Genomic DNA, 140,574 nt, shown 5'->3' with positions numbered 1-140,574 from the left:
AATGCTGGGAAGAAGGTTTGGGACTGATTTGAGGGAGAAGTTCCAAGCTGTTAGAGCTGTCTAAAAGTCAAAAAGGCTTCCTGAAGGGGAAAGGACTCCCTCATCCTTGGAAATCTCCAAGCAAACCCTCTTGAAGGTGTTCTAGAGGGCATGCGGACTTATCCAGGCTGGATAGTTCATCTTGGAGATCCCTTCTAGTTCAGAGGAGTTCTGTATGGTTCAGTAAAATGACTGGGGAGGGCGGAGAGATTCCAGTGTGGTCCCAGCTGTCCCCAAACGGGGCAGCCCCAAGGGATACCCCCCCCCCCATTGCTGTTAGAACCCTTGGAGAGAGCCAGTCCTCGGGATGCTGGAGAAAAGAAGATGATGTAGACACTCAAGGGCAGAATCATACCAAATGGGAAGCAAGTTGCTGCTATTGACTTCCGTGCCCGACAGTGCTTCCAACATGCTGGCATTGTCCAAAAGAGCCATGTGTAAGACGCCCAGGGAAGGCGGCATGCTGTGGAAGTTCTAGGTAACACCAAAAAAGAGGCTCTCTATACGAGGGGCTTGGTTAGCCGATACCCATGTAAGCCCACTCTCCTTCCTGACTCTAGCCGCTGGGCGGGAGAATGCGCCTGGATTTTTTAAACCCTCACCTTCCATCTTCAAGTCAATACTGCGCATTGGTTCCAAGGCAGAAGAGTGGTGAGGGCTAGGCCATGGGGGTCAAGTGGCTTGCCCAGGGTCACCCAGCTGGGAAGTGTCCAAGGCCAGTGCCTGGATTTCTTGAAGCCAGCCACTAGCATCTCAAGTAGGGAGGGGAGAGTTTCCTTTCTGGTGAACACCAACTGCAGAGTCCATTTCCCCACTGCTGACTAGCTGCGGGCGGTAACTTCTCAGAGTTCAACCATCTTCTTCACAGTCCCGCACGTCTCTAAAAGTGCTCGTCTCCTCAGACTGGCCTCCCCCTGGCACCTTGCTGCAGGCCTCTCAAAGCCAAGGCAGACTTCTCCACCTTGCTTGGACCCTCTGGGGTACAAAGTTTTCAATGCAGCAAATCAAATACCCAGGCTTCCCAAGGAGGGCAATTCCACTGAAGCGTGGCTCTCCCAAAGACGTGGTTACGGGCCCTGCTCCAGTGGCCTCTGCCACACGACCCCATGTCTTAGTGCTGTCCTACTGGACTCCAAGCTCCATGAAAGCAGTAAGAATGGCTTACCCCAACTTCCGGTCTGCTCCACTTTGTTCAGTACTGAAGGGAACATTTACTAAATACTTCATGGAACCCTCATTAACCTACTGTGTAGCTTGAATGGAAGCTTCCTGAAGGGAGACAAACACCTGGAATCATCCCATCTCTCCCTGTCACTTCCATCAGGCATTCCGCATGGTGGCCTCCAATCCAGATGGATGGACTCTGGCCAAGGCCCTCAGTGGGGCCTCCGAGCTCTGGAGGCCCTGGGAGGAAGGAACTGCGACCTCCTGCCCCTCTACTCAGTTCTCCAACATCCTTTGTTCCAAAAGAGAGGCGGGGAGGAAAGGGAAGTTGGTGGGAGCCCTCCGTCCCAAGCAAATGTTTCCCAAAAAGGAACGGAAGTGGAGCCCATCTGTGGCGGAACTTTCCTCTCCTGCAAGAGCTTTGGAGGCACCTGGAGCCCAGCACCTTGGGGTAACAAGGGTGAGCCCATTCTTCCCCAGGCTTTCCAAAGGAACAAACGCCAGTGGCTCATGGCTAAGATGGCTTGATGGGAATGGCTGCACCTTGAGGAAGGTAATTACTACTCGTCCATTCTTAGTGCTTCTCCCTAATTCCCATTTTGCTAGTCTAGAAGAAAAGCAGGTGGAAATAATGCCCGGCGTGTTAGCATCTCGATACCTGCCTCATGGGCCCTTCCTTGGGGAAGCCTCCGAGGTAACTGGCCACGTCGCCCATGCAAGGGGCTGGAGGGATGGGCCCCCTGGGCAATGAGGCCCCTGCTTTCCTGCCCTAAATATGCACCTTATTTCTCCTAACTGTCTCCCCAGGAAAACGGCTGCCTGGCACTCTGGGGTTTCCTTAAGGACATTAGAATGGGAGGCGGGTAGGCCCGAGGCCTTGGGGCCCATGGAAAAGGCCAAAGAGAGCTACTTTATCCAGTACCTGCTGGGTTCAGGGTCCGAGTCAGGGCGGGGAAGGCGAGAGAGGCGAAAGTAGAGCCTCTTCCCTCAAGGCCCTTCTAGGCCCCTTGTATGGAGACTCCAGTTGTTGGGTGAAATCCTTTCATACAGTGAATCCCAACTGGTCTGTGTGTAGGCACACCGTCTCTCCTTTCTTCCCTCAGTCTCTCCAGCAGGAAGAACCTCCTCGTTCCCCTTCTCCTCACACACCCCCCCCCAGTCACTAACACTCTTGGAATGACTGTGTGTTACTTCATGGTCACAGTAACAGTGAGCATTCACACAGAGCCTCCAGGTAACATGCAAACACCCACAACCACCCTGGGAGGGGAGACAAGTGCTATTGTTTCCCCATTTTACAGATGGGGATACTGAGGCACCGAGAGGCAAAGTGATTCGCCCAGGGTCGCTGGATTGCTTTCTTTATCGCTTTTGTCTCCACACAGCAGGTGTTGAAAGTAAGGTGGGACATAGGATGGATTGCTGAAAAGGTTCTGGGGGATCTCTTGGGCCTGTCTCCTCATTTTACAGCCAAGGAAACTGAGGCTTGCCCAGGGTGACACAGGAAGGGCCAAGCAGAGCCTCAGTCTGAAACTTCGGCCTTCCCCTCTGGTGATCTTGCCTCACAAACTCTGGAGACCCTGGCTGAAATCAGTCCTGCCTCGGAGGCTTCCCACCTAGGTGACCCGAGGCAAGTCACTCGGCCTCCAGGGCTTGGCATGCCCCATCGGGCAGCGGGGTCTCAATGGCCTCCTTCAGTTTTCCAATTCCCTGGCCCTCCAACTGTGGTATCCCTTGAGGCTGGAACTAAGGGAGACCAGGCCAGGCAGCCATTCTGACCAAATTTTCCCAGCTTCTTCCAGGGGGCCGCCACAGGAGCTGGCTCTTATTTGTTGTCCTACAGCGACATCTGGTGGCAAAACAGGAGAGCTGCAACTCTGGAGCTGGCTAAAGGTGTGCTGGTCCCCGCGCCCAGCCCCTCTCTGATCCCTCCTGATTGCCCCAATGCAACAGAGAGGGAGAGGTGGGAGGGCAAGGAGGAGGCGCCTCCCAGCTCCAGCTCCAGAATCCCGTGATCAAGCCAGGCCAGTAAGGCCAAGGACAGTGCCTGCTCCCAAGGGCCATGCAATCTCCTGGCGATGCATTCCTCTGCCAGTGTAGAGCCAGTGGACCCCCATGGTCCTGACTCCAAGGAGTGGTGGTGGTGCCAAGGGACTAGCAGAAAAAGGCAGGGCCACAGGAAGCAGGGAGCCAGCCCTCTATAAGGGAAGAACCGTTAACAGGTCAATCCTGCCCCAGCTCCTATCACTGACATAGCCTTCTCTCCCAGGCCACACCATGGAGTCAAGGTCTTGAGGCGGGGTTGGGCCTGGCCTGGGGACACAAGCCACATAGAATCCCACCAAGCTAAGCCCTGATAATTCCTGCCATTGGACCAGAGGAGATTGCCAAGGGCTGGAGAGATGATAACTTTGAAAATCATCTGCATAGAGATGATGGCCCTTGAGAACTGCCAAGATCACCAAATGGTCCGAGCATAGAGCTGTGCTGGTGAACCTATGGCATGCGTGCCGGAGGAGGCTGCTCCCTTCCCCCTCTCCACATGTGCCTGAGAACATTTCTCTCATCACCTGCCCCTCTGCACAGGCAGCTCAGTGGGAGCGCTTCCTCCCTCCCTTGGCTGGGGTAAGGCAGGAGGCTCACATGCAGCATGAGGGTTGCAGTTTGGGCACTCCATCTCTAAAAGGTTCACCATCACTGACATAGAGGGACAAGAGGAAAGGGCCCAAGACAAAGGCTTGGGAGTTACCCCAGGTTCTAGGCATGATTTGGATGATTACTTAGAAAAGAAAACAGAGAAGAAATGTTCTGACAGGTGAGAAAAGAACCAGGAGAAAGCAGTCAGGAAACCCCTGAGAGGAGATGGCGTCTAGGAGGAGAAGGTGGCTGTCTGAATAGAGACAGACCTCTCAGCTCCTAGGCAGCTACCTACTCTGGGGGAGACCAAACATTCACCACATCCATTAAGGAACTATATTAAGGAATTTCTTCCATCCCAGAACTTCACAAAAGTCCCCCAGAATCTCACAGGCAACAGGAAAGGGGACCACCAAGAAAGGCAGAAGCAGCGCTCGAGCAAACCAGTCCAGGCTCCAGGGCCACAGATCCCCCAGGAATGATCTACCTGGCCTAGACAGGTCAGAGGTGCAGCGTCTCTGAGGTCCCTAACACTGGTCTGAGTTGACCTAGAGGGCCCTAAAGATGCAGACCTGTGAACGTCAAAGATTAAGGGGAAAGGGGAGAGGACTGAAGCAAGAGATAAAACACAATCCAGACAAAATAAGAGCCCTTAATGGGGTTGGACATATAAGTTCTTAAGAAATGCTCAGTTGACTGTATGTTTGCGCTACTCAACTTGGTAAGGAGACTGTTTCGTAGGTAAAAGAGGCAGCTAGGTGGTGCAGTCCATAGAGCACTGGGCCTGGAGCCAGGAAGACCTGAGTTCAAATCCAGCCTCAGAAACTCACTAGCTATGTGATCCTGGGCAAGTCACTACTTCTGTTTGCCTTAATCTACTAGACAAGGAAATGGTACAAGGTTCCTATATCTGTGCCAAGAAAAGCCCATGGACAGCATAGTTGGCTGGGTCACAAAGAGCTGAACAACAACAATCTATTTCCGTAAAGTTACCATTATCTCTTCTCTGCTATTCATTTGCTGCTCAATTCTTTCCTCCAGATCTTTTATTGAATTTTGGATCTCTAGCACAGAATACACGGAGAAGAATAAGATGTATGAAGGTTAGAAATGTCAGAGGGGTTGGGGCAGCCAGCCAGCACAGTGGATGGAGTACCTGGCCAGGAGTCAGGAGGACCTGGCCTCAGATCTGGCCTTAAACACGTCCCACCTGTGTGACCCTGGACAAGTCAACTAACCCCATTGCCTAGCCCTTGTCACTAGGGCAGAAGGTAAGGGCTTAAAAAAAGAAAAGAAATGTGTGAAGGGGTTTGATTGTGAAGGGCTTTCAGGGTCAAAAAGGGAGGCTCTATTTGATCTTGAAGGTAGCAGGGAGCCACTGACATTCATTGAGGTCCAGGATCCAGCTTGCAACCTTAGGAAAAAAACATTGGAAGAGTGGGGAGATAGGCTCTAAAGTGAGGAGTAAAGCACTGGAATTTAAGGTGGTTTCAGAGAGACTGAGACAGAGAGAGACTTGGAGACACACCGTGGGAGCCCAGGAGCAAAGATGGTGGCTTAGAGGCCTGGGGCAGTGGAATATATGGAGACACCCTCCATCTACCTTTAAATCCCACCGCAAAGGGAATGCTGAAGGGGTGACAGCAGCCCCAGACTAGCAGAGATCACTTTCTTTCAGGAGTCCTACTACAGGCCAGCAGAGGGGCACTGCTCAGCACCCTGCCTCCCCGCTGCCCATGCAGGCCTGCCCTGAGGCCCAGGAAGGCTTTAAGGGTGAAGTGTGCCTACCAAGAGCAGCCCTGAGGGAGGCTGAGTCTGCAGAGGCCCAGCTCATTGACAGAGCAGAGGTGAAGGTGGCAGTGAGGAAGCTGTGGTGATTAAAGGAGAGCCCGTGCTCCTGGGCCCTGGGGACCAAGCTCACCTAAGGGGAAGACTGGAAAAGCTCCTAAGCTCAGAAAGCACTAGAGGCTGAGAAGGGAGCAGTAGGAGCAAATGAGCCCCCTGAAAAACCACAAAGAGAACTGGGAATTGGCCCCGAGCTCTGGAAGAGCTGAAAAAGGACCTCAAAGGCCTAATGTTACCAGATCTCAAACCATACTATAAGCTGAGGTCATCAAAACAATCTGGTACTGGCTAAGAGACAGAAGGGAGGATCAGGGGAATAGACTTGGGGTAAGTGACTCAGCAAGACAGTCTATGATAAGCTCCCAGCTTTTGGGACCAAAATCTACTATTTGATAAAAACTGCTGGGAAAATTGGAAGACAGTGCGGGAGAGATTAGGTTTAGATCAACATCTTACACCCTACACCAAGATGAACTCAGAATGGGTGAATGACAAATATAAAGAGGAAAATCATAAACCAATTAGGTGAACATAGAATGGCATATCTTTCCAAACTATGATAAAGAAAGGAATTTAAGACCAAACAGTAGATAGAGAACACTAAAAAATGTAAAATGAATATATTTGATTATATTAAATTTAAAAATTTCTGTACAAGCAAAACCAATGCAACCAAAATGAGAAGGGATGCAACAAATTGGAAAAAATCTTCATAACAAAAACCTCTGACAAAGGTCTAATTACTCAAGTTTATAAGGAGCTAAATCAGTTGTGCAAAAATCAAGCCATTCCCCAACTGATAAATGGACAAGGGACAGGAATAGGCAATTTTCAGTTAAAGAAATCAAAACTATTAATAAACACATGAAAAAGTGTTCTAAATCTCTGATAATCAGAGACATGCAAATCAAAGCAACTCGGAGGTATCACCTCACACCTAGAAGATTGGCTAACATGACAGCAAAGGAAAGTAATGAATGCTGGAGGGGATGTGGCAAAGTCGGGACATTAATGCATTGCTGGTGGAGTTGTGAACTGATCCAACCATTCTGGAGGGCAATTTGGAACTATGTCCAAAGGGTGCTAAAAGACTGTCTGCCCTTTGATCCAGCCATAGCACTGCTGGGTTTGTACCCCAAAGAGATAATAAGGGAAAAGACTGGTACAAGAATATTCATAGCTGTGCTCTTTGTGGTGGCAAAAAATTGGAAAATGAGGGGATGCCCTTCCATTGGGGAATGGCTGAACACATTGTGGTATGTGTTGGTGATGGAATACTATTATGCGCAAAGGAATAATGAACTGGAGGGATTCCATGTGAACTGGAATGACCTCAATGAACTGATACAGAGTAAAATGTTGAAAGGAGCAGAACCAGGAGAACGTTGTACACAGAAAGTGAAACATTGTGGAACAATACAATGTAATAGACTTTGCTACTAGTAGCAATGCAACAAGCCAGAACACTCCTGAAGGATTTATGGGAAAGAATGTTATCAGCATTGAGAGAAAGAACTGTGGGAACAGAATAGCAAAAAAACATATGGCATCACTTAGCGCATGTATATATGAATATGTGATTTGGGGTTTGGGCTTTAAAAGATCACTCTATAGCAAAGAGGAATAACATGGAAAGAGGTATCAAGAGACAACATTTGTACAACCCAGTGGAATTGCTTCTTGGCTCCTGGAGGAGGAAGGGAAGAGGGGAGGGAGAGAAAATGAATCATAGAAACATCTGAAAATATTTTAAATATAGAAATATTTTTTTAAAAATTCAAGAGTAAAAAAGGGCCTCAAAGATCAAACAAGAGAGGCAGAGTAAAAAAGCGGGGGGGGGGGGGGGGCTGGGGAAGAGACAGAGAGAGAGAGAGACAGAAAGAGAAAGAGGCACAGAGAGACAGGAAAAGAGAGAGACAAAGAGAAACAGAAGCCATAAATTCTTTTTTTTTTAAAAAAGAAAGGAAAACAGAGATTGACAAAAAAGAGAGCACTTCAAGCACTCCTTGAGTGTCCACTACATGCTGGGAATTGTACTAAACTGTGGAGCTACAAAAACAGAAGTGAAATATGGCGTGGCCAGACCCTAAAGAACAAGACCGTGCCAAACTCCTGGATCAGTACCCTCTGCTCCACAGCAGGACGTGCATTTTGTAACAATACCAGTTCTTGAGGAAGACAACCATGGACAGGATCACTCGGAACCCAAGGAGCTTAAGAGGCCAAAGATGATTGGTCAGAAGACCTCAAGTTTCCAAGATGCTTCAACAATCCAGATGCAAGGTCAAGTGTTCTAGATTGTCACTATGTGCTCTTGGTTCTTCTCTGGCTTAGTTCCCTGGAGCCATTCAGACTCTATCTGCCCTTCAGAGTTCTAGGAGTACTCTAAGGAGTGGGTGTCTCTTCTTTAATGCCATGGGCTCGAACCCCATGCCCTATTAGCCTCAAGGGTCTAGGCCCCATTTCCATGTATCTGATTAACTTCAATTACCTCTTACAAAGGGACACTGACTTTGAAGATAGTGTCAGTATTTCCCCCACAATACCTCTGGGGGCACACCCTCTCCTATCTCATTTCCACCCCTGGGGAGAGTGGGCTCAGACTAAGCACAGCTTCCACACAGCATTGATCTCACCAGGTTCCTGTCCAAATATTGCAAAGCCTCATGAGTCCTTGTCTCATCTACCACAAGACTGACTCCCAGAGATCTCTCCTTGTTTTTCAGGGCCATAGAACCCAGCATGGACTCTTGGCCTCCCAGAGGCTCAATCCTCCAACCTTTCCAAACTCGCAAGATCAGAGCCTTCAAATTTATCTAATCTCTTTCACCTAAAACAAAGGACAAAGGCCTGTTTTCATGAGGCCACAAGTCAACCTCAGAGGGTCAAAAAGGCCCAAGGCCTCTCACTAGGAGCCATCGGCAAGAGTCAGAGTAAAAGTGGCAGAACACAATATTTGAGTCTAAGTTCAGGCCTTTGGAAGGCACTCCCAGTTTCTCCAGCCCATAGCTGCAGTCAGTCAAAGGGGCTTCCATTCTCCACATGCTTGTCAGATTGGAACTGGTTACGCATCATCTCCGTGTACTCATTTGTTTTTCTAAGGCATCCCTAATACATCTCATCACAACTCTCCTGGAAGGAGGCTCCCTGCTTTCTTCTGGGAAGAGCCTCAACATGAGGCGAACCTAAACTTTATTTTAGACATTTCCTCCTGGAGGTCTGCTCCCAGGGAGAGGGCAGAAAGAGCCAGAGAGGCGGACAAAATCTGACTCCCCTCTTTTAAGGGTCAAATCTTCCCAGGATGAATCCAGACTCTGCTTGCGTCCCAAGTCAGAATCCCACAGGAAGGAGACCCGATAAGTGACCAAAATATGAGAGAAATGGAGAAATAAAGGAAAAGAAAACAAAAGAAGCAAGTATAACTGGGTATTAAGATTTCCCTAAGGGCACAGGAAAAGGGTTAAAACCTTAAACTGATTTTTGGAGTCTTCAGAGACCAGGAAGGGCCTGGGGCTTCCATGATTTTTGATCTTAGTGACCATATGCTCATGGTGGTAAGAACTTTGAACTGTCACTGGACAGGAAAGTCAAGAAGTATGCCTGGAGTCAATCATAGGCTGGATATGTAAGAAGATGGAGCCAAGATGGCAACAGCACCATGATGGTAGATATTTGGACTGAGGAAGGAAGGGAGGGAGGGAGGGGGGGGGGAGGGAGGGAGGGAAGAAGGAAGGAAGGAAGGAAGGAAGGAAGGAAGGAAGGAACGAACGAACGAACGAACGAACAAAAGAATGAAGGAGGGAGGGAAAGGGGGAAGGGGGAAGGGGGAAGGGGGGAAGGAAGGACTATTTAAGCACCTACTATGTGTCAAGTACTGTGCTAAGTTCTTTACAGATATTGTCTCATTGGATCCTCATATCAACCTCCTAAATTTCTATGCTATTTATATTAATCACTTTTTTATCTAATTTGGTCTATGAAAGTGTTAGTCTGCAGAAGTTCAAATAAGCCTAGACTTCCCAAGTCCTTTCTCATTGAAAGGCCAGGAGCACTAGGCCTAAACACCTGGAAGTTCATATATACCACGCAATTTTGAATGGGAGGTATACTGGGGGCAGCTAAGTGTCTCAGTGGATAGAAAACCTGGCCTGAAGAAGGGAGATCCTGGGTTCACATTTGGCTCAGATACTTCCTAGCTGTATCATCCAGGCAAATCACTTAACTCCAACTGCCTAGTGTTCTTCTGTCTATGAACAGATACTTAATATCTATTCCAAAACAAAAGGTAGGTTTTTTTTTATTTTTTACTTATGTCATTGATCAAAACCTATTTCCATATTATTAATATTTGCACTAGGCTAATCATTCAATATCCTCAATCATATCCTGTGTGATCAAGCAGTGGTTTTTCTTCTGTGTTTCTTTTTTTTGCAATGTCCTTTTTAAATTAAATTTACTTTTTTTAATTTTATTAATTAGTCAATTTAGAATATTTTTCCTTGGTTACAAGAATCATGTTCTTTCCCTTCCTCCCCCCACCCCCTCTTATAGCCAATGCGCAATTCCACTGGATTTTACATGTGGCAAAGACCTGTTTCCATATTATTGGTATTTGCACTGAGGTGATCATTTAGGGTTTATAACCCCAATCATATCCCCATCAACCCATGTAATCAGGCAGTTGTTTTTCTTCTGTGTTTCTGCTCCCACAGTTTTTCCTCTGGATGTGGCTCTCGGGTTCTTTATCATAGATCCCTCCAGTTTGTTCAGGGTCATTGCATTGCCACTAATGGAAAAGTCCATTACATTTGATTGTACCACAGTATATCCATCTCTTTGTAAAATGTTCTCCTGGTTCTGCTCTTCTCACTCTGAATCAATTCCTGGAGGTCCTTCCAGTTCACATGGAATCCCTCCACTTTATTTTTCTTTTGAGCGCAATAGTATTCCATCACCAACATATACCACAATTTGTTCAACCATTCCCCAATCAAAGAGCATCCCCTCATTTTCCAATTTTTGGCCACCACAAAGAGTGCAGCTATGAACATTCCTGTACCAGTCTTTTTCCTTATTATCTCTTTGGGGTATAAACCCAGCAGTGCTATGGCTGGATCAAAGGGCAGACAGTCTTTTATCGCCCTTTGGGCATAGTTCCAAATTGCCCTCCAGAATGGTTGGATCAGTTCACAACTCCACCAGCAATGCATTAGTGTCCCTACTTTGCCACGTCCCCTCCAGCATTCATTACTTTCTTTTGCTGTCATTTTAGCCAATCTTCTAGGTGTGAGGTGATACCTCCGAGTTGCTTTGATTTGCATGTCTCTGATTATCAGAGATTTAGAACACTTTTTCATGTGCTTATTGATAATTTTGATTTCTTTAACTGAAAACTGTCTGTTCATGTCCCTTGCCCATTTATCCATTGGACAATGGCTTGATTTTTTTGTACAACTGGTTTAGCTCCGACCTTTGTCGGAGGTTTTTGTCATAAAGATAATCAAATAATAATAATAGTAGGTTTACTGGAAGTACATAAGATTTCTGTGGGGAAAGGAAATTTCTATGAGGAAAAGTCCAGGGAGCCCCAGAGAATGACTCTTTAGGGGATAGATAGCCAACTGAGGCAAAGGATTTCTCTTTTCTCATTGTAGCCAGACTAAAGTGGCCCACTTTCAATATGGCTCTGAGGATTTAGAGGTATGTGATGGATGATGAATGGTAACAAAGGAAGCAAAAGCAGCCTCTCGGTTTGAGGTCTCATATCTAAACTATATAGAGAACTTTGTCAAATTTATAAGAATAAGGGCCTTCTGAGACCTGAGAAATGGGCAAATCAATGCCACATACAGTATTATAGAAAATGCTCCAAATCAAGACTGATTAGGGAAATTCAAACCAAAACAATCGTGAGGTATCATTTCACACCCATCAGATTGGCTCAGAGGACAAAACGGTAAAATGACAAATGCTAGAAGATAGGGAAAATGGGGACATGGCCACATTGTTGGTAGAGCTGTGAATGGATCCAACCATTTTGGAGGACAGTTTGGAATTAGACCCAGAGAGTTATAAGGCTGGGTATAACCTGCTGGGTCTGCTTCCCAAGGAGATGGGGGGAAAGGGAAAGAACCCGTATGTTCCCAAACATTTACAGCAGCTCTCTTTGTGGCGGAAAAGAGCACCTGAAGGGATGCTCATCAGTTGGGGAATGGCTGAATAAAACTGTGCTTTATGATTGTGATGGAATGCTACTACTGCTGTAAACCTTGAAATTTCTCAGACTTGTGAATGTTAAAAATTTCCCCATTGGACTGGGAACATTCCCCATTTTGGTGTGAGAACTCGCCAGGATCAGAAATGGGAGGACCTCTACTCCACCTGTACTTAAGACTGCTTTAGGGGAGAAAACTCCTTGCTAAACAATGAAAGTACTTGGACCCATGCTTATAATAAGGCAAGGAGTTCTTTGAGCCATGCCTGTTTTTTAGAATTGATACAATGGGATGCTAGATACCTAAAAGAGTCGGGCAAGTTTTCTCTTAATGAGATTAGTTGACTCAGCTATGTTTTCTCTGGTTCAGACTTACTGAGGGGATTAGTCGACTTAGCAGGAATTCAGATGGGCTGTCCTTTAGGAAACATCTACGGTGATTGGTAGATGGAAGAACTTAGGGGAGGTGACATAGGAAAAAAACCCTATATAAGAAAAGGTATCTCTTGAGCAAAGGAGATTCCTTGGATTCCTTGGAGGCTTGGAGATCCTTGGAGATAGATCCTTGGAGGCTTGGAGATAGGATCCTTGGGTCCTTGGAGATAGATCCTTTTAGAGGAGGCCCTTTGAAGATCTCTTGAGAAGAAGTCCCTTGGGAGGCTGGCTCTGGCTGGAACTCCCTCTGGGGAGACTCTGTTCCCCAGACATCCTTGCTTAAGACAAATCTTGTGGTGAGTGATAACTGACTGGTTTCTCTCTTAAGGCTTAGGCCTGGGTTGGCCAGGCCTGCCCTGGGCTGACCTATTCTTTTCTCATTAATACCTTTTCTCTCTCCTTCTCCTTTTCTTTAATTCTTCATTGTATTATTAATTAAATTATCTATAAAACCCAGTTGACTTGGGCATATTCATAATTTGGGAATATATTCCCTGGTGACCACCTTATATTTGATTTAAAAACCAAAACACTGTAGTGAAACATATTTTCTGTGGTCAAATTTACTCACCCTCTCTTATATCTATCTCCCACTATTTTACTCACTAAAGTTTATCCCTCACCAATTTTAAATGTTACACTGCGCAGGCTAATTTTACTAAAGCTCCTTAAGAACTACACAGAATGATGAACAGCAAAATGAGTGGAACCAAGAGAACGTCACACACGGCTCCAGACTGACTTCTTGAAGAAGACATTGTGAATGTCACCTCCAGAGAGTGAACTGAAAAGAGGAAACGGGAAACACATAACTTGCATGAACATGTCCTTCTCCTGGATGATGCCTTCTGTGATGCAGGGAAGGGGTCGGGCCACTTGTGGATAAATTCGATTGATGATAAAATGAAAACGAAAAATAAATGAAAGAAGGTTGGCATCCTGGTCTCTCCAAGAGATCACCAGGTCAGCATCTGCACCCTTCCGCCTTGATTTTGGCAGCCGAGTGGCCGCTGCAGTATGGACATGGGGACTTTTTGAGAAAACATTTATGCTGGCAACATTTTACCCTGTCAAATAGTACACAGGCAACATACACATCTGCATACATGTTCATACGTCTGTGTGTATATATATATGTACGTAATATAAAATATACATTTCCAAAATGTGTCTATTTCAAGCATACATATTTCTAGAACCTATTTGGGAGAGGCAATGTTTTTCTCCTCTGAACACAGGCTTATATTTACTCCAAGAGGGTTCCAAGTGCCCTTTAACTAGGGGGTAGCCCATCCCTGCAGTAAGCCCCTGTTCCACAGACTCAGCATTTACAGGCTCCACCTACCTGCTTCAAGTGCCAGCTATCTTCCCCTAGCCGAAGTTGGGAGAGTGCTGGCACCAGATCTTAGCATGATATATCAAAGTCAAGTTTCATTGGCACCCAATTTAGCCTACGTGGTTGCCCCTGAAGGCTTGACCTTGGCCATCTCCTCTTAACCCCCCCTCCAGTGGTTTTAGCTAGAGAGATATCTGTACAAAGGCAGCTAGCTGGTGGAGTCAGGGGGGGTGGGCGGGGGGACGTTGGGCCTGTAATCAGAAAGATGAGTTCAAATCCCAGCCTTACGTTCTTACTAGTGGTGTGACCCAGCAAAACGTTTCATCTCTGTCTGCTTGTTTCCTCATCTTTCAAATATGGATAATAATGGCACCTGCTTCCCAGGGGGGTTGTCAGGATTAAATGAGGTAATATCTGTAAAATGGCTGCTATAGAAATGTTACCTAGTGATAATGATGATGATGATGATGATGACGATGACAACAACTCCCAAATCTCTGTCCCTAGGCTAGGCTTCTTTTTAAAAGATTCTTACTTTCTGTCTGAATAACAACACCAAGACAGAAGGGCAAGGGCTAGGCAAAGGGGTTAAGTGACTTGTTCAGGTTACTCAGCTAGGAAGTATCTGAGGCCATACTTGAACCCAGGTCTTCCCAACTCCAGGCCTAGTGCTCTATTCACTATGCCACCTACTTGCCCTAATCCAGCCCTCCTGAAGGAAGCCTAAAGTCATATTTCCATCTACAGTAATCAGGCAAGAAGCATCTAGTATGTGCCAACTCTGCACCAGGAACTGGGATCCAAAGGCCAAAGGGTCTGAGATTGGCCCTATCTTGTGTGTGGCTCAGAGAGCCTAGTGACAGAAGTCATGGGAATTGAGAAGGTTGAGGAGCGGAGTGTCTGAAAGGGTCAGGGGCTGGCTAGAGTAGACAAGAAGACTCTGTGGCAGTCACTGACTTTGTTGTGGTGGAAAGTGAGTAGCCCCGAAGTCCGAAGGTGACCACAACAAAGGTTTGCACATGATGGAGTGGACTTTGCTGAGTGCCGGTGGCAGGGCGGGGGTGTGGGGATGGGTCTAGAAGTAGGACTAAGGAGGAAGAAGCAAACCAGCTCCTCAGTTTGGCCTTGGAGGTCTGGGTAGGGCCTGAAATGGGGAGACTTGACTCCTGGTGATGTGGTGGATGATGAGGGCTTGACTCGGGGAGCTGGCAGTGTCAATGTTATGAAGGTGAAAATGGCGGGCCTTGACCCAACGCTGATTGGATATTGGGGGAGGGAGTGGTATGTGAGAGTAGTGAGCCAAGGGTAACAGAGGGTTTGAGCCTGCATGATCAGAAGGGTGGCAGTAGCCTGGACGGTAATAGGGAAATTAGGAACGGGGAAGGGTTGGAATATATTGAGTTCCGTTCTGGACACGATGAGTTTAAGGTGACTGTAGGGCCTACCATTCCACATAGCTAAGAGGCAGTCATAGATGTGAGTTTGGAGGCCAGGAGAAAGGGCAGAATTTGGATAGGTGGATCTGAGAGTCATCTCCCCATAGAGCTCACTAAGTGCAATCGTTTAGAGAGAGAAGGGGGCCTAGGACAGAGCCTTGGGGACCCCCCATCATTGGCATACAGGACGTGAATGAAGACCCAACAAAGGAGACAGAGAAGGAACAAGCAGATATGTCAGAAGAGGAACCGGCAAGAAAGCTAAGAGAGAAGAGAGTATCAAGATGAGAATGATCAACAGAATGAGGGCTGAAGAAAGGCCATTAGAACTGTGGAGAGAATGATGGTCAAAGCCAGCCTGTAAAGAGTTAAGAAGACTCTTCTGCCTTGGAGCCAATACACAGTATTGACTCCAAGACAGAAGGTAAGGGTTTAAAAAAAAGAGTTAAGAAGAGTGAGGGAAAAAGAAGTAGAGGCACCGGTTGGAGATGGTTTCCCCCAAAGAGCTGAACCACCGAGGGAAGGCGAGGTAGGGGACAATAGTTAGTGGGAATGGAAGAAGGATCAAGTGAGGATTCTTTGAAAATGTGAGGAAAACAAGAATGTTGGTAGCAGCCAGCAGCTAGTGAGATTGAAGAAAAGTGAGCGAGTGGGTATGAGAGAAAGGCCAATCTGCCAAACTACTGCCCGAAGGCCACATGCGGCCCCCTGAGGCCATGTATCCAGCCCCCACTGCACTTCCAGAAGGGGCACTTCTTTCATTGGTGGTCAGTGAGAGGAGCACTGTATGTGGTGGCGCTGCAAAGCGTGGCGTCACTCACGTATGGTACTACCTCCAGTGGCATCATCCTTTGTGTGGTGCCTTAGAACAAGGTGCCCGCAAAGGATTATGTGGCTGCACGGTGGAAGGTGTCAGCATGGTGAGCGGCGATCTGGGGCAGGGGATTCCGCACTGTGTAGTAATACCGCTGCCCGCTTAGGGTGATGGTGAGGGTTAGGTTTTCATAGTTCAGCCCTCCGACAGTCTGAGGGACAGTGAACTGGCCCCCTGTGTAAGAAGTTTGGGGACCCTGTGCTAAAGAAATACCATCATGTGGGCCTCCAGTGAAGTTTGCCTTGAAGCATCACTACCTCACGGAAGACAGGAGTGAGGAGGAGATAGTGGCAGGAGGCATATGAGAGATGTCAGATGAGGAGGGGACACAAGGGGACATTTTGGCAAATGGTCCACAGTTTCTTCAATGAAATATGAGGCCAGGGTATAAGCTGAGAGGATGGAAGTGGAGGAGCCATGGGAAGGTGAAGGAGAGATGAAAACCTTTGTGGTAAGTGGGAGAGTTCATCACCTAGAAGAAGTCAAGAAACGATTGTCTCACGGAAGTGAGGGCCCAGTTATGTAACCCAAACTTGCAGCAGCCCCAGTTGTTGTTTTTGTGGTTTTGTGATTTTTCTCCATCTCCATTAAGCAGCAAGTGAACAGAAGCAAGATCTAAAGATGGCGGATGGTGGGGATGATTCAAGGCCAGAGTTTGGAAGAGCAAGACATCCAGGTCTTCGCCCCCCCCTCAACCAGGGGGTCTAAGCGGAAGCACAATCAGAGATGGAAAGGGTAGCCAGTTAAGTTGCCTCTTCCAGGGGAAGCTGAGTCTTTTGCTGTCAGGACTGTGAAAGGAAGAGGTTTCTGATGCAAACTAGGTGCCCTGCTCCAGGCAGAAATGATCTTTCTCTCTTCAGACGTGAAATGCCAGAAGAGTCCAGTCAAATCTGCTCCAGGCTTTCCAGAGAGGGGAACCCACTAGCTTCCGCAGCATGGGAAGGGCCTAACTCTAACTGGGAAGAAGCTTCATCTGACACCGAGCCTCCATTGGACTCCCTACAGCTGCCCTTTCTGCCATAGCTCTCACTTGTCCCCTCCAAGACAGAGTAGAACACTGCTGAGCTTTCTTCCTTGCACCGGCCCTTGAGGACAGCTATCCATCCCCTACCCCGGCCCCAACCACATCACCCCTTCTTCAGGCTAAATAACTCCCCTTGAGTAGCCCTACAGTCTTTGCCCCGCCAAGCCAACCCCCACCAGACTGCAGAGCTTCTTGAGGACAAGTGCTCCCTCCCTGACTCTCTGTGGCTCAGAGGCACGTGGTCCTGAACATGGCAGGTACTTAATGTTTACAGCTCAGGAATTGACTGGACCTTCTTGATCCTATCCAACTAGTTCTTAGTACATGTGATGAGAGGAGGGGGCGGGGGGGATGGGAAACAACCAAGGACAAACAGATAGTCTTTGGTGTGCTCTGTAGCAACCACAAGGCCACGTGTGACCACGACTTCATTTCCCAGAAGCCTGGGGCCTGGGGACAGGAAATGGATGGTAATCCTGGGAAGAGAAAGAAGAGAGGAGCTAAGTGGGGGTAAAGAGGGCTGCAGGAAGCAAGGGGATGGACGAGATGCAGGGAGAAGAGTCTTGAGTTAGATCCCCTTCTGGGCAGCCTGCCCGCTACAAGGTGGGACTCCAGAGCAGCAGAGAATGTTGTAGCACAGCAGCAGCTGGAGTGGAGTGATAGCCAAGAGCTCCAAGGGACGGGCCTCATGGCTGCCAAGATGTTGTTTTCCCTAGTTAGCAGGCAGGAATCTGAATGAAGGGAAGCCGGAGAAGAGGCGAGCAGGAATGCGCTCATCTGGGGAACAGCTCCGGAGAAGCTCGAATGGTTGTTTCATTTCCTTTCCAGATTCACTTAAACGCTCTGACCATTTCTACTCCATGGTCAGCCTCGGTTTTTATTAGCATAGTCATAACTGAGTATCTGGACTCGAGATGACTTAAAAGGGAGAAACAGGGGGCAGCTGGGTAGCTCAGTGGATTGAGAACCAAGCCTAGAGATGGGAGGTCCTAGGTTCAAATCTGGCCTCAGCCATTTCCTAGCTGTGTGACCCTGGGCAAGTCACTTGACCCCCATTGCCTAGCCCTGACCACTCTTCTGCCTTGGAGCCCATACACAGTATTGACTCCAAGACGGAAGGTAAGGGTTTAAAAAAAAGGGAGAAACGGAAGGAAACCAACTTTTAGTAATCAAGTACTATGTGCCAGGCACTATGTCAAACACATTTCATGAATATCTCATTTGATCTCTACAACAACCCTGAGCGAGGTAGGTGCTATTATGTCCATTGTCCATTTGAAGAAATGAAGGCAAGCAGAGGTTAAGTGACTTGCCCAAGGTCACACAGCTCAAATGTATCTGTGGCTAGATTGGAACTCTGGCCTTTTCTGACTCCAAGCCCAGCACCGCATCCACTATGCCACCAGCTACCTGTCCAGTTTCATACTGAATTGAGGGCTTGAGTCCTCATTTTATTGAATCCCGGAATCTACAAGAATGCCCAAGTGAATTGCAGATGGTATCTAGGGTACCTGCTCCTTATTTGACCTTAACATTTCAGAGTCACATGAGTTGCATGGAATCGGTTCATCCATTTGGAGCTGAAAGGGATATTCCAGGTCAGCCAATCTAAAGCCTCCATTTTATAGATGAGGAAGTGGAAGCAGATCCTTGGTGACCAAATCCACTGTGGTTATTTTGTCTGTTTTAAAATGGATTTGATCTCTCTATTTGTAATGCCATGACACTGCAGCTGAGTTCAGATTCTGCCTCTGAAGCTTATTATCTTTGGGACCTTAGATGAGTTGATTTACCACCCTGACTCAGTTTCCTCATCTGTAAAATGAGGCAGCTGACTTTAGATAGCCTCTGAGGTTGTGGTCAGTTCTAGAGTTATTCTCCTAAGCTCTAGCAGATGGTGACTTCCAAGCCGCTCCTTCATAGCCATCTTGCCAGAGGAGTACCCTCTCCTTTCCCCTAGTTCTAGAGTCACAAATCATGATCAAATCAACACTGCCGTTGTTCCTGCATGAGTTATAGCAGTCGCCTCCCCCCACAACAGTCCCACTTGCAGACAGTGTATTTTTTGCCTCTTTCTGGATCAGAGGGGTCCCCCACCCCCAGCTACCAGTCCTCTTTGTGTGTGGTTTCCCTCCTTGAGGATGGGGAGCTTTTGTGTTTATGTCCCCAGTACCTGGCCCACAATGAGCTCGCCGATGATTTTTCCAGTCATTCTTAGGGATTAGCTAGGAGAGGGAGAAGGCGGGAGAGAGGGGAAGATGCTTGACCAAAGTTACCCTGGCAGGAAGCAGCCCAAAGAAGTGAGGACGAGAGGGCCAGATGGGTGAAGGGTCTTGCCTAAGACTGCATGAGGGCTCGCCAAAAGGGATGCACCACTCTGAGGGCCAAAAGGTCAGAGCCTGGAAATGACTCCCTGGTTTCCATCAGGGTTTGTAATCAGGGTGGAAACATACCGCCAATACATCCTACTATGGGGACAAAAACAGATGCATCCCCAAAGCCCACATGGTCGGAGCAATTACTTCTGGCTAGTCCCCTTCCCATGTCCCAGCGGTCACAGTCTAAGATATTACTTTGCTGTCAACGTGTGTGCTCTGAGAAGAGCCAGCTCCATTTGCTGACACTAAAACAGAAGGAAGTTGAAGAAAAGGCCTTTAAGAAAGTTGAGCAAAAAGTTCAAGCTCCTCTTAAGAGGAAACTTTTTTCCTATTAAAAAATGGAAGGCTATTTGTCAGGCACTAATGACATCCTGCCAGTCAAGCCTCCTTCGGTTTCCCAGACCTCATCTTTTTATTGTAAAAGCAGCTTGGGCCTATTTCCCAAGCAACAGCTTTGCCGTCCGGCTGAAGTGTGACAGAAACGCTGACAGGTTGTTTGAGTTTTAATTGCGAGACCTTGGTTATTCCCTTTCCAGCAAACACTCACTTCCAAACCAATAGAGCCTGGCTTCATATAATGTCAAACACATGCTGGGGGCTGGGAAACAAATCCCAATGGCTTCCGTCAGCCAGACCCTTGCTTGACTTGCTTCCCGTTTGGGGGGAAGGGGCTGGGGCCGAGGAAGGACTCCGGCATTAGCAGGGCAGGGGCCTGCCTGCCCAAGGGGAAGCGTCCTTGGCCTTGGTATCCCATTCTCTTGGGAATGCTCAAAAGGGAACACATGGAGAGGTGGGCCGGAGACAAGAAGTGACTCTCATGAGTCTAGAAGGGGCCGAAGGATGTACCTAGAGAGGTATAGACGCTAATAGTTCAATGTTTGTTTGGCGCCTGCTCCCTAGTGGAGCGCCACCAGAGATCTGTCCATCGGCGTGGCCGAATGACACAGTGCAGGACGTTGAGGCAGGAAGACAGGCCGATAGCTACGCATGATCCAGAGGAAGTCACTTAAACAGATTGAGGGCAAGGACCACTTGGGGCACTTGGCCCAGCCTCTCATAAATTCCTATTTACCCACGGCCTCTGGGCCTCCTTCTGCTCATCAATAACACAGACTTGATTTGGGCCTCCGGGTGAGCCTTCACAGCTCCAAAGCTGGCTCCATGACCATACTTCATCTTCAGAGAGGCGGCTATGGCTCTCGTTTAATAGGACACTGATGCTCCGCTCTGGGAGAGCACGATTTAGCGCCAGGTCTCACGCCCCCAGCTCGGTGCTTTCTCCACACTGCACTGCATGCCAGTGGCCTGACCCAACCCATTGACTTTTTCCACATTAGTCATTATGTTCTGATTCCTTGAGAGTCCATTCCACAACCCCCCATTCGTTCTCCATTATTAGGCTCCAAAGTGTCCCTAGAGTCTTCTCAAGTCAAAGGGAACTGTGGGCAGTCTCCCCTACTAGAGGAACCCAGGGTGAGGGGGCAGAGAAGGATCTAGTGAAGAGACCATCAAATAGAACTGGGGCGACCACGAATCCCCCCACAGACACATATAGCCCTTCTCCTATCCTGGTTCTCCTCCTACCTCTCCGACTGCTCTGAGGGATCCTCCTTCCACCATGCCTCCTAGCAGTGGGTACCTCTAAGGCTTCATCCTAGGTCTTCTTTTCTTCTCCTTGAGCCGTCTGGCTTGGTAATCTCGCCAACCTTCCTAGGCTCAATAAGACCAAGCACATCCTTGGTCTTCTTCCCACACCCCACCTATACTCCTCACCACCACCACCACCAGTAGCACTACTTCTGCTGTGCCTGCCCACTGCCCCTTGCTGCTTTCAAGAAATTTCTAGGAACTCATGAGGGAAAAATAACATGCAAGTTACAATCAGAACACAAGATACCCATATCTCGGAGGGGAACACAAGCACTAAGAGCCACAGATACTGAAAAGGGCCTGCAGAAGGCAGGATTTTGGCTGATGCTTTAGGAGGCGGGAGGATAAGGGAGAGCATTTTGGACATGGGGTCAAGATGAAGGCATAAAGACAAGAGATGGAGTGTCCTTTGAGGGGAAGAGTAAGTTGGATCCTAGAGGGCATGGGTTGGTCTCTCTCTGTCTCTGTCTCTGTCTCTGTATCTCTCTCTGTCTCTTTCTGTCTCTCTATCTCTCTGTCTCTGTCTGTCTCTGTCTCTGTCTGTCTCTATATCTGTCTCTCTTTCTCTGTCTCTGTATCTCTCTGTCTCTCTATCTCTCTCTGTCTCTATCTCCTTGTCTCTGTCTCTCTGTGTCTCTGTCTCTTTCTTTCTCTGTCTCTCTGTCTCTGTCTCTCTCTGTCTATTTCTCTGTCTCTATCTCTCTGTGTATCTCTCTCTGTTTCTCTTTGTCTCTGTCTCTGTCTCTCTTTGTCTCTGTCTCTATCTCTCTCTCAGTCTCTCTGTCTGTCTTTGTCCCTGTCTCTATCTCTCTGTGTGTCTGTCTCTCTGTCTATCTCTCTTAGTCTCTGTGTCTCTTTTTATCTCTGTGTCTTTGCCTCTGTCTTTGTCTCTGTGTCTCTTTCTGTGTCTCTCTGTGTGTGTCTCTCTGTTTCTGTCTCTCTGACTATCTCTGTCTCAGTCTCTGTCTCTCTTTTTGTCTCTGTGTCTCTGTGTCTGTCTCTCCTCCATAAAGGGTGCTTTGGGGTGATACTGGTGTCCTTTTCCTGCTTTTGTGGCCTCCAAACAACAACTACTGACATTAGAGGTGTGAGTATGACTCCTTTGTGCCTCACTATCAGCTCTGAGGTAGGTGGGTGATTAGGTATCATTGTTCCATTTCACAAAGAAGCAAACTGAGGTTTACAGAGGTTGACACTTACTCTTGGTCTCCTGGCCTGGCAGCGTCCTGGGGTCTATTCATGTTGTCAAAGGGACTCTAGCTACACTCTGTCCATTACTAACCATTTACTAGGGTTTCCTGGGCCGCACAGACAAAGGGGTCTCCCCAGTCCTGTCAGCTGCAGCTCTTGGGTTCATGGGAGAGATGCCCTGTTGTCTGCCATCTTCCCTAAGGGGAGCGTCTCTCCATTGGCCACAGGGAACACAAGGGTACCCTCCCCGTGCTCTGTCAGCCTCCTTCCATCCACATGCATCATACTGATGGCTTCCCTGGGAAATAAGGGGAGCTGAAGGGTGACCGAAGGGCTGAACTGCCCCAACTCAGAGGGCTCACCGTGGGATCTGAGGTTCAGGAGAGGAGGGAGCTGAGCGCAGATCCCTGGGGCATCCCACGGCCGCCCTGCCGCCAAAGTCATGCCCACCTAGGACAAAGCGAACATTACAAAATCCAGCTGGCTTCACTGCAGAGAGAGGGTGCAGGGCTTTGGGTGTGGAATAGGGCCCGCTGACTGGTCTGCGGGATCTGCTTTGCTGTAGCATTTCTTTGAAGTCGCCATTTCTGGGACGGCTCCCTAGGCAGGGAAGGGACAATTCAGACATGAAGCAGGTACAAAAAGACAACATACAGTTTCTTGGAGAAATGGCAGGTTGGTGTCTCTCTAACACAACAAACAGGCTAACCACCTCTTGCCTCCTTTGCCAGCACCTTGAGGCTGCCTAGACCAGGGTACTAACCTGGGATTCTTCATGATGAGAGGGTCTTTCAGGACTCAGCTCTGATCAACAAAGCTAAGAGGCAAAGCCTAGAGACCCAGGAGGAGTCACCTACCCTCCATTTCTCCCTATAGAAAATGAGAGTTTGAATCAGTCCTGCCCACCTGAAAATGCCCAAATGCCTTTGAGGAAGGGAAGAGACATCCCAAGGACGCCCAAGACTGACCTGAAAACCTCCAAGTGAGATCTCCCGGACCAGCACTTTTGGTCACAGCAAAGAACAAGAAACTGAGGAGGTGGCTATGGCTCCAGGAATGGCCAAACCACCAAATGGGATTTTCCTGGGCCCCGTGAAAGGAAGACTGTGCTGCATACCGAGGAGCATGGGAAAACTGCTAGGAAGTGATGCCCAGTGAAGCAAGTGAGGAGGAGAGAGGGAGGAGCAACTTAAGGCCTGAAGGGCCACAAGGGCATCCACCGTGAATGTGGCCCAAGTCCACAGAGTGTGGCACAGGGCTCCAAGGAAGCCTCTACACAGGTTGGGGCTGCCCTTGACTATCTTCTCGGTTTTTCAGCCACGTAGCAGCAGCTGTGGGGACAGCGGGTTGCTTTGCCCCTTCTTTCTCTCTCTCTCCCTTTCTTTGGGAATATCCCCCGGGATGACTACAGGAGAGGAGGAGGGGGACGGATTCTGGGAGAAATGTAGACAACCAAGGAGAAACAAAAGGCGTCAATTAACATTTTTGAGAGCCTGAAGAGGTAGCTGGGGTTTGTAAAAGGCCTGGACGGATGGAATTCAGTGGGGCCTCTTTTGCCTCTCAACACAGGCCCGCCACCAGCTCGGCCGGGTGGGGCTGGGATAAACCCTTAGAGGGGGAAAAGGGCCCCGTCCTTGACCCAGACTGGGCACTGGGAAAAATGGAAATCTCTTATTACCTTGAACTTTGCTGAAAGAGCTTAAGGAGAAGTGGGGGGAGGAGGGGACTTGGATGTCTGGGAACATGAGGACGAAATCCCAAATACCTGACAACGTCCATTTGCAGAAAGGAAACAAAGCGAGCTGGGCTGTTGGGAAAAATACCAATGGGGTGGGGGCGGGAAGAAAAGGGGCCTCTGCCCAAATCACTGGGTCACCAGACAGCCACACCCACACAGCTGCAGCCAGCTGTAGCCTGCTGCAAGGATGGCCTCTCAGAGGGAAGAAGGACCGATTGAGAATTCCAGGGGCCTCCTGTGTTACAGAGGAAGAAACTGAGGCCGGCGCACTTGCCCCCAGGCCACGACAGCAATAACTGCCATGTGACCCCGGCCAGTCTGACCCCAAATCCAGCACTCTCCACTTCCTAGGGAATCTGTGGGCAGAGAAGCAGGGGAGGCACCAGAGACCCAGCTCAAGCTGCATCTCTGTTGCTGGCGGGGTCATAGGGTAAGAGCTGAAAGGAATCTTTTACAGAGGGGGAAACTGAGGCCCAGTGAGAGGAAAGGATTTGTCCCAGGTCCTTCAGCCAGTCCAGTAAGGGCAAAGCAGAAATTCTAATGCAAATCCAAAGCCTCTTCCTCTCCTTCAGTCTTTCTTTCCTTGTCTATAAAAAGAAGAGTTTGAATGTCATGATCTCTGTCAGCTTTGCAATGATGCCACCATATTCTGGTCCTTCCAAGGATCTCTCAGGGTGTGGTGAAGTGAGTTGCCCAAGGTCATGGAGCTAGTAAGTGTCTGAGGCCAGATTTGAACTCAGGAACATGAGTCTTTGTGATGATGCCAGGCCCCAGGCTGCTCTAGCCTGGCACTGCACTGCCACCTATTGGAATGGGAGCCCAAACAAAGAGAAATGGCTTCCTTAGTGAGGTAGAGAGCCAGCAGAAAAATAAGGGGAAAGAAGGCAGAGAGAGAGCCAACGCTAGAAGAAACATGATCTCTGACGATACTTCATTAAGTATGGGGCAGCATTTTGAGAGCCAGGCCTAGTGATGAGAGAGTCTTGGGTTCAAATGTGGCCTCAGATGCTTCTTAGCTGAGTGACCCTGGGCAAGTCATCTAACCCCCCAACCTTGGAAATTATAGAACCACAGAATTGATCTTAAGATGGAAGGGAAGGGTTTAAAAACAAGTTTAAGTGCCTACTATGTGCAAGCCCTCCAGGAGTCACCAGGGACAGGAAGATCAAAAAAGGAGAGTCGCCGTAGCTTGAGAAGGACATTGGTAAGCTGGAGAGCTTCCACACAAGGGCAATAGGATGGTGAAGGGCCTTGAGACCACCATTGCAGCCACTGGGGTTGCTTGGGGGATAATAGCTGCCTTTCAGGATCTGAAAGGTTGTTCTAGGGAGGAGGGCTGGACTTCCTCCACGTGGCCCCAGAGAACCACGGGGGAAGGGGCAAAGGACAGATTTGGGCTGAAAGTCCAGGATCTCAGTTGAAGAAGGGCAGCCTCAGGGGAAGAACTCAGTCAGATACTAGGTGGCCACTGCTCCCTGACCTGAAGAGGGATTGCTTTGGGCACATGGAATGGACCAGAACGCCGCCACTGAGGCCTCCTGCCAAAGCTGAGACTGCAACTATGAAAGGCGAGCCAGAGGATGCTTGACAGATGCAGGTAGAGGCTTCGGAGTAACATCTGAGGGGTACTGAGAAATGGAGGAACAGAGGCCATGTCATAGAGAAGATGGCCCCAGAGCTCTACTTGGAAGGAAAGAAGGGAGCCTGAACCAGCCAAAGGCTGATTGGGAGGGAGGGCATTCCAGGCAGGTCAAGCTCAGGAAACAGCAATTGGGCCATTTCTACTAGGATGTGGAGCTTGGAAAGGGGAGTAAGGAGAATACAATCCTGGCAAGTCAGGTTGTAATGGCATTGTGGGGGGCCTGAGATTTCTGAGCAGGCCTGAGACTTGGAAAGTTCCTTCCCGCAGCTGCGTAAAGACAGATCGGTTAGGCAGGAAGAACAATTTGAGCACAACTTCGCGCCCCTCACTTAGGATGGTGCTAAAACAATCTAACCGAGGCCATGACAGTCTGGAGGAGAGCCAGACACGGGAGGGGAGAGGAGACGTCCAAGGCGAAGTTGAATCCAAAACTGGTTCGAAAGTGGGGTGGGGGTGGAGGGGGAGAAGGCAGAAGGAGGATATTTAGAATGGGGAGGAATCTCCATTGAGAAGGTCATGGAAACCACTGGGGCTGCTGAGGGCACAGAGAGCAGAAATGAAAGAGAATATATGGGCTGCTGAAGCAAGCACAGGCCAAGACAAACCATTGGAGGTTCTGGGGTCACTAGGAGAAGCCGGCAAGGGAAACTGAGAAAAAGCTGGAAGTCTAGTGGGAGAAAGAAAACTGGGAAGTCCATTGAGGAGATGGCCTCCAGGAAAAGAAAATGGCCAACAGCGAAGAATGTTGTGGAAAAGTCAAGGACAAAGGTCTCAGGAAGGCAGGTGGCTTCGCAATGAAGAGGCCACTGGTGACGCTGGACAGAGTGGCTGAGATGTCAAAGCCAGATTGCAAGATAATCCCTGGTGATGAGGGAGTGACAAGGAAATGGAGTCCACAAGTAGGGGCCCTATTTTCCCTACCCTGAACTAGGCTCCATGGCTAACCAGAGAATATTCTGTTGGCAAAGCTGCATGGAAAAGCCGCTTTCTCTTCTGGAAAATGGGACAAATGCTCTCTCTGAGCATCTGGCAACAAAGGTTTGGGAGTGAGCCCCTGCTGAGAGTTGACAGGGCTGCTGAGTGGGGGAGTTTGTGGCCACTATTTCTGCCCAGAGCTCTGGCGGATTCAGTGACCCCCAGCCCAAGTGAGGGAGGCCAGATGGAGCTGAGGGTCATAGCATGTTCCCTGGGCCATGACGGTCCCCAGGAACTCCCAGAATAGCGAAAAGCAGGAAGGGAACCTGTGGGACAATAGAACCTCTTCTGGTGATTCCTGCTTGGAGATTCCTGACATATGTGGCCACTGCTGTACCTCAGAGGACTGCTTATTCTTTGAGAAGTGCAAATACCTCATCAATAATCACAAGCATGTGAAGCCCAGGCCATTCAGGAATGGCCATCGGTCAACCCGATTGTGCCGAGCAGGAGCATCAGTCAATTTCTGCCAGGCCTGAAGGGTTGGGACAGTGACTTCATATCAGGGCAGTAAGCTTTTGACTCAAGAGCTCAATGGCTCTTTTGACACACACAGCCTCATACAGCTTTGACTTGTAGCCTCTACTCATAAAGTCTGAGCCCTGAGCTTGGACTCAGAGGATCTGGGTTCGAACAGCAGCACTTCTTACATGAATAAAGCCCTGCTCCTCGAGGCCTCCTTTTCCTCATCTGCCAAATGAAGTAGCTACATGTGATCATTTCCAACTCACAGGCCGAGGATCCTAAACTCGTTTGCCTCCTTGCAGGTCACTGTCCTCATTTGTAATATAAGAGGGTAGGATTGGATGGCCTCAAAGATCCCTTCCCAAATGTTCTCTAATCTGCTGCCTAGATGAGCTCTCCAGAGCTCCCCGTCTCTGCCTCTAAATCTCTTCCACTTTCTGTGCCTCGCTTTCTTTCTCTGTAAAACGACGTCCTTGGGAGAGACGGTGGCTAAATCAGCTTCAAAACCAAAAGCTGATCACTTTGGGCTCCTTGTGGGCCATCCTGTGCTTTGCATTATCTTCGTGCCTTTACAGCACCAATGCAAATGCTGAGTATTTGATGGCCCAACATATCATCTGACCCAGACTGAGATCCAAGTTATGGGAAAGGGAAGCTAGTAAAAGAGTCATTGTTCACCTCCCGTTTCCCTGCATCTTTTCGCTTGTCCAGAGCTCTGGCACCCATTAGCTGAGAGGCCTTGAAAAGTCAAGCACTATCTCTGAAACTCAGCGTCCTCCCCTATCAAGCGTCGGATGGGATGACCGTGGACTCTTTACCTCTAGGACTGATTTGGGGAAGGTTCACGGCTTCCTCAGGCCATAGCCGTGAGGGCCCACCCCAGAGCCTGTGCACTAACCGTATGCATTTCCTTTGCTGAGCGGTCCAGGAATTCAGCCCTTCCCCTCTCCCACCTGCACTCCTTTTAGGGGCTTGTTTGGTTTTGTCATCATCATTTATTTCCTGTAGGTGTCCGATCCTTCTCCTCCTCCCACCTTGGGGCCACAGGCTTGGCCGTGCACTCGCCTTCCCTATGCTTCCCACTGGCTCTGGTTAACCTCAGACTGGGGCAAATCATCCTTCCCCTGAGCCCAGCTAGCCTGGGTCTCTTCAAGCTGCCAGAGCAGACATGGTATTTAGTTAAACTGAAGACAGGCCCCTCTTCCCAGGCAGGTCCTCAGGGCCCTGCATCACCCAGAGGTGATCCCAGGTTACTCCCGCAGGTGCTTGGGGACCAGGCTGCAGGCAGCTGCAGCTGTTTGGCTTCCAGAGGGGAGGGGGGGGGTCCTGACCCCCCCAGGAACTTGGCTAAGGGATATGGCTCAGGAAACACCAATAGAATTCCCACATTGCTTTTTTCCACACATGGATCATGCTTCTGGCTTCCTGTGTCTGGACCAGGCGTGTGTTCGTACGTGGGAAAGGGGGAGGGGGACTGGGGCTGGGGAGAGAGAGCCCTGAAAGGAAGGCCAATTGAGTCAGTGCTGGGATCCCGTGTAGCCCACTTTGTCCTTTTCCCGTCTAGATAAAGCTGTTATTTTCGGGTCAGCTGGTCTCAGCATGCGCTGGGCCAGTGTCCCGGCCCACCCAAGGATAACCTGTCCTGGACAAGTCCAGCTCAAGCTCCGCCTCACTTGGGGCCTGCTGGAGGCATGAGCCTGGGAAGATGCTTCTTCTTCTTCCTTGTCTGAGTCCTCCTTTGCCTGGGCTTTGGAATGCTGTTGAGATTCCTTTGTTCACCAGGCAATTGGAGGAAGATGTGCTAATTTCGAACTCCCTGGCAGCTGGGGGTGGGAGTACCACTCAGGCGCAGCCACTGATTTGGGTCTTTCTTCAAACAGGAAGTGATCCAGTTCAGGCCTCTTCTTTTCACTTCACTATACTCTGCAAGGAGATGGGGGAGACCGAGGACAGATGCTGGCCCTCCTGTATACTAATGCAGCAGGACCACATATTAAGCCTGAAACATATGCACGTTGGTCGACAAGCATTAGACAAGACAGCTCAGTTTGGGAGGACAGATCTGCCTGCAGCCTTGGCGGGGGTGGGGGGTTGGGGGGTGGGCAAGTCCTTATCCACTCTTTTTAAGCCCTTACCTCAGCTTTGCCCAGGGTCACCCAGCTGGGAAGTGTCTGAGGCCAGATTAGAACCTAGGACCTCCCGTCTCTAGGCCTGGCACTCAATCCACTGAGCTACCCAGCTGCCCCCTCCTTATCCCCTCTTAAACAAAGCTCTGACTCTACCAGCAGACTGGTATTCCCCAGAGGGGTGGTCATATCTTCAACCTGGGCGTCAAGATATGGGGATGCTGGGAGCACTGCCCTACTGCCCCTAAGGACAGTTTCCTCCAGCCCTTCCCCTGCAAGAACACTGCATCTGGATCTGGATCAAAGCTAGCTCGGGTCTGCCTGAGAAACCTTGGGCAAGTCTCTTTCCCTCTCTGTAAAAGGAGGGGTTGGGCCACATGGCCTTCTGGGCCCTTCCAGCTCAGAGATCTCAAATGTTATTAGCCCGACTACTTTGGCCAGGAACACCTGGAATCCCAGGATTTCGAGCTGGAAGAAGCCCCAGAATCCCACGCCATCTTTTTACTAGAAAAGAAAAGGAAGGGAGGCCTGGAGAAAGAAAGGACCTGCCTATGGTCTGCAGCCAAGGGGGGAGAATAATGCCTGAATTCTCAGGCTCTGCTCCCGTGTTGTCTTGTGTTACTAGACCCAAAGAGAGAACTTTGGGCCCATCCCCTTACTAATGAGAGAGTGCAGGGAGGGCAAGGGCCAAGCCTGATTAAGCTTTGTATCCATCCTGGCCCCTCAGAGGCCCTCGGTCAGAATGTGCAGGTGATGGACAGGCAGGCAGAGGAGCCCCTGTAAGAGGGGCCTGCTGAGTGGAGCTCTAAATTCAAGCAGCAATTTAAATAGATTCAAGTGTTTTCTCTGGGAAAACAACAAGTTGAGCTTTGAGAGGGGAGAAGGGGCCTCAGGGTCCCTGGGCAGAGGGAGCCAAAGAAAGGGCTCGAGAGTTTCTGGGCAGGCAGAAGATGGGGCCCAGGCCCCTCAGATCCCACGGACTTCTCCAGACTGATTTCATAGGCCTCAAAGTCCAGTCAAACTGGCCTCCTAGCTACGCTGGGACTCACCAAACAATCTCCCACCCTGGGGCCTTCACACAGATTCTGTCTCCTGCTCTTCAACCTGACCCTGGACCTCCAAGACGCCCTCCCTTCCTTTCACTCCCAATTCCAGTTGGCTCATCTCTTGTTCCCATGCTAGCACAGGACCCGACACAGCAGGAGTTTCATAAATGCCCACCCATGTGGATAAGCAGCGCCTTCTGCTTGCCAGTGCCAGCATCTCCTTTCATCTTTACCTCACCCCTGGGTGGGACAGAAGGTAAGGAGGGGCACGGAAGGCCTGGGAAGGTTAGGGTCTCAGTGCTAAGTCACCAGAGAGTGCCTAAAGGGGACTGCATGAGGTAGGGAGGGTGGGAAGTGCAGGTTTTAGACTCCTTTTGGTCCTTAGCTCCTTCCCTTATCCAGGCTGCCTATCAGAGATGCCCAGCTCAAAAATACACTGTCTGGCCTTTCTTCCTTCTTCATTCCCTCCTTCCTTTTCTCCCTTCCTTCTTTCCCTCACTCCCCTCCTTCCTTCCTTCTCCACTAACAAAGGTTAGTAAAATTAAACAGAAAGAAACCAGATTTCTTTGGACCTTTGAAACTATTCAAAATTTACCTCCCTTTTGAAATCTTCCCAGGACAGGGCCAAGATCACGGCAAATGCCCTTTGCCCAAATAGGTTTCTAATGCAGGCCAAGCCAGAATCCTGGGTTTTCCCTACCTATCTTTCCAGGGGCTTGCTTCCATGTCAGGCCCAACCCTGTAGCCCCTCCACCAGCCCTGTGCACTCTCTGTAGCTGAGCATATGGTGGGGTAAGGGTGATCAGCTTTTCCACAGCTTTCCTCAGGCCCTGAGTTCCGTTTCTCCACACTCTTCAGAGGCATGTTACCTTTTAGGGGGCATCTCTCCTTCCATCTGCCAGATTCTTGGTGCTGGTAGAAGCTGGGCACTGGGCTCCCTTGTGGCCTGAACCAGCCTTGATTGGGACTCTTCCTGCTTGGGGGGGGAGGGGGGTCAAGACACACTAGCTGTGGAATCTCTCCCAGCAGGCCCCTCTGCAGGCCTTTCTGTTTAGATTTCCCTGTTACATGTGAAATTTTCCAGGTGAGGGGGGATCTGCAGTGGAGGGAGGTTGCCATGGTAAATGGTCTCAGCTGTGTTTATTTCCCCAAGTCCCCTTTGAAGGACACACGTAATCCCCACCCCAAGGCCTGCTTGTCTGTCTTTCCAAAGTTGCCATCCATATAAGTCAGGGTTCAAAAAGGAGCCTTCATTAGCTCAGTTGGAAAAGAGGAACAGAATTCATTTTTCCTAAGGCTGGCGGCTAATTTGGGGAGGATCCTGGGAGGCAAGGCAGTGCTTTGGGAACATGGCTGAACTTCAAATCAGGCCACAGTCCTCATTCTCCTTCTAACTTGGGCTGTGGTGCTCTTGTCAAGTCTCTTTGGGGCCTCAGTTTCCTGCTATGTAAAATGGGGAAGTTGAACCAGATAGGCTGTGAAATCCTTCCAATTGCAGGCCTGTGACTCCCTCCCCCCAGTTTGACACACACACAGCACCCCCTCTGACCCTGGGGAAAAGACTGCTTTTATTTTATTTATTAACAACTGACAAAACTTCTGAATGTGAAAGAGATCAGAATCAAGATCTGGGAAATCCAAAAACTAGTTTCCGTTTGTACACGGGGTGGAGGGCCAGGGTTCAAATCCTGCTTCCGCTCTTCAGTTTACTATCTGCTTGGACCTTTGGCACTTACTTAACCCCCTTGGGGCCCATGTTTCCTCATCCATAAAGTAGGGAGGTTCTCCCTAAGTGCCTGCCTGGCCCTTGGGCTAAGCTGTAGGGTTGGAATGGGCTTATTTTTTCATTACCCGACATTAACATGCTTTTTAAATGGTGCTTAAGTGGCGGATTCTGAGCGGCCCGGATCTGCATCAATTCCCCAAGAATGACCCGGTGTCTTTCTGCACCTCAGTTTCCTTTATCCTTAGAATCTGGCCCGGTCTCCTAGGCAAGGATCAGCTGGCCCTAATGGGGTAGGGATCTCGTTACATGGATTGAAGACTGGGAAAATCACCGGCACCAGCCATCGCTAAATACAGATGAGGAAACTGAGGTGAGCCACCTGTCTTTTCCCGGGCCCTTCTGAGCAGGGCACCAGGACCCAAACTCTCCCGTTTTTTGCAGCCACTCTACGGGGTGCCCCCACCCCGTGCTGAGCGCCGGAGGAGGGAGGGCAGGGAGGGAGTTGCCTCCTTGGCTGGGCCTTAAAGGAGCAGCGGCCATGCTACTGTCACACCTCGACTGCCAGGCCCAGGAGCCCAGGCCAGGCTTCCCTCCTTGGGCGCCGAGCTCCAGGAGAAAGACAATAGCCTCTTGTTTGCCTTTATTAATTTGGAGGTAGGTTAGGGCGGGGAGGGGGGGGGAGATGACGGACAGCCCCTCGGGCCAATGGGCCGCTGCTCCCGGGCCAAGCCTCACCAATAGGCAGCGACAATGGGCAGGTAGGTGGAGTTTCCTCCCTCCTGCCCGCCCCCAGCCCTCATCCCGACTCCCCCATTCCCAATCCCCTCTCCCCCGCGGCCCCCTCCCCCTCCCTTCCCCAGCGGCTCCTCCGCTGCTGCCCCAGCGGGCGGCTTACTGGCCCGGGTCGGGCCGGGCCGGGCCGGGATCTGGCCCGGCTGGGAGGTGGGCACTGGGCGGCGCTCCGCCTCCACTCCCCTGCGGGAACTACCCGAGGAGAATCGCTGCGCGGCCGGGCCGGGCCGGGTCAGGGCCGCAACAGCGGCCGCGATAGCGCAGCGAGCAGCCCAGGAGCACGCCGGAGGGAGCCGGGTCCCGGAAAGCTGCGTGGCTTCCCCGCTCCTCGGTTCCGCTCTTTTCTTCCTCCTCCTCCCACCCCCCGCCTCCTCCTCTTCCTCTTCTTCCTCCTCTCCAGGTCCTGCTGCTCCCCCTGGCCCGCAGGATTGCTGCTGGCCTCCGCCCTGGGTGCCCATCCCGCGGATAGCTCCGAGGCTCCTAGCACCCCAGGCTACCACATTTCTGGGTGCGCCTGGAGGCCCCCCCAGGAGGCCTACCGGCCCCCGCCCTCCTCCCTCCGCCTTCTCCCGGTCCCCGGGACCCCGCCGCTCAATTGTTTGAAACTTCTCCGCCCCTCGGCCCCTCCTCTTTCTCTCTTCTCCGCCCCCTCTCCCTCTCCTCTTCGGCCCCTCCCCTCTCCCCTCTCCTCTTCCCCCCCCCCCAAGGCGAACGGCCGATCGGGCCGGACTGGGTCCGGCGTCTCCCCTCCCCCTCCCTCCTCCCACTGCCCCCTGCCGCCCCCTGCCCCACCCCCCTGGCCGGGGGCGGGCCGAACCGTTCCCCACCAGAAGAATAATAGCCCGACAGACAGCCAGTGTCCGCAGTCGCTCGCTCACCTTCGCTGGGCCGCCCTGTCTTGTCCGTCAGTGGCTCCGTGCGCTCCGTCAGTGCCTTTGCTGACCGCAGCCGCCCTCGAAGCAGGCACGCCCCTTCCCTTCCCTCTGCGAAGGGCTGGGGTAGTCCCCGCATCTCCGGCCGCCGCTGCCCGCCCGGAGCCCAGCTCACCTCCTAGCGCCCACAGCCGCCAGCCCTACCGGCTCCCGCATCCCTCCCTCTCGGGCGGCCGTCCGCTCCGGGAGCACAACCCCAAGGGCATCGGCGGCGGCGCGGCGGCGCCCAGCTCACGGCTCCAGCCACCTGAGCCCGAGGTAAGGCAGGCGGGCGGGCAGGCGCGGCGTCACTCGCCAGGGCCCGGCGCGGGGGTGGGGTGGGGGGCGGGGGCGGGAGGGTGGCCCCAACTTCTGCTAGTACGAGAGGCCGGCCGTGGGCATCCTCGTTCCTCTTCGAGGATGCAGCCTAGGAGCCCTGTCACAGCTCCATGGGTACCACGGCCGGGCCCGGGGCAGGTGGAACTCGCCTTGGAGAGTCCCCTAGAAGGATCCTCGGGGAGTCGGGCCCCTGCTGCTCCGCCTCCACCTCCTTTAACCCTCTGGGCTTGGCCCGGGCCGGCGTTTCCCGCTTTCCCTCCGTCCCTCCCTCCCTCCACTCCCCTTACTCTGGGGTCGGAGGGAGCGCTCCCAGTGACCAGCTAGGAAGGAACCTGCAGTGCATGTGGCCCGCCCGATTCGGAACTCTGCGAGGACCCCGAGAGTCCGTGGCCTTGGGCGGGGGTAGAGGCGATGTCCATGCCAATCGGGATAGACTGGCACCACCAGAGAATGAATTTACCAAGCCAAGGCTCTGCGGAGCAAATGAGCCCAGGGCAGAAAGGGCTTCTGGCTGCTTGTCACTTTCTCCTCCTAGCTGGCATTTTCAACTTTGAGATCTCTCGAAGGCCCTTGGACTTGAGCTTGGGGGCCAGGGTTGGGGAGCAGTTGCTTCAGGGGTTCATGGCTTGAGCGCCCCCCACCCAGCCTCCCATCCATAAATCACAGTCATTCTTCCAGGCTGGGAGAGGGGGCCCAATGTGACCCGAATTAGGGAGCTGGGTGGGGACTTTGGGCCTGGAGTTCTGAGTCTAAAGCATCAGCTAAGTCAGCCACCCACTTTGTGCCTCAGTTTCCTTATCCAGTACACTGGAGATAGGTTTGGACTTCCCATTTGCCCACCAGGGAGTGTGCTGGGAGGCTTGAATCCATCTGAGCATGCCGTATGGGTAAAAGCCCTGGCTAACCAGGCAGCCTAATTGCTAGAACCAAGGCCACAGTTGGGGGACACACATTTGACAGGGTGGGATGTGCTCTTGTCAGGTCTCCTCAGGCCACCTGGTAAGCAGCCTCATCTGGTCCCTACAAAGTAGTGTGAAATCTTATTTGGGGCAAAGGAGAGGTGGGGAGGGGCTCTCCGCCTCTTGTTATTTTTAGGACTTGGTTAAGACCATGGCAGGGGTTGTGGTCCCAGCCCAGCTAGGAGCCTGTCGTCTGCCTCCCCCCCGCCCCCAGCCCTCGAATTGCCTTTTAGAGTTTTTCTTTGGTTGACTTGGGGGAGGAGGAGGGAAGGAGGAAGGGGAGGGCTGGCACGAAGGCAGGCAGGGGAAAGGGGAGGTTATTGGGTGCCAATTTTAAAGGGTATAGCATTTCAGATCAGCTGGAAGAGAAGAGTTGGGCTGACCAAATTGTGCATTTTATAGGCAGCCTGGGGCTCATTATTGGCCAGGTGCTTCTATGGAGTGGTTCCTTCCATTTCCAGCTGCTAACTCCTATTTCAGCCCAAATCCAGAGCAGTGCCTGCAGAGTGACCTTTAGTGCCATTTTCTGTACCTCTACTTCCCTCAACTCAATTTCTTTGGAGAAGTTGGAGGATGGGAAGGAAGGCTTGTAGATCCAGGGGTGGAAGGGACCTGAGGAGGGCGTTTAGTCTGACCTCCTCATTTTACCCAAGAGAACATTTGAGGCCCAGAGAAGGCAAGACAACTTGGCCAAGGTCACACTTGGACGAATGGCTGACTTTTTGGTTGCCTGATCCAAATAGGAGTGACTGTAGCCCCCACTGTAGAAAGCAGCTCTCTTTTTTAAGTGGATCCCCAACATTGCTCTTGTGTGAGATTGCACACACACACACACACACACACACCTTTAAAAGAACTCCTATTTAATCCAGTGGAAGGCACTGATTCCAACCCTTCTGCAGCTTTTTGTCTTTGTAAACAAAACAAAACAAAGTATCCTCCAGTATAGAGAATTCCTGGTGCTGAAACTCTTGGGGGTGTCAGAAAAACTAAGTAGCCTGAATGTATCCCCTTTGGAGACAGAATTCTCCCCATGGGCTGGAAACTTTCCTTGTTTCATTCAAGTGCTGGGAGGATCCTTGCAGTAAAGAATTCACTACGAATTCACTACTTGCCATCTGAGGTTTTTCAAAGAAAACCTAGTTCACTGTTTTGGAAAAAATGCTATCCTAGACTTTGCCCATTTGCTAGGGGCTGGGGGGGGGGAGGCTTTGAAGAGGAAGTTCCACAACTCTTTTTCTAGAATAGGATGAAACCAACTGGACCCCGAAGACAGGGGGATGGACTCACTGACCTCCTTATCCCTGCCAGCCCTTGAATTAGAGTGGCTCCATCAGCCTCTGTGCTCCCTTGCAGGGCCTGCTCATCCTTTAAAAGGATGGCTTTGTAATTATTCAGCCCTGCTCCTTGCTGTCATTCTTCCTTTGATCCAGCTTTTTAAGGCATTCCCCCTTGCCCCCCCAATTTGGATGCAAGATGAATTTCTCACACTCTTCCCTAGCTCTAGGTCTCTTCAATTTTCCCCAAAGTTCTACAGTTCTTTGGCGGGGTGAGGGGGGGGGTTGAGTCTGAGGAAGAGCAGAGAAAATTCCCCGGCTTGAGAAATGCTCTGCTCTCAGCCAGGTACCTTCCTCCATGGTGATCGAGGAATTGGAATGCATGAGAACAGGCTTTCTTGGGGTCCGACTGCTGAAGAAAGCAGCCTTTGCACCCATTGAGCCCAGTCCAAGCCCTTTGTAGCACTGGGGTGAGAAGGGGGAGGTCTTTCGGAATGGTGACTGGGCAAATGTGTCCAGGCCGGTGGGCTGAGCATCTCCTTTCTTGGACTCTCTGCCCACCACCACTCTCCTCCCCCATTCAGCCACTGCCAAACAAGTTCTTGGGGAAGTTACACTGAGTCCCTGCTGATTGGGAGTAGAGGGTTTCCTCCTTCCAACTGACTGTGGCCATGTGTTTTACCTTTGGTCCTATCCCTTTTGGTTTCTGGATGTCTCCTGGCACATCTCCGCCCAAATCGAGGCCTTTGATTGAGCACCAGTCAGAGGTGCCCATTTCTCCCCAAAGTCATCTGATGCCCAATCGAGAGACTGGATGGAATCATTTGACAAACTTCCGAGTCTCTCTTTAGGTAGAGATGCCTGCCTGCTGTTATTGTAAAAGCAGTGTGGCCAGGGTGGCTCAAGCACACGGCACCCAGGCTTTCAGTCCTGCCTCATACACACAGAGCTCAGCCTCAGTTTCTACACCTGAAAAATGGAGGTCACAATAGCACCCATCTCCCAGGGTTGCTCTAAGGGTCAAAGGAGACAATGTAAACTTTCCCGGCCTCTGAGGACTTAAAACAGTCCCCTCCCCCTCCCGATTCCTATTGATTCCTCGGTCCCGGGAGAGGAGGGGAGCCATGTCTCTTTGGGGATCTCGTGTTATCTGCTTCCCTCCCCCGCTTATGTTTTGGTGAAGATGAATACTGAAGACAGACTAAACTGAAGCCCTTTAGTGCACTAGTGGGAGCTGGCCTTTGTATTGAGGGGCCCTTGAGATGCCCCAAATCGCCATTGTGGGGCCCTGGAGCTCTGGGGCTTTGTCTAAAATAGCCAGCTCCCTTGAAAAGGCTTTGCTTTATACCAACTCAATTAAGCAGCAGCAGCAGCAGCAGCAGCCGCCACAGCAATAATACTGCCTTTTCAGGGCCACACCTATTGTAGGCCTGGGAGAGGCACCTGGTATTGGGGGCCCCCTTGGAAAAGTTGGCTGTCTAGGGCTTAGCAGTCTGTTTGGTGTGCCATACCCAGCCTAAGGGCTTCAGGCTGGGTGACCCAGCATGATCCCAGTCAAGCCTGCCACTCCCAAGTCAAGGACAAATAACCTTTGCTCCAGGGGTTCCCGTGAGGGGAAGCAGGGAAGGCTCCCTTGCCATAGGTTGGATGATTGAGGGCAGGGGCAGCAGGGTAGGGGGCTGGGAGGTGGGGCGTTGCTGTCTGGCTGCTTCCTTCCTCATAGAGCCAGTGTTCCCCAGGTTCCAGCATAAGCATTGGCTTTTACACCCAGGAGAGCCCCCCAGTGGGTCACAACAGCTCCCCTACTTCTGAACTGACATTCTTTCTGAAACTTTTGCAGAGAGTGAGCCTGGGATAGGGACAGGGCTTTTATGGCCACTAGGACGGAAGCCGAGGCACAGAGGAACAACTCATGAGGCCCTTTAATGCCACCGATTCCCCACATGACCTTGGACAAGCCCTATCCCCTCTCAGGGCTTCAGTTTCCCCCTCTGAGCTCTAAAATTCTGTGATGTTCCTCACTGTGTTGGCCCCAAGTTTCTACTCTTGCCATATGAGGATTGATTGAAGGGACTGGAAAAGAAGATGGGGTGGGGGGGAGAGAAGAAAGGAAGGGGGGAGGGAGGAGATGATCCACTGTCTAGCTGTCTCATAGAAGGATTAGACTTGGTCTGTTTGACCCCAGAAGGAAGAACTAGAGCAGTAGGGGAAGTTGCCATCAATCAGCAAGCTTTAGTAAATGCTGCTTACTGTGTACCCATTCTGCTAAACGCTGCAGATACAAAGAAAGGCAGAAATTAGCCCCTGCCCTCTGGGAGCTCTCATTCTAACAGAAGAGATGACATGGGCATATATAGATCTGTTCCTAATAGAGAGAGTGGGTACGAGGTAACCTTAGAGGGAAAGGCTGTGGCAGCTGGGGTGGGGAGTGGGGAGGAGGGAGGGAAGGAAGAAAGGGGGGGTGGGAGAAAGAGAGAGAGAGAGAGAGGAGGGGGAGGGGGAGAGAGAGAGAGAGGGAGAGAGAGAGAGTGTGTGAGAGTTAGAGAGAGAGAGTGTGAGAGTTCGAGAGAGAGGGTGGGAGAGAGAGGGAAGGGGGAGAGAGAGAGGGAGGGGGGAGAGAGAGAGGGAGGGGGAGAGAGAGAGGGAAGGGGGAGAGAGAGAGGGAGGGGGGAGAGAGAGAGGGAGGGGGGAGAGAGAGAGGAGGGGAGAGAGAGAGAGAGAGAGAGAGAGAGAGAGAGAGAGAGAGAGAGAGAGAGAGAGAGAGAGAGAGAATTTAGGATTGATGTCAAGAAAAACTTCCTAACAATGAGAGCTATCCCAGAGTGGACTGGGCTGCCTGGGGAGGTAGTTTAATTTCTCTTCACTGGCGTTCTTCCAGCAGAGGCTGCTGCCCATTAGTCCAGGATGTCATGAAGGGGATTCTTCAGATCTGGGTTGGACTGGATGGTTTCTGAGTTCAAAAGATTCTGTAAGTGTGGGCAGCGCGCCTCCCAAAAGTGCAGTTTGGGGTTGTTTCTTTCTCTTTCAGCAGTTCAGCTTACGCTTGGACCTTCCGTGCTTGCAGGGCTGGCCATTTAGATGGAAAGCAGAAAGCATGAGGGAGATGCTAACCCCAGTACATTTGTTGCCTTTCAATATCCCTTTGTGCAGGTGAGGTCCGTACCGTAGAGCAGTGCCTCCTGTCGTCCTGTCGTCCTGTCATCCATCCATCTGCCCTGTGAGATCAGTGGTGGGGATTTGTTCCCAGAGTCCTGAGAGAGCCTAGCAGCTTCGGTGAGTTAGCCCCATTCCCTTACTTCGCCTTGAAGATGCTTCCATATCTTGCCAGGCCATCGTTTCCACTCACCCAAAGGGAAAGGCAAGGCTTGTGGTTTGCTCCTAAATCATTTGGCAGTGCTTCTTAGGGCAGGGTGTCATGACATCCCTGTAAAGACAACCTCAGCCTGGGTGTGCCAGGAATGCTTTGGGAATGAGGGAGGCCCCGGAGGAGGAGGCAAGGGGGGGAAAACACAAATCACTTTCTTTAATGACCTTGAGAATAATGGGACCTGTCTAAATGAGATTTAGCTACAGGAAGGAGACAGAACCCTAGGGGAAGATTTGCAGGTACAGAAGGCCAATCCCGAGGGGATGGAACTGCCATCCGGGGGACATCTCTACAAGGGGAGGTTTGGGCGCCAGCTTGCCATTGTCCTCTGCCACTCATTGCTGCTTTTCAGGAATGAGCTTTTTTCTGGGATTCTGGCAGAGAGCCTGGGGTTGTGGTTGTCTGCTTGGGAGGTTGGGGCACAGGCAGCTGGCAGGGAGGCCTGCCTCTGTGAATTGGGGCATACCTGAGCTATGACAGGTAAAGTTGCTATGCCTGGGATACCCAGGATTGGCCGATGGGAGAAAGAATGGGAGGAGCTCCCAATGAGTAACAGAACTTCCCATCTTCTGCCTGGGGAGCAAGTGAGTTGTCCCATCCAGGGCTAAGCTCCTGGCCCTGTAGGCTGTATAGCCAAGCTTTCCAGGAATTCCTGTTTCTCCTGGTTTTGTCTACATAAGACTTCCAGGCCAATGAATTCTGGGATTGCCTCTGCTGGAATGGGAAGGCCAGTATTCTGAGAATTAGTGGTGAGATCTCTGGCTCTGAAATGGGGGGGTGGGCTTTCCTTCCAGTTTCTGCTCTGTTGGCTGCCACCTATGTGACCTAAATTTAGCAAGTGGCTTCATTACCTTGGGCCTCAGTTTCCCCCTCTGAAAAATGATGGGTGTTAATCCCACTCTCTAAGGTCCTTTCCATCTCTAACTCTAGGACATGCTGATCATTAGAATAGATGAGCTTGCTGAGCACAGACCTCTGGACAGCTTGTAGCATAGAAGATCCAGTGTACTAGGTTTGGTAAGAAGAACTGAGTTTAAATCCTACCTCAGTTATATAAATGTGATTATAACTGTGTGATCCTGAGCAACTCAAACCACCTTTCTCAGCCTCAGCTTCCTCATCTCTAAAATGAGGATAATAATAGCACCTACAGCTGGTTCCTGGTTAGTGCAAATAATAGTCCTCTGAGTTCAAATTCCTGCTATTCCAGGTTGCCATTCTATGCAATATGGCGACTGGTTCTAGCTCATTGGGAAGTGGAAATTGAAGTGACCTCTTTGGGCTGGATAAGAGGATCTAGGGAGATGTCTAAATGGTAGCTGTGATTACTGATAAGGACTGGAAAAGCCATGACTTTTCCTGTGCTAGCTTTGGAGATGCTGGGTTGTTTTGTGCCATCAACTCCTGAAGCATTTATGTAGGGGCCTGGTCAGGATTTGAGGGGCCATTCCCAGTGCCATCTGCACTTGCTCTGTCACGTAGGATAACTCAAGCTCTCTGCACTCTAGCTTACCCTTGTAGGAAAAAAGAATATTGATGATTCAGAGAGTGTCTGAAGCTTCCGGCTCTCCAGACCTCAGTTTCCTCCCCCATATGAAGGATGCTGGGCAGGATGATTTCCGAGGTCCCATCCACCTCTGAATCTGTGATCCTTGATACGTGGCACACTTAGCAATCATTGGGACTTTTTTTAGGATTGTAGGTTTAGAGCCAGAACTCAGGGGTCTTTAAGTCTAACCCTATCATTTCTCAGGGGCAAAAACTGAGGCTGACAGAGGAAAGTGACTTACCCACAGTCACTCAGGTAGCTGGGATTCCAAAGCCAGGCCCCATGAACAAAGGCAGCAGTCAGTGCCCTATTCAGTCTCACTCCTATTTGTAGTAGGATTGCCAACAATTGCTCTTTTTTTAACGAATTGTCTTTTTTTTGCTGATTCTCTACTCTTCTCCCTGATGCACTCTGTGGCGGCCTGCAGCTGGAGTGATTATAGGTAAGATTGTCCAGCTTCCCTCTTTTGCCTCAACCCCCCCACCACTTCAGGTGAACAGCATACTTGGCTAACTCTAGGTCTACAGGAGAGGTCCTTAAGAGGTGCCTGCTGGGGTGCCGAGGAATGGAATGCACCCAGAGGAGGTTTCAAAGCTTTTCAACCTTGCCCAAAAGATTAAAGAAGGGGGGGGGAGAACAAAAGCCAAGTTTGGGGAGTAAGATTTGCCTTGTGTCACTTCTTGATGGTAGCCAGGATCCAGCGGGCCTCGACACAACTGGCTTTTATCAGGGCCAGAATATCTTTCTGCTGGACTCTGTGGAGGGAGCACGGGCTTTGCCATGCTTGGCAGGCCTGGAATCCCCCCAAAGGGATGTCAAGAATAACACACAATGTCAAGGTGGACAACCTGAGAAAGGGGACTGAGCACCTCCGAGCACCCTTCTCCCAGCCTCTGGCCACCCCTTTAGCCTCTTGGCTGCTTTTCTTAGACAGCCCCCTGCCCTGAGAGCTTGCAGTTTGATCCCCCTTGATAAGGACAAATGATCTGCCAAAAACATTTTGCTCACTCTTCCTGAGGCAGCTGAGGCTGAGGCATTGGGGGGTGTCCCCCCCAAAGCCCATTCTCCCTGCACATGGTCCTCATTATCCCAGAGGCCTGGACTCCATCAGAGAAGGAGCCGAAAAACCCCAGGCCTCGGGGTGAGGGGAGAGAGCATGCTTGGCATATTTGTGGGGAGGGGGCTGCTGACATCACAGAATGTAGTGGGCTGAGTGTTAACAGGGGCTGTGGCGAGAGATCTGGTGTTCTGGGTGTGCTCCAATTGTTCGTCTCCTTTCTTAGAGAAAAGCAAAGAGGCCATAAAAGTGTTGGCCGGGGCGGACACGCTCTTAGGAAGTGGCCCTGGAAACTTTGCTGCTGGTTGGGACGGGAGAGTCGAGTACAAGACGGCCCCTTAGGAAGCAAGCCCATCCCATTCCACTCCACGCCACTCACTTGAGAGAGTAGAAGTTTGCCATGCCCCTCCTCCCTGATTACCAGATCAAGATCTCTGTCGCAGGCTGGGGGGGGGGGGCAGCACTGTGGCCTTGGTAGCAGAGATGAGCTCCTGAGCTTATTTTTCCATCTGGGAGAAATCTCATTTCCCCGTCATTCCCTTTGCCCTCTCTCTTCTGGCTTCCCTGCCCTCTTCTCCCGGTAGCTTTACCAGCCTTTGGCATTTTGGGCCTGCTGGGCAGTGGCCCAGGGCTGGTGGCTTGGCTGGCCAGAAGGTGTCCAGTTAGACAAAGAGACACTTATGTTTCTGACCAGTCAGGCCACTGGGTCAGAACAGGTCATGGGAAGGGCCTTTGGTCATCTACTCCTGGATGCGTGTTTGAAGACACTTTAGTTAGTGCTTAAGGACTGGCCTTTGGCGATCATGGCGATGGTGTCTGTGAAGGTTTCTACTTCAGGGGGATCAGGGCAGTCATGTCCCCTGGGAAGAGAAGTGTGGCTGGCCACTGGAGAACAGACAAGGTGGAGTCTCTTCGTTCTCCAGCCTAGTCTGGGCCTGAGAGTGAGAAGGGCCCAGTACTAACCGTAGTTTTGCCACCTTCTCACTGTCTGACCTTGGGCAAGGTCTGTGGGTCTTTGATTCCCTCCTCTGTATTAGAGAGGGGACCCAAGGGAAATGCACTAGATGATCTCTAGATCTCTAGATCTAGTGCACTAGATCAAGGGTCTCTTCTATCTCCAAGCTTCTAGTATCGTATTGAACTTGAATGACTCTTTAGGAAAGGCCGAAAGTTTGTAGCCCAGCACCTAAGATGACAACACCTGTCTTCCAGGTTCTTTTGGTGTTCCAGCTTCCTGAAAGCAGCCAGCCATTGGGAGGCTCAGTGAGAGGAGAAAGTTGACTGGAGGATTTCCCTGTGCTTTAGCTGATCAGCCCAACCCTTTTGGGGCAGGCCAGAGAACCTGTAGAGTTTTGTCAGGACAGGTAGCAGCAGGAGGGAAGGGGCGGGAGGGAGCCTCCTCTCCTCTCCAATCTCTCTTCTTTTCTGCTCTGCTCTGTCCTCACCTCCTTGGGGAGTGACTCAGACCCTTTGGTATGAACGTCTGGAACATTGGCTGCCAGCCCTGCACCTGCTCCATGGCACACCTGTGCTCATCCAGCACCTGAGCCAAGGAGTCATTGTGGCAGAGTCCCCCAACCCTTAGGCCCTCTTCTGGCCTCGTAGGCAGCATGCTGCCTGATGTGTTCCTCTTGCGGGCCAGTCTCGTGAGGTGGTCTGTTCCCTCAGAGCTGTGAGATCTTGAAGTCCTGGTTCTCCACCTGTCTGCCCCACTTGGATGACTGGGCCAAAAGACTTTCCCTTCTGAGGCCTCAGTGTTGTCCTCTGTAAAATGAAGGCACTGCTCCAGAGATCCTCTGAGGTGGGTTTCTACCTGTAAACCAGAGTCTAGGAAGTCATCTGGCAGACTTGGCACTCCCTGGATTTCAGTTGTCCCAGCTGTTAAACGGGGAGAATGTGCCTGCCTTCACTTCATTTGATGGATGCGAGGGGAAAATGGGATGGAAGAGTCTGGATGCCTTTAGAAAAAAGTAGGCCCTAGAGAAAGCCAAGACGCTGAAAGGAGAGTGGGCGGGCACACATCTGTGCCTGGCTTAGCCTTGTAGAGCCCCTGCCACCTCAGCTTTCTGCCTCTTCCCCAAAACTCTGGTGAAGGCAGACTCCTCCCAACCCCAGCTGAGCCAGACATACCCCCATGTCCAGTGCCACTGGTCATTGGGCCTGGTGCCTTTCTCCTTTACGGAATAGCTGGCACCAGGTGCTGCCCATGCCCATTGTGCTGCTTGGCTCATGGTCTGGTCTATTCTTCAAATCCCCTTCTGGGTAGAATAACGTGCCAGACTGACCATTGAAGACAGATGCCAGCTAATCCCATGACCCAAAAGCCATGTGCCCATAGGTGTGGCTCTGCAGCCTGTTCTCAGACCGGTCTGGATGCCCGGGCACAGCATGTGCTTCTCAATCCCAGAGATTTGGGCTTCTTTCTGGGGCTAGTATCCTACCAATATGGAAGTTCTACTGAAAGCAGATAGGCCCCTAGAGTGCAGAACTTTCGCAGGGTGCAGCTGAAATCCAATAGAGGGAGAGGGTGCCACAGTTCTGAACTTGTTCTCACTCACCTGAAGGTTTTTTCCTAATTGGTGCCTAGACTAGCCAGCAGTGTGAGCCAAATGCCTGCAAGCTGGCTTCCCTGCAGAGCCTGATTTCCACTGTGCCCTCTCCCCGGCCCCCCTACTAGGTGACACCCCTAGACCAGGGAAAAGTGCACTGGGGTGCAGGAGATAGTGTGCTCAGTAGTTCCTGCCCACATTCACAGAGGTCTCTTCTTTTCCTGAGAGCCGGCCAAGAGATCGTTTACTGTCTTGACCAAGATAAGGGTCGGAACAAGGTGGCCCAAACTCCTCCCTCCTATCTTCGCAGTGGGGGAGGGAATGACTCTGGGGTGGTCTGGTGGCCGAGCCCTTCCCTGGGTCTAATGTACATTGGCGGGACTTGTGCTGAGCAGATAGGCTACTCCTTTGTTTGGGGACCTGAAGAATCAGCCTGGGGCCCTGGGAATGGCCGCCTCCCAGAGAGGGGAGTGCCTCCCACCCAGCCTCATGGGAGACCTTGAAACCCTCTCCTGCTTGTGCTAACAGAGACTTGGGACCTGGCCGGGAGCCCTTATCTGAGCCATGTTGGTTAAGTAAGAGGAATTTTCCAGCAGATGCCAATAATGCCTGGCCCAGGGATTCTCACTCATGCCGAGGCTGAGGGTCTCTGTTTTCATGTTGGAGTCTGTAGCCCCCCTCCATGAAAACATTGTAGATTTGGAGCAGGAAAGGACGTTGATTAGGGATCCTCACTCAGTCTTCTGGCCCAGCACTTGGGTCATGGGCTGAGTCAGTCATTTCCTAGGATTTAGAGCTGGCCAAGACCTTAGAGGTCATTTAGTCCTCCTCACTCATTTTACAGAGGAGGAAACTGAGACCCAAGGATGAGGAGCGACTTGCCCAAGATCACACAGGTGGTTCATAGCCGGGCTGCAATTTGAACTTAGGCCCTCTGATTCCTACTCAAGTGTTCTTTCTGTTCCCCCATGCTTCTCCTCACTGTGCCTCCCTTAAGCTAGATTAGGTCACATCCAAGGCCCCTTCCAATTTCAAATCTTTGTATTTGTGATCTTAAGTTCTAGGAGATGATTGTGATTTAGATTCTGTCCCAGGGCTGCTGACTGCCAGGTAAGGGGGAGAGAGGGACGAAGCAGGCCTGGCACTAAGTCCTAGAATTGTCCTGAACCATGAAAAAAAAAGACAGCTGGGGAAACCAAGACCCAGGTTTGCTCCACAAGGCCATTCATCCTCCTCCCCAGAGTTAAACGAACCAGTGTTATTAACTCACAGCTTCAGACCTAGAATAGAGCTCTGATGTCATCTAGTCTAACTCCCTCATTTTGAAGATTAGGAAACTGAGGCCCAGAGGGTTCGATTTTCTTGACTTGCTTAGGCATAGCTTGGTTCAGATCACTGAAAGGATAGAACAAACTCACTGAGGCCACCTTGCCCATGTGTTTTAGATTGTGTGTGTGTGTGTGTGTGTGTGTGTGTGTGTGTGTGTGTGAGAGAGAGAGAGAGAGAGAGAGAGAGAGAGAGAGAGATGACCTAAATGCATGTCTATAGTTCAGCTCTAAACTGGTTTCCTGCAATTTAACTGGGAGTCCATCTGGATGGGACCAGCTAACCAGGATTTCACAGGCAAATGAGTTCTGTCGGCCATTGTGGTGGGGAGTGGGGGAGGGATTCTCTAGCTAGGTCACGTTCTCTGGATTTATTCTGAGGATGGGAATGTGCTTTGTACCCATGACCACTTCATAACGACAAACCTCTGGGACTTGGCCCTGGGAAACCTCTCCCAGGTATGCTGGGAGAGGGCAGAGGTTGGGACCCAGAGGGGAGCATTTAGCTTGGCTTGGCTACCTTGTTGTTCTTCCTGTAGAACTAGCTCAGTCTATGTTCCCAACTACTTGTAGAAGGAGCACCCTGGACATCCTGCCCTCCCAGGCCCTAGCTTTGTGTCTCAGCCATGCCCAAACCATTCTGTGCCTGGAGCTGCCTTGCTCTTTGAAGGTTGCTGAATTCATTCTGTTTTAGCTTCTGAACACGGAAGGGCTCCTGTTCCTTTTCTTTCTCTGAAAAGCAAAATAAACAGTACCCTCCCACCCATCTATGCCTCTTGACATGGAGATGACCCATGAGTCTTTGAGAAAATTCTGCTAAATAGAAAGCGATACAGAAAGCTTTTCCTCAGGCTGATTTTGCTTCCTCTTTAAAATAGCAGCTTTTTAAAAAGCAGGGGACTACAGGGGGGAGGAATTTGCCACATCCAGCTGGCAGAGTTGCTCAAGCCTAGAGAGCAGTTGATGGCTATTGCTCATTGAAGAACCAAGGAGAGGCTGCTCAGGTAGGCCCAGGTGAGGGAGAGGAAACCAGGAATGATTGTTGGTTCTGAAGAAATGAACAATGTTTTGGCACTGCCTTGAGGGACCCTCCCATTGGTGCCCTTGGGTCAGCGAGGCCAAATTATCCGGGGCAGAATTTTTTAAAAAACCCTCATCTTCCGTCTTGGAGTCAATATTGTGTATTGGCTCCAAGGCAGAAGAGTGGTGGTAAGGGCTAGGCATTGGGGGTCAAGTGACTTGCCCAGGATCACGCAGCTGAGAAGTGTCTGAGGTCAGATTTGAACCCAGGACCTCCCATCTCTAGGCCTGCCTCTCAATCCACTGAGCTACTGAGCTGCCCCCTGGGGCAGAATTTGACAGTGGCCATCCTCCTCTTGGGGTTCTCCTTAGTCTACAATGTAGCCTATTTCAAAGCTTCTCCCAAGTGGGGTCTAATGCCCTAGAAGATTGATGGTGCACAGAGCCGCCATTTTGCCTTGAGTAGTGGTAATGCCCAGGGCCAGACTGAGATGGAGAGATACCTCTGCCTGGTTGCCAAGTCCTTGTGAATTTTTTTTTTAATTGTTGGCAGCAATGCCAGGAAATTGGGTTGCATTAGTCACTGGGCTTTGTGATTTGGTGCTCTGGTTTTACGCATGTTACTGTTTGGGTTGTGCCTTAAAAACGTGGGCTGCCTGGCACTGCCTCCACACTCCTTGGCCGTCAGTTTCTACTTCCAACTAGAAATGACATCAATCACCCTCAAAGCTGGGGTTGGAGCTCTGGGTGCCTCTCACCACACGCATGCATGTCCACATGCACATACATACATACACAGAGCTGTAATGCTCTCACCACCGAGGCTTTTTAAGTGACCAGACAGGGCCAAGACAGAGCCATGTCAGATTGAGAAAGAGAAGAGTTGGTTTTCAGGATGTGGACCAGCCAGGTGGGAGTCTGGATGGCTGGCAACATGCTTTGGCATAAGGGCAGGAGGGACCCCGAGTGGTGACGACAGATCACTCCTTTTATTCTGTTAGTCTCCTCTTGGCTTCCCAAGTATCTAGCATCAAGTCCAGGTCTCACTGAGTAGCCTTAGATTAGCACCTCCCCTCCCCTCCCTGGGTCTCAGTTTCCCCATCTGCCAAATGAGAGAGAATAATTCTTGTCCTCTTGACTTCCCCAAGCTGCCAATATCCAGGGACAGACCCCTGTCTAAGTGAGGTGGTGACACTGGGGGCCAGCTTAGGGTTCAGTGGAGCCTGGCTCATCCCTTTGGTTGAAGGGGGAAGTATTGGTGTTGACTGGAGCTATTAAGGAGCCATTTCAAGGCTGCCATGCTTGTGCCCCCACACACCAGTGCCAGTGCCACCATCAGGCACTGCCTGTCCCTGCTCACCTCTTAGAGGGCTGGGAGGCCTGGGAAAAGCTAGCAGGCTCCTTCAGTCCCAGAGCCAGCCTTCTGCCACACCTTGGGCCAGATGCAGACTCTTGTACATGGCTGTTGGACCCTGAGGTTCCTTTTCTGCTCCAGTGGAGGCAATCTATAACTCATTAAACGTCTGGAGTGTGGGAGGAAGCAGGAGTCAGGTGCCACCACCATAAGACCTGCTCTGGCTGACTGCTGGCCTACCGGGAGTACAAGAGAACTAAGCCTTTTTCTTTCTCCCTGCCTTCAAAATATTTCAGAGCGGCCAGCGGTCAGACTCCCGGCAGAAGCAGATCGGCCACAGTCAGCCCCACGAAGCCTTCGGGGACAAGACAAGCTGAGAGGCAGACGGACCAGGCTTTGGTCCTTGTTAGAACCAAAAGCCGCTTCCTTCTCTAAGGTTTCCCAAAGGAAAGCAGAAATAGGTAAGGCTAGCTGGGAGGACAGCCCCATCTCTGAGCGTTCCAGCTTTTGGAGGCCTTTGTAGTGTTCTTGGTTGGACCTGTGGATGGATCTCTTTGGGGTTTTACTCAGAGGGGGTCTGCATGTTAAAGCGGGCAGGGCTCAGGAGAAACCCCAACCCAGTCATTAGCAACCAAGGGCTTCTGGAAACAAAGTGAAGTGGCCTCCCTGGGTGGGACCCTGCAGGGCCTGCCATCTTGGAGGAGGAAGTGGCCAGGAACAAGAATGCCAGTGTTATAGTACGGGGACCTATAGACTCAAGGGAGGAGTACAGGACCAATGGCATGAAGGTAGGGGGGAAGGTGGGGAATGGGGCAGCCAGCCCCAACTTTGGGCTTCCAGTGGGCTCCACCTGCCCTTCCGTGGTGACTCAAAGGCAAGGGGCTTGTGTGTGCAGAGCTGGAGCTAATCACAAAGGCAGTGCTTAGAAATGAGGAGCCCAGGACCCAATACCTGAGTCCTCATCCAGGAACCTGACCCCAGCTGCTTTGATCCTTGACCCTCGTCCACATAACTGTGAAATGGCTATCCAAGGAGAATTGGCAAGGAGGTGAACTCTCTGTGAGAGAGAATGGATCAAGCAAGGCCCCCTCTACATCCTTACCCCCTGGCAACTAGCTCTCTTCTGCGGGGGAGCAGGGATGGCCCCATGTTGCTGTTGGTCAAGGGTTCAGACCCTGGGCCCTCGTGCCTCCCATCACTGCCGCACTAGGGCTAGCTAACTCGAGTCCAATGCCGCTGAGTCTGGCCCGACAACTCAAGAAACAGTAATGAGCCCCTAATACCTGTACAAGGTGCCTGAGTGGGCCCTTGGATCATCCCTGCTTCCCCCCAATTTCTATATTAGAGGGATGGTCAGATCACTGCTGAAGGCAGCCTGAGAAGTCCCTTCCATTAGCAGCCATGTGCCAGTACTGTAATGCACAATTGATGAAAACCAGAAAACCTCCAGCACTACATTCCCTGATATAGCCATGAAAAAGCTCTTTATTGGAGCATTGGGTCTTTTTTCCTTTGGAAAGCCTCTCCTCCCCTCCCTCCATTCCTCTCCTCCCCTCCCTCCATTCCTCTCCTCTCCTCCCCTCCCATCTTCCCCTTCCCTCTAAGCTTCACCTCTCTTCCATTCTTCCCCTTCCCTCTCCCTTCCCCTCCTCTCCTCTCCTGGTGCCTAGGATCACCTAGCTAGGGAATGGCAGTGGGCAGGACTCTAACCCCAGACTTCCTGACCCTAAGCCCAACACTCTAGACACTGGCCACCCCAATCCCCCAGGGCACTAGTTGACCAGAAGTCTGTTTGGCTGGAGTGGGAGAGCCTGAATTCTCTCATCGGTTCCCTAATTCAGCTTTTCCCTCTTTCCCCTTTGCAGGTCAAGGGCAGCCCAAGCAGCCACTTTTACTCTCCACCCACAAGGCCCCAGCTTTGGAGATGAGGAATTCCGAAGAGCCACCAGCCACCCCTACTGTGCTGCAGCGGCTGCTGCAGGAGCAGCTACGCTATGGGAACCCCAATGATAATCGTAACCTCCTGGCCTTACACCAACAAGCCACAGGAAATGCTCCCCCTTTCCCTGGTGGTGGGGGCGGGAGCCCTGGATCTCAAGGGGAGGGGATGAACCCCCAAGATCATCAGCACCCCCACCAGCACCAGCACCCACACCAGCACCCTCATGTGCACCCGCACCAACACCCGCACGTGCACCCACACTCACACCCACAGCAACTCGGGGCCCATGCTGCCCGTCAAGAGCCCCAGGGTCAAGAGATCCAGGTAGACAACAACGTCATGGAGAAGCAGCTGCCCTCCCGTAGGCAGAATAGTGAGGATCTGCCCACTTATGAGGAAGCCAAGGTCCAGTCTCAGTACTTTCGAGGCCAGCAGCATGCCAGCGTTGGGGCTGCCTTCTATGTCACTGGGGTCACTAACCAGAAGATGAGAACAGAGGGACGGCCCGCGGTACAGCGGCTCAACCCGGGGAAGGTCCACCAGGATGAAGGGCTCCGAGATCTCAAGCAAGGCCATGTCCGTTCCCTCAGTGAGCGCCTGATGCAGCTGTCACTGGCCACCAGCGGGGTCAAGGCTCATGCCCCTGTGACAAGCTCTCCACACTCCCCACCCCAGCCTGGTGACCTTTATAAGAGCCCTGCCACTTCTGGCGACTTCTATAAGAACCCAGGGCCGGCAGCAGCTCAGCCCAGTCTGAAGGTCATGGAGCATCGGGGCCCACCTCCTGAGTATCCCTTCAAGGGTTTGCCCAACCCATCTCTGGTCTGCAAGCCCCAGGAACCTGGGCACTTCTTCAGTGAACATCGGATGAGCCAGCCTGGAAGAATGGAGGGGCCCATGATGAGGTACCAGCATCCCCCTGAGTATGGAGCAAGCAGGTGAGCAGTGTCTCTGCCCTGCACCGCTCTGCCTGTCCATACTATCTCTTGTAGTTTGGGGGCACTTTAAGAGATGGGATGGGAAAGAATCTCAGAGTGGGGGGGGTAGCTTCTTGTTCTGCACCCCAATCCCTGACCTTCTAGCTCAACCACTATATTGAATGCCTACTATCCCAGGCACTCCTAAAGTCCAATCTCGAACTCGAGTTGGACCCCTTGGTCGCAGAAGTGTTTTCTTCCATTTTGTAGAGTGCTGAGGATGTGCTAATGCTCCCTCCTCCTGCTCACCCCTATTTTGTGATCTGTCTGGCAGCACTTCTGCCTTTGTCTAGGGAAGCCAGCTGAATTATTATTATCCACCAAGCTCAATGAGAGGAGAGAAACCCAACAGCTTGGAGTTCAGGAGACCGGGCTGGTGGATTGGTCTTTTGTTGCTTGCACTCCCTGTGAGGGACCTAGGCAGTGGAGAATTATTGGGGTATCACTCCAGGTAGTGCAGTAGAGAGAAGCTGAGCTCCTACTCTCCAATCAAGGGCTCTAAATTGAGCTCTGCCACTTTCCCACGGCGTCCCCTTGGCCTGAAGTCCCAGAGGTGCCTCAGGAGAAGAGGCCCCTTTGGGGGAAGAATAGGGTGAAGGTGAGGTATGAAGTCCAGACCCTCCTGAGCCACTGGCCCGATATGGGGCAGGAGCCGGAAGTGGGCCACTGGACAGCACCAGTCTGGGCTGGTGGGGTCCTTCCTGCTGTCCCCAGGGAGATGAGAGGGAGCTGTGGCTAGGCTGGCGTCAGGGAAGCTGGACGGGCGCTGAGAGGGGGCGGTGGCCCGGCGTTTTCTCTCTCTGTCCTGGGGGGGGGGGGCAGGAGCTCCAGCCCGTGGCTTCAGTGGCCCACCCGCCTCCTCAGGAAAGCTATTTTCAGAAGTCATTCACCGGTATTGTTTGTGATCTGCCCCAACTCCCAGGGTATTTAGAGCTTGAATGTGGATGGGAAAAGCCCTTTGATCTTTCTAAATAAATAATTGAGGGCCAGTGAGGGAAATTCCCCCCCCCACCGGGGAAATTTCAACGCCAAAATTCCAGGAGAATAACTTTTCCTTGTCTCTTCCCTCTCAGCTATCTGCTGATCTCTCCATCCCGGAAAAAGCCCATCCGGGAAAGCGGGCCTCTTAGCAAGATTTCTTTCCGCGGGTATGCCTCGTGTGGCCCTGTGTGCTGCCTGCGCCCCTGAGACCTAGGCCCCTCGCTTTTGGGGTGGGGAAGCGGGTGGCTTTGTTCTGACTGGACTCTGACTGTGGGAGAAGGGAGCTCGCATGCAGAGCAGCAGGGCGTGGTGGGCAAACGGGGCTGCGCGGAAGGAGGCCAGGCTGGGCCGGCGGCCTCGTGGGTGCCTCTGCCAGGAAGCCCCCCAATTAGAGGTGGAAATTCGCTCCTTAATCCGCAAATGACAGAGCTGGGGGTAGAGAGGAACCCTTGAGCAAATTGCGGCTAAATCCTTCCAGCAGTGGAGGCTCCAAGAAGGTCTGGAGATTAGCCGGTGAGCTCAAGAGAAAAAAGAATCCTTTTATTTCCCCTCCTCCCCTCCTCCCCCCAAAAGAAAAGAAAAGAAAAAAGAGGAAGAATCAAAATGGGAGAACTTTAGAGCAGCCGGGGCCACCGAAAGAGTCCCCCCATGAGAAAGCGGGGAGGAACATAAAGCTTGCACCCGGGAGCCGCGCTCAGCCGCGCAGCCCTCCAGATGGGAGTCCGGGCAAGAGCGCCGCCGGAAGAGGTCCAAACCTTTGTCCTCCTTGATTGCCGAGCTCCCTCTCGGCCCACTAGGGTTAGCCATTGATTGAATGCTTTGTTAAGCAAAGAAAAGGCGAAAACGTTGGCGAAAAAAGATTATTTTTGTTTGTAAAGAAAGCAGCCACCTCCTTTCAATTGTTGAACCCTTGCCCAGGTCTGAGGTTTCTTTCAGTCATTGTTCGCTGGAATTTCTGAGTGACCTTACAGTTTGTGCAAGAGAAGGCAGCCTCCTGCAGGAATGCCCGGCCCTCTCTGATTCACCCCCGAGGGGCTGCGAAAGAAAGGAGCCGCCGAGCCTGTGGGGAGCCTAGATTGGGCTCCTAGCCACCTGTGCGCCGGTGCGTGCGTGCGTGGGGGCATGCGTGCGAGCGAGCACAGGCTGTGTGTGAGGGGACAGACGGACCTGACCGTGAGACTGACTTAGGAAGGGCCCCGCGGGCACCTCGGCCGACTTAGGATCTGACTAGCTGCTGGGGAACAGTGCCTGAGGTCAGGGCCCAGCCCCTGGGATCATGTGATGCTATTGTCCGCCCCTGCTTAGTTTGCACGGTTAGTGTGGCAGCCAGGTAGGCTGCTTTTGGGACCTTCTGTGTGGAGGGGGATTCAGGTCTCCCTTTGGCCCCAAAGCTGCATTAATGCTCCTCGGCTTTTCTCTGCTGGGACTCTGTTCCTTTTCACAAGAGCCCGTAAATGGAGATCTGGGTTATAGTACTCTTCCCTTCTGTTTACAGCCTGGAGAAACTGAGGCGCAGCTGCTTCCTCTCAGTTTGGCCCCCAGGGAGAGACCAGATCTGACAGTCTTGGGAGGCCGAGAGTGGGGGTGGGGGCAAACCCGGCCCAGCCCCTGTGGTTCTGCCCGTGGGCTCCGGGCCTAAAGAGAACACCCCCTTAGGTGGAGTCCCGGGACCAGGGCATTCTGCCTTCCATACAGGCCTGCAGCATGAACCTCCCACAAGGCGGGAGGCCCTAGAGTGCCCCCCAGAGCGACTGAGTGAGAGGGAGGTCCAAGTACCCAAGCTGTCATCTTTGGCCGGAGTGTGTGGGGTGCTCTGCCCCGCCCCCTCCAGCTCTACGCTTCCTGAGGGCAGGGGCTTCTCCTTACCCCTCCTCTCTCCCACCCCTGGCTAAAGCTGCGGGGCTGCACTTGGCATTTCTAATGAGCTGCCCTGGACCGAGGGGCAAATCCACACACTCAGCCCCGCCCTTCTGGAAATACCTTTACCTTTAGGTGTACTCCTCCAGAGGTCCCCCTACTGACTCTGGGCCTCCTGAGTTGGGCGGGGCCAGCTGTGAGAAGAACCCGACTTGCCTGAGGCTGTTCTTCTGTTTACTTCTTTGTTTGTCCAGCCAGCCGCCTTTTGTTTTCCTAAAGCCGATGAGGGAGATTCCTCGCCAGCTACCATCCCCAAGAACAATGAAATTCCCTAGGGAGGCTAGGGGGAAGGGAGAAAGGAGCAAAGATGGTGGCACTTTAAAGAGGAAATTGGGCGGGCCACCAAGTACTTGACTGGGAAAGGGCTCCAGGGCTTGGCTAGGGTAAACGCTAAAGGCTTCGAGTTTTCTGGAAGGAAGGGTACACATGGCGCTGTGGTAACTCCTCGCTGGTGGCTTCCAGCTTGCCCGGAATGAGGTGGCTTCTGGGAGGGTTTTGCTTCTTGACCATCTGGGTGATGGGGTACCTTCTGCTGAAGAAATCTGGCTGGGAATTGAAGGGGGCAGGAGTTCTTTGGGAAACCAAATCTAAAGTGGCTCTCAGGGACCCCCTGATTTGCTCTTGGCCAAGTCTGAGTGGAGGGCTCCAGGGTGGCCCAGACTGGTCACTGGCCTCACTCAGAAAGAGAAGTCAGTGCTAGTGCTCCCCCACTTCCTCAGTCAGCACTTCGGTGTGCATCTGTGCTCTGCTCCTTAGGAGCCAAGAGAGAGAATCGGAAGGGTATGGTCTTAGACTGCTCCTGAACCCCGGGGCTGGGGAGAAGGAAGAAGAGCCGTCATTAAGGCCCCTCCTGAGGAATCCCATGGAAACCAAGTATCTGTGAGTTGGAGGGGGTGCCCAGGCCTCCAGATGCAGTCATTCATGGCCTCCCTTGTAGAGTGCATGCCATTCCGAGGAAATAATACTTCTTGGGCACTAGAAACTGCTCTTAATCTGCCTTAGGCCAACACTGTGCCCTCTTGTATATATACAAGGCTTTGTGCTGGGCCCCGGCCATCCCTAAGGTAAATGCAGAACAGTCTTGCCCTCAAGGACCTTATGTTCTTCTAGTCATGTGGCAGAGAGGGGGTGGGGAGAGAGAGAGAAGGAAGGACAGAAGGACAGACAGAAGGACGGACAATGGTTTGGTGGTTAGAACTTGCCCTGTATGCAGATGGCTATCAGGTTGGCTGCTAGCAGGGCTGTAGGGCAAAAGGCCTTGAAGTTAGCAGTAAGAGGAGTAGTCCTGGCCCTGCCACCCACCCACCATGGAATCTTGGACCTGAATCACTTCTCTCGACCTCAGTTTCCCCTTTTGTAAAGTGGGAGATTTGGTTGAACTGATGGTGAAGTACCCTTCCTGCCCTCCAATGCTGATGGTATTGGACACATAGTGCCAGGTATGGCCCTCATTGGTAGTGATCCCACCAACAAGTACCATGGCTGGCATTTAGCAAAACATTGGGCAGTAGCTATTCCATGCTCTTGGTGGGTTGGGCATATCCTTTGGAATCACCTTCTGGAACTGGCCCTTAGTAGACTACTGGGAAGATATGCAGGTTCTCTTCCCTGGGCACAGATCCTTAGATGCTCAAGGCCTTTAATAAATGCTTGGCAAGCTGATGAGGGAACACAGATTGCACCTTAGAATGTGATGATGCCCTCTGTAGTTTGATGCCCATCTGCAGTGTTAGGTGAGACTTAGGTTCAGACCCTTGGGTTGAGAAAACTGTGAAGAGGGTGGGCAAAGGAGAGGATTGTTTAGAGGCCCAAGCAGATGGCAGGGCTGAACCATTCATCAGGCAGAACTGAGGCCCGGCAATGGGGAAGGCTGGAGTATAGCCCCATTGGTGAAAATCCATTCCCACTGATTCCAGAAAAGAAACCCAAGCATATACTGGAACAGTAGCCTTTTCTAGACATTGGGCCATTGACACAGCTTGGGCCTGAGCTTTGGGGAGAAGGGGCCATGAGGGGAAATTGAGAGAGATATTTGGGAATAATTATAAGAGATTTGGAGCCTAGAAAGGACCTGGGTTTAAATTCTGCTTCTGATCCTATTAACTCACCCCCACTCCCAAGGCCTGAGCTTTACTTTCCCCATCTGTAAACTGTGGATGCAGCTGCCACTACTTGTGCTGTGCCCCTCCCAGAGAGGTCACGAGAGAAGGCTCTTCTGTATTAACAGTGGATGTGATACTAATTCCAAAGTCCTTCCTACATGACTGGTGTGTGTAGACAGAATGCATGGAGACATCTGTTTACATCCTCTTCAGAGAACTAGATGTTTTCATTGCATCTAAGGGTTGGATTGCGACCCTTCTTCCCCACCCCACCCCTACCCCATGCCACTACCCACTCCCCTCCCTTGACCTCTTTGCTAACAAACTCAAGCCGAATGTGTTCTTCATGCCTTTCAGGCCAACCCAGGACATTTCCCTGCAGCCGAGGACCCCTCACCATCATAGCCCTACATCTTCTGTGACATCACTGGGGTCCTTGAACCTGTTACAGTCACCACCAACAGCCAGACCATCTCCGGGGCAACAGCACCCCCTGAGCCAGAACCAGGGAGAGCCCAACTCTCTCCTGCCCAGGCCCCAGCAGCTATTCCTGCCTAGTCAGGGCCACCAGGGGGAATCCTACCGCCAGGGACAGCCCAATCCAAGCCAGCAGCAGCCAGGAGATGCCTACTCTGCCATGCCTCGGGCTCAGCAGCTATCCTCCCCTTACCAGCCCATGCCATCAGACCCCTATGCCATTGTCTTCAGAGCCCAGCAGATGGTGGAGGTGCTCTCTGAGGAAAACCGGTCCCTTCGCCTGGAGCTAGACACCTGCTATGAGAAAGTGACAAAGCTGCAGAAGGTAGAGCTCCAGCTGGGAAGAGCATTCTAGATATGAGGGACAGCCTATGCAAAGCCTTGGAGGTGGGAAATGAAGTATCATTCCTTAGAAGTTTTCTTGAAACCTTTCCCCTATAGCTCCAGTTTCAATATGATTTTTTTAAAGCTGGGAGAGCCTATTTCCTGCTGTAACCCCTCCTCCCCAACTTGGGGGTCTGGTGAGGAGTGGGAGGATAGCAGGATTTGGATTTTCCAAAGCTGTATGTCTGATAACAACTTGGGATCAGGAGTCTCTCTGCCTCTGAGGCCCAATTCTCTTAAGTGGCCCCACCAGTCAGGCCCCCCTGGCTCTTGACTTTCTCATGGAGGCCAGTGAGTGGAGCCATGCCTTTGCCAACTTCTCCCCCTCTCCCGTTTGGGCACCAAGCAACTCTGGTAGCTCACTGTCCCTGCCTCCCATGTGAGCTATTCAGGGGAGGCTCTGTGGTGGTGTTTACTGCCTATGTCCTTAGGAGACTCCCAGAAGGAGAATTTGCAGGGCCCTGATTGCTTAACACCAGATCAGGGTCCTAAAGGCAGACGAACTAGGGCTGGCCCTCAGATCCTCCAGCAGAGACATAGTAGTGGTCATTTAATGTGGTTGCCTCCATGAAACTCACAGTGTCTAGTTCACCTTCCTGAGTTGGCCAAGCTGGTTAATGGTTGACATCTCTCTTGGGCTGCCAAGATACCTTGTCTGTAGGAGGAAGTTAGTGCCCTGCTGGGGGTTGGTAGAGGGAGAATTTCGAGGGAGTTTGCCCTGCATTTTGGTGGTGGGGGCCAGGGCATCATCAAAGCAGGGGCCCATGTCCTACCCCGGGCCTGTCCTTCCATTTCTCCATCTTCTTTCCAGAGCTATGGGCTTGATCTCTGTGGGGAGGATGGAAGGAGCAAGGTTTGACCTGGGGCCCAAGGGGGAGAAATAGACATACCAGGGGAATCAAAGTGTGGCTCAGCTGAAGAGTCATGGAGAGGTGCATGATGGGCATAGATATGCTTCGATATCCATCATGGGGCCACAGACATAGAGCTGGGGGAGGTGGCCTAGAGAGACCATCTCGTCCAGCTCCTTCATTTTGCAGAGGAAGAAGCTGAGGGAGTCTAGAAATGGGCATGACTTGTCTAAGGGCACAAACATAGAGAATAGCAGAGTTAGTTGCAGACCCAAGTCCTATAACTACAAGGGCCTGTGACCAACTCTGGTAGACATGTTAGCTTATGCTTGCTTCCTGAATGTCTGTATCAGACTTCAAGGGACCAAGCTGGAGGGCGACCCACTCTTCTCCCTCCTATGCCCCAAAATGTGACTGCTAAATCAGTTTCTGGTTTTGGTCCCTTTTTTAGCTGGAGACAGAAATCCAGCGTGTCTCAGAAGCCTACGAAAACCTGGTAAAGACTTCTTCCAAGCGGGAGACCCTGGAGAAAGCCATGAGAAATAAGCTAGAGGGAGAGATCCGGAGACTCCATGACTTCAACCGAGACCTTCGAGGTGAGCACTGGCATAGCAGTTGGTCAACAGACTACCAGATGGTTTGGGAAAAGAGCTGAAGAATAAATTCTGAACCATCTGGGACAGTGGTCAATTTTAGGGAATGAAAGACTGGGGGTGACATCAGAGAAGATCATTAGATTCATGCTAGATGTATAGATTCAAACTATCAAGGTTCCTCTCTTCCACCTCCCCCTCATTTTGTAAAGGAAGGAAATAGGCCGGGAGAGGGGCAGAGATTTACCTAAAGCCACACAGGACCAAGCCAGAACTTGAATCTGGGCCCGCGACTCTTAAGTCCAGAATTCTTTTTGCTGCCCCTTGTTTTCTTTCCAATTGGACAGTGACCGCCCAGATAGCCAATCCTAGAGTAAGGGAGCTCAGAATTGAACTGGAAGAGTTGGGAGGCCCCAAGGAGAACAGTCCTCGGCCAAGTGCTTCCTGGCTGGTGGGAGTGAGAGACAGAGACAGACAGACATGGCAGGGAATGGGGCAGGCCCTCTGAGGGACTTCCTTCCTTGTCACTCAACCTTCCTGATGAACATAGGCAGCCCTCCCCTTGGACAACCCCTGGGTCCTGATGGGTCTTGGTCTCTTCAGTGAAAGAATGAGTGATTTGACATCAACCACAAAGCTGGGGAATGGTCTTGGAAGTGCCTACTTTGAAGTGACAGCGGTGCCCACCTTAGGAATTGGTATATCTCTGGGCTGCCACTCTCCCTGGCCTACCCCAGTGTGCTCCTTCGCCCAGCAGGATTGACAGGAAGGGCTAGGTCCTCTCTGCTTTCTCCCCTAACTTAATCTTTAGGCCAGGAGCAAGAATCAAGGGGAATCAGGGTTCCTTGGAGTCATATCTTCTTTAAAACCGAGTACCTTAGGTGAGAGTGGATTGGAGGATCCTGGGAGTATTTGAGCCACAGAAGAAGAAATGTAGGGAAGCTCCACCCACCATTCCCAAACATTGAAGAACTACCTCAGAGAAGAGGGCTGGGCTTACACCCCGTCTGCTTGACCCCAGTGGGCCCAACTAGAAGCAGTGGAGAAAAGTTGCAAAGCAGCATATTTAGGGTTTCGTGATTGAAATTGTCCTGAGGCAGATTGGGTGGGGAGGTGCTAGGGTGGCCAGGTCCCCACGAGGCAGCTATGCAAGAGAAGGGGAGGCTTAGCCTCCTCAGCTTCTGAGGCCATAGGCTAGATAGGACTGTACAGAGCCTCCAACCTAACCCACCCGTTCCTTTGACCAAGGCCCAGGGAGCTTCCATGTCTCCTCTGAGGTTGCACAGCTCCAATCCCTTCCAGCACTGAAGCAGAGCTAGATAGGACTGTACAGAGCCTCCAACCTAACCCACCCGTTCCTTTGACCAAGGCCCAGGGAGCTTCCATGTCTCCTCTGAGGTTGCACAGCTCCAATCCCTTCCAGCACTGAAGCAGAGCTAGATAGGACTGTACAGAGCCTCCAACCTAACCCACCCGTTCCTTTGACCAAGGCCCAGGGAGCTTCCATGTCTCCTCTGAGGTTGCACAGCTCCAATCCCTTCCAGCACTGAAGCAGAGCTAGATAGGACTGTACAGAGCCTCCAACCTAACCCACCCGTTCCTTTGACCAAGGCCCAGGGAGCTTCCATGTCTCCTCTGAGGTTGCACAGCTCCAATCCCTTCCAGCACTGAAGCAGAGCTAGATAGGACTGTACAGAGCCTCCAACCTAACCCACCCGTTCCTTTGAGCAAGGCCCAGGGAGCTTCCATGTCTCCTCTGAGGTTGCACAGCTCCAATCCCTTCCAGCACTGAAGCAGAGCACGTCTGTCCTTGCTTTCCTCTCAAGCTCATTTACTTCTCTATAAAATGGAGAGAAGCAGGATTAGACCAAATGATCTCTCAGCCTTTTTCATAAAATCCCAGGGCCAGAGCTGAAAGAGATCTTAGAGACTATCAAGTCCAACATCTCTCATTTTATAGAGAAGGAAACTGAGGCTGGAAAAAGCCAAGTGATTTGTTCAAGGTCACACTTAGTCAGTAGACATTTAGGAAATACCTACTGTGTGTCAGGCACTGAGTGCCGATTATATAGTAGGTGGCAAAGTTGTCACTAGGACTTGGGTCTTCTGACACCAATCCCTGCTCTCTCCCCATGGCACTCCTCTGCCACAATCACAGGGAGGCCCAGTTATGGCTGCAACCCTCAGACAGTACCCCTAAGGAGCGGTCATCTGGCCTCCCAAAGCCGCCCACCCATGTAGGTGAACCCACTTCGGGGTCTGCATCCCCAGGCAGCCCAGACCACATTTGGCAGTTCTCATGGTCAGCAAGTTTTTCCTTCCATGGAGACTGCATTTGGCTCCCCACATCTTCCCCCTGCTGTGGCTGGTTCTGCCCCCTGGGGCCAAGCTGAACAAGCTGCTGCCAGCTCCAACATTCCAAAGGTTCTGGGCTGCCCTAGGGATGAGCTTCCTGAGGCCCTTCCTCCTAGGTCATGGAAGCTGGGGACCCAACTGGTGCTTGATTGTTTGCACAACATGGGGGAGGAGGAGGCATCATGTGGCTTTCCCTCTCCCTCCCTGGTGGGCCAACTTCCTTCAGGGGTTCAGGTTTGGGGTCATATATTTCTAGTCCCCCATTTCTGGGTTTGGCAAGAAGGAACAAGCTTATCTCAGGCAGGGTCTGTGTCGAAGGGGCAAGAAGCATATGTGGTGGGAAGCTTGTGTGAAGGTCTCTGCTGAGTGACCCTCTCCAATCCCACAGAGAGAATGGAGACAGCCAACAAGCAGCTTGCTGAGAAGGAGCATGAGGGGTCAGAGGACACCCGGAAGACCATCTCCCAGCTCTTTGCACAAAGTGAGTGGGTGGGCGACAGGTGGGTGGGACCTGGCGCCTGGACTATTTTCCTAAATGCAGCTGGAAAGCAGACTGGCCTGGCTACCTTGCTGTGGTCAAGCATCAGGAGAGTAGAGAGCTGGGATGGGAATTGGGGAGAAGGGGGAGGGGAAGGGCAGGCTGGGCAGGGGGCGGCTTGGCAGGGCAGACTTTTTAGTCAAGGCTTCCACTCTTGGCTATCTTCTAGCTTCTGTCCCCTCTCCCCACGCTGGGCCTGTTGAAGTGGAAGTCCCTGAGCAGGGCTCCTTCAGGAGTCAGGGCCGGGAGCTGTGACTGGATGATGGCAGGGCATTACTGTGGCTAGAGGCAGGTCCTGCTGTGGCCTGAGCTGGGCTGTGGTTGGGGAGGGAGGAGCTGGGCCTGCCTTCTAATAGCCTTTCATTGTCTCTGAAATGCCCTTTGGTTGGTAACAGGGAATTCACCTTCCTCTCTGTGAGTCCATAATGGGCCCCACCCAGCCACACAAGGCTTAATTCCTTCCAATTGCCTTAATCACATGGGGGAGGAGGGGGAAGGTGCTCAGAGAAGCCTGTATCTACACAGTTGCCCCGTGTCCCTTCTCTACTGATGCTGCCCTAGTGAGTTGCCCAGATGGGCCTTGAGCGGTGGAAACAGCCTCGAAACCCCCCTCAATGAACCTTGCTTTCTGGGATTGTGTTCGCAGTGTTGGACTCTGGTCTCAAAGCTGGGATCCCCCCTTCCCCCCACAGCCACCTCTTCCCCAAGTGGCCTGTTCCTTTGTCAGTAATCTTTCTGAAAGGAATGCAGTTTTTCTGGTGTCATCAGGGCCCAGAGCTTGCTTTCGCTCTCTCCTGGCTCCCTGAGGGAGAGAGCACTGGAAGGCTAAAGTCTCCCCACCAAGGGTGAGCGGATGTCCCTGGCTTGTGGAGCTTTGCTTTACCTGCTAGGTAAAGGGGTTGGAGCAACGGGCATGGGGCCCCTTGGATAGTCCTACCTAGATATGTGTTCAGGTGTGAAAAACAAATTTCCTGGTATGGTGCGTTCAGTGCCTTTACAGATGGGATCCTGTGAGGCCGCAGCATGACGCGTTTGTGTCTCTCAGGCTCCATGCTCATGCTCGTGGGACACACGGCATCCCACAAGCCTGTTCGATCTTAGCTTGACTCTGTCTCTTGGCAGGTGGGAGGCTGTACCCTGAGGCTCTGGGTTGGGGAGGTCTCATGGGCTGGGAATTGTGAACCATGGAGAAGAGAATCTGTCAATCGTGGGGAGAGAGGCCTCCAGGGACTTTTAGAGTCAGAAGACCTGAGTTTCGAACCTACCTCTGCAGCTTCCTACCAGGGACCTTAGACAGGTCACTTACGCTCTGACTGCAGTTGCCTCATCTGCAAAATGAGAGACATTTAAGGTCCCTTCCACTTCTGTGAGGTGAACAGGGGAAAGAACCTTTGTTTGAAGTCGAGGGAGCCTGAGGGCCAGAGAAGGGGAAAGCCTGGCTATGTAGAGCCTGTGTTGCCCCTGGTCCTGCACAACAAGCTAGAACCGAAGTGAAAGTAGAGCCCAGGTCCGCCGACTCTCTGCCCAGTGTTCCTTCCTTCAACCCCAGAGTCAAACCAGAATGAAATGAAACCTGCGGCTGCCTCCAGCCAGGGTCTTGCCTTGTGACGGCTCACCTTCAAATGGAGCCTACATTTCTCTTTCTCCCTTTTAAGTGGAGAGTTTGGCTGGTTTGGACTAAGCTGGGCGCTCAAGAGTAGGGCATGGTCAGACCAACCCTGGAATAAAGGACATGAATGAGAGGCCAGGAGAGGACCCCTTTCCAGACGCTGGGTATGTGCCTCTGAAAAAACACCGGGAGCTGGTTTCTCTCCCTGAGCAGGGCCCCAAGGAAGGAAAAGGGCAAAGCTCCACTCCCTCTCCTTCTGGCCCCCTGAGAAGTAGCTGAGGCCACCTAGGCGAGCTGTTCCTGGGTGGCCCTCCCTTTCTGCCCAGGGCGCTTCGGGTGGTATTTTGGACTTTAAAAGAGGACAGGACAAGGCTGTGACACTTGTTGAGCCCTCACAGGATGCCGAGCACCCAAGCAAAGGGCACTCTTTGCCAGCCTGAACTTGATAGGGAGCCTGAATCCAAAGAGCTGAGCTCAGTCCTCAACTTAGCTAACTGCTCGCTTCCCACCTGTTCACACCAGGTTTTTATTAACCTGCTTGGAAAAGGTCTTTGGGGTCTAATAGCTCGTGCCTCCGAAAGAATTTTCCACCCTGGACAGAGCTTGCTCGGAGAGAGAGAACACTTGACCCACAAATGAGCTCATAAAGCAGACTTGTAAATGATCATCAAGCCACCTACCTAACATGGTCACTTAAAGATAGGGCCAAGGTGCTAAATTGGGAGATAAGCTGGCAAAGACTCCAATTGCTGTACTTGGCCCCTGGGCCAGGCAGGCAGGCTCTGGTGGGATTCGTGTGCCAGGGCGGCACTATATTGCCAAGTAGGGACTTGGGAGGGGTGTCGATTTGGTTTTTTAGTCTAATTTGTAATGGATTTTCTAGAAGTGATTTTGAACATGAAAATTTGCGTTGTGACTGTTTTTGACAGTATCCCAGTGACTTTGGAGTCACATCCAATAAGGCCCCAACAGGAGTTTTTAGTCATTCCTTTGGATCTTCTCAGAGATCCTGTTTGCAAGATTGATCTTCAGATTCCACTTTCTCCTTTGCTCCCTTGGTCAGTCTGGGGGCACCCTACTGTGCCACCCTGCTGTTCTTATCCTCTGCCCTTACAATTTAGGGAGTAATAGTTGAGCGAGCACCAGCTCTTTGAGTACTTGCTGTCTAGGTGTTCCCACGTGGGTTTAAATGGAAACCCCAAAGTCCTAGCACCCTCTTCCCAGCCCCTCTCCCTCTCAGCCCATTGGGAGCTGACACTTAAGAGCCATAGGCACAGAAAATGAGAGAAGGCATTGGGCAATGAGCAGGAAATATTTGTTTGTCTGGTTTTTCATCCCAGCTCTCCCTGGGACTTCTCTCATGTGTTTCTGTAGCCCATTCAGCCCAGGTGAGGGACAGGAGAGGGGAGAGATTATAATGGCTCCCTCTAGCTTTGTTCTGGGTACCTCCTCTCTTCCCCCAGTGTCCCACTAGGGGAAGGACTAACCAGAAGGCAGGGGGGTACCTTCTAATTTTGCTGCCAGGCCTTTGAAAGATGAATGAGTTCCCAAGAGAGAAACAGATGCAGAAATTGGCAGGGTGGAGAGAAGGGACGGGCAGTCAGGCCCAGGAACATCTGGTCTCCAGGGAAAACCTCATTTCAGCTTTGCTCACAGCTCAGAAGTAATGTTCCAGTTGAAAGGGTGGGATTAGGGGTTCAAGTGCTTTTTATTGGGTATCATATTTACTGGTCTATTATATGTAAGAGCTTAGTGAGGTGCAGGGGCCTGAAGCCTCCTTCTCTACCTCCCAGTACTCTGCCTCCATCCTTCCTCTCTGCTTTAGCTTTTATTATGGCACATTTTGGAACTATCAGGGGGGCAGAAGTCCATATTTCTATAGGGCTTTATGGTTCTCAAAGTGCCTGATCTCATTGAGTCCTCATGACCCCATGAGGTTGGCAGATCTCAGTCACCTCTTCCTGATGAGGAGACTCAGACCCAAAGAAAGAATTGTCCTGGCTGGGGCCTCACAGGTAGGCCCAGAGCCCTGTTCCAGGCAACTCTCTCCAGTTTCATGCCATGTGGCATCCTCATAGAAACAATGGTAACAAGAGCTAATTGTGCCAGTTTGGTGAGGCAAGGAGTTGGGTCTGACCCAGGATGGTGGTGGTGGCAGCAGTGGTAGTGACTCTTTCTTGTTCTGCCAGATAAAGAGAGCCAGCGGGAGAAGGAAAAGCTGGAGATGGAGTTGACAGCAGTGCGCTCCACCAATGAGGACCAGCGGCGCCATATCGAAATCCGGGACCAGGCCCTGAACAATGCCCAAGCCAAGGTGGTAAAGCTGGAGGATGAGGTACGGTCTGGTCCTAGGGGCCAGGAGGAGATAGGGAACTCTGTCACCCACATCAGTGATTCCTGGGGCTTAGCCACCCCCCAAAAGTATGGTACCATTAGGTGTGCACCTTCTAAGGGATATCAAAGTACATGTGGACCTGGCCCTTTGGCTGAGGATACAAGATGTACATGCACAGAGTTTCTCAAAAAGCACCCAGAGTGTCCTGTGGCCCTATTCTAATCCTAGCTTAGGTAGATTAATAAGACTCGTATAAGACACTCTGTGCCAAGCACTAGGTTCAGGGCTGGATATACAAATACAGAAAGGTAGGATAATCCCATGGTTCTAAAGGGCAAATATGAACCAGAAAGGGGAGCTGGTAAGGGCCATGGTATGGAACAGAACAGGAAGTGAGGGGAAGATAAAGCAAAAGGCCACCTATCAGAGCCAGGAGACACCAGGGCAGAGTGCATATTGCCTATGGGGAAGAGGTAGAGGTGATGGGGTGAGTAGAGAAGGCATGATGTTGAGTGGGTGGGTCTGGAAGTGTCCAGGAAGAGGATGGGGCTCAGACCCTTGAAAGGTAAGGTAGAAGGTCAGAATGGTCCTTGTCTGCCCATGCCTACTGGCTTGGGTTGTCCATCCCTCTTGTTGGCTTGGTTTGAGCCTGCCTAAGGTTAGGGTTAGGAGGGGGAAAATGATGAATTCCTAGTACAAGACAGTTCCCAAGGCTGATTCTTGCAAGTGACCTTATTTTCTTGGCCACAAGGTGAAGATGTCATGGTGTGGAGGAAAGATGGTGCCTCACCATTTCAGCTGGGGAGGGAGGCAAGGTCTGCTGCTGGCAGCCACTCCAGCAACTCTGAGTCCCCTGCTGATGAATAACCTAGACATCAGCTAGAGGTGCTTGTTAGAGGTGGGGTTGATTGGTGGGAGGGAGAAGAGAAAGAGAAGGGATTTTAGCCTGCCCAAAGGCATGCCTCAAGCCTGGGGAGAGTCCCCAGGAGGAAGGGCAAGCCTGACAAGTATAGACCGCAACTGTGGACTGAGAGCTGGGATGTGATCCATTGGCACTTACACCCTGAGTGAGTGGGAGAGAGCAGAATTTGGGCAAACTAGGGGCTAGGGCACGTGCTACTGGAGCAGAAAGGCTAGCAGGGGTACTAGAGATATTCCACCAAGTCAAAAGATTGGTTTGCCACAGCCTCCAAGGGCATAGGCGAGACTGTGCTCATAGAAAGAATCGGATCCTAGGAGGTGAGCATCTGCATTCCCACTGGTTTGGCTTCAGCAAAAGAGTTCCGTGAAATCATTTCTTTGTTCCCGGCTTCAGCCTGGCCAGGGCTGCAGCATGGTTACGGTTTCTGAGGGCCTTCTCAGGAGGTGGCCAAGTTCTCAGAGTGATCACTTGAATAAGGGGGCCTCAAGATGTCAAGGTGATGGACTTAAATTGTCAGAGCCAGGAGGGACCCTAGAGTGCTCCTCCAAATGAGGAGGAAATGGAGGCCCAGAGAGGGGAGGGGACCTTTCCAAGGTTTTACAGAGCGGGGGGGGGGGGAGCAAATTCAGGCTTAAACCTGAAGTATCCTGGCTCTCTTCCCAGGACCCCTTCCACTCAGCCTGGCTGAATGATGCTAGCCAGGGACTACCAGCTGTATGAGTTGGCTGAGATTGTCTTTCCTCTGTTGGACCTCTGGTCTGGGTAATTGTCCAGAAGTTCCAAGTTTCTGTTGTAAAAGGGGGTGGAGTTCTAAAGGCCAGCTTTTGGCTGGAAGAGTCGGCCCAGGGCCTGAGGGGGTTATGGTGTGTGTGTGTGTGTGTGTGTGTGTGTGTGTGTGTGTGTGTGTGTTACATCCTGTCTTTGCTTTACTTCCTACTCAGCAAAATCTCAGAGGCCCCATAATTTCTTCCAGATTCTCAGGCCTGATCACCACTAGTCTATGTACAGCCTTGAAACCACAGCTTAGCAAAATTCAACTGTCTTTCCTCTCCCAGTACCCCCCTCCATTTCCCAGCCTCTCCAGCAGCAGATGAGACCTAGGCCTGCTCCTGGATGGTAGCTGCCTGGTCTCCCTTGTATGGTAGTAGGGAAGCAGCCTTCCCACTGACCCTGGGGTCACTGCTGGCTACCCCTAATTCCAAGCTTGGAGCGACTGCTGTTCTTCTCCACAGGCCCCTGCTTGGGGATGCTTTCCTTTGGCCTGAGGAATCCATGCTTCCCAGGGGAAACAAAGGACTTGGATCTAGCAGAGTCCTTGCTGCCATTGATAGCCCTGGCCTTCTGGGACTGTTGGGTGCTGGCCTGTCATGGTACTGCTCTGGCCGCTGCCTGCTTGGGCCGGGTGACTTTGCAGAGCCCTAAAAGTGAAGAGTGAGCAGAGACACTCCCTCTCCCCCACAAGCCCTCAGCAGGCTGACAGTGATCCAGCCTCGGGGTTTGAGAATGGTGCAAAACACTTAATGGGGAGGGGATGAGAAATAAGTTTGCTGTGCAGGCCCAGCCAGATTGTGGAGAGCTTGGGATGAATCCCAGGTCAAGGACTTTGCATTTTCCCCTCTAGGCAATAGGGAGCTTGTATAACCAAAAGCTGTACCACCAATCAGAGGAGTGTGTTAGGAAGCCTTGGGCAGCTGTGCCCAGGACAGATTAGAGCTCGATGAGGGGGAGTGGTGAGACCTTTTGGGGGAGTCTCTCACCCACTTAAAGAGTAGGGGTGGGAGGCTAGAGGTGCAAGATCAGAAAAGCATAAAGGAGCATCCGGACAGGGCAGAGAGTCAGGAGAGAGAAAATGTCATAGCAGCCTAGTGGGGACAGGGGAGGTGTGCTTGGCAGTGCCCTGGGCTGCAGAAACTCCTCAGGAGGAAGAGGAGGACTGAGATAAGAGCATAGGGCTAAGCAGCACGGAGGTCAGGCAGTGCCAGCTTTATCACTAGGGTGGAAGAAGGAGGGCTGGGCAGCAAGTGGAGACTCCCCTTGTGAGGAGCTAGATGCACAGTGGAGGAGAGGAGAGCACTGGGGAGAGGGCAAGGCCAGCAAAAGACTCCTGTTGCCATGTTTCCAGGATGGTGAGCCCTGAGCAGGTTGGTTGGTAGGCATGAGAAGTAGGAGCCAGTGAAGATGAAAGGAAGGGGGAATGGTGGGGAGAACAGGTTCCTAGAAGGGATGGCATTGAGGGCCCAAGGAGAGGGGTTAGCTCAGCCAAGAGCAGAGGGACAAGAGGGGAGAATGGGGGGCTGACGCAGAGAGTGACTTCAGTCTTCTCAATTGAGATCACATGTGCTGAACACATAGAATTTACTGCAAACCTGAAAGCATCATAGCAATGCCAGCTCTTATGGTTACCATCAGCAGAGTAGGGGCAGGGGCATCTGAGATGGGGATGGGAGCGGTTGTAGGCTAAGTCAAAATGAAAAGGTTTCAAACAGATGATGGATGTAGCATTTTCACTTCACTTTGTACCTTAATTAAGCAGTGATTTCATGGAGAAACTGAGGCACCAAAAGATTGACTTTCTTCAGCTGACCTTCTACTCCAAGGCTTGTGAGTCTGGCCTGCTGGGGCCCAAAGCCACATAGGGAAACACTTCCAAAGAAATTCCATTTTGGTTCATTTCAATAATTCTCAAACACCTGCTTACGTTCTAGGCAATGTGCCAGGCTCGAGAACTAAAAAGACAAAAGTGAGGCAGTCCCCACCCCAAGAGAGCTTCCATTCGGCTTGGTTTATTTCATTGGGATGGGCCAGGTGTCTGCTCCCTCCCTTTCCAATGCCTCTTCCTGGCACCCAAGGGCCCTGGGTTCAGAGGGGCTGGACCAGTGTGGTAAGAGCTCTGTCCGGCAAGTCCTTACAGTCTGGAGAGCAACTCTGAGGCTGTCTACTCAGGTGAACATGTCTATGTGCAAGGGCAGTCATCAGCATTAGGGGAAGGGAGTACCCTCACCAGTGAAATCACAGGTTCCCACAGGAATGAGTCAAGGGCCGGCCAAGGCCACTGCCACTTGGATAGGAATTTAAGACTGTAGGGTCCAACCCAGTGATCGGTTTGATTTTCCAACTTCTTTGCCTCTTTTTTTTTGGTGGGGCACTGAGGAGCCTTTCTCGCTTAAAAGCTCAGCCTCAGTCTGCTCTCTAAAGCCAGTTCCTTCTCCCTCATCCCACCAGGCTCCTCACTCTCTGTGTTCCAGGCAAAAGACTGGCACAAAGCCCTCGAAGGGGATGGTACTAGGGGCTGACACAGCCCTTTTGGACTAGTAGAGCCCTTCCAGAATCGTTCTGTTGCCTCTGAATGAGTCCAGCCCAGAGACTGTCGCCAGCCCTCCTCTGTGGATGCTTGCCCGGGGAGGAGGTGGCATAGTACTGTGGCTAAGACACTTGGGGATTTTATCTGGGAGTCCTTGTCAGCCAGGCCTTGCCACTAGTGAGAAGTGTGTACCACGGGTAGCTGGTGACTTCCGAGACTCAGCTTTGTCTTTTGGGCCATGGCGGTACAAATGAAGCAGCGGGGTAGAGGCTCATTCAGGCCCGACTTCAAGGAACGTTGTCTTCTGCAGCAGCCATGGAATTCTCCCATCCAAGTAGCCCCCCAGCATCAGCCCCTCGAAACCCCTCCCAGCCCCCAGCCGACCTCGCAGCAGAGTTTCAACAGATGCCTGGCATCTCTGCCCACAAGGCTCAGGCTGCCCAGGCTTCTGGCCGGCTGCTGTCAAGAGGATCCAGAGCCCGGCCGATGCTTGGGTAATTGTTGCCGGGATGGTGGGAAAAAAGGCCTTGGCAGGATCGAAGAGGGAGATGCTGCGGGTGGGCCTTTTGACTGTGTGTGGAGTTCAACAGGAAAGGACAGAGCTGACTGTGGGAGGCCTGGCAGAGAGTGCCAGCTATCCCCATTAGCCAGAGTCAGGCTGGCATGATAGCCAGGGAGAATAGGGGCAGAGGGAGCTGCTTTAACCTCTTCTGAACTGGTGCCTTTGGGGCCGTTGTGGCTGGGTGGCAGGCGGAAGGGGATTGAGTTGAATTGACTTGAATTCTCACTTGAATCTTCAGGGATTTGATAGTTCCCTTTCTCATTGGCCCAACCCAGAGGGGGTCCCCTGCCCTTCCCCACCTCCTGGCTGCTCCTTGTTCCACTCTTTCTTTTAGATATGTAGTGTGGAGGGTGCCCGATGTCCATGTGGGTAGGCGATTTCTGCCATAACTAATGTCCTCCTTTCCTCAGAAGGGGCCTTTGATAAGATAGGAAGAGAATGGAGTGTTCAAACCCTGGTTCTGATGCTCAATAACACTGTAACCTTGGGCAAGGTTTTTCTTTGCCCCAGTCAGGGCCTCTGTTTTCCTCCCTAAAATGGAGGGCCTGGACTCGTTCATCTCTAAGGTTTCCCACCACTCAAACATGGTGTGAACCAAAGTCCATTGCCTGATCTGGGCTCCATTTTTGTCCTCTGTAAAATGAAGAGAGGTGCTTAAGATCAAGTCCTATAGAGATCAGTGAAAAGAACTGGGGCTGCTTAGTCTGATGAAGAAAGGGCTTGGGGAAGAATGGAATAGTTGTGTGCAGGACTTAATGAGTTCTCATGTGGAAGAAGGCTCAGCCTTGCCTTGCTTGGCCCTAGAGAGGGCAGAGCTAGGAGCGCGGGGGGTGGGGACAGGCTTTGTTTGATGTTGACCCCAAATAGAAGTTAGTACATTTTTTTCTTCCCAAATGGAAGAAACTCTCAGGAGGCAGTCTCCTGAGAGTTTGCCCCCAATAGTCCTCCTTAAGCTAGATGCCCATCTTTTCTAATATGCTGCAGCAGGGATCCTTGATCAGCTATGCACTGGGTTGCACCGGCTGCCCTCTCAAGTCTCTCTCAGGCCTGCTAGCCTGTGCTTATTTCTTGGCGTGCTCTTTGGACCCTCCCAACCATAAGGATCTATAAGAGATCTTGGAAGAGGTTCTAGGTATAGACAGCTCTAGGTCCAATGACTAACTCAGATGACTTCAAAGAACCCAAGAGTTTTACAAGTTGAGATAAAGGATTACAGGGGTCTTGGGTTTGGTTTGAATATCTGGGTATAGTTTGTGGCCATTTGTGAGTCAAAGCAATCAACCAGTTCCAGATGCAGTGAGTGCCTAAGTTATCTCCGACCTTGGGATTTCTCATTCCTGCCTCAGACGTTATCAGCTTTGGGAAACCTGTTTAAAGTCCCTAGATTGAGGGCTGCCCCTGAACTCCTCCCTGCTGCCTGGGAGCTCTTGGGTCCTTGGGTGGCCAGTTCCTCGAGGTGATTGCTCTTCTACTCTAGATTCCTTTCAGGCTATACTAGGACAGGGCAGGACAGTCTCCTGGCAATAGGCTCAGGCACTCCACTAATACCAGGATAGTGTTCCTGGGATTATTTAGGCAGAGCTCTTTTTTTGGATCCAGGGACTAAATCAAACCCAGCTGAGGTTGCAGAAAGCTCCTAAGAGACTGCATTCCCCAGGGCACTAAAGAAGGCTACTTTGGGGGCAGCTGAGAAATGGTTCTTATGCATGCCATTGGGGTGGCCATAGGGGGTTAAGAGAAGGGGGAAGATATAGTCTAGTGGTAAATGGTCCCAGAAGGACCAGAGTGGAGTCTGTTACCAGACATTGCCTCAGAGTAGTAGTATAGTAGTTGTCTTTCGGTAACCGAGGATGACTATTGTCTTTGTGCGTTTTTGTGCACAAAGACACTTGTGCGTGAAGGAGATTTAAGTGGAAAAGTCGATGCACAGAGACAGTCCCACTCTCGCAGCTTTGGAAGCCTGGGTCCAGTGGCACGAAAAGTCGTTACATCTGGAGACTTTCTCAGCTGCATTGGATGGCCGTGTTGTCTTTTGTGCTCCAACACGCCGTAAGCACTCCACAGTTCCTTGCTGCGTCGCCATCTCAGCCGTTGAACCTTCTTATTGGTTTCTTCTGTCTGTTCAGCTGAAGCAGTCTTCACATTCTGGGTGAGCAAAGCCCTAGTTCACCAGGGGTCGATGACCCGATGGCTACCCTCACAAGGTTTAGCCAGCCTGTCGAAGCCGTTGCCCGGGGGTGCGGCCGCTGCCGCATGCTAGCAGCTACTGGGAGCCACAAGTGAGAGCTGGGTGTCAGGTGAGGGTCAGAGGCTGGAGAGCTGCCCTAGAAGGGCAAGCCCTCCATACCAGAGATACTACCCCTCCCTGAACACCCCATACACCCCTCAGAATATCCTTGTAACAACAGGATATGTTTGCTGCCTTTTGTTTTGTTTTGTTTTCTGGATCTTTTTTCTTTTTTTTAATTTAAATTAATTTAGTCAATTCAGAACATTGTTTCTTGATTACAAGAATCATATTATTCCCACCCCCACCCCTACCCTTCCTGTAGCTGATGCACAATTCCACTGGGTTTTACCTGTGTCCTTGATCAGAACCCATTTCCATGTTGTTGGTGTTTGCATTAGGATGTTCATTTTAGAGTCTACATCCCCAGCCATATCCCCTCGACCCATGTAATCAAGCAGGCGTTTTTCTTCTGTTTCTGCTCCCACAGTTCTTTCTCTGGAGGTGGATTGTGTTATTTCTCGTAGATCCCTCCAAGTTGTTCAGGATCACTGCATGGCCACTAATGGAGAAGTCCATTACATTCAATTGTGACACAGTGTATCAGTCTCTGTGTACGATGTTCTCCTGGTTCTGCTCCTCTCACTCTGCATCACTTCCTGGAGGTTGTTCCAGTCTCCATGGAATTCCTCCACTTTATTATTCCTTTGAGCACAATAGTATTCCATCACCAACATATACCACAATTTGTTCAGCCACTCCCCAATTGAAGGGCATCCCCTCATTTTCCAATTTTTTGCCACCACAAAGAGCGCAGATATGAATATTCTTGTACAAGTCTTTTTCCTTATTATCTCTTTGGGGTACAAACCCTGTTTGCTGCCTTTAGATTGTGGCCTAAGTGTTTATCTAGGTAGAAGTCCCACTTGTCCTCAGACTGGACCAGTGTTGGGTAATGTGTTTTCCTCCATATCAAGTCATTAAACCCTCACCATGGCCTTGAGAAGGAGGTCTGGCAGGTAGGCATGGCCCCCATTTAGTGAACTTGAAAACCACAACACAGAAGTGGGGTGTGACACCCTAAAAGGAATAGCTAATGTGTACTGAGCATTCTAGAGAGTAGCCTGGGAGAATTTTGCCTGATTTTGTCGCCACTTCTAAATTAGGGAGATGATGGAGAAGAAGTGACAAGATGAAACAAAACTTTTTTCAGGCTACTTCTCCTTTGAGTGAGGAAACCACAATCTGAGTAGGAATTGTAGAGGGGTTACTCCCATTTTGCAGAGGTGGAAACTGAGGCTCAGGTACTTACCCACGGACACACAGCTAGGCTATCAAGGATCTTCGGTGGAATTTGAACTGAGGCTCTCTCCACCAGCATGGGGAGTGGGATCTTAGGGTCTAGATCAGCAGCTCCAGGTGTGCTTTCCCCCCAAAATATCCATATTCTAACAGAATTAGCTTCCTTTCTATTTTTATTGCCACCATTTAAAAACACAATTCTAAGCAGGGGTCCCTAGGTTTTCCCAGGCTGCCTGCCAACAGGAGCCATGGTACCAAAGACCCCTGGCCTAGAGCTAGAAGGGGACTTAGAGACTCGATGACCCAGCCCCTCATTCTGCACAGAGCTTAATCAAGTGAGGGCCAAATCAGAGAAAGAACTTCCTCAAAGTCACATGGGAAGCAAGGATCAAGCCCTTGCACTTCCCACAGAACAGACCGAGAAGACCAGTTAGGAAGTTTCTTTATCCCCTAAGCCATCAGAAGGGAAAAGTAGTTTCAGGAGGGGGCAGGAGTGAGGCCACACCCTACCCAGGACTCACACAGAGTTTGAAAGACACTCACAGTTGTTCGATGGCAAGATGAGATGCCACCAGGCATTCATTTGCAGGGCTCAAATTTTCCTGACTCAGAAGGGAGCCCATAGAGGTGCCAAATGCTTGGGACCCTATTCCCATGATTTCAGACAGGCAATGGAAAGATTCTGATTGACTGGGCTGAGTGTCTGCCTAGCCAGGTGCTGAGCCTTCTCTTGCCTTCTGCCCCCATCCCTGACTCTAGTTTGGAAAATGTCATGCCCACTCTGCCCACCCTGATGGCAGGGAGAAGAGTTCCAGGTTTTCTAGGAGCGTAGATTTCACACCAGGATGGTCTTTGGAAGTCCGACTTCAACCACCTCATTTCCCAGTGGAGGAAACAGAAGCTCAGAAAAGTGAACCGAGTTGCCCCAGTGCCTTGGTTTCCTCCGCTATAAAATGGGCTTAAAGTAACACCTCCTTCACAGGGTTGTTGTCATGAGCCTCAATGAAAAGAACTTTTGAAAAGTGCTATTTAAGTATCTGTTATGACTTCTGATTCTTTCAGCTAATCAATAGTCATATGCTGAGTTTGGGAGGGAGACAGCATAATATAGTGCAAAGAGCACACTGACTCCGAGGACCTGGGCTCAAATCCTGTCTCCGATGCTTGTGTCAAGTGTGGCCTCAGGAGAATGGCAGCCCCTCTGGTCCTGAGATTCCTGAGGTTGGACTAGGGCCCTCCCATCTCCCACTTCCAGGTCTGGGATCCTAACCTAACCCTGGGGAGGTTACAGTTCAAATGGGAGCAACTGTGGTCAATAGATGGTGACTTCAAAACGTTGTAACTCGAGTGGGAAGTGGATGTGGGAGCTGGCAGAGTGAGCCAGGCATGGGAGATGGGGGGCTGAGGAAGGAAGAGCTCCTCAGGAAGGTGGTTTGCAAAGGCTGAGGGTTCAGAGGAAAGCGCAGCCGAGTGAGGAAGGCAGTGAACCTTTCTTCTTGGAAAAGTGTGGCCAGGGCCAGCTGCAGCAGATGAGGGATTGTTTGGGGGGTCGAGAATAATGCTGGAAATATTGGCAGAGGCCAGACTGTGGAGAGGCTTGAGTGGCTGGCTGAGGGGTTTGGACTTTATCCTGTATACAACGGGAAATCGTTGAAGGTTGTTGAGTCGAGGAGCGACTGGAGGAAAGGGAGGCTTTAGGAAGATTACCCTGGCCTCTCGAACAGGGGGATTGGAAGGGGGAGACTAGAAGCAAGGAGACCAGCTAGGAGGCTGTTGCAACAGTCCAGGCATGAGGCCTGAGTCATCATGTCGGAGCAAAAAGAGAGGGACAGATGGAGGATTTATTGCCGAGGAAGAATGAGCAGGACTGTTAATGATTGGATTGGGGTGAGGGGGTGGAACAGGGAGGAATCGAAGCCAGGCCGCCTGAAGGATAGTGTGCTCAGAAATCAGAGAGCTGGTGAAAATTTGGGCCCCAGTGTCTGCCTTGGAGCTGGAAGGGGCCAAGGACACAAGCCTGAGGTCCTGGGGAGGGAGTGGGGACAAGAGGAAGCAAAGCCAGGGGAGGAGGCAGAAGAGGTCAAGGAGGAAGGAAACAGTCTGGAGAAGGCAATGATATGGAAACCAAAGGAAGGAAGAGAACTTCCAGGATGTTGGAGATCAAGGGTGTCAAAGGGCTCAAATAGATTAAAGAGGGAGAAAATGCCATTGGGCTGATTAAGGAGGCCATTCCTGAGCATGGCCAGAGATCAGTTTCAGTGGAATAATGGGCGAAGGAACCAGATGGCAGAGGGTTAAGGAGAGAGCTGGGTGGGAAGGCAGTGGAGGACAGGCTGGCCACTTGTTCAAGAAGAGAAATTGCAGCCGGAAAAAGCTAAGTAGTGGAGGGTTGAGGGGTTGGCTTTTTCAAAGATAGGTAGAGGGAGTGGAGGACCTAGGGGAGGAGTGGGACGGGAACATAGATGGAAAGATACTAGAGGTCGAAGCTGCCTGAGGGGTCCAGATCCTAAGGACAAAAGCTTGATGGATGGAGGCCAGGATGTGAGGTGGAGGGGTAACGAAGGAGAAGTAGAGTCCATAGTCCAGATCGCATTGAAGGAAGAAGATGGGGAAAGGGGTGCCACACACACAGGAGGAGACTCCCTCTCTCAATGTGACTTCTACTCTTAAGAGAGTCACCTAGAGCTATAGTATCAAACCACAAATTAGCATTATCTATGCTGTATCGAATGTTTGCTTTGTAATCTGGCTTCACCACCTCATGAGGAAGCACCTTCCTTCTGGCCTGGGCCTGGACCATATGCAAAAACTCAGACTGGATTGATGAGAGGGTGCTCGAGATTCCCCCCACCAATAAAAGAGTGTACCAGCAGAGTCTGAGGGCCCTTTTTGTTGTTGTTCAGTCCTCTCAGTAGTGTCTGACTCTCTGTGATCTCATTTGAGGTTTTCTTGGCAAAAATACAGGAGCGGTTTGCCACTTCCTTCTCCAGCTCATTTGACAGATTTGGGAACTGAGGCAAACAGGGTAAAGTGACTTGCTCAGGATCACACAGTTAAGAAGGATCTATGGGCAGATTTGAACTCAGGTCTCCCTGACTCCAGGCCTGGCACTCTATCCACTGTAGTGCCACCTAGGTGTGCCACAGAGTGCTCTATTAGGCTCTTAACAATTCTTTACAGAGCTTTAGTCAAGAATGGGCCTGGGGTAGAATACAGCTTTAAACTGGAAGCGGTTTTTGAGATCATCTAATCCAACTTCCTCATTTGACTAAGGAAGAAACTGAGTCCCTTAGAAGGGAAGGGCCTCAGGTGCATGCTATGTCACAACCAGAAAGGAGCTTTGAGGTCAGCTGGCTAAACTCCAAACTATCTGTCCAGACTGCTTTCCCATCTCGCACACAGCATACCATCTCTCACCTTTCTGTCTCTGTATGGACTGGCTCTCCTCTCTTGCCTTCAGTTTTTGAAAGGTCTCTTGCTTCAATCTCTGCTCAGGTATTATCGTTTGGTGAGGCCTTTTCTGATCCCCCCTCAGGCTTTTAACCCCCTCCAAAGGGCTCTGCATGTATTATTGTCTTTTGTATGTAGGTTACACTTATCTCTTCCTAGCCTAGGTGCTTTGGAGAGGAGTTCCAGCTTTTGCTGCTACTAACCCGCCATCTTGTCTCTGTCGCCCCCTCCCCTCTTAGCATGGGCACTTTTGTTGGATCTAGTCTAGTCCCCTCATTCTATAGAGAAAATGGAGGTGCAGTCCACAGTAACCATAGAAGCTCAGCTAGAATCCAGGGCTACATACTGTATTGTACCTCACTGCCAATTGCAGAAGCTCAAAAGAAACGAGATGTGTGTATCTGGAGCCATCTCCATCCCAAATGTTCATATGGGCTATCTGTGACTGACCTGCGGCAGAACCTTCTGAGCTTGTACTGGTCTGATTAACCACAGCCATAGCCAGACACACCATACATTGACCCCAACGTAGTGATGCCATTTTGGTCCTCTTTGAGTATGAAGACCAACAGCCAACCCCAATCCCAGGCACCTTTGGGTAAGAAGGACAGACTTCTTGGGAAGCTCCCTGCTCCTTCCCTCTCCTCCAAGTCATCACCTGAAGGAATGGTTGGGACCTTTTGTGGCCATGTCTAAATGACTCCCTGTCATTGGGGCACAAGTAGATAGAAAGTATGGTGCTCGGGGAAATGGCAGTTTGGAACAAAACTCACGACTCATGAGAACTTGCTTCATCTCCACTTGCCTTCTAGTATCACTTCTCTTGGGTTTTGTGGCTTTGTTTTTATGCCTACAGAGCCACTTCCTTCGATTCTAACCCCAGTTCAGGAAGTCATTGAGTTTGGGGGAATGACTTGAGTTTCTTGGCTTCCTGAAATCGGTTCCCACTGGGGACTGTGGCTGGTGGTTAAGAGATAAGACTTAGGAGCTCCTGGGGTCAAGGAGAACACATGCAGTCTTATCTATGTGGGAGACAACCTAATTCTAGGCCGAGTTTCCCCATTTCCATCAACCTTGAAAAGAGGAAGCTCCTTGAGGGCAGGGTGTTTCTCTTTTCTCTTTGTATGCCCAGCACCTAGCACAGGGCCTGATCCTCAAGCCCTTCACTCAGAGTCTGACTTCTCTCCTGGGGCATCCATTGGTTCACTAATGCCTTTCCTTAAACGTGGCCTTCAGAACTGAGCATAGTTCTCCAAATATGACTTGACTTCATTGGAGGCCAGAGGGATGGCTGCCTTCCTAGGTCCACCCACTCAGGCCCTCATTAGCTGCCCTGTTATATCATGAAGCTCACAGTCTGTTCAAACCTCCCTGGAGATCTCTTGCTGCTCTTCTTTCCCAAAGAGTTGAAAGTCTGATCAGTGTAGCCAGCTAGCTGTCTCTTTCAGGGACTGTTTTTGTCCAAGAGATTTTGGTTTCAGTTTTCCAACAAAGATGGGGCGTGGAGAATTCTCAGTGGCCTTGAGCTGCTTATTTTTCCACTATAAATCTGAATTACAATGTTTTTTGCTCATGCAAATGAGACCTGTGTGTGTGCTGGTTACCTTGAATTAGCCAAAGGTACAGGGACTGGTCATAGAGCTAAGGAGAGGAGTCACAAGTCCTTTTGAGCTCCAAGTCTTATACAGAGACTTCCAGATTTTTCCTTTATGGCTTTAAGAAAGGGGGTCAGGGAGGCCAATTCTTGATGGAGTGCTGGTCAAGGAACATATGCCCCCATAGCTCAGGCCATCTTCCTAGACTCCTTGCAGTTCCACAAGGGGCCATCACCTTTTAGGGGTTAGCACGTGCCCAATTTCCATTGACTAGGTATGGGCGGTACCCGTCAGAAAGTGAGACTTCCACTGGCTTCCTGGCTGGCCCTTCATTTTGAACCTTTTTCAGAATTCTCTTTGGATTGATTTGCTGCTAATCATGATGCAGCCTGGTTCCTTAGCAGCCCCCAAGAGACCTGATGGTAAAATTTCCCAACCTGATGGGAAAAGTATGCATTAGGAGGGGGTTGGTAGGCTCTTTTGTGAGGACTGAGGACCTGATGGGAGGCCCAGGGGTCTGGTTTTTTGACCGACTAATTTAAAATATTGCCATCAGTTCCCAATGATTCCCTTTGCTGAATGCTCCCTGGCAATAAAGATATTCCGAGAAATAAAAGAGATCAATGTATTGGCCATGTCAGAAAATGTATGCCTTATTGCGTACTTGTAGCCTAGCATCTCTCTGCACTGAAAGGAAAGAGACAGGCTTCATGTTAGTCCTCATTTAAGAGAAATCACCCCCTCCCCAAGGGCTTGTGGTAGGGCAGACGCTCGGAACCTTCTTGGCCACCTTGTGCTACCATGTTGGGATTCCTCAGTTCATTCCCACCTGCGCCCTTAGCGTTGCCGATCCAAGGAGCTGCTCAGTTTCCCCTTCTGGCAAGAGGAAGACCCTGGCTGGATTCAATTTGGGCTCTAGATAGGATGTGTTGTTTTGTACCTCCTGGAACTTTTCAAAGGGCCCAGGACAAAAGACAGGAGATCAGTATTATCCAGTGTTATCAAGTGGGGCCCTGAATGCTTGTCCCGTGACATAGCAGGTTAACGTGAGAGAAGCTAGAATGACGTGCCAGGGAAACAGTTGGCTCCTTCACCAGCCTCCTGGGCCTGTGACTGCAAACTGCTTCAGCCTGGCCTCCTCACTGGACCCTGTACTGGGTGTCACCTCTAGTCACCTGCTAGAGCAGTGCCTTGCCTTGGGAATAATACCAAGTCCCTTTGCCTCTCTGGTTTGGAGATCTTCCATGCAAGGGCACCCCCACCCAGTTTCTCATCATTTCTTTTATGGCCATGGCAGGGGCATCTGAAGCATAAGCGACTTGCCCTCAAATACCCATTCATGGGCAAAGACCAGCCTGTTGGGGCTTCAGATGAGGTCAGCTGGGAGACCTTCCTTTTCTGCCTGGGAAAGCATAGCATATCTGGTGGGAAGAGATTGGAGAGATCTGGGTTCAGCTCCCTGCTCAGATGCCTCTTAAAACTTTGTGATTGTGGACAAGTCATTAACCTCCCTGAGCACTGATCTTCTGTAAACAAGTCAGGACCCCTGGATAACTCTCAGGATTGAGATGAAAGCGCCTGGGAAACCTTAAAAGAAAGGCCAGAGAAGTGAGGAGAGACCTATGAACACAGGCCTCCTGCACCCAAGGCCAGCAGCCTTCCATATTCCAGATTCTGCTCGTCAAGGCACAGGGACTGACCCCACACTCAGTTGATCTAACTCAAAGGCTTACTGAACAGAATACAAGACCTTTTGGCCCCCAAGGGATGGCCCTGGATACAGGTTCCCCTTGAATACTTCCTGCCTCCACATTTCTTGGTCCCTGCTATTTGGTTCTGGTCCAGGGAGGAATAGCAGCACTCACCTGGGAGAGGTCAGCCATTCCCAGATCTGGACAGTGGACCTGAAGGGCCCTAAGGGGTTAAGGCTGGTACTTTTTTCTCCTTGGGATGACCAAAGGCACTGGTCACTTTACAAATGCATTGCTCAGGGGAGCAGCTGAGTAGCTCAGTGGATGGAGAGCCAGGCCTAGAGCCGGGAGGTCCTGGGTTCAACTCTGGCCTCAGACACTTAGCTGTGTGATCCTGGGCAAGTCACTTCACCCCCGTTGCCCAGCCCTTACTGCTCTTGTTCCTTGGAACCAATACACAGGATTGATTCTAAGATGGAAGGGAAGAGTTAAAAAAGCTTTTTTTAATGCTCTGCTGTGCTTGGCTGAATTTTTTTTTTTAAATTCTTGGTCGTAAAGGACAGCTCCCTAGGGGGAGAGAGGGATACAGGGAGAAATCGAGGCAATGTCAAGCAAGCAAAAGGTTTCAACAAAATCGAATTTTTTTAAGAAAGGCCAGTTGCATCGATTGAGGGGAAGCAGCTGTCTGGAGTCGGAGTGGAGGGGGTGGCCAGATAAGGATGAACACAGGGCTGCTGGAACTCTCAGGGACTCGGGGCCCACGTGTAGGGACTTGGTAGCCACTCTAGTGATTTCTGGCTAGGTCCTCCCCACACATCCACGCTGGGAGTGAGGGGGCGGATAGGAGGGAGAAGGGGCTCTTTGAATCCCAGAGGCAGAGTTGACTTGGGTTTGGAGCCCAGCTGAGTCCCTTCCAATATCTCCTCTTCAGCTTAAGAAGAAGCAAGTGTATGTGGAGAAGGTGGAGAAGATGCAGCAAGCCCTGGTGCAACTCCAGGCGGCCTGTGAAAAGCGGGAGCAGCTCGAGAACCGCCTCCGGGCCCGGCTGGAGAGAGAGCTGGAGTCTCTGCGCATGCAGCAGGTAAGAGTGACCCAGGGCCACTGGGCTCTCTGTCTACTCCTGGAGAGCTGAGGCCTGAGGTGCCGAGTAGCTTCCCTCCTGCTATCTGGGTTACTGGGCCATGCTTCCTTGTTCCCAGTTCATGCCAGTGGGAGGCTCCTCTGAAGGGAGAGAAGAGCCCAGGGTCTGCCATCTCACTTCCCCGTGCCCAGAGTTGCCTCGGTAATGGATACCCAGGCACCGATAGAGAATTGTGCCCTGTACTGGTGTCACCTCCAATCACCTCCTAGAAATCTACTAAGGAGAAACGAATGCCTCTAAGGGATCCTTGGGGGTATCTAGGCGTAACCCCATCATTTTGCAAAGAGGCTCAGAAACTTAAAAGAGCCTTTCCCAAGATCATAGAATAAATCAGTGGCAGAGCCGAACCTAAGACCCAAATCTGCTGACCTCTGCCACCCCTCTCTCCTTTTCCTCTCCCCAATCATGTCTTCCTACTGTTTCAATATCAAAGGGGCACCAATGGTGGAAAGAGGTCTGGATTTGGAGTCAGAGGACTTAGGTTCAAATCCTGCCTCTTCCAAGTTACTATCTTTCTGTGTGATTTTGGGCAAATCCTTTCCTTTTTCTGGGCCTCAGTTTCCCCTTCTAAGGAGTTGGGCCAGACGAACTCTAAGGTGCCTTGTAGCCCTCAACCTCAGTATCTCTGATAAAGGCCATCTTTTTTTCTGAGAGTCTATTTCACAGAGGTCCTGTCGGTGTGGGGTGACCTAGGGAAATCCTCAGTGCCCTTACCCCTGCCCAGAGAAGATGAGCCTTTGCCAAACAAGGCTTGGCCCTAATCTGGGGGACTTTCCTTGCCAGCGTCAAGGCACCTCGCAGGCAGCCAACCTCTCAGAGTATAGCGCTGCAGCCCTCATGGAGCTACTTCGGGAGAAGGAAGAACGCATCCTGGCTCTGGAGGCTGACATGACCAAGTGGGAACAGAAGTACTTGGAGGAGACAGTGATGAGGCAGTTTGCCTTGGAGACCGCTGCCACAGTGGCAGCACAGAGGTGAGAGAAGGAGAGGCCCTTTGGGTCACTCCTTGCTACTGGCCAGCCCTCAAAGGGCCATTTCTCAGTGGGCAGTTTATGCCTTATTTGCTCCCCTTTCTGTCAGCCTTCCCCCCCCCCCCCCGAGCCTCTGATCAGATGATCCGATTGCCCTCTTCTCTCTCCATTCCCATCAAACCTGCCTGCTGACCGTTATAAGTGGCTCGGCACTCTACCTTGGTGCCTTTATGTAGGCTGGGCCTCATGTTGGAAGGCCCTCCACACTCCCCTCCACTTCCTTCCAGGCACAAGTCAGGTGCCACCTTCTACTTTAAGCCTTTCTCAAGCCTCCAAGTTGTTTGTATTTACACCCTCTGGAATGGCTTTTCTCTTCTTTGTGGAAGAGGGATGGGGAATAAGCATTAATTAAGCACCTACTATGTGCCAGGCACTGTGCTAAGCACTTTGCAATTATAATTTCATTTGATGCTCACAACAACCCAAGGGTTAGGTGCTGTTTAACAGTTGATGAAACTGTGACAAATAGAGGTTATATGACTTGCCCAAGGTCACATACCTAGTTAGTGTCCAAGACTGGATGTAAACTCCTGCCTCTAAGCCCAGCACTCCATCCACTGTGCCACCTAGCTGCTCCTCGAGGTCAAAAACGCTCTCTTTTTCCCCTTTGTATCCCCAGTGCCTAGAATACATTCGAGGTTGATAGATGCTTATGGTCTTGAATGTATTCTAGATCCTGAAGCATATAAAAGGTGCTTAATCAATGCTCAGCTTTCAGAGAAAAGCTAGGGCTTTAGATGAGGGTTTGTCAGGCTCCCCTCTCTGGGCTACTCGGGTTCTGCAGGTCTGCTGGCATGGGGGGTAGGGAACAGTTGCCTGGGCCAGTCTTCTCCAAATGTCACTCAGAAGAGGCCATTGCCATTCGATAGCTGAGTAGTGTCCGAGGTATGCCCTGGGGTTGTACCGAACATGAAGCCATTCTTGCCCTTTGGGGGATGGTATTTGAAGGCCACGTTCTTGGCCACGGGTAAGCAGGCGGGCCCTATGGATACATGCCTGTCTCTCTGGGGGGGGGGGAGGGGGAGAAGTTGAAGAGAATTTTTGTTTTCTTTTCCTTTACTGGTTATCCTTTGGTGGGTTATACCCGAAGGGTAGAGGCTAGTCAACTCGTGGCAGATAATGTGTCCCTCCTTAGTGAGAGACATCTGAAAGCAGAGCCACCACTGCCTCCACCCAGATGGTTGGTCTGGATGGATGTGTGAATTCATTCAAATTCGGTCATTCAAGAAGAATCGACCAAGCACCTACTATGTGCAGAGATGCAAACAGAACTGGCCTTTAGAGCACAATTGGTTGAACTATTCTCCAGTCTCCAAGCATTTGGCTCCTCTAGCTCCACTACCACAGAAAGTGCTGCTATAAATAACCTGAGATACATGGAACTTTTCCCTCTGTCTCTGCCCTTTTAGGGGAGGTGCCTAGTAGTGGCGTTTCTAGGTCAAAGGGTGTGGCCACGGTAGTGATTTGGGGGATTCACTTTCTAGTGCCTGTTTTTCTGCAGCCCCTCCATCAATTCCCTGCCCTGAACTTGCTCAGCCTGTCTAGTCTGAGAAGGGGAAGGTAAAACAGAGGTTGGGGAACATTTCACTTCTCTTCCCAGTGATTATTCAGTGCATTCTCTCTCCGAGTGGTTGAGATCTAGCCTGTTCATGTCCTTTGACCTCACACCCAATTTTGCGTGCTAGCACCCAGGAAACATTTGAGTCTCAGCGAGGTCTAGAGCTGCAGGGGACCTTAGACACTTTCTAGTCCAACTCTCTCACTTTATGGAGAAGAGAACCGAGGCAAAGAGATTTGTCCAAGGTTGCATAAGTAATAAGTGGAAGAGCTGGGATTTGAACCCAAGTCCAGAGCCCCTTCTACAGCACATTCAGGGGGTAGCAGATTCTATCTTTGGCTTGAAAACATTCTTTGAGTATGATGGGGACAGTAAGTCTTCTGAGAAGCTAAGCCACCACTTCCTCTGCCTTTGTGTACAAGGAGATAGTTCCACGGAATGGCCATGAGCATGTGAAGTGCCAGGCTTCACCTCCATGCTGGGGATAGCTACAGAGCTGGAGCAGACCCGTGAGGGTTCCAGGTCAACGAGGGACCATGCCCGTTCAGAGACTGATAGGAGGAAAGTGGCCTTAACTTCAGATGTTGGCCAGAGCCTTGGGACTGCCTCCCTATCAAATGGCGTTTTTCAGCCTCCTGGATCCATCCAGTCTATGTTGCTCCACAATGGCCTATGGCTGCATTCCCTAACTGGGTTTCCCTTTTGTTCTGCTTCCCTGCTAAGTTTTTTCTTCTCATATCCCTTCCCTTACTAGATCTCATGTCAGTGAAGGCTACACTCAGGAAGGTCTACCTCAAGTGTGGTGGAGTATTCTGCATGAAAGGTCTCTCTCTTATCTAATTACCCCATTTTCTTTTCACCCAGAATGATTCCATATTTATCAATTGTGTCTATAGTAGTTCAACCGAACCACTAGAGAGAGGTAAGGGCTTGATACAATGTACACAAAAGATAAGAGCCAAAGTAGAGCCCTAGAATTTTGAAGAGCTGTTAATCAGCTCTCCTCTCTTATTTGCATATGCTGTTAGCAGCAGCCAACAAATTCAGCTTCAGAGCAGAAACTATGTATCTCATCCCAAGAAGTTTCTTTTAGACTAAACATCGAATACTGTTGGGTGGGATGTTTGTTTGCTTTTGTCTGGTGAGTTCATTTTCCTCCTCCTTCTACTACAGAGTTTAGTCACTGTCCCCACAAACTCCCAACACCAAACTTTGAAAGGTAAGTGTAAGAGGAGTTATACATCCCAAGAGGTCTGGAGCATTTCAACCTCCCTGCCACTTGGGGAACTGCTCCATTTTGGGCTTAGCACTCTGCCTGGTATTTATAAGTGCCAAGTAAATTGGATTAGGGGAGATGGAAGATGCCAGCCTTGCTACCACTTGTTACCTTTGTCAAGTCTCTTCTCTCCCTAGATCTCTATAAAATGAAGAGGTTGGATGATCAAGTTCTAATTCAGGCCGCTTAGGGGTGCCCATCTTGTGCCAGGGGGCCTCCCTGATTGTAGCCTCCCAAGAATTCTCCCAGTGGCCCCATACTGGTGGGCTCCATTCCTGAGATTCCCAGATTATCCATCTGAGTTAGCTGGCACCGCTCAGGGCCACTATAATAGGGTCCTCGTCAGTGCAAGTGGTAGCTGGCCCTGCCCAAACCTCCTGCCCCCCCCCCCGACCCTTGCTAAATTAGCCTTTGCACCCTTCCCATAGATCATGGAGCATAGATTCAGAGCTGGGAGGACCCTTAGAGGTCACTTGGTGTAGTCCCCTCATTTGCTATCTTCTTTTATCTTCTCAGTCAGATGCCCAGGCTCTGCTGCTGCTGCCAGAGGTGCCCTCTTCCTCCTCAGGGCCTCTGCTGCTCAGCAGATACTCCCAGAGGAAGAGCAGAGAAGATACATGCTGAGAAGATAAAGTCACTGGGGCAGAATCAACAATGGGCCCTGTAACTTCAGTGGAGAAGGGCCTTCTCCAGCAATGCTCATTGCCATCTGTTGGGGAACAGTCTAGAAGGGTGTCCCCTGTTGCTGAGTTTCTCCCAACTTCATGAGGCTGGCCTGCAGGTGGTAGACAGACAATGGGGTGCCATGCCAGTACTTAAAAGTTGGCATAGGCCCTTGCAAGAACTTGGGTTCCTCTGGTATGGCCTCCAAGGGCTATGTCTAATGGAGATCAGAGAACTTTTCATGGAGGGGGCCTTTTACATTTCTGTAGCCTGGAGAGGATCAGTTGTATCCTTCTTTTTGCTGGCCAATTAACTGTATCCTGATGAGGTGCTGGCCACAGGAATGATTTGGGTGTGGCTTAGTGGATAGTGTTGTCTTTAGGGCCAAGATCTGAGTTCAAATCCCTCCTTTGATACTCACCAGCTATGTCCCCATAATCTAAGTTCTCTCAGTTTCTTCATCAGCATAGTGGAACTCATACTACCTACTTTATCGGCTTGTTATGAGCAAAACACTTTCTGTACTTTTGTGTGCTAGAAAACTGGAAGTTGGTAGTATTATTAGAGATAGGACAGGAAGTCCTCAGTGACTCAGTGAGTGAGGATGCATGCACATGGATTCCATAGGGACTATCTGACCCAAAGCGCATGGTTTGCTTGGGCAATGGGGCATTTCTTCCTCACGTGGATTACTCTGTCTCCCAGGTGGGGAAACTGATTCGGATTCAAGACATTTGGTGCCTTGCCTAGAGTCACATATGTTGGGAATCGGCATGATCTAATGGATAGAACTCTGGAGTTGGAGTTGGAAACTCCTGGGTTTGAATCCTACCTCAGATACATATTAGCTGTGTGACCCTGGGCCAGTCACTCTTTGTGATGGCATGACATGCCTAGGGTTATTGCTAAGGCTCAATGATGACACTGTGTCTGTAAGGGTTCTTCTGTAAATGCCAAGTGCCACAGAGTCATGGGCCCATGATTACCTCTGAGCCCCCACTACTATGGTGCTGCATCTCTAGGCGATGCCCCACTCCCTGCACCCAGATGCCCATTTCTCTAGGGGTCCGGAGCAGAGAGGAGAAAAGAGGCATCGAAGTGAGTGAGTGTAAACGGTGAGGCCCCGAAGTGCTTTCCTGGGGTCCAGTCTGGTCTCTCCCAACCTAGTTTCTCTCTTTCCCACTTTCCCCCTCCCCCCACTGCCCGATTGCCTTCTTCAAACACACTGGGGGCTGCTAACAGCACAGACTCCCTTGGGCTCTTAGTCCTTGAGAGTGGAGTCCCCAGGAAGCTTCCAGAGCCTTCATCAGGAGGAAAGACTCAGGCCCCTCCAGAGAGGGGTCAGGGCCTTAGTAGACCAGAGTTGGATTTCAGCAACAATAGCCACTGGTCTGTGTTCATATGCGTCCAGCTAGTCCTGGAGCCTAGAAATGACTGATTCCCAAACGGCTTCCCTTAACAGTCTGTTCCAGACCGTAGCTTCAGGCTGAGAGCCCACGATGGGGAGTCAGGGTGCCTGGGGATAGGCTAGCCAGAGCAGCAGGAACATGCCACCCCATGCCCTTTCTGAGGCAGTGTTCTAGTGGCTGAATAGTCACAGTCTTTGGGAGTCTCATGTGGGGCACTAGAGAGACTCAAGTGTAGCTTAGCTGTTGTTGAAACTCAAAGACTGCCTTTTGTGGGGCCCTTGGGGCCCACTTCCTGTTTGGGCCTTGCTGCCATGCTCCCCAACCTTGCAGGTCTTATGGGACTCCTACCTGGCTAATAGGCTGGCACTATTGACACTAGCTTGACTGCAGATGGAGGTGCATTCATGAAGTGGGGAGAGGGGAAGGAGAAAGGGAAGTTTCCTGGTTACCTTGGAGGCTAGGAGAGAAGGGCCTTGGCCTGAGCTGAAGATTTGAGGAGTTGGGATGGGGAGGAGGGCCACTGTCTGAGGGGAGCAATACTCAAGGTGTGAGAACTTTGATGCGGAGTCCATAAGCACCCTATCACTGCCCTGAAATGGGTTGGCTCCAGGTTAGGCCTCTAGAAATTTCTCCAAAGGAAGAGAGTCCACCATGAATTTGTTGCCCTCCCAACATCCTTTTGCCATTTTCTCATCTAGGGACACAACCAGCAGCAGCCATTCTCCCAACACCAGCTATGACAAGTCCCTGGAGGCCCGTATCCAGAAAGAGGAGGAAGAAATCTTACTGGCCAACAGAAGATGCCTTGATATGGAGGGCAGGTAATTGGGGTGGGGCAGCAGTAGTCTGGATTCCAGTGGACCTGGGACCATGGTTGACCAGACACGTCCATAGTGTCATCCACAGCTGTGAAACCTGACGGTTCTCTTTCCCACCTTACCCACCCTGTGCTCCGTGAACATTGAGATGAGAAAACTAGGGAAAGTTAACACCAAGGCTGTTGCTTTTCGTTTGGTCGATGCCTTGGCCAGGGTCCGATTCCCTTTTCTTCTCATACTGGTCTCTGGTTATTTAAGTTAGCGGGGTAAGAAAGTAGATCACTTAACGTGAGAAGCAGAGCTCATCACTTCTCTTCCTAACCACAGAGCAGATTACCCTGAGCTAGCATCCCTCCCCAGGCACTGGCAGCTCCCACTTAGTGCCTTGGTGTACCTGAAGACTGCTGGCCTATTGGGAAGAAATTTCCCATCCTGTCACTGTAATCACTGTATAGCTGTTCTTCCTGTTCTTCTCACAAGTAGCCCACAGTTGCTCGGTTCCAACTCAGCCCCAGGCAATGGGGTACTTCTTCCCTTGATGTCCTCTGCCCCCCAGGTGACACACGCCTACTAGATACACACAGCACGGCCACCCTCCCCCCACCTTCACACGCTACCCCAGAGCTCAAGGCCCAAAGGCTGTTTTCCTATGTTCTCTCTAACAGGATTAAGACCCTTCATGCCCAGATCATCGAAAAGGACGCCATGATTAAGGTTCTCCAGCAGCGCTCCCGGAAGGAGCCCAGCAAGCCTGAACAGCTGACACCCATGCGCCCGGCAAAGTCTCTGATGTCTATTTCTAACACCAGCTCAAGCTTGACCCCTCACTCCTCCACAGTCAGCAGCACCCCCATCATGGAAGAGAAGCGGGGAAACAAGAGCTGGAAAGGGAGTTTAGGTAACAAATTGGGATGGAGTGCAGAGAGGGGAGCTGTCCAGCAGCTAATAGTGGGCTTGGGGGGCCCACCAGCAGCATTTGCAGGAATGCCTGCCTTGTCTGAGACACATGGCAGTGTCTCTCAGGGGCTGAGATGGCAGCCTGGGAGCAAGATGCTGGGAGGAGGATTGGGCATGCCATGGTCAATGCCAGCCAGCCAAGGCCTGGGGCAACCTTCCCCATGGAGGCCTTTCCTGGCCTCTTCAGGGCAGTTTTCCCTGAACTGGAAGCTTTACAGCTTTCTAGGAGATCTCAAAGGCTCTTACAAGTCCTCTTTGATACATGGGACAGGTAGGGTTTGTGACTCCTCTAGCATGCTCGGCTTCTGAGGGCAACGGTGGAAGATGAGAAGCTCTTCTCTGGCCCACCTTCCATGGCCAGAGAGAGCACCCAGCCCAGTGACTAGGAAAATGGCCAGAATTCCATTGGCCTCAACAGACTGGGTGAAATCCTGGGGCTCCAAAGCCATCCCAGTGGCCTGGATCCCCCTTAAGGGTAGGAGCCTTTTGTTATCTTGTCTTCAGGCCTTTTACATTGGAATAGTCTGTTGGAATGGAATCAAATCGCAGTGTCATACGTTTTCGTGATTTTCCTAAAATAGTATATTCCGTTCTTGTCAAGCAATAAGTAATTCAGTTACGTTATTTCCCTTCAGAATATACTCCACAAGAGAGCACTGATTATCTAGGGACAGGAGGGAGGAGCCTATCATTTTTATTGGTAGCCTATTTGAAAAGCCTATGCTTAGGAACTTGCCCAGGGCATTGAGAGATAGATGACTTGAGGAGGCTCAGAGCTCTCCTAACTAGCCATTACTCTCAAGCATCGATGAAAATCCCTCCAGTCCAAGTGGACCCCTGACACTAAGTCTTGGATTCAGAGGATCTGAGGTGGCCCTGAATGCTGGCTCAATGAGATGACCTCTGCTTGGGCAGAATGGGCAGGAGAGTCAGCTTTGAAGTGACCAGAGCTCCAAGCTCAGCTAGAGAAGTGACCTTTGCCCTCCTGGTTTAGTTCCTTTTCAACTGGCCCAAATTCAAAGACCTTTCTTTCTTTCTTTCTTTCTTTTTCTTTCTCCTTCCTTCCTTCCTTCCTCCCTTCCTTCCTTCCTTCCTTCCTTCCTTCCTCCCTTCCTTCCTTCCTTCCTTCCTTCCTTCCTTCCTTCCTTCCTTCCTTCCTTCCTTCCTCTCTCTCTTTCTTCCTTTCTCTCTCTTTTCTTCCTTTCTCTCTCTTTTCTTTCTTTCTCTCTCTTTTCTTTCTTTCTTTTCTTTCTTTCTCTTTCTTTCTCTCTTTCTTTTTCTTGATTTTCAGGATAGATGTAGCTCACAGAGACCTCATTCGTTCTTTCAAGTGAACTTTAGGAAGCCATCTCCCTTGGTTTGCACTGTTCCCTTTCTTCTCCAGTCCAGTCATTTTGTTCTCATTCTATTTCATGATTTCACTGGTGGAGAAAATCTCCTGGTGTGGAAGTTCCCTCCATCAGTGCAGATCAACAGCTCACCTACAGTGGCATAGCTAGAATGCAAGAATGCATCCAAGGCATGACTTGAACCTAGACCTTCTTGAATCCAAGGTCTAACCTCAGATCTACTCAGAGGCTTACATGAGCTCTCTCTCTCCCTAACTCCTCTCCTTTTCTTTGCTCCTTCCTCCTTCCTCCTTTCTGTCCTTCCCTTTCTCATATATAAGAGACTTTTTTCTGTTTCTGACAGGCAAGTATGTCTGGAACAATTGCAGATTTGCAGATGAAATCCTTTTAATATAGCACAGCAAAACCTCTGCCTTTGTCTGTCCATCTCTGTCTTTTCCTCCTTTTTTCCTTCCTCGGCTTCCTCCTCCTCTTCTTCTCTCCTTCCCTCCCTCCCAGAGTTGGTGGGGAATTGAGGATGATTTGACAAATTGGGGGCAGAAGAATCCAATTGCTTGAGTCATCTGATGATCTGACTACAGATATTTGGATAAAGAGAATTGCCCAGCCAAGACGGCAGTTTGCCGTGTTCTATGATGGGCAGTCTTAGACTTTTCAATAGTATTCTAACTGTTGCTGTGCTCTGAGAAAATGGGCTTGTTTGAGCTCAAAAGGGACATTTGACTCCCCTCTGTTTATCCCTGCGAGGGGCTGGCAGGCCTTGGCCTAAGGTGCCTTGTAGTGAGCCTCCAGTAGGTTCATTGCTTTTCCTGGTAACAATATTCATCTTTTGGGGAATAAGCCAGAAATCTGTGGCCTTGGGGAATCCAATCAGGGGCAGAACTCTTACTGCGCACAGGAAGAATTACGGTTGGCATGCCTGGGTAGCTGGGTTGCACAGTGAATAGAGCTTCAGGCCTGGAGTCTGGAGGCCCTGGGTTCAAATCTAGCTTCAGACACTTCTTAGCTATGTGACTCTAGGCAAGTCGCTTAGCTCTGATTACCTAATCCTTGTCACTCTTCTGTCTTATAACTGGAACAAAAGCAGAAGGTAAGAGTTTTTAAAAAAGATTGGTATGCTTATGTAGTTATCACCTGATTATTTCCCATTCCTTCCACTGGGTCCTCATCTTCTCCTCTTCCCTTCACAGGGGTCCTCCTAGGCACAGAATGCCACTCTGAGTCATCCATCCCCTCTACCCCATCTTTCCCACCACTTTCAGCTCACTCCAAGACAGGCAGCCGTGACTGCAGCACCCAGACAGATCGTGGAGCAGAACCAGTCAAAATGGCCACCTCTGCTGTGGCCGTTGCTACTGCCACCAACACCACTGCCACTACAGCCGTCACTGCCACCACTGGGCCTGGGTCTGAGGCATCAGCTACAGCTGCAGCTGTAGCTCCTGCTCCTCCTGTGGCTCCTAATCTTGCCACTGCTGCTGCCAGCACTGCCATTGTTGCTCCTGTTGTTGCTGGGCCCACTGCTGGGCCCACTGCTGGGCCCACTGCCGGGGCTACCACAGGAGCTGCTGCTCCCTCTTCTGTCCATCCAGCTACCAACCCTGGAGCAACTCATTTCCCTGTTCCAAACTCGGCCTACAATTCAGATAAGACAGGTAATTCACTCTCTGCTTCAGGTAATATGCTCCCTTGGCAGTTTGGGGACCTTGTTGGCTTGCCCTTTGGTGTCTATGTGGTCTCTGGTGAGACTAGTATGACTCAAGGTAGCCGTAGTCAGACATTCTTTGGGAGATTACTGATAACAATGAGTGCATCCTTCATATGACCTCTTAAGGGGAATAGATGGGGAAGAAACTTTGCAAATACTACCTCTAGCATCAACTTAGCAAAGAGCCCCACAAGGGCCTGGAACCCCCAAGGGCAATGGGTAGTAAAAGTGGGGAAGGGCCGTCTCCATACATGATTACTCCCATCCCACTAGTGACTTAAAGTTTGTCTTTGTGTTCCAAGAACCCGTGATTTGACTCGTGTGCGTGTGCACACGTGTGTGTTCTCTGCTTCCATTCAGATGGGCCGCTTATCCGCTCTGGTGCTATTGAAAGAAAAGTGAGCGCTCGTCCTCCAGGACACGACCATCCAGATGTGGAAATCGTGGAGTATCTCATCTAAATGGGCCAGCCCGAGAGATATGGCGAGCCCCCAAGATCGTGCTTTTGTCTTTTGGTTTTAGAAAGCCATTTTGTTTGGAAACAGAGCAGTCCTTGAGTTTTAAGGAATAGTCCCTCCCTCCCGCTGTAGTGACAAGACCTTAAAGGCAGAGTAATTATTAGGATGTGCTTTAAGTTAGCTTTGGATTTTTTTTTTTTGCTTGTTTGAATACTGGAACTCCTCCTGTCTGGATAGAAACCACTGTCTTAAATGCGCCGGGTTGGTTGTCAGGTGCAGCCTTAGAATACTGTCACTGGCAAGTTTATTAGTAGCATGGAGGCAGGAAAAGCCTTCTAGCCAGTGTCCAGAAAGTGCTATTTGATGGCTTGTGGAAAGGCCAGTAGGGGATGTGAATTCTGACCACCATTCTTCCCCCCCTCCCCAGGCCCCTTCCTTCCACTAAGAAATTGAGCCCACCTTGACCGTTGGCGATCTGGCCACGTGTGGCTATTGGCTCTTTGCATGTGGATTTCCAAAAATAGCTCTCCTCTGGACCTGTTCAGAAATCAGAAAATAGCTCAGAGAGGGATCCAGAACTTCTTGCATCTTCTGCATGGTTGGGGCCGGGGTGGGGTGGGATGTTGCCTCCAGTGGGCTCTTTCCAAAGACCAAAGGAGGTGTCTGGTGGCATTCCTTTGGAATGCTAGTCAGGGTCTGGAAACAGCCATTTTCATCTGCCATTTTCTCAGATCTGTCTTCTGAGGCCTGTATGGCTTGTATTACCCTAGGAGAGATGGCATTGAAAACTCTGAGGCCTAACTACGACACAGTGAGGAAAGGAAGTGGGTGACAGCTGTCCCTAGGCACCTCTTCTCACCACCAATCTACCGTGCTAGGAAACAAAGCCTTAACAGACTGTTTAGAAAACAACAGGGAGATGGGTGTGAGGCTGGAACCAAAGACATAGTAGGAAAACTCCACAAATAGAAGCAGCATAGGAGACTTGGAATCTGAAGATCTGGGTTCAAATTCCAATTCCCATGCTTACTATGTAACTTTGAGCAAACTGCTTTTCCTCTCTGAGCCTCTGTTTTCTCATCTGTGAAAGGGAGAGAATAATCTCGCACGACCTACCTCACAGAGTTCTAGTGGGGCAGGTGCTTTGTCAGTCTTAAAGTGTCATAGAAATGTGAGGTATTAGAGGGCTAACAGGAGCAATGGCTTTCCCGATCCTTGCCGTGGGAAGGGAGTGGAGGAGGAGCAAAGGTTAGAATCAAAATGGAGAAAAGAATGGGTGTGCTTGAGCCTTAGACCATAATAATGACAATGTTCATACAATCTTTGAGCCTGGAGGGACCCTTGACACTAGTTCATCCCCCCACTTTTTTCTAAATAGTGGGGAAGACTGAGGCTCAGAGGAGGGGCAGCGATGCCCAAGGTCATATAGGGAGCCCATGGCTCCGTCTCCCCCACTTCCTGCTTCCCAAAGTGGGTCCCTTTCTCCATTTGTACCCTGAACCCCCTCAAAGTCAAAGCTTCAGTCTGGCGGCCTCGGTTTGCTTCCTGGGTTCCTCTCCAAGTATAGACACTGTCCAGTGGTTACGGCTTTTCTGCACCCTCGGTGCACAATAGCGCACGGTCCCTGCAACCACCATCATGTGGCCACTTCTTGTTCCTCACGCCCTTTGGCTTCCCAGGACAATTGACTTCCCCTCCCCGGCTCTCCGCATTCTTCTTTCTTCCATGTTGTCTGAAGGGCCCAGAATTACAGGGGGACTCTGCTGACTTGGACACAGGATGTCCCCCCTCCCAGTCTGTCACCAGCAGCTATCTAAATGAAGCGTAACTTCTCTCTTTTCAAAGGTCTGGAAATGGGGCTCACCGTCTTCAGATTTCCTTCCGGTGTGGTGTATGGTAGTGGCCGCTGTGGGGCCCTCTCTCTGGTCCCTCCCTACCTATCTATGCATTTCTCTGGCACCTTCCCTAGGAGGGGAAGCCTTCTTTTACTTAATGGGAACTGGGGCTTTGGGGGGTAGGGTGCGGGGAGGAGGGGTGCATTAAGGCAATGGTAACCTATGGCTTAGTCTAAGCTAGCTCAGCACAAGACGCTTATTAGGAGCGTTTCTCTCAAGTTGATTTCTATCCAGTAGATGTTTGGGGGGGCTTGGGGGTTTTCTTTTCTTTTTTTTTAAAGCCAAGTGCATATTTTGAATTTCATATCGTATTGATGAAGGCTTTACTTTTAATGCTGCTTTTTTGAGTTTCGGGGGAAGGGGTGGGGGGAGGGGGGCCCAAAGCCAAGGGATTGTGGGAAGCACCACTGGACCCAACCCAAGGGTTAAGTCTTGTTGTGAAAGTTTGGTGTGGCTATTGGCTGCCCTTTGGGTGGGGGAAGGGAAAGGGAGGGAGGGAGGGAGGGAGGGAGTGAAGGAGGGAGGGAGGAAGGGAAAAATGGAGGGAAGGAGGGAGGGGGGTTCTTTTTGCTTTTGCTTTCTAAAGGGCCCTTAGAAACTCTGCGAATGAATGAGGCAGCTTTAATTCTGAAAGTGTAAATATGCACTACTTTATAAATTATATCCTCCTATCTAATAGCCATAAAATCTCAAATTTAAAAAAAAATGTGATTTTGTGTGGGTGTGTATGTGTGGGTGGGTGTTGAAGGTGTTTATTTAAACGGCTGCCTTCCTTATTACTTACTACAGATGTTTTCTGAAGGAGGGAGTTGGGTGATGGGCTGACCTCTAACACCTGTCCCCATCCCTAGCCGTCCTTTGCCATCTCTAGTCCGGACTCCGTCCTGTTCTGTACTGGTAACACCATCCAATAAAAGCTTTCTCTAGACATTGACCTCTGGTCTGTTGGTGTGCTCTTTGCTAACTATTGAGCTCTTTTCTGCTATAGTGTAGCCACCTACACAAACAAGGCCCAGAATGAACCAGCCTCCAAGGGCTCAAGTGCTCATGTCCCTGTGAAGGTCTGAAGCTAACTGGGGCTACAACAGGATGGTCACGGATGCCCCTTGCAAACTCTCCAGGCAGGCGTTCCAACATAGGAGTACTTATCTCCAGGCTTCCTTGGTGAACCAATGAGATGTCAGTAGCCCTCCCAACTGGAGGAGAAGTACACATGTTGGAAGAGCCAAACACAGAGCAAGTTAGCCTTTTCCTTTGGAGAAGCTGGCTAACTTGTGGGGCTTTCTCCCTGTGAAAACACAAAGTTGACTAGGCAATTAGGCAGCAACTTCCCTAGGTTGTGAGAGGGATGAGGCATGAGCAAAGAACTCAAGCCAATCCTACATGAATGGCAGTTCATATAACCAGTGTCCACAGACCACTTCAAGGCCTGCCGTGGACCCAATGCTCATTCTCATTTGCCCATCAGGCTGGTGGGGAAAAAGTTGGATTTGGAAACCAAGAGCCAGTGTCCAAATCTCATACCCACACTCTCTACCTGCATGACCTTGGGCAAGTCTCATTCCTTCCACAAGCCTCACTGTCCTCATTTATAACTCGGGGCCCAAGTAGCTAGCCCTTCTATGTTAAAAATATGGGTGTTGGATTAGAGGATCTCAGAGGTCCCACCCAGCTGTCATTAACATTCTGGAAGCTTTCAAGGGCCTTTCTTTCTTGCTTCCCTCTCAGCCATAGAACAGATTTGCACCCAGGGGTGTCCCAGTCAGCCTCAACATCCTATTCAATGAAGGGAAAATTAGATAGTCTCTAGAGTGTCTTCCACTTCTATAATCTTTTTAATGAGTCTTTCCACCTGTGAAATCTGGTAATCCTAAATCACTTCCCCTCTCAGCCTCAGTTTCTCATCTATAAAATGGAAGGATTGGACTTAGTGGTCTCTACCATCCTGTGATTCTAAGTCACTTCTCCCTCTCTGGGCTATTTTCCTTTCTTTGGGGATGAGGTTCCATCTAGCCCTGGCATCCTATGATCTGGAATAACTTCCCCCTCTCGGCCTCAGTTTCTCCTTTTGCAATGAGGATTTGGTCTGAATGGTCCCTCAGGCCCTGGACACCTTGTGACCCCATGAGCTCACCACAAAAACGTGTGGAAGGTCCAGAATGCTGGCAGTGTCTGGCTGGGAATGTAGGGGTCTGCTACCTTCTCACAACTCCTCCCCTAGTATAAACCATTTGGTAGTGACTTCTGTCTGCATTCATTATGACTTATCAACATGAGAGGGTTGGCACTGCCTGGCCCCATCCCCTGCGCAGCCCAGTTCAGCTCATGCTGTACCTGTGTGGAGGGGAAGAAGCATCCGCCTCTCTGAAGGTGGCAAGGAAGAGAGGGAATCCTGGGGTAGAGGAGCTTCTGAGGCAGAGATTCTTCTTTTTTATTAAACATTTTCATTTTTATTTTTTCATTTCTTTTAAAATTTTTATTTTTTAAATATTTCCCCTCTTCCCTCCCTACTCCCAGAGCCGACAAGAAATTCCCCTGGGTTATACGTGGATTATCGCTCAATACCTATTTCCATATTTTCCATTTTTGTAATGGAGTGATCTTTTAAAGCCATAACCTGCAATCATATATCCATGGAACCAAGCGATGTCTTCTGCGTGTCCACTCCCACAGTTCTTTCTCTAGCATTCTTTCTCATGAGCCTGAGGCCGGGATTCTTAACCAAGGATTTCAGGGGTTCTTTGTCCTTGGAAGGGAAAAGAAACGGCATCTGTAATTTCACAAACCTTTGGTTTCCTATGTAATTTCTCTTTCATGTTTTCAAAACCGTTAATTTCTATTTTAGAATCAATACTGAGTATCAATTCCAAGGCAGTAGAGCACTGAAGGCTAGGCAGTGGGGGTGAAGTGACTTGCACAGGGTCGCATAGCTAGAAAGTGTCTTGAGGTCAAATTTGAACCCAGGACTTCCCGTATCCAGGTCTGGCTTTCTATCCATTGTGCCACCCAGCTGCCCCTCTTTATTTTATTTTATGCATTAAAAAACTTGATTTTAGAATTTAGAAGGAGGTCTGTAGGCTTCCCCAGATAGTCTACCAAAGGGGCTTATGACACACAGCACACAATTAATCAATGACCTGGGCTCTAAGGTAAACTGTGTGCTAATTCTGAGCTGGAAGTGACCCTAAGGATCCTCTCTGGAACAGTGGTGTCAAGCTCCAATGGGAAAGGGCACCAGTGAACCCCAGATAAGGATCCCTATGGTCCACACACACAGTGACATAGAAAGCCACACATGGACATTATCTATGTTTTAGTATGTTTGGATTGATTTTGTTCAATATTTTCCAGTTTCATTATAATCTGGTTTTGGGTCACCCCAAGGCTTCCTGGGGCCAATATCTGAGACCTCTGAACTAGTCCAAGCCCCCTCATTTTACAAAGGAAGAAGCACGTCCTGAGAGTGGCCAACACTGGCCCTCAAGGTCACAATATGGAACCCTATCTGGGATTCAAACTCAGGCCCTCTGACAATTTGGTCCAAATTGATGTCCTTTCTTTCCTGGGTATCACACTGACTTCCCTTTGAAAGGGCCTGGCAAGCTTATGCCCCTGAACAAAGACCAAGAAGAAGTCAGAGTCGGGGCATCCTTCCTCTTCCACACCATATAGATGACCCCCACCCTGGCTGCCCATTGCCACATGCTCTTGCCAGGTGCCCAAACGAAGGCCTCCAGGGGAGTTGGAGCTTCTTTCCTGCCCACTTACCTCGCTTGCAGTCCTGGGTGGCACTGGGGCCAGCAGTGTTCCTTGTGGTCAGCCTTTATATTGCCAGGCTCAGCTCTCTGCAGTCCTGGGCCATCAACAAGGATTTATTCTACACTTGCTGAGTGGTAGGCCCTTCTCCTGAATACTGTTAGACAAAGACCAAAACAAACCAGTCCAGTGAGAGCCTCTATTGTACTCTTGGGAGTCTGGGATTTACACAAGCCAGTTGGGAGATGGACCCCTGCCCCTCTCAGGGGTGTGAGCTGGAAGAAGGGGTCCAAGGGGCAGGAATGGTGAGGGAGTTTCCCACTCCTGCCTCTCCTGGGCACCCCCAGCAAATGGTCATCTTGGGTGGGGGAGGCAGGCTGACCCATGGAACCATGTTGTCAGGCCGGCTCCACCACAAGAACAATCGGCATCCCTGCCATAGCTCACTCAGCATGGCCTTGAAATGCCACTGGGGTTTGAGGCTCAGTACCCAGAAGCTGGCTTCTGAAGCTGGGCAGTCACCAGTTACATGTTACATGTAGAAACACTTTTTGACAATTGTTTTTGAAATTTGAAGATTCAGATTTTCTCCCTCTCTGCCCTCCCCCACCCCCAGGCAAGGAATTTAGGTTTTACTTTTCTGTAATACTTATTTCTATGTTGCTCATGTCAAGACAGAAGACACTTATGTCACATACAACAGAAATCTAGCAGAAGATGGCCTGCTTTGATCTGCTTCAGCCTCTACGGTTCCTTCTTTGGCCGTGGAGAACATCTTTCATCATGATTCCCTTGGGGTTGTCTCAGAGATTTGCTTTGCTGATAACAGTTTAGTCCTTCACAGGTGAGCATGTAGAGTATTTGTGTTACTGTATACACTGTTCTCCTGGTTCTGCACGCTTCACTTTGCATCAGTTCAAGCCCTTCCAGATGGTTTTAAACTCTTCCTGTTCATCACTCCTGGTGGCACAATAGTATTCCATCACACTCTTTTCCCACAACGTGTTTTGTCGTTCCCCTAGTGATGGAGTTTCCAATTCTGTGCCACCACAGAGAGCTGCTGCTAACAATAGCTGGTACAGCTTGGTCCTTTCCCCTTATCTCTGGTCTCTTGGGGACATGGACCCAGCAGCAGAGTTTTGTGGCCCTTTGAGCCGGTTCCATATTGCTCTCCACAATGGCTGTGTCAGTCCACAGTTCCTACATGGCTTTTGTGAGGGCTCAAGGCATCCCCTCGAATATGAACATCTCCTAGTCCTTATCAAGCAGACTAAGGGCAGGGAAGGCCTTGATGTCTCTCTCCAGACCTCCTAAGCCTGACATACTACCTCAGAGACTGAAGTTCTGCCCATGGCTGCTCTCTGCAGTTCTCAGAGATCAGGTCAGAGGACTACAAAAGACAAAAAGAGCATATAAGGGGGCAGCTGGGTGGCTCTGTGGATAGAGAACCAGGTCTAGAGATGGGAGGTCTTGGGTTCAAATCTGGACTTAGGTACCATGTGATTCTGGCCAAGTCACTTAACCCCATTGTCTAGCCCTCCCTCTCTTCTGCTTTGGAACCAATATATAGTATTGATTTTAGTTTTAAAAAAAGACCTCCTGGAAATAAGCTCCCAGGGGCCCTGGAGGCAGGGCACAGAGGCTTCTAGCCTCTTGCCTTGCTCATCTTTCTGCTCTCCCCTGGGCAACTCCCTCCAAGCCAACAGCTTCTTGAGGTTCTTGGACACTTGGCCCAAGAACCTCTTCATTTTAGCCTATGCCTGCCCACCCATGGCGGAGCGGGCTTAATAAGCTCCGTGAAAGAGGGTTGCTCCAAGGTTCTATCCTGGGACCTTTCTCCCCCCTTTCCTTTTGTGACCCCATCAGCTCCTCATGTCTATGCTGCTGGCTCCCAGGCTTACACATCCAGCCTCGGTCTCTCCTGTAACTGCCTGTTGCACAGCTCAAACTGACCTTCCTCTAGGCACTGCAAACACAACATGTCCACCATAGAGCTCCTCCGTCTGAGCTCAGTTTCCACAGTTTTCAAGTGAGGAAACTGAGGACCAATGGTGAGAAGACTTGCCCAAGGTCACATTGCGAGTAAGGAGCAAAGTGAGGATTGGAACCCAGGACCTCTGACGCCAAAGTGGCACACTTCCTGCTGTACCACACTGCCCCTACCTCCCCCCTCCACTCTGATCCCCTCCCCCTCACACACACACACACCCCTGCTCCTCTGCAAGGCAGGAGATTTGTTCTTGGGACCCAGCACAGGAATTCAGAATGCATAGAAAGCCGCATCACCAAGAAGCCTGAAATCTAGTATTTACGACTTCAAGCTTGTTACAGGTTCATTACTAGCCTGGTAACTTAACTCCCGTTTATGAGCCTGTTTCTATGGGAAAATGCCTTCTGACTTCTAATGGCTGGCCTCTGAAAAGCCCCAGCCCACCCCCAGCCCTGGGACCTCAGGCAGCAGGCAGCCAGGCAAGCCTCGGGCAGGCTGGCAGGTGGGCAGGCAGTGGGATGTTTGCTTCCTGCTGTGGCTAACAGGTACCGCTTGGTACCTTCGAGTCTTGACTTGAAGCCAGCATTGGGTGGACTCGTGCTTGCCTCCCCATTTGGTAGCAGGGGAAACCGAGGCCCAGAGAGTTCCCGTGACTTGTCCAAGGGCAAACAGGTGATTAATATCCAAAGTGGAAACAGAGCTAAGCTCTTTTACCTTCTATCTGAGCGGCTGCTCAGGGCCTCCCTCAATCGGAGCTTGTTGAGTGAATGAGCAAATGAAGTTGTGGAAGATGGAGAGCAGGCTACGGAAGTAGCGGGGCTGCCTATTCAGAGAGAACCAGAATCCTTCCTAAAAGGAGGGAGAGGGGCTGAGACGGGGGGAGGCTGGCCCTAGCCAAAGAGCCAGAGGCTGGGGTGGGAGAGGAACCCAAGCTTGTGTGAAGCCCCAGAGACTCAGAACATCTGTAGGCTACCAGCCTGCCTAGTGGCGCTCCCCCCCCCTCCCCCCCGCCAAGACAAGCCATCCTACCTCCCCGGCTAGGCTCGGCTGGGAGGGGGGGGGGTCACACAGATGCAGGCGATGGAGGAGGGGAAGGCGCACAGGGAAGAACAGGAACTATGCCAATAAAATATTTCAAGTTAACTGAAAACAAGACTTTCCTGAGATTTTTCCCTGGGCTCCTTCCCAGAGCATCTGGTTTCAGTTCCCCTCCTTGAAAAAACGCGCAGTTCATCTGGTTTCAATCACAGCCCCTGCTCACGGCTGGCCAGCTGGGAGCAGTGGTCCTAAGGCCCAGCTCCTGCCTCCTCCAGCCCCAGCATGGCACGGACTTCCAGGGGCAGAGACGGCCCAGAGGCCTTGCTGTGGGGGCCTCTACGTCCCCTCCTATGTGGGCATTCTAAGAAACGGGACTTGGGCAGGCTCAGAGGGCACACGGGGCTCCCTTCCTCTCCTGCAGTCCAAGCAGGGACAGGCCAGACCGTGGCTGGACAAGGGGGCGCAGCAGTATTGGCTACAGGATGCCCATTTTCAGGGCTGTCTAGACCCAGTTCAAGAAGAAGGAAAGCATCCGTGCACTCACTGATTTCTGATTGAGTCTTATCCCCTGCAAGGCTTTTAGGACTTGAGAGCAGAGACAGCCCTGAGAGGCCATCGGCTCTAACCCCTTATTATTATATGGAGAAAGAAGTTGAGACCTAGGGCAAGGGAAGTGACTTCTCCAAGGTCACAATGGCAAGAAATGGCTGTGCCCGGTTCCCATTGGAAGCCCCATGACTCCAGATTTCTCCACTGGAGCATGTTGCCTGCTTCCTGGGTCCCTGGGTAATCTTGGGGTGCTGGGGGTCTGCATCCCCCTGAGAACAGAGAGGGCCTCCAGAAACTTCCCAAGGGTCACTTTGTGATGGGCTCAAAGGCTTCCTGAGGGCATCAGGGACAAATGCTAGCTGTCTCGGGGACCGGTGGTGTTTTACAATGAGCTCACAAGGCACTGACCAAGGAGATAGTCAATGCAACGGCTCACTGACTGGCCTCTCCAGACGCTCGGTGACCTTTCAGAGTCCCAGTTCCAGATCCCCATTCCACTGGACAAGAGAGAAGTTTCTTTTTTTAGACTAAACCTGTTTTTAAAAATTAATTAATTGATTTTGAATATTTTTCCCTGGTTACAAGATTCATGTTCTTTCCCTCCCAGCCTCCTCCCCCCCCCCCCCCAGCCAATGCACAACTCCACCGGGTTTTACATGTGTCATTGATCCACACCTATTTCTCTCTTATTGATGTTTGCACTAGGGTGATCGGTTAGAGTCTCCATCCCCAACCACATCCCCTTGACCCATGTAATCAAGCAGTTGTTTTTCTTCTGGGTTTCTGCTCCCACAGTTCTTTCTCTGGATGTGGATCATGTTCTTTCTCATAAGTCCCTCTGAATTGTCCTGGGTCACTGCATTGCCACTAATGGAGGAGTCCATTACATTCGATTGAACACAGTGTATCAGTCTGTGTGTACAAGGTTCTCCTGGTTTTGTTACATTCAATTGTGCCACAATGTTTCAGGCTCTGCGTACAATGTTCCAAGAGAAGTTTCTGCTGTCTACACCTGGGCACAGAACACTTGGCTTATAGGCTGTGCCCTCAAGATGTCTGCAGTGCCCATATCAGGGACTCAAATCATGCTAGACAAAGGACAAGTGGGAGATGCCTACAGGGAACCTTCAAGTGGCTGCAGTGGATGAGGGAGGGGGATGAAAGAAGGAAACCACTCCCAGATTTGTTGGAGAGGGCAGGGAATCAGGGAGGGCTTCTTGGAGGAGGTGGGACCTGAACTGGTTCTGGGAAGATTTCCCCTGATGGGGGACCAGGCACTCAAGGAGGCAAGACTGGTAAGAAGGAGGAGGCAAGAGAGTACAGAAGGTAATGGACAATGGTGAGTAGGGCACAGGAGGAGGGGCAGGAGATGGGTTGAGAGCAAAGGCTGGAGGTAGTGGTGTAGGGGCTTCAAATGCCAGGCCCAGAAGCCTGGGCTCTGTTCAGAAGACTTCCTTGCTCCTGCCCCTCTTTGTCTTCTCACTCCATTCAGTTCCCAGTCTGGCCTTTATTGCCAAGCTTCAGGGGAGTCTCCAAGAGAAGCTGTTGGAGTTAGGTGTGGAGGGCTGGGTGGGGCCCAGGAGTAAAGTCATTCAACACTCCTCATCCCCTTCCTCCCATGAACTCAGTCAGACACCTTGAACCAGTCTCCTCTTTCTGGGCAGCTGCTTTCTCTGTCTATAAAACAGAGGGGACTTGTACAACCATCCATCATTCCCGGGACCCAGCAGCAGGGGGTTGAGGCTGTTTGCAGACACTTGATATTGTGCCTAATGGCTCCGACTGGGGTCTGAGTAGATCCAGACGGCAACAGTGAGTGACCCAAGTGCCTCCCGCACACTCGTTCCAATGGGATCCATGGACTAGCCAAACATACTTTGGGAAATGGGCACAACCTGGCCCTTCCTATGTCCACTGGTCACCTCCTCTTCTCCCAATAGACTCCAGAAGTCTCCAGAAGATTGCAGGAATTCACCCAAGGAATTCAGGGAAGTCAGATGAGGTCGGGATGAAATCTGAAAGTCTCCTGAGAGTGGAAGCCAGAGGGCCATGGGCAGCTGTGGGAGGAGGCCCAGGTAGAGCTTAGAGGAGAGTTGGCAAGGGTCTTCAGCTCTTCGATGAAGATGCCAGCAAGATATGGGAGCAGGGAAGAGGAGAACGGTAGGGTGGATTCTAAATCAGTTTGCAAGGAATGCTAGTGGGAGAAGAAAGGGGAACTCCAAGGCAAGGCCCTCCTCTTTCTCTCTGCTTACATGGTGCTGCAGACAGAATGTTCCATTTAGAGTCAGAGGGCCTGGCTTCAGCTCTCAGCTCTACCTTCTACCGCCTGTGTGACCCTGGGCAAATCGCTTAACTTGGGTCCCCCAGTCAGACAAGAGGATCTCTGAGGTCCTTTCTTTCCTTCCTTCCTTGCTTCCTTCCTTGCTTCCTTCCTTGCTTGCTTCCTTCCTTCCTTCCTTCCTTCCTTCCTTCCTTCCTTCCTTCCTTCCTTCCTTCCTTGCTTCCTTCCTTGCTTCCTTCCTTCCTTGCTTCCTTCCTTCCTTCCTTCCATTTCTGATCCCACGATCCTAGCCAACATTAAAGTAGAATGGAAACGTCCCGAGAGCACAGGACTTTGCATGTACTGAGCCTAGAATAGGGCTCTTAATACATTGTAGAATGGAATGGAATATTCCCGTCCTCTGCCTCCTTCAGAAAGCCCAGCCCAGAAAGTCTCACCCCATCAGGAAGTGAACTTTTCCTCCTCTGCCCATCGTTTCTATCGTCTGGGCACAGTCTCTTGAATTGGTTCTGCTTTAGGGCTCAGATCTGACCAAGATTCTCTTCCGGCTCTCTTGAGCCCGAAACACTGAAGTTAGTCTAAACTCGGACACTGCTGGCTCAACATCTCTGAGCTGGAGAACTGCTAGGGCTGTTGGCTCCCCTGAAATGGTGCCTGTTTAATTGAAACCCAGCTTTTCAGGCTTTTGTTGGCCGTTTCTTGGCACACGAGGGAGCATGAGACAAAGGAAACGGAATCAGCATGTTGGCGACCCTCTGATGATTCCAGTGTGGCCCACACTGCTCACAGTTGATGCCCAGCAGCTCTCCTGAGTTGTTGGGACGTGCCTCGAATGCTAGAGCCCCTCACGATGGACCATTGTGGCTGAAAACATCCAGGCATCACATTGCACTCCCAGGAGTTTCTAGACCCCAGTAGAGGGCATTTGGCTCACAAGGCCAACTCCATTGACCAGCTCGGAGTTGAATTCAGCTGCTTCCCCGACACTTGGCCTCCCTTCAGCGTGAGGACCTGACTAGCTGCTTTAATCCACTCTGTCCTAGAAGTCAAGGAAAAGGCGAAGCCCTGGAGAAAGCTGCACAGGGCATGGTAGTTGGCTCACAAAGAAGTGAAATAGTTGGCCCCTAGAGATCCTCATCTGAGTAATGGAACTGACTCACTGACCTGTCAGGGAGGGGTGTTTCTTTTTCTTTTTTAACCCCTCAACTTCCACCTTGGAATCAATCCTGCATATCGGTTCCAAGGCAGAAGAGTGGTCAGGGCTAGGCCATGGGGGTCAAGTGACTTGCCCAAGGTCACACAGCTGGGAAGTGTCTGAGGCCACTTTGAACCTAGGACCTCCCATCTCTAGGCCTGGCTCTCAACCCACTGAGCAACCCAGTTGTTCCGGATGGAAGGTTGTTTCTTGGAGAGCCATGTTTATAATCCTGAGGATCTTCCAGGGGACAGAAGAGGAGAGGCACCTCTCTTTCTCCTTTCTCCTGAAAGATGCAAACAAACTAATCCATCCTCTGGTGAACACAGTCCCTCTATCAGCTGGTTTCTCCTAGTGATCTTCCTCTGAGATGAGAGAAGACTCACTGGAGCAAAGGGCCCTACCTGGAATGATTGCACTGAAGAAACAAAAGGCATCAATGAAACTCGAGAGAGGAAAATAACCAAATATGTCAGTGAACAGCGAAGGTAGTGGCGGCCTGAACCTAAGCCGTGTTGGAAGCTTTCTATTGGTACTTCTCAGCTTTCTGAGAAGTTTGGAGCAAACTTCTCAGTTTGCTCCAAAAAAAAAAACTCTTGGAAGTACTGTCTGGTTTCTGGTTAGCGGCTTCCATTGCGGGTCATCCTCCTTGGTCTAGTTTGTTCGGTGCCAGATGGCTTTGAAGGCCATTGCTTTATAATAGAGCCCGAGACCTCCACGTGCGATTCCCCATTTGTCCCGACCTCTTTTTAAATCCCACTCCATGTTCTAGAGCTCTTATTTTTCCAACTGGACGTTTGGCTTTTTCAGCTTTGGTAAAGTAGCCCTTTCATATTCGATTAGTTGGCCCACCTGCCTTATGAGCAGAAGGTGCTGGGTTTGAGCACCAGGGGAACCAGAAGGGTGGAGTTCTTTAGTAGGGCAGCTAGAGGCACAGAGCATCACACCTGCAGTCAGGAAGAACTAAGTTTAAATCTAAGCTGTGTGGCCCTGGGCAAGTCACTTACTTAACCCCTGTTTGCCTCAGTTTCCTCCTCTGTCAAATGAGCCCGAAAAGGAAACAGGAAACTGCTCTAGTACCTTTGCCAAGAAAACCCCAAATGGGGTCATAGAGTCAGACAGGACTGAAACAACTTGATCCCAAGAACATTTCCAATGTAAATTAAGTTTGGTCCCCTTTGCCTGGCTTTACACCTTGAATTTCTTTGTTTTGTCCCTTGCCCAGAACTATATCCGACAAGAGGGGGGATGTGGAGCTCTGCTTTACTCTCGTCTTTTTGGGGAGCAGCTCCAGCATACTCCTGCTGCGTATGATGCAAACCATGTGCGGCAATCGTTTGTTTATCTTTGCTAATGGACCTGTCCAAAGCAATCTCTTGTTGCTGGTGTATTATTGTCTAGGTCTTCTTTCAGCTCAGTGAATGTCTCCTTGATGGACCTACATGCAAAGGCATTTGGAACATAGAAGTTAATCCTGACATTGGTTTTCTGTCTTGGCTTCCTTTTAGCATAATTTCGTTTTCCATGGATCCCCCTTTTTAATATTTGTTTTTGCTTTTTCCGATAGCCAGATTGCAACTGCTGCTGTTTGGGATCCGTTTGATGCAGAAGAGACTTTTTCCAGGCCTGCATTTTTATTTCATGCATAGCTTTACTTTGAAAAGGTGTTTCTCATGACAGATTGTGGGGCTTCATTTCCTCCTCCAATCAGGCCCTCTTTTTCATCTTATTGGATGGTTTAATTCATTCACATGTAGAGATGTTGGAGGCAGGCTTCTATAGTCCTCCATTTGTCTCGATTTTGTTTTCCCCTTCTTTCTCTGTGAGCACAGTACTTTGTTTCTGCAGTTACTCCATTTTAAAGCCACTCTTCTCTCTGACAGCTCTCTACCCCTTCAGCTCAAATCCCACTCGCTCCTACATCTTAACCCTTTCCCTAGGGTCGGAGTTTTCTTTATTAGTTCTTTCCCCCTTGCTTTTGTCTAGGCATCAGTTCTTTTTCTTTTCCCCTCTCGCTTACTTGGCCAAGTAGGATCCCCTTCTTCTCCTTCCATCATTAGTTGTTTATTTTTCATTTTTGGTGGCTTTTGCAAAGAGATTTCTTTCCCCGCTCTTTTCACTACTTCTCTTCCCTTTCAGCCCATTCTAGACTTTCTTCTTTGATTCCTGGTATATCCTTATGGTTATCTCGTTATTTGGTCTCTGTATTCATCAGGAAATGAACACTTTCGAGGTGTCCCCTTTGAGGAGGTCCTTCTTCTCAAGTATCTGCTTCTGCCTTGTGGATCAGTCCCTCCCCCTTCTCCCACTCTTCTGAATGCCATTCCTACAGAGAGGATATTGCCTGATGGTAGGAATCTTCCCAGAACCCCCATTTCACTGTTTGTCTTTTTACAGATCCTTCTGCTTGGGAGGTGCGACTAGCATGGTAGAGAAAGTAGAGGCCCTCCCTGAGAACCGTCTCCAATCAGCCTTCCAACCAGGCTGCAAAATGAATCCTGGAGGGGCAGAACAGACAAGGGGATAGAGTCAAGCAGTTTTCCTTCTGGGTAAGAGGCACACTGGGCTGCTATGCTGCTTTTGGAATTTGGATCTCTGCGCCACTGGGAAATGTGGGGGTGGGTCAGGGTATAGAACTAAGTGTTTGGTTACAGGCAGGGACAGTTATCTCACTCCTGTTCTTCTGTTCCCTTATCAAGCTCAGTTAAAGCTTTGTGACCTGGGCACTTTAGCTTTCTGGGCCTCAGTTTCCACATCTGAAAAATCAGGAGCATATCAGTGCTTGCCTAATAGGAGGATCATGGTGAGGCTCAAATTAGTTCATGGATTAAACGCCCTTTGAAACTCTTACAGTTCTAGACGAATGTACATCTCACATCACTATTAGTTTCACAAAGCAGCCGCGTCGATATGGGAGTAGGGCAAGTTGGCTAGATAGGTGCATATGGGAAAAGACTCAAGGGCCTCTGTGTAATGGAAGCTCAGTGTGGCCTAACAGAGTGATGCAGTCATTGGCCATAGAGAGGGTATATGTGATCCTTGAACGGCTAGAGGTCTAGTTTCCGAAGTCCCGGAGGTAATACAGGTGTGTGTTCCCAGCTTCCTTAGCCCTTGGGTAGGAGCATCATGCCCAGGTCTCAGTGCCACATTCGAAGATTGGGACTGGAATGGGCAAGGGCCTGGAGATCTCCCTCTACAAGCTAGGCCGGCTCTTCAGCTGGCCCATGAAGGCACCTCCCACAATTCCCTGTTTGTCTGGGCTTTGAGGAACCCAAAGCTGGAAACTCCTGGATCAGCGAAGGCCAAGCTTTGCTCATCTGTCTGACTGGGTTTTTTCATCACAACCTTCTTTGTAGCATCATCCTGAGTCTAGGACAGAGGTTGGGGAGAGGGTGGAAAGCCTTCCTTTTCCCTGCCAAGCCATCCTCCCTTTGGTCACAAGAGGGAGCCATTGGCTAAAGTAAAACTCCTTATGGTTTCCTGGAAGGCTCTTCAGCTTTCCCTTTTCCCCCAGAGAAATACTATTAGCATTGGAGACCTTCCCTCATTGGGAAATGGGTGACATCAGAAAGGGAGAATTGGAGCTGGATGCAGAAGATCTGGCTTCCGACCCTTTCTCTGTTGTTTACTTTCTGGACCATTTGGGGTGAGTCACTTCCTTTCTCTGGGCCTCAGAGTCCCCCTGTGTAAAACGAAGGAGCTGGACTCCATGACTGCTAATGCCCCTTCCATGTCGGACTTGAGGATCCTATTCAGGACTCAGCACTCAGAGACTGTCAGAGATGCAAGAGCTCAGAGGTGGGGAAGGAAGGCCCTTGGCTCCCCAAATAGCATGAATCTTCTGGTGTGCCAGGCCCTTGAGGAAACCAAGGGACAGAGAAGGCATACACTAGCACGAGGGCCACCCAAGGACAAAGTAAGGCAGGAAAGCGTCCCAGAATCCAAGAGCTGCCAAGAAAAAAGAAAGAGGAGGAAGAGGATTTGGGGCTCCCTGACTTTGGAATTGTGGTGCTGCCCAAGGAGACTTTCGAGATCCTTAGACAGCAGGGAGATCAAATCAGTCTCTGATCAGTCTTAGAGAAATGAATTCGGGCTATTCACTGGAGCTGCAGCCCCATAATGAGAAGGCAGGGCTCCTTGGAAAAGAAGCCCATGTTGAGAAAGACTGACAGGGGACAGGAGGGGGGCTGGAAGCACAGTGTGATGGAAGCAACCAACATGGAGAGACTTCCAGAGACAGTAGAAGATGGAAGGATCTAGCATGCTCTGGTCCACAGGCTTCCCAAGACTCAGACAATACTGAATGACCGGATAACCACAACAAAAACCTTGGGCCAACATCCTTAAACTCTTCCCCTTAAACACAGAAGAAGATCAGGTGGTCAGGCAGAGAGACTCCAGAGGCACTGACTGGGATGAGCTCCGCTGCCAACGGGCTAAGAGGCAGACAAGTGGGTTCGGCCACTAGAAGTGGATCAGACCCCCCAGCCGAGCCTTGTCCCACCTGTCCCAGGAGAAGGCTTTGGAGAATCCATTTCTCTTGGATTCGTTATGGAATATTTTCCTTTGTAAAAGTGAGCAAGAGAGCCCAACAAGTGACTTTGGGAGCTGACAAATGCTACGTACGGATTGCCTGTAGCCTTGGATTTCCCAGTGATAATCAGTCTTGAAGACCTTTAGAGTGACCATCAGCCATGAATCCAAGTGTTAGATCTGCCACTAATTCATTCTGGGACCTTGGACAAATTTGTTTGTTCTGGGGCTCAGCTGCCCCTCTTGCGAAATGAGGAGATTGAACAAACTGATATTTGCGGGCCCTTCCGGCCCTGGCATTCCGTGTTCTGGGATCCAAACTATATTCTGCCTTTTGCCCTTGAGAGTCTGAAGGCTACATAGTTTCTTCTTCAAACTTTCCTGAAAATGAGCCCCTTTTTTGGTTTGAAAATCTCCTTTTCCCCTTTTCGCTGAGCACACGGCTCCTTCCTCCCTTCCATCTCCATCTCTTCCAGTCCCACTCTTGGTACAGAAAAAGGAAACCTTGTAATAAATATGAAAAGTCACGCAGATCCGATCCCCACACTGGGATCTAAAAGTGTGCATGACAAGTAATACTTAACACAGGAATTAGTTCAGTGATGTTTGGTCAACTCTCTGCGGTTCTCTGTGCAAATCACCATGTCATCTGAAGACAGCGATCGCTCTGATCCCCCTTCATCTACACCTTTCCCCTCAGTATTCTTTTCTTAGCCTATTACAGTCGCTGTTGTTTTTATCACTACACAAAACACTAATAATTAGTGAAAATGGACATCCAGGCTTTCTTTACTGCTTTAAAAAAATCTTTACCTTTTTTCTTAGAATCTATACTAAGGCAGAAGAGGAGCAGGAATAGGCAATTGGGGTTAAGTGACTTGCTCAAGGTCACCCAGCTAGGAAGTGCCTGAGGCCACATTTGAAGCCAGGACCTCCCTTCTCTAGGCCTGGCTGTCTGTCTGCAGAACCATCTAGCTTTCCGTTAACTTCTGATCTCCTTAGAGAGGTCTCCAGTTTATCCACGGTAGATATAAAACTGACTCTTGGTTTAGACAGATACCACCTTTATCCCATGATATCATTGGCCTCCTTAAAAAACGAAGGATGACCAACAACAGCATCGACCGTTAGAATAGTACGATTTTTGCTTTTCGTGTTATTAATATGGTCTCTTAAGCTCAGAGTTTTCTGAACAACAAGAGGGGGACTAGAAATGAGGGTTCAGTCTTAGCAGTGTGCATCGTTGGTTAAGCTGCTGTTGGAAGTGTCTGATGTGGTTCATGAGCTAAAGGGGTCTCGCTCTCCTCTTCAGCACAGGCTCCATTAACCTGCCAGCCTCTCCTCGACATATCACACACTGAAGAAAAAGACTTCTGACTGGCTGCTGAGGCAGAACTGAGTGTCCATTCAAGTGGCACTAACTGATCAAAGTGACTTCTCTATCTTCCCTGCTTGGCTGCATTAGAGTCTTTGGGTAGGGAGAGAAAACTAACAGCAGCTTCCTCTCCTCATCCGAGTCACCAGGGCCCTGAGGTTGCTTCTGTATCTGTTGGGTCTCTAAAGGAAGGTTGGAGACAGAAGAGACTAGGCTATTGCCTTGGAAGCTTTGGAAGGACAAGAGAACACCAGGGCTTAAGAAACTAGAATCCATCCACGGTTTATGGCTGAGCCCATTCAAGAGGGACTCAAGCATCCATTGGCAATGCCACATTCAGAATGAAATTGGTGAGAATGAATGTTTCATGGCCTGAACTCACTGTCCCCATGAATTGAGGAGGTACAGAGAAGTGTGTGCCCCTGGAAGAGGGTGGGACAGCGTCAATTTGGGGGCAGGAGTTTGGACAAAAACCAGTGCACAGTTTAGTAAATGCAAAACACTTTGTTTATTATTTGGAAATACGGAGGGCAGTATCTTCTGCTAGGACGAAGCCCTCACCTATACTCCTACTCTCTATCTGATCATATAACCCCATATCTATCTACCTATCTACCCAAGTTATCAATGATCAATAAAGCTATTAAGGCCTTATTCTGTTTCTCTGTCTCCAATCAGAGAGAATGCTAGCAACATACCCTTTCTCCAGGACAGCCAGAGAAAAAAAGCCCTTCTGCAACTGCTTCCAACTGACTACCTGTCCTCTGATACACCCTTCTAATTGTCACTAACTGTCAACCTGCACAGGAGGTCTCTTACTGAAAAAACCTATTACTCCTTTTCCTCTTCAATATAAAAAGTAGAAATTCATTTAAAAAACTATCTTAACAACGGGAACATGTTTGTACTTCTATTCTTGCCACATTTTCTCAGTAAATACTTTTCTGTAAAGGTAAATCAGGTTTAATTTGCCATTGGGATGAAAATCACTGGGTCAATGAGTGGAATAAAGGAGAACACTATGGGAGAGAACAGGTCAGACCAGCATTCAAGTCAATGGCATTAGAAAAGAATACCAATGACCCTCAGGAGTAATCTTAAAGACTGAAGGAGGAGCTGGAGCTGGTCTTAATCTAGGGAGTTGATTAATCTAGGAAGTAAGATTTGGAATTAGGACCTGCCCCCAACCCAAAGATTATAAGAGATACATGATGTTGAACAAACCATACATTCTTGGTCTAAATCCAACCAGGCCATATTTTTTGATATGTTGCTGTAGCCCCTTCATTAACATTTTGTTTACAGTTTTAAATACATTTTATTAATATAATGAATATTTTTTATCAATTGAATTTGTTGATTTATTAATGGAATTTATTTACAAGCATCTCATGTCTGTCCCTCCCTTCCCTCCCCATATCAGAGAAGGCATAATCCAAGAGACAGATTATATATATATAATATATATATATTATCTATAAATTATGTCTTTTGTGTTTCCATTTTTCAGTTCATTCTTCAAATGTTACATCTGTAGCTGTGGATGATGTTCTTCTGGTTCTACTCATTTTTCTGTTTATTAACCAGTGTCATTCTTTACAAGGTTTTTTTTAATTAGCCTGCTCATCATTTCTTAAGGAGTAGTAGTATCCCATCACAATCATATACCACAGTTTATTTAGCTATTTCCCAATTGATGGGCATTCCTTCATATTTCAAATAAAATGTGTCAATATTCATTAGAAATATTGGTCTATACTTTTCCTTTTTGGTTTTTATTCTCTTTCATTTAGGTATGAAGACTATACTTGTATCATAGAAATAATTTGGTAGAATCCATTCTTTTTTCTTTTTTTATAAGCAATTTATGTAATAATGGAAATAGACATTCTTTGAATGTCTGATAGAATTCACTTGTAAATCCATCTGGTCCTACATTTTTATCTTGCTCTTTAAGAATTATTTATGACTTGTTCAATTTTTACAAGATTGAGTTGTTTAAATTCTCTGTTCATTGTTTTGCTAATCTTGGCAGTTGTGTCCAACTCTTCTTGACCCCATTGGGTTTTTCTTGGCAAAGATACTAGATTGGTTTGCCATTTCCTTCTCCAGCTCATTTGACAGATGAAGAAACCGAGGCAAAATAAGGTTAAGTGACTTGTCCAGGGTTACAAGCTGAGGTCAAACTTGAACTCAGGTCTTCCTCATTCCTGGGCCAGTGCTTCATCCTCAGTATCACTTAACTGCTCCTAATCTTGGCATTTTACATTTTTGTAAATATTCATCCATTTTATTTAAGTTGGTTTATTGGCATATAGTTGAACAAAATAATTTCTTTTTATTGATATTTTATGTTTCTTACATCACGATGGCATCCCATGTATCTGCTTCCCCTCTCTCTCCCTCAGTCATCCCATATGACAGATTGTATAGGGGTCCATCCAGCGACCCCTCTGAGGATCCAAGGTCCCTCTGCCCAGATGTGACAGCATGGTCAGAATAAGGAGATGAGACACACCATGCATTCAACCCATTTATGCAGGCATTACACACAGTGCTCTGCCATAGTATTGTGGTTTGTTTATTATATAGGTTTTTTGGTACATGCTTCTTTGACACACAATCAATCTTCTATGTATGTGACATTCTGCAATTTGATTGGGTATTATCAAATCACTTAAACAACTTGTGATGTTACTACAACAAAGAACTCTGTGATTATTTACAAGGTTTCTACAATACTCTGTGATAGATATGATTAATGTGAATAAAGTCATTTGTAGGCTAGTACCCCTTGATCTGCTAAGAGGATCATTGTGCTTTTGGTCAGCTTTCACTATTAATCATAATTGCTTGGGAGATGAACAACAAAACATATTCATATCTAGGTGTGAGGACTTAAAGCAGACCAGTTTTGGGGTTTTCCTCAATTTACAAGTTCTGTTTTTCTTGTGTTTCTTTGAATGTGTTACTAGCAATGCTGCATGGCTTCTGTTCCAACAAATTCATTGGAGTGTGGTAGCTGTAGGAAAAGATTCATTATAGTATTCAAGCTTTTGGCCAGTGTTTATTGTAAGGCCTTGGAGCATGTCTTGTGATTGTGAAAGGAGGGGTCATGGGCAGTAATCTTTGGGCTTTCATTCTGTAATTGCAATCTTTTGGGGGTAATAACCTAAGGGGCTTAAAGTAGGGAATATATTTATTGATCCTATAAGTATTTGCTCTCATATTATTTCTCCTGTTTTGGGGAGAGAATAATAATCATAACAAGTCCATTATTGGGGAAAATTTGGGGAGAGAAGTCACAGAGGGGGTCAGCGGGGAGCCCTCATTCTGGGGTCTGCTTTACAGACCTTCCTTCCTTGGACTGTGACCTTGTCAACTGGTTGGGGTATGATGTATTCTTTTAGAAAGGGGAAAAAAGTCATCATAACTGATGGATACATTGAAAAAGTCCCAAACCATGTGCAATGTGAGATACATGTGGACCTCCCACCTTCACAAAAGAGCAGGTTGCTGGTGTCTTCCCATATCTCTCCACTTAAGTCCCACTCGATCTTTATCTTTACCATTTCAATACATTTACTTTGTTGTAATCATTGTTACTCTGCATCAGTTCATCTGTGTACTCGTTACATACACCATTTCTTACAGAACACCAATATTCCAATACATTCATGTACGCAAATTGCTTAAGTCATTCGTCATTTGATGGGCATCGATCTACTTTGTTTCCAAATACTTCTTAGCTATCACAAGAAAGTGCTGCTATTAGTATTTTGGAGTATATGTGGATTCTTATTTCTCATCAGTGGCTTCCTTGATAAGACCACTAATAGTCTCTGGTTCAAAGAGTTTGGAAGTTTTAGATATCTTATTTGCATAATTCCAACTTGCTTTCCCAAATCATTGTACCACTTCACAATTCTACCAACAATATACCGGTGTATCTGTTTCCCCACCAACTTCATGCTCATTTTGGCCAATTTGCAGAGTATGAGGTAAGACTTCAGGGTTGCTTTGATTTGCATTTCTCTTATTATTAGTGATTTGGAATATTTTTTCATGTATTTGAACATCCCTTTTCTAGTCTATCCTATTAATCTATCTCTCTAGTCTTTAACCAATACCATATAGTTTTGATGATTGCTGTGTTATAAACCAGTTTGAAGTCTGGAAGTACTATTCTCCCTTTGTCCTTACTTTTTTCATCATTTGCCTTGATATTCTAGTTCTTTTGGCGTTTTTTCCAAATAACTTTTGTTATTATTTTATCATGCTTTATAAAATATCTCCTTGGTAAACCAGACTGGTATAGTATTAAAAGTATAAATTAATTTTAGGAGGATTGTCATTTTTATTATATTGGTATGACCTAGCCATGAGCACTGAATATCCTCTCCAGTGATGAAGGCTCTTCTTTACTTCTTTAAGGAGCACTTTGTAATTGAATCTATATAAGTCTTTTGTATACTTTGGTAGGTTGATCCCCAGGCATTTTATGCATTTTTAATTATTTGGAATGGTATTTCCCTTTCTGTTATTGCTTTTGTTTTGTTATTATTATATAGAAATGCTATTGATTTTTGAAGATGTATTTCTTATCCCACAATATTGCTGAAGCTATTTATTGTCTCAGTCTGTATCTGCTGATTCCCTGGGGTTTTCCAAGTAAAATATGATATCATTAGTAAACAGGAATAGTTTTACCTCTTCTTTACCTATCATTATTACTTAATTCCTATCTCCTATATTATTGCTATTGCTAGCATTTCTTGTACTCTATAAAATAATAATGAGGAGAGTAGGGGGCAGTTGGGTGGCTCATGGGGATAGAGAGCCAGGCCTAGAGATGTGAGGTCCTGGGTTCAAATTTAGCCTCAGACACTTCCTAGCTGTGTGACCCTGGGCAAGTCACTTAAACCCCATTGCCTAGCCCTTACTGCTGTTCGGCCTTGAAGCCAATACACAGTATTGATTCTAAGACAGGAAGGGAAGGATTAAAAAAAATAATGGAGAGAATGGGCATCCTTGTTTCACTTTAATATTTATTAGAAAACATAATGGAGGTGGGGAACAGTTAGGTGGCTCAGTGGATTGAGAGGCAGGTTTAGAGAAGGGAGGTTCTGTCCATAATGCCCTGCCCACATCTTCACTTGTTACCTCTACCCTATCTCTCCTACAGATCTTTCTGTTGTCACTTGCAGACAACTGTTGTTGTCTGCATCCTGCAAATCTGCTTTTTGGGATGCTCAAGAAGCAAATCATCTCTTCAGTTCTGATTTTCTTTTTAAAAATGTTTCAAATTCTTCTTTGTAACAGAACATCCATCTTTGGTCAAGTATGGTTGAGCTCGGATTTGCATGATAAAATCACTCTGGACTGCATTCTGAGTTCCAATGTTCTTTGGAATACCTTATTCCACTCCCTCCTCCTTTTTCTATTGAGTGAGGAATAGTCTTGCATTATTCAAATGTCCTTTTCTTTGTATTTGATGGGTTTTCTCTGGATGGCTTGCAGAATTTGTTTCTGAATTAACCACTACATGTCTTGGAGTTTGCAGTCTTGGGATTTTTTCATTCTGGAGGCAGTCTGTGGAGTCTTTCCACTGAGGTTTCATTTTCATCCCCCATCCCCGCCCCAAGTCTGGGGCAGTTCTCCTCTCTCATTTCCTTTACTGTTCTTTTAAGGCTTTTTGTTCTGCTGTGCCCTTCCCATAGACATAGGGCCCTCCCTTCGGTTCTCACTATGCATTCTGTCTTGGACTTCAAAGTTTTGCTTGTGTTGTGAGTATATTTTCTTTTACCCTTATTGCCTTTTGCTTAACTCTTCTTGGTTTTCATTCACTTCTGTATATTTGCATTCTTGATGTATTTTTTCTTTTCTTTATTATATGTATTAGATATTTATTATACTATATGTTAATCATAAGTTATTAATATTATATTTATTATATACTCTCATGCCAAGATGTCAAGACATGAGAGGGAGGAGAGTGTAGCCAGTGCAGGGGATGATCTGGGGAGCAAACTGAGCATAGGAGGAAAATTAGAGACCATGACAATGGCAAAGACCAAGGGAAGGGGTCTTAAGGCAGAGATGAAGCAAGAATGATCAAAGGACAGGGAAGCCCTGAATGGTTCCTAGTGACTAGAGCCTGCACCAAAGATGATTGCCTGTTGATCGGGAGTCCCGAGAATGGGTCCTTGTCTGTGGTGACCATTGTGAAAAGGATTCTACCCTTCTGTTTTAGGGAAACCAGCAAGTTATTGTGATCACTCCACCCCCCCACCCACCCACGTACACTACACTCAACAAATCAAATCAGCATGACTTTATTAAGCACTCACTATGTGCCAGACACTGTGCTAAGGTCTACAATGACAAAGAAAGGCAATAACTGTCTCTACCCTCAAGGAGCTCACAATCGAATAAAAGAGAACGTGTGTTATCTTTTAACAACTCTGTGCATAGACCATGTGTATAGAGTAAATTGGAGGTGATCTCAGAAGGAAGGCTATTAGCATTGAAGGGAATCTGGAAAGGCCCCCAGAAGAGTCCATTATCTTCTCATTCAGTTGACAATCATCTTGGGCAGAGGCCAGAAAATGGGGCTTGTTGCTTAATAAGGAGCCAGAGGATATATCCAATTTCATGGGAGGGCACTCAGTCCTTCATTCCCATCACCCATTCTAAGAGACTGTCTATGTGGAGAGAGCTGAAGGAAAATGGCAGGACCAGGAAGTATCTATCACTCCATTTCTCTTGCACATGTCTACTTTGGAGAACCCTGAGAGTACCACCAAGGTCCCTGCTGTGGCCCAGATGTTTCAGGAATTGAAGCTGGCATGACATTATCTATCTCCTAAGAATAAAAATTCTTTATTGATGGCCCATAAAATTTAGTTTTGTAAAGAACCACTGAAATAATCCAACTCAAATTACCGGTGATGAAATCGGGATGTCGACTGAGAAAGGTATTTCCCCAGGATCCCAGTTAATAGATGTTGGAACCTTTCTTCTGACCCAACTGCCTCGACTCTTCTTTGTCTTCTCTGGGCCCTGGATTCTTTCTCTAGATTCCTGGGGGACAATGTCTAATTGCCTCGGAGCTGAATGAGTCCGTTGATGTCACTGAACTGAACCCTATTCCCTTTAGACGTGAGTAAGCTGATACCTAGCATGAGGTCAAGTCAAATGACCAAGACGAAGAGGAGATATTGAGGAAAAGCAAGGCCTCTCTTGGGGGAGCTGCTCTGTGCCTTCTCCCTCTCATTTTCCACTTTGGGCTGAAGAAATGAGAAACATTGCCAAACTGAGGCACACACCAGCCACACCTTAGGGATGTCACTTCAGCAACTGCCCAGAGGCCTGTGGCAAGTGTGGCATCCACTGCACACTTGGCTTCAGAGTGTGGAACTCTGAGTTTGGGGATCCACCCATTTCCAGACCCTCAAAGGTGCCACATATAGTTTGCTCAGCTGGCACCCTAAGCCCTTGCCCTGGCATGAAATGTGTTATCAAGGAGCTGCTGGGAATTGAAGTCCCCAAATCTGCCATTTTTATACCCGAGCCAAACGAGATGACCTTCATTCAGGACAGCTGGTCCATTAATCAGCAGTGCTCCACGATTTCGCGGAGATATTGGTTTAGCTCTCTACTTTCACACAGTTCTCTGCTCTATTCTTAGCTTTTTGCTTATACCAAAAGCCACAAGGCACACATCCAGCCCCGGACATTGTGAGGGGAAGTCAGCAACCCACCAGCTTGAGGGATGGGGGGGTGTCATTGAGAGATCTGCCTCTGACCTGATGCTGTGAAGATGGACCCAGGTAGGGCAAGGAGTTCAAGAAGAAGGGAGTAGTTTCCAGTAGCAAAAAAGAAAGAGGGTTGCTGTTCTCTGTTTATATCCATAGCATTTTCATTACGTAGGTCAAGGAAACAAGGAGTTGGGCGAGGTGCCCTGAAAAGACCCCCCTAAGGTCTAACATTCAACGATGATCCTCCACCTGAGCCGTGAGATCATGGCATGCACAAATGGGTTGAAGGGACTAGAGATGTTTAGCTTGAAGGACAAAAGACTCAATATTTGGGGGCATGTGCTTAAATGTCTGAAGAATTGTCATATGGAGGAGAGAGGGTATTAGACTCATTTGTTCTATTCACGCCCAGAGGGCAGAGCAAGGAACAGCAATGCGAGTAGGTTATATGGGAACAGATTTGGGATCTAGGTCAAGAATGGCCTAGCCAGAACAACTCACCCAAAGTGGAAAGGAGGCCCTTGGCAAGCAGTGGCTTGCGCCTCTCTGGATGCCTGCAAGCGTGAGGCTGGATGACCCTTTGTCCTGAAGGTTCTAGAAGGCACCTCTCTCTCCGGTGCAAGTTAAACTAGAAAGCCCCTGCTAGCTCAGAGAAGCTGGTCACCTGAGATTCTAGATGGAAAGTCCCAGCTTCTTCGGAAGTTTTCCAGAACATTGGATGAGTTATTTTGTTTCTCTGGACTCCTTTGGCCAAATGGAGATGGCCAGACCACCCACTTGTTCATTATTATCAACCAGTCATTCACTATTTTTCTCTGCCAACTGAGCTGTGACCACGAGTTCACACTGGGCTTTAGCCACTGAAACAACTGGCGTGCTCTCAGGCTGGGCCAGGAGAAGGTTGGTGTTCCCAGGGAGCAGGGGCAGAACTCGGGGGAAGGTGATAGTCCCGCTCTGCATCCATTTTGAGACCCCACCTTTGAGGAAGAATTTTGATAGGCTGCAGCCTGGTCAAAGGAAGGTGAACTGGTGGTAGAAGGGCCTGCTGCTGCCTACCTTTAGAGCCTCAGGCAAGTTGGTTCACTTCTCTACACTGTTGCTTCCTTCATGGGCTAGATAGTTGAGGGCCAAGCCCTAAATTCGTGCCAATTTCTAACCCCAACACCTCTTAATGCACGATATCCTAGAGGACTGCTGGGATCAGCCCTGGGCTAGACTAGCTAGAGAGTTGGGCCATTTGGAACTAGCTGAAGGATATGAGCCGAAGATGGGCTCTGAGCGGGTCGGTGCCAAAGCACCCAAGGGTTCCCAGTGTGGGCTCCCTTGGGAGCATGAAAGGTTGGCCCGGTGTGGTGTCATATTGTGTTTCTCAGTGACAAAGGTAAAGGCGGAGATGAGACGTGCAAGCATCAAGCTTTGAGGGATACCTACCATGTTGGATGACACAAACAAGTTTATGCATATCCAAAAAGAACTAGAAGGAAAATCTAACGGAGTGAGGTATAAGGTGATGAATATAAAATCCTCTATGCAAATGTCTTGAGGAAGCTAGGGAGCGACAAGGTGGTAGAGAGGAAGCAGTGGATAGAATGTCAGGCCCAGAGGCAGGCATACCCAAGTTCAAATCCAGCCTCAGCCACTTACTAGCCATGTGGCCCTGGGCAAGTCACTTCACCCCATTTGCCTCAATTTCCCCATCTGCCAAATGAGCTGGAGAAGGAAACAGCAAACCACTTCAATATCTTTGCCAAGAAAAGCCCAAATGGGGATAGAAGACTCAGTGTTTGGGGGCATGATAACTGCTCAAATACTTGAATAACTGTTATATGGAGGCTGGGAGAAAGGAAGGCTTTCAGAGGGGAAGAAATTCTTTTTGGAGGATTATGGGGAGAAAAGAGCCAAAGATCACATAGTAAGAGTCTGAAGGCTTTTTCTCCACAGTAGTGTTTGTAAGTGTTTTGAGGGCAGGAATTGGTTTAGTTTCTGTATTGCTATTCTTGGCCCCAGGGGGACAGCGTGTCATAGTGAACAGGGAGCTGGCCTCCTTGGAACCAGGAAAAGCTTAGCTCGACACCTGTCTCAAACGCACTATGTGACCCTGGGTAGGCCACTGTAGCTCTCGAGGCTCTAGACAACTCTAAGACTAAGTAGCAGAGAAGTTAGTGGGATGTATTGTTGGGCAAAGGAAGCCTTTCCTTCCTGACTTCAAGTCCAAGGTTCTAGACAGCCAAAGACCTCTTCGTTGGGAGAGGAGGTTTCATTGGTCTTACATCACACACAGGTGGGGGGATTGTGACCTTCCCTATCCACAGAGATCTCCCTCATCTCCAGGGTCCACATTTAGAGGGCTTCACCAGCTGCCACCTTCTGTCCTTTACAGGCCTCTCGTACCCCGCTCATGGTAGTGGTCCAGGGTCCAGTCACATTGGCCTCCGTGCCATCCCTCTACATGATGCAGTATCTCTCACCCCCACCATTACATTGGCCGTTCCCACTGCCCAGAAGGCTTTCCCTCCTCAACTCTGCCTCTCAGAGTCCCTAACCTTTCCTGGTCCCCCGGCTTGCTACTGGCACTTAGTTTATGCTTCACCAACACTTATTGGCTGGTTGATCTGATTCCTTCTGCCCTGTCCCGCAACATGCAGCCAATGGCCTGCCGTTCAGATCCTGAGTAGTTGTAGGATGGGCAATGCCCCACAGAAAGTACATGAAGGAGAAGACTTAGCTGGGGGAAAGCTGAGTTCAGTGCCTGGTGACCAGGGCCCCTCCAGACTCTTCCTGCCAGGGGAGCCCTGAAGAAAGCACAGGCAAAGGAGGGATGCCAACTGCCAGGCTGTGAACAGGCATGTGAGTGGCCTGGGTGTTGGTCATAGAATCAATCGCCCAATCTGAGAGGCGGAAGGGCTATCAGAGGTCATCCATGTGAGCCTCTCTGGACCTTCCCCAAAGCCCCTCTGTGACATGGCTGGCCATGCTTGAAGACCTCTTGGTCGAGGACACACACTCTGAGTCCTGGGCTCCAGAATCCTCCCCCTGCCCCATCCCCTACCCCATGCAGCCTTTCCACTTTGGGCCAACTCTGAGTGCTAAGAAATGGCCTTCAAATCCGGCCTAACTCTCCCTATCCTCTCCCTTCAGTGCCCTGGGTCCAAGCAGAACAAGTCTGATCCCTTTTGTATGCTCTTCAGATCCTTAAAGAAGAGCTCTCTGTCCCCACTCCATCTTCTTATCCCAGTCCTTCAAGTAGTCCTCTTAGAGCCTAATCTTGAGACCTTTCCTCGTCTCATGACCCTTCTAAAACGCCCCCCTCCCAGAACCCAAACCCTGGGAACACTCAGCCTAGGTCTAGCCAGGGCAGCTCCCACCTTCTCCTACTCCAAGCTCCCTTAATGCCCTCCCGCCACGCTCACTGCATTTGCTTTCTTGGATTGGTTTGTGAGCAGCTTGTACTCTGCCTAAACTCCCACCTCCTCCATCTGGTTTGGGGGACTGTGATTGCTTTGGTTTTGCTCTCCCATAGTAGGCAATCATTCCACGTTGGTCAGATGAAAGTGCATTTCGTCTCATGTGTTTGGGCCCAGGATTCTCACCTTGGAAGAGGTCTGGGGACCCCAACTATCCTGGAGCACCTCCTCTTTCCTCTCCAGCTTTGGGTCATGTGTAAATTTGGGAAGCGTGCCATCTAGGCCTTTATTTCATTGTGAATAGGACTGTGACGTGCAGAGCCAGATCCCTTGGGGAACGGGTGGCCAACCTTTTTGATTCTCCACTCCCAGTAGAACATAGTTTTGAACATGCACTCCCAAAAGGTCGAGCCATTGCTTCGTAAAAAAACCACAGACACGTTCTACGGTACTCGTAGTTTCACATTCCGTACAGTTTACAATGCCTTCAAAACAAGGGAATCAGGATGAAAGAAGATTTGATCTGAGTCAAGAGGGAGGCGCCAAATCCTCACTGAGGAGGGCAGTAACGTAGTCAGCCGTGGGCCACAGGAGAAACATTTCAGCAGCTGAGTGGAGGATGGGATGGAGTGGGGATGCCTCCTGGAACCAAGAGAGTCTACTTAGAGCGTTCCAGTAACAGCGTGGGAAATTGCTGCTGAAGCAGGGGAGGCAATGTGAATGCGAGCAGTGAAGATGCTCAGATGTGAGGGGCTGGAGCGAGTGAGGAGTCAGGAAGGACAATGAGGTTGAGAGCTTAGGGGCCTGGAAGGACAGCAACGATGCTGTGGACAAAAATAGAGAAAGGGGAAGTGATGGGGAGAAAGGTAATTCAGCGAGAGCTGCAATGCAGACCACACAACACACCCAGGCCTGCTTATGCTGTGGGACTCCCTCTGCCCTCTGGCTTCTCGCTCATTTGGTCCTGCCCCCGAATCGAGATCCTGGGGGGCTGCCATAGCTTTGAGATGCTCTGGAGGATTGGATGGGCGATGCTGGAAACCGGGTCATTCAGTCATGTGGCAAACATTTGTTAAGGTCCTAATCTAGGCACTATTCTATGAGTTGGAGAGACAAAGGAAGGCAGAACCAGGTTTTCTGCCCTCAAAAAGCTTCCATCCGAATAGGGTGCAAGCCACATACAAGTAACGCCGTACATCCCAGATATAGATGCTATATGGGAGGCGATCTCAGAGAGAAGGCAATAGAGGGGAAAGAGGAGGAGAAAGGAGGAAGAGAGGGATCTGAGCCACTGTGAATGCCCGAGTTGGGGTTAGGTAATAACTGCCTTTCCGGGTCAGCACTCCAGGCAGCCGCTACCCTGTAATAATGGATTGTTATCAAATCAAGCTCAGAACTGGCTTCCATTTCCCAACTGGGAGCGACCCCACGGGGTCATGCCATGGCCATCTGGGGGTTCAGAGGTTCCTTCTGTGGCACTCCACTGGAGGCTTTCCTTCCAGTTGGCATCTCTCCATTAACAGCTACCCTTTGGGGCTGTCCATTTCACCAGCTCAGAATCGACCTAAGTACATCTCTCCTGTGACAAAAGCTCTCCCTGGAGCAGCTCTGCCAATCGGTGGCCAAGTACTTATTAAGGAGCTACTTCTGGGGGCCAGGCTCACTTGGCCCAGGTTTGGAGACCCCCTTCGTTTCCTATTTTCCAGAATCAGGCAGCCAGTTTCTCTTCTTCAGAAGTGCTGTGCCCCTGCGGCTCCCTGTGAGGTCCTGCAGAGATCAAGGCCAGTGACTCAATCACTGCGTGTGCCAGTTCTTTGAATGACCTCAAAGGGAATTTGGCCCTGCTGAGCTGAGCCCATCAAGGACAGCCTCTTACTGCACCCCTCCTTGTCTTGAGCTTCAGCTGCCGATCAGCCATGGCTTCTTCTGTCCTTTCTAGTACACACATTATTCTCCTTGGCAGAGAAAACCAAAGCAATCACCTTGTCAACTGTTTCTTGTGCTTTATCAGCTTCATCTGCCTCAAGCAGTGGCACTGGCCTCTCTTTGATCTCCTCTTCCACGTGACATTTCTTAAAAGCAATGTATGTTGTTTTTTAAACCCTTACTTCCGTCTTAGAGTCAATACTGTGTATTGGTCCCAAGGCAGAAGAGCAGTAAGGGCCAGGAAATGGGGGTGAAGTGACTTGCCCAAGGTCACCCAGCTGGGAAGTGCCTGAGGCCAGATTGGAACCCAGGACCTCCCATCTCTAGACCTGGCTCTCCATCTACTGAGCCATGTAGTTGCCCCCATATTGTTTTAATAGGCTGCTAATGAGAAGTCTCCTTAAAGCCTCTGGCCCTTTCCCCTCCTAACTTCCATGTACCCAGAGAGCAGCTGGGAGATTCATATGGCCTACTCTAGGCTCTCCTGCTTCACCTCCTGTTCTCCTTGCATGAGCTGGGGCTATCAGGCTCCTTAAAGCTGGAAGGGGCCTTCCAATTCATTGAGTGCCCTCACTTTCCATAAGAGGACACCAAGAGGGAAGAGTACGGTTAACATGACCCATCTGTGAGATCCCTCCTGCCTCTATAAGCACTCTTCAGAAGAGGGGGGAAAACCCAGAGGCCAGGGTTACACCAAGAAAGACTGGCCTGCCTGAGTCTACTAAAAAGGACAAAATGACTCAGTTTCTCCTCATGACAAAAAAGACAAAACAGCATGCAAATTTCTCTCTGACTGATCTTCCTTTGTTTTATCAGAAGGACTGTGCCTTGCATAGATAGGTTTGTGGGAGAATGGTCATGGAAAATAGGGTAAATAGGGCCACAGCACCTTCAGGAATTAGAGGAAGACTTCAATGGAGGGAAAACATAGTAGAGAGAAATGAATGTTAGACTTGGAGATAGATGACCTAGGTTCAAATCCTGGTTGTTCTACCTACTACTTGTATGGAGTATTCAGGGAGGTCTAGCACTTCTGGTAGGAGAACTTGCTGAGCCTTTCCAGGGCTAATTTCCTTCTTTGGCATCCACCTCTCACCCATCTTTCCACTGTGGCTCCAAGAAGCTATAACATACATGGTAGCCACACTGCAGTAAAGTGTCTCAGCAGATGGGCTAAACCAATTTGAGGGCAAACAACAAGTCTCAACCCCATCAGTGAGTTAGGGAAGGGGTGTCTCCCCAGGCATGTGAAGACTTCCCCAGGCCATGAGAAGGATTTGTTTTAAAGGCCAAGAAGTCAGCTGAAGAAGGCACTGTGGAGTGCTTAGAGCTTGGTCAGATAGTAAAAGGGCCATCATCCATTGCCATCCCAGGCCATTGGCAGTCATCCCAACTTTTGTCTTGCCACTGGACTTCCAAGACTATAGAAGAGAGAGCGAGGCTGATGATTTGGGGGAAGTTTGCCTCTCTGCAATTCAGTTTCTGTGAAAGTCAAAAACCATCACCAATGACATCATTTGTTTCTCTTCAAGTACAAAGGGCAATGACCAACTCGTGTGATCAAATCACTTGAGGTTTCGGGGCCTCAATTTCCTACTAGATGATTTCTAAGGTCCAGCTATAATCTCTGATCCAAATCCTTGCGTGCCTATCTCCCTCCTATCCAGAGTTATTGGAAAATCCAATGAGATAATGGAGAGGAAAGTTCTTCAATGCCTAGAGGGTATTCCAACAAGTAGTGTTGCCTACTGTGTGCTAAGTGTTAGGGATAGATAGAACAAAACAGGGCTTGCATTCAAGGAACATCCATACTACTGAGAAGATATAATATATAAGTAGACTTAAAAGGGATCTTACATCTCTCTCTCTCTCTCTCTCTCTCTCTCTCTCTCTCTCTCTCTCCATCTATCCATCCATCCATCATCTATCTATCTGCCTATCTATCTATCCATCTATCTGTCTATCCATCCATCCATCTATCATCTATCTATCTATCTATCCACCCATCCATCCACCCATCTATCTATCTATTCATCCATCCATCTATCCATCTCTATCTATCAATCTATCCATCTCTATCTATCTATCTATCTATCTATCTATCTATCTATCTATCTATCTATCTCTATGTATCTGTCTGTCTATTCATCTGTCCGTCCATCCGTATGTCTGTCCATCTGTCTGTCTGTCTGTCTATCTGAGCTCTGTGACTTCTTTGAACTCCCAGATAAGGAAAGCCCCCCTCCCAGTGCCAGCTGGTAACTTCCCTGCGATTGACAGCTCTAGAGAGTTGTCCAGAGTGTCGAGGCATTAAGGGATTTGCCCAAGATGACATTGACCATATGTGTGAGGTGGGACCTGAATTCAGGTTTTTCTGACTCCCCAGCCAGCTCTCTCTCCAGGATACTCTGCAGTATCCCATAGAAACAGAAGTTGAGGGAGAGAGACAGAGCAGAAGGGAGGGGCATCAGGAAGGTCTTTTGTATTAGGTAGCAGATGAAGAGAGGCTAAAAGAAATTAGGACTCTCCACAGACCAAAATGAGGTGGACCAGCACCCCAGATAAGAGGGACAGCCCGTGCCAGCTCAGAGAGGTAGGAGAGCAAATGGCATGTACAGGAAGTGTGCAGGCAGCCAGGTTGACTGGAATGTAGAATGCAGAAAGTGAAATCAGTTGGGAAAAGTAGGACGAGTCCCACCCCTTGGATTGGCGAACATACAAGTGGCAAAAAGGGCTAATGCTGGAGGGCTTGGAGAAAGGTTGGCACACAGGAACACTTGCTGGTGGAACTGGGAGCTGGCTTAACTGTTCGAGGAAACAATTTGAAGTCAGCCCAGAAAAGTCGCTAGAATTGTACGTACCCCTTGACCAAGTGATTTTACTACTCAGCACATACCTCCATGGAATTCAGAGACAGGAAAAATGTTCCATATGTACCCAAATATTTATAGCAGCCCTTTTTATTGTAGGAAAGAATTGGAAACAAAGATGATGGCCACAAATTGGCCAATGCTTCATGAATGGAATGGCATGCCACTGTTCAGTTGTTTTCCAGTCATGTCCAGTTCTTTGTGACCCCATTTGGAGTTTTCTTGGCAAAGATCCTGAGGTGGTTGCCCATTTCCTTCTCCAGCTCATTTGACAAATGAGGACATTGAGGCAAATAGAGGTAAGTGATTGGCGCAGAGTCACACACCTAGTCAATGTCTGAGGCCAGATCTCAACTCAGGTAATCTGCCTGATTCCAAGCCCACTGCTCTCTCCACCTAGCTGCCCAGGGGAATATTATTTTAATACAAATCAGAGAAACTTTGGAAGAATCCAATGAACTGATGCAAAGTGTTATGAATAGCACTAGGAGTACAATTTGGAAGGATTCTCAGAGTGGCTTCAACGTTCGCTGCTACTAAGCTGCCATCTTGGCTCTGCCTCTCTGGAAAGACTGTGGAGTCAATGCAGTGGTCAACTATATCTTCAGAGGAATGACACTGAACCAGGCAAAACTCCCACCTCCCACTGAGAGGTGCTGGGCTGGAGATACGGAGGAGCTTAATAGCACTTCTTTGTCAGAGGCTTCTATCTATTGATGGGAGGAGTAGGTGGAGAGTGGGTAGCAAGCCCTTCAAAAGAGTGTCAATATTATTACATTTCAGTTGGAGGAGTGCTAAATGTCAAGTGGGGGGGTTCAGATTTCATCACAGGAACCACCACGAGCCACAAGCTTGAAGTCACCAGTGGCTGGATCAGAGATATGCTGTAGGGAAGTTTTAACAGCTGTGTGGAGGCTGAACTGAAGAGAACAGAGCCTGGAGCCAAAGAGGCCATTAAGGAGGGTCGGACAGTAGCCTAGGCAAGAGGTGATGAGGACCTGACCAAGTCTGGAGATTATATGAGTGGAGAGAAGGGGAAAGGAAGGCACTATGATCAATGCTTAACAAATATTATCCCATTTGATCTTCCTGGAAGACAAGGATCATATTTTCCCTCTTTTTCTATCCCCAGAGCTTAGCACAGTGCCTGGCACATAGTAGGCACTTAACAAATGTTTATGAATGAATGAACAAGAACCCTGAGAAGTAGATACTAGCATTATCCCCATTTTACAGTTGAGGAAACTGAGACAGAGGTTCAGTGACTAGGGAATGTCTGAAGCTGGATTTGAACTTGGGTCTTCCTGACTAAGCCCAGAGCAATTTGTATTTTGATTTGAGCAGAGGTTTGGACTTCCCTTACATTTGTTCTGAATTTGGGTCAATCAGTGACCAGGGAATTGATCCCACAGGCACTGCCTCCCCCCCCCCAATGATGCCAGGCTAACTGAGGAACTGTGATTGGTTCCTGGGGGGGGTGAGGTAGGAGAGCTAGTGGGTGATGGCAACGGCTTATAAGGTGAGGCCCAGCAGGATGCTGGGGGGGGGTTGCTTCATCTCCTTCCTCCATTTTCCTCTCCTGACCTTGCTATAATAAAGCTGCTAACAGCCTCGTGACTTAAGAGTTTGTGTCTCTATTTGTCCTACCCGCTCTGCCCACTGTGCTGCCTAGATGCCCCAAGAGAAAATATCGGGAGGTGGAATGAACAACTTTCTAGCTGAGTAAATCGGGGCAGGAAATGCTCTCAGTCTGTAATCAAGGTTGGCTCAGAAGACGGCGGTGTGGGCACCAGAAAAGGGGGAGTGTGGGCTGGCGGAGCTGATGCCCAAAGAGGCTTGAACCTTTGGTCTCCCAGATACCAAGGAAACAGGCTCTTTGTCCTGGCCAGGTTCGTGCCCTCCAGGATGGCGGCTCAGTCCTGCATGGCCCGAGGAAGTTCCTAGTCCTCCTGCTTCTAGGTAGGCCATATATCCTCTAGCTGCCCTGGAGCCAGAGGATTTGGATTCAAATTCTGCCTTCCTAGCTTGGGCTCTGCGCACTCTCTAGGCCTCAGCATCATCCTCTGTCATTTGGAGCTGAGAAGGGCTGAGATTTCTCCCACCCGTGGGGCTCCTATTCCATGCTGCCTCCTGCTGGCCAGTTCCAAGTGGGTAAAAGCCCCAGAGCTCTGCAGAAGGCAGCCTTCCCTCCACTTGGGCTCAACCTTGGGCCCGATTTCAGTCAGGCTGAGCAGTAACATCTGGGAGTCCGATCAGATGCTTTATTTGGGGCCTGAGTAACCTTTGACACTTCTCCAGGTGCTGCAGTTTGCCCTCAGCCTTGCCCTCCACCTCCATACCCCACTCGGTACACCCTGTCGCTCACCATGGGAAAGTGACCATTGACTGAATAGTTTTCTGGGCCCAGATTTGGTAAGGTATATTTAGTTAGAGTTGGAGGACCTGAGTTCAAATTCAGACTCAGTCACTTACTAGCTCTGTGACCCTCTCTGGGCCTTAATTTCCTCATCTGTCAAATGAAAGGGTGGACTAGAAGGACCTCTCTCTAGGCCTTAGTTTCCTTCCTTGTACAATGAAGATATTAAGACTTGGGCTTCCACCTCCCAAACCCATTCTGAGAGAAGCCTTTGGAATTTAGCACAGTGGAAAGACTGCTGGATGTTGGGGTCAAGAGGACTTGGGTTCAAATCAGCTGGGGGCCTCTAACCCCTGGAGGGAAGCAAATGCCCAGAGAGGGTAAGAAAACTGCCCAAGGTCCAGTCTGGGGTTCAAGTGCTGCTGCTGCTGCTGCTGCTTTTGGAGAGAGCTCCCCTCATCCATGGCCCCTTCACTTCACCTCCCTGAGCCTCAGGTTCTTCCTTTGGGAAATGAGAGGGAAAAACAGACCCTTTCCATCTCCAGAGCTGCAGATATGTGAGAGAAATCTCATTCCAACTGGTTGGACTAGCTGGCCTTTAAGGGCCTTCCTTATTCTAGACCTCCATTCCTGGGAGACCTGGGTTCAAATGCTGCCTTTGCCCTGTAGTCTCTCAGGGCCTCAGTTTCCTCCTCTGTCAGATGAGTGTGAAGGCGGCTTCCAAGTCCAGATCGATCAGCTGCCATAAGAACTATTATTGTCAAGGCAGCGGGCTGGGCTGCCGAGAGCAGAGAGAAGGGGAGAATCCGGCTTGGGGGCCCCCTGGGCGGGCAGACGTGGGCGGAGGCGGGAGGAGCCTGCGTCAGTGACCCTCGGGAGGTGGGCGGACTCTTTCCCTCTTAGCTAAAGGAGCCGCGTGGCCAGCCCGCCCCTTCCCCGGTGGTCAGCGGCAGAGCGCAGAGCAACTCGGCCCAGCCCTCCCTCCTGGAGAACTTGACCGCGGAGCTCCCCGCGCCCAGACAGACCCCAGACGGATCCCCGACAGGCCGACCCCAGGCGGCGGCGGCGCCAGCGGCGGCTGCGAGCCCAGCCCCGTCCGAGCCTGGCAAGTTCCTGCCTTTGAGCCTGCCAGCCTCCAGGGTAAGAGGGAACTCTGCGGGCTGACAGCGCCGCCTGCCTGCCCCCCGGCCACCCCCCCATGGCCGGGCCCAGGGCAGGGGCTCGTCTCCCCTCCGCTGCGCCCCGGGCTCCCACTAGAGAACGCCCAGCCCACTCGACGCCTCCGGTCCCTGCCCTGGCCCGGCTCCCTCCCCCCGGAGTCCGAGGTTCAACTCTTGGGCCCCGTTCCTGGTGGCCCGAAGGAGGGGGGCGTGGTGGGGAGCGATTTGGAACTTCCTTCGGGGCTGTGCAGGCCGAACTCCTCCTCTGACAGGTGAGGAAACGGAGGCTGGGGAAGGGAGAGGTAGCGGCGCCGCGCCTTGCCGGTGTAGCCCTCACAGTCAGAGGGGACGGAGGCCACCAGCCGCTCCAGGGGACCCGAGGACCTCGGAGGCCGCTCGAATTGCACCCCCAACCAGCGGAACAGTTAGAGGCTGGGGCCTCTGGGAGAGGGGAGCCCACGGCCCGTGCACTTTGGACAGCTCCAGAGGGGACAAAGTTGCCCTAAGCACACCTGCCACCCTTCGGGTTCCAGCGGCTGCCCCCAGTCTTCCTTCCACCACAGAGGGCTGGGCCAGGGCCAGGGAAGGGACTGTTTGGCCTTGCCCCCCCCCACCCCCCCAGCCCCTAGGGCAGAGCAAGAACATTCAATTGAGCCAGAGATGGGGCAGAGGGGGAAGCTGGGAAGAAGCTGTGAAGGAAAGGACAGTCTTGGAAACTGAGGCACAGGGAAGGAGTTTGGCCCTTCAGGGTCTATAGGGGAGCAGCCATTGAATCAGGCTGTCATTGGTACTGACAGAATGGAAATAGGCTGGACACTTGGGGGGGGGGAGCTGGTATGTCCAGGAGGCCCCAAGGCTGTGCTGGTGCCCCGGGGGCATAAGGAAGGAGCTCCCAAAGGGGAAGAAGGCAGTGGCACTGACACAGACGCCTCCTTGGCACTTGGAGCTGTTGGGAGATCAGTGAGACTAGCAAGCAGAGTGTGTGTGTGGGGGGGAGCTTTTCACTCCCCCAGTGGCCTGGGGTAGCAGCCTCTTTCCTTCTCTGTGCCTCAGTTGGTAAAGTGGTGGTGGCTGGACTAGGCTAGACAGAGAGCTGGCATCCCTCCAGATTGTCCTGGGATTACCAAGCTGAGCACCATTACTAGGCTGTTCTCTCTCAAATTTGAGCCACTTCTTCTAAATCAAGCAGAACTTCTTTAGCCAGCCCTGTGCAGGCAGCCTCAGTGCTTCCCAGCAGCATATTTCATTGCCTGCACCCATGCAAGAGGCAGGAGCCTAGAAAGGGGTGAGGCGCCTCCTGGCCTTGGCTCACCGATGTGGCCTCAAACATTACAGCAATCTTCCTGTGCTGGCTGGCTCGCCTTCACGAACTTAAGGCCACCCTCACTTTGGGGGTACAAGGACATATCACAGGGGAACCCAGCCAAGATGAGAGAATGTCTTCTTTCTTTAAAAGGAGGGGAAGCTAGGTGGCTCAGTGGGAAGAGAGCCAGGCCTGGAGACATCTGGTTTCAGACTCTTCCTAGCTGTGTGAGTCTGGACAAGTCACTTAACTTCATTTGCCTAGCCCTTACTGCTCTTCTGCCTCTCTGCAACTCTCCCCCGCACTCTTCTGCCTTCTTCTATGTGACAGCTCAGGTAAAGCTGGCACCGCCTGGCTTAAAGGCCCTTCCTCCCTGAGCACCATTCCAGCCCTTTTCCTGCAGAGCAGCTGCTAGGCAAGAGACCCCCCTTCCTTGCATACTGCCCTCCTGTTCAGAACTGGCTCCCAGCTCTTCTCTCATTAGTGTGAGGATCTTCCTGTGGTAAAGGTGGCTCCAGATGCACATCGGTACCTAGATGAGGGCGGGCACGGGACACTGGAGAAAGGACTCTCATCCCAGCATGGGTTACCCTGAATGACTCCTGAGTTCCATCTTGGAAATTCTGGGATTCTGTCATACAGCATGAGCAATGCTGTGCTAGGCACTGGGATACAAGAAGCAATATGGAGGAAGGAAGGAAGGAGGGAAAGGAGGAAGGGAGGGAGGGAGGGAAGAGGGAAGGAAAGAAAGAAAGGAGGGGGAAGGAAATAAGGAGGGAAAGAAGAAAGGAAGGGAGGGAGGAGGGAAGAAAAGGGAGGGAGTGAAGGAAAGAAGGGAGGGAGGAAGGAAGGAAAGAAGGAAGGGAGGGAGAGAAGGGAGGAAGGAAGGAAAGAAAGAAAGAAGTGAGGGGGAAGGAAATAAGGAAGGAAAGAAGAAAGGAAGGGAGGGAGGGAGAAGGGAAGGAAAAGAAGGGAGGGAGGGAGAGAAGGGAGGAAGGAAAGAAAGAAGGGAGGGGGAAGGAAATAAGGAGGGAAAGAAGAAAGGAAGGGAGGGAGGGAGGAGGGAAGGAAAGGAAGGGAGGGAGGGAGGAGGGAAGGAAAGAAGGGAGGGAGGGAGTGAAGGAAAGAAGGGAGGAAAGAAAGAAAGAAGGGAGGGGAAGGAAATAAGGAGGGAAAGAAGGAAGGAAGGAAGGAAGGGAGGGAAGGAAGAAGGAGGAAGGAGGGGGGAGGAAGGAAGGAAAGGAGAGAGGAGTGGAGAAAGGAAGGGAGGGGGGAGGGAAGGAAAGGAGGGAGGGAGGGAGGAAGGAAAGAAGGAAGGGAGGGAGGGAGGAGGGAAGGAAAAGGAGGGAGGGAGGGAGAGAAGGGAGGAAGGAAGGAAAGAAAGAAAGAAGGGAGGAGGAAGGAAATAAGGAGGGAAAGAAGAAAGGAAAGGAGGGAGGAAGGAAGGAGGAAGAAAGGAGGGAAGGGAGGGTGGAAGGAAATAAAGAGGGAAAGAAGAAAGAAAGGGAGGGAGGGAGGAGGGAAGGAAAGAAGGGAGGGAGGGAGAAAGGAGGGAAGGGAGGAAAGAAAGAAAGAAGGGAAGGGGAATTAAATAAGGAGGGAAAGAAGGAAGGAGGGAAGGAAGGGAGGGAAGGAAGAAGGAGGAAGGAGGGGGAGGAAGGAAGGAAAGGAGAGAGGAGTGGAGAAAGGAAGGGAGGGGGGAGGGAAGGAAAGAAGGGAGGGAGGGAGAAAAGAAAGAAAGAAAGAAGGGAAGGGGAAGTAAATAAGGAGGGAAAGAAGGAAGGAGGGAAGGGAGGGAGGGAAGGAAGAAGGAGGAAGGAGGGGGGAGGAAGGAAGGAAAGGAGAGAGGAGTGGAGAAAGGAAGGGAGGGAAGAGGGAAGGAAAGGGAGGGAGGGAGGAAGGAAAGAAGGAAGGGAGGGAGGGAGGAGGGAAGGAAAAGAAGGGAGGGAGGGAGGGAGAGAAGGGAGGAAGGAAGGAAAGAAAGAAAGAAGGGAGGAGGAAGGAAATAAGGAGGGAAAGGAGGGAGGAAGGAAGGAGGAAGAAAGGAGGGAAGGGAGGGTGGAAGGAAATAAAGAGGGAAAGAAGAAAGAAAGGGAGGGAGGGAGGAGGGAAGGAAAGAAGGGAGGGAGGGAGAAAGGAGGGAAGGGAGGAAAGAAAGAAGGGAAGGGGAAGTAAATAAGGAGGGAAAGAAGGAAGGAGGGAAGGAAGGGAGGGAAGGAAGAAGGAGGAAGGAGGGGGAGGAAGGAAGGAAAGGAGAGAGGAGTGGAGAAAGGAAGGGAGGGAGGAGGGAAGGAAAAGAAGGGAGGGAGGGAGGGAGAGAAGGGAGGAAGGAAGGAAAGAAAGAAAGAAAGAAGGGAGGAGGAAGGAAATAAAGAGGGAAAGAAGAAAGGAAAGGAGGGAGGAAGGAAGGAGGAAGAAAGGAGGGAAGGGAGGGTAGAAGGAAATAAAGAGGGAAAGAAGAAAGGAAGGGAGGGAGGAGGGAAGGAAAGGAAGGGAGGAAGGGAGGAGGGAAGGAAAGAAGGGAGGAAGGGAGAAAAGAAAGAAAGAAAGAAGGGAAGGGGAAGTAAATAAGGAGGGAAAGAAGGAAGGAGGGAAGGGAGGGAGGGAAGGAAGAAGGAGGAAGGAGGGGGGAGGAAGGAAGGAAAGGAGAGAGGAGTGGAGAAAGGAAGGGAGGGGGGAGGGAAGGAAAGAAGGGAGGGAGGGAGAAAAGAAAGAAAGAAAGAAGGGAAGGGGAAGTAAATAAGGAGGGAAAGAAGGAAGGAGGGAAGGGAGGGAGGGAAGGAAGAAGGAGGAAGGAGGGGGGAGGAAGGAAGGAAAGGAGAGAGGAGTGGAGAAAGGAAGGGAGGGAAGAGGGAAGGAAAGGGAGGGAGGGAGGAAGGAAAGAAGGAAGGGAGGGAGGGAGGAGGGAAGGAAAAGAAGGGAGGGAGGGAGGGAGAGAAGGGAGGAAGGAAGGAAAGAAAGAAAGAAGGGAGGAGGAAGGAAATAAGGAGGGAAAGGAGGGAGGAAGGAAGGAGGAAGAAAGGAGGGAAGGGAGGGTGGAAGGAAATAAAGAGGGAAAGAAGAAAGAAAGGGAGGGAGGGAGGAGGGAAGGAAAGAAGGGAGGGAGGGAGAAAGGAGGGAAGGGAGGAAAGAAAGAAGGGAAGGGGAAGTAAATAAGGAGGGAAAGAAGGAAGGAGGGAAGGAAGGGAGGGAAGGAAGAAGGAGGAAGGAGGGGGAGGAAGGAAGGAAAGGAGAGAGGAGTGGAGAAAGGAAGGGAGGGAGGAGGGAAGGAAAAGAAGGGAGGGAGGGAGGGAGAGAAGGGAGGAAGGAAGGAAAGAAAGAAAGAAGGGAGGAGGAAGGAAATAAGGAGGGAAAGAAGAAAGGAAAGGAGGGAGGAAGGAAGGAGGAAGAAAGGAGGGAAGGGAGGGTGGAAGGAAATAAAGAGGGAAAGAAGAAAGGAAGGGAGGGAGGGAGGAGGGAAGGAAAGAAGGGAGGAAAGAAAGAAAGAATGGAGGTGGGAAGGAAATAAGGAGGGAAAGAAGGAAGGGGGAAGAGAGAAAGGAGGGAAGGAAGAAGGGAAAGAAGGAAGAGAGGAGGGAAGGAAAGGAGGGAAAGAAGAAAGGAAGGGAGGAGGAAAGGAGGGAAAGAAGAAAGGAAGGGAGGAGGAAAGGAGGGAAAGAAGAAAGGAAGGGAGGGAAGGAAAGGAAGCAAAGGAGGAGGGAGGGAGAGAGGGAGGAAGGAAGGGAGAGAAGGAGGAAGGAAGGAAAGGGATGGGGGAGGAAGGAAGAAAGCACAACTATTCCGTCCAGAGATTTGTTTACCTGGACCAATGCATTTAAGCACATAAGTAATTATAAGACAATTAGAGAAGGGGGAGAGCATTAACAACTGGAGGAATCTGGAAGGCTTCCTAGAGGAGAGAGCAACCTGAACTAGGCCTTGAAGGAAGCTGTTGAAGGAATTCTAGTAGGCAGAAGTAAGCAGGGAGTGCATCTTGAGCATGAGTCACAGCCTATGCAAGGGCAGAAGGAGGAGATTGAATGCCAAGTTCAGGGGATAGCAGGGGGCCAGTTTTGTTCCAGATTACAGCGTAGGTAGAAAGAAGTCCTGAGAAGTCAAGCTGGCAAACCAGAGAGAGCCTTTGATGGCAGCTCTGGCCATTTGGACTTTCTTCTAAAGGCAAGAAGAGCTTTGAGCACGGGAATGATGTGCTTAGATCTGGGTCTTCAGAAGATGGTGTTGGCGGCTGTCTGGAGGATGGACAGGGAACACAGAACCAATGACGATAATGCAGGCGAGGGTGGCGTTTGTGTGAGGGGCCAGAAGGGAGAGGATCGCAAAACGAGCCATTGGAAAGTGACTGATGGGCTACGGTGAGGCAGAAGGAAGCCCCCAGGATGCCTTGCAAGGGTGGAGAAATGAAGTGACCGGAGAGAACGTGATGCTCTCCCCAGCAGAAACAGGGCCTTTGTTGGGGACACGGGACAGGAAAGGGGCAGATGATGAGCTTTTTGGACATGCTGAGCTTGACACGTTAACGAGCCATTCAGCGTCTCGTGTGGGCCTGGAGCCTCTAGAAAAGCAGAGACCAGCTGCTCGCTGCTTCCCCCAAGGACCCAAAGAGAGGGAGGAGTGGACGTTAGCTGTGGTGGGAGAGGGTTAGAACCAGGCTAAGGAAGAATCGCTTGGCTGGGAGTGTTCTCCAGAACAGAATAAGCCAGTCAGAGGCGGCCCCTGAAGGGGCACCATCCTCAGAAGCAGAAGCAGGGGGATCGATGTGATGACCCCTCCAAGGTGCCTTCCAGGTCCGTGATTCAGAGGAGCCCCTCTGAATGATGCCCGACTCTGGGGACAGAGATCATGCTAAGCCTTGGTACCTAGGGGCAACCCAGGTTTTGGATGCCCCACCCTGGACTGTGATGCTTTCTCCCTACAGCACGTCACACCTAATACTTTTCTGTAGTGCCTTCGGAGCCATCTAGAAGGCAGAGGAATCAAAGGCTGAAGGAAGCTGGGTAGTGCCTCCAGTGGGTAGGCAGTGGGGACTGAGGCCCTCAGGAGGCTAGGCAGAGCAAGGGGTGCTCCCTAAAAGGGCCAGAGGTTCTGGTAGATTGAGTCCTGGTCAAGGAGTCAGGGAATGTCTCCATCTCTGGTGTTTCTGTCTCCCTATCCCTCTCTTTCCCTACCACAGCCTCCCCCCTTTCTCCTTCCCTCCATCTCCAGGAATATAGACCCTTGTTATTGGCACATTCTGCCAGAAAGGCATTGGGATCCCTCCTCACTCAGCTGTGTGGCCCTGGACAAGTCACTTTCCTTTTCATCTGTAAAGATGATTAACAATACCTCAGGTTTACCGGCTGTATGGTTCTAGACTAGTCATTTCCCATTTCTGAGCCTCAGTTTTCTCATTTGTAAAATGGGAATAATAATCCCCACGGTATTATCTCATGAGGTTGTTGGGAGATCCACATGGCATAGAAATGGCAGCTCTTCTTAGTCAACACTGAACCTCAGTGTCCTCACTTGTAAAATGGGGATAATTATAGCACCTGTGTCCCAAAGTAGTGAGGATCAAATGATATAATATTTGTAAAGTGCTTCGTATGGTGCCAGCCTGGCACACAGTAGGCACTTACTTAATAAATGGACACCAGAGGCCTGAGGGCTGGAGGAAGAACTCACACATGACTCTGCCTTTGGGAAGATGGGATACTCTGGGGCCCTGTTGTTGGCAGTATTTCCTGAGACATCTCCCAGCTTTCCCGAAAGCAGTGACTGTCATCACTTTTCCTCCAGGCCTTGCTGGCCCCTTCCTCTCAGGCTGGGGGTGGGTGGGCCTCCTTTGAGTATCCACAGACCCCGAGGAGTCCCATGCGATGCAGGAGGCTTTCTGACTGCCCACAGAGGGGAGCCACATGACCCCCACAGCCCATTCAATTCACTTCAAGCATTTATTTGGCACCGTATATGTCTAATACTAGGAATACAGAGGCATCCCCTGCCTTCAAAGGGTACATGCATAAATGTGGGTCAAATACAGGCCATCTTGGAGCTCTAAGTGAAGCTTTACATTATTTAAACTAAGTTCAGTTAAGTGATTAAAGCTTGAAACTTCACTAAGACTTTTGGGACAACAATGTGTGTATAGAATAAATACGAGTAGTAGCTGAGGCTCAGGAAAGGCCTGCTATGGGGGCTGAGCTTTGAAGGAACCTAGGGCTTCTAGGAGGTGATGGGAGTGAAGGTGAACACTGTAGGCATGAGGGATCAGTCTGAAAGGGAAGACTTTAGGATGGACTGAGAACGCTGCTTACCCTTCCCTAGATTTGAGACACTTACTAATCTGGGTCTGTGCCTTTCACCCACAGTGCCACAGGAGCCACTGGAGAGGAAGCCACGAACAGTCTTGGGCCTGAGACAAGACAGAATTCTACTCCAGAGGAGAAGGGCCTAGGCCAGAGGGAGAGGCCACTTGGGTCTCGGTTTGCCCTTGGGATTGACCTCCCAATTCGGTTTCAGTAGGCAGTTCCTGTGTGGCTACTGCGAGCCTTCTCTGGCTTTTGGTGGCCCGACTTGGTCTTTTGAAGACATGAAGGGCAGTCTGACCCTAGTTGGGATCCTCTGGGCTGTGCTGTCACTGCTTACCGCTGTGGCTAGCACAACCAGTTACTTCCTGCCCTACTGGCTCTTTGGTACCCAGCTTGGGAAGCCAGTGTCCTTCAGCATGTTCCGACGCTGTAACTACCCTGTTCGGGGTGAAGGGCGCACCCTGGTCATGGTGGAAGAGTGTGGCCGTTATGCCAGTTTCACCGCCATCCCCAGCCTGGCCTGGCAGATGTGTACCATAGTGACAGGCACAGGCTGTGCCCTGCTGCTCCTGGTGGCACTAGGTGCCGTCCTGGGCTGCTGCATGGAAGAGCTCATCTCCAGGATCATGGGCCGATGCATGGGAGCAGCCCAGTTCGTTGGAGGTAAGGCCGGGTGCTGAGGAGCCGGTGAGCTGGGGTGGGGTTTTCAGGTGGGCTCTCAGTGGCTCCTTGGCCCACCCCAGCATAGGGCTGCCAACTTTGAGGCCCGCCTCACCTCTGGCAGGGCAGAATTAGGAAGCAGGCCTGGGTTAGGGAGGCATTGCCACTTTGCCCTCGGGCTCCTCTGCTTCCCTTTTTCCTGCTGCCTTCTGGAAGGTGCCCCGTTCTCACTGTGGGCTTGGGTTCAGACAGGCCCCCATCCTCCACTGTCTATCTCCTAGAGTGAGAGAGCAGACCCATAAACTCCTTCAGCCCATTTAGCTGCCAGCTAAACGAATGACTCTCTAACTGTAGAATTGTAGACATCATGTCAGCCTTGCTGAGGAGGAATGAGGGGGAGGAGAAGGGCCCTTCTTAGTTCTGCTCAAGTCATACGGTGCCTCTCTCTAGAGAGAGAAAGCCTGGTAGAGAGATTATGAGCTGGACGTTGAGTCAGGAAGCTGCCTTGGGCTGGGGTCCAACCTGCAGTCTCCAGTCTGGAGTCTGAGTCTCCCTCTCTTCGCTGGTCAAGTGAGGAAGACGAGAGTGTTGGAGCCACCTCAGAGGCTTGTTAGGACAGTCCAAATGAGCTCTGGCAGCTCCAGGTAGGTTTGGCACTTAGCATTGTTGCCATCATCGTTGTTATTGTTGATACTATTATTATTATTACTACCGTGGCCATCATCACTGCTCCACTTCCTGTTCTGGGGCCACCACTGGGCCTGCGTGGATATTCTGTGGCCTTCCTGAGTGCCTCAGTCTCAGTTTCCTGCTCTGGAAAATGAGGGCCTCAGCCTAGCTCCTCCTGCTTTATGAGTTTGGAAACCTTGTCATCTCCTGACTCACTTGAGTTCCTCAAGAACTCCAGGGGGCCTGGCTTCGAGGCTCTGGCTACCACCATAGGCGGGAGGGCCAGAAAGAACCGAGGGGAGGGCTGTGCAGCCACAGGCTTCAGAGGAGCAGCCTAACATCCTGGCTGGAATTGACTGAGAATATAAGGACAAACCCATGGCAGCCCCTGGAGGATTCCCCCCCCTGCTCTGCATACCTGGATGTGGCCCCTAAAGGGCCCCTGATGCAGCCACGAATGAGGGCCACTTTGGCCCAGGAATGGCAGAGCATCCTTTCCTTTGTCCCTGTGCTGGCAGTGGGACTCCAGGGCAGCCATGAGGACATTTATAGGACCATCCAGAGGAGGAGTGTAGAGAGAGGGCTGACCTCCAACACCTATTGGCTAGGTGAGCCTGGATAAGTCTTTTCACCTCCATTTTCTAATTC

At 50.3% G+C, this 140,574-nt stretch overlaps 2 protein-coding genes across 8 annotated transcripts in view; both read left to right on the top strand.

Moving 5' to 3' along the window:
• The first annotated feature begins 32,809 nt into the window (after nucleotides 1-32,809).
• AMOT (angiomotin) lies at nucleotides 32,810-95,748 on the top strand. 7 transcript variants are annotated; one of them, XM_056809397.1, is made up of 17 exons: nucleotides 32,810-33,923; nucleotides 39,370-39,492; nucleotides 41,563-41,577; nucleotides 43,405-43,556; nucleotides 48,737-48,901; nucleotides 50,306-51,320; nucleotides 55,014-55,136; nucleotides 56,717-57,161; nucleotides 58,523-58,667; nucleotides 61,408-61,500; nucleotides 65,356-65,501; nucleotides 81,483-81,632; nucleotides 82,476-82,666; nucleotides 88,328-88,450; nucleotides 89,113-89,345; nucleotides 91,944-92,408; nucleotides 92,822-95,748. In XM_056809397.1, exons 6-17 carry the CDS (start codon nucleotides 50,365-50,367, stop codon nucleotides 92,920-92,922), a joined length of 3,171 nt encoding a protein of 1,056 aa, XP_056665375.1. In that variant the 5' UTR covers nucleotides 32,810-33,923; nucleotides 39,370-39,492; nucleotides 41,563-41,577; nucleotides 43,405-43,556; nucleotides 48,737-48,901; nucleotides 50,306-50,364; the 3' UTR covers nucleotides 92,923-95,748. The 7 variants fall into 7 exon arrangements, with proteins under 7 accessions (XP_056665375.1, XP_007507605.1, XP_056665378.1 ...); XM_007507543.2 differs by lacking the exon at nucleotides 43,405-43,556; XM_056809400.1 differs by lacking the exons at nucleotides 43,405-43,556; nucleotides 55,014-55,136 and adding an exon at nucleotides 52,433-52,507 and having other exon boundaries at nucleotides 32,811-33,923; nucleotides 50,306-51,287.
• Nucleotides 95,749-130,752: 35,004 nt separating this feature from the next.
• Nucleotides 130,753-140,574, top strand: part of LHFPL1 (LHFPL tetraspan subfamily member 1) — a 23,248-nt gene continuing 13,426 nt past the window's right edge. The window contains exons 1-2 of the mRNA XM_001365609.4: nucleotides 130,753-130,987; nucleotides 138,658-139,260. Of these exons, the coding sequence (XP_001365646.2) occupies nucleotides 138,879-139,260 (382 nt within the window). The 5' untranslated portion in view covers nucleotides 130,753-130,987; nucleotides 138,658-138,878. The remainder of the gene's footprint in view (nucleotides 130,988-138,657; nucleotides 139,261-140,574) is intronic.

Source organism: Monodelphis domestica, chromosome X, assembly GCF_027887165.1.
Source record: "Monodelphis domestica isolate mMonDom1 chromosome X, mMonDom1.pri, whole genome shotgun sequence".
Classification (NCBI taxonomy): Eukaryota; Metazoa; Chordata; class Mammalia; order Didelphimorphia; family Didelphidae; genus Monodelphis; species Monodelphis domestica.
This window is presented reverse-complemented; position numbering and strand designations above follow the sequence as displayed.

What these genes read in the sequence shown, in the direction of transcription:
- AMOT (XM_007507543.2), top strand. Translation starts at nt 50,365, where the DNA reads ATGAGGAATTCCGAAGAGCCACCAGCCACCCCTACTGTGCTGCAGCGG. An exon ending in AAGTGACAAAGCTGCAGAAG is followed by an intron (nt 57,162 to 58,522) that starts GTAGAGCTCCAG and finishes TCCCTTTTTTAG; the next exon opens with CTGGAGACAGAAATCCAGCG. An exon ending in CTCCCAGCTCTTTGCACAAA is followed by an intron (nt 61,501 to 65,355) that starts GTGAGTGGGTGG and finishes TTGTTCTGCCAG; the next exon opens with ATAAAGAGAGCCAGCGGGAG.